General features: G+C 39.1%; 10 protein-coding genes across 16 annotated transcripts in view; 5 read left to right on the top strand and 5 right to left on the bottom strand.

Annotated features, from left to right (window-relative positions):
- Positions 1–24,337: 24,337 nt before the first annotated feature.
- Positions 24,338–30,543, bottom strand: LOC121653765 (C2 calcium-dependent domain-containing protein 4C). The gene is made up of 2 exons (XM_042007434.1): positions 30,105–30,543; positions 24,338–29,426 (listed from the first exon to the last, which is right to left on the bottom strand). The coding sequence occupies exon 2, from the start codon at positions 29,375–29,377 to the stop codon at positions 28,112–28,114; it is 1,266 nt and encodes a 421-aa protein (XP_041863368.1). The 5' UTR covers positions 29,378–29,426; positions 30,105–30,543; the 3' UTR covers positions 24,338–28,111.
- Positions 30,544–37,746: 7,203 nt separating this feature from the next.
- Positions 37,747–56,901, bottom strand: cdc34a (cell division cycle 34 homolog (S. cerevisiae) a). Its single transcript, XM_042006137.1, has 5 exons — positions 56,449–56,901; positions 46,826–46,912; positions 45,604–45,701; positions 40,668–40,802; positions 37,747–40,552 (listed from the first exon to the last, which is right to left on the bottom strand). The coding sequence occupies exons 1-5, from the start codon at positions 56,629–56,631 to the stop codon at positions 40,330–40,332; spliced, it is 726 nt and encodes a 241-aa protein (XP_041862071.1). The 5' UTR covers positions 56,632–56,901; the 3' UTR covers positions 37,747–40,329.
- A 978-nt stretch (positions 56,902–57,879) lies between these two features.
- Positions 57,880–88,964, bottom strand: ap3d1 (adaptor related protein complex 3 subunit delta 1). 5 transcript variants are annotated; one of them, XM_042005270.1, is made up of 33 exons: positions 88,625–88,963; positions 86,120–86,215; positions 84,472–84,552; positions 84,133–84,213; positions 83,910–84,017; positions 83,606–83,735; positions 82,362–82,501; positions 81,956–82,029; positions 81,802–81,851; positions 81,081–81,130; positions 80,663–80,711; positions 77,902–78,047; positions 77,311–77,459; positions 76,962–77,192; positions 73,881–74,112; positions 73,635–73,780; positions 72,010–72,151; positions 71,606–71,677; positions 71,440–71,515; positions 71,031–71,230; positions 69,835–69,908; positions 66,911–67,079; positions 66,564–66,707; positions 66,093–66,146; positions 64,454–64,564; positions 64,014–64,169; positions 63,593–63,640; positions 62,518–62,707; positions 62,219–62,307; positions 61,501–61,586; positions 61,038–61,159; positions 60,728–60,807; positions 57,880–60,575 (listed from the first exon to the last, which is right to left on the bottom strand). In XM_042005270.1, exons 1-33 carry the CDS (start codon positions 88,718–88,720, stop codon positions 60,480–60,482), a joined length of 3,768 nt encoding a protein of 1,255 aa, XP_041861204.1. In that variant the 5' UTR covers positions 88,721–88,963; the 3' UTR covers positions 57,880–60,479. The 5 variants fall into 5 exon arrangements, with proteins under 5 accessions (XP_041861204.1, XP_041861205.1, XP_041861207.1 ...); XM_042005271.1 differs by having other exon boundaries at positions 64,014–64,166; XM_042005273.1 differs by lacking the exon at positions 66,093–66,146.
- Positions 88,965–90,157: 1,193 nt separating this feature from the next.
- On the bottom strand, positions 90,158–96,971 carry hdgfl2 (HDGF like 2). The gene is made up of 16 exons (XM_042005276.1): positions 96,716–96,971; positions 96,191–96,267; positions 95,344–95,485; positions 94,863–95,045; positions 94,338–94,457; positions 94,181–94,249; positions 93,892–94,072; positions 93,649–93,733; positions 93,237–93,534; positions 92,970–93,103; positions 92,800–92,867; positions 92,609–92,679; positions 92,411–92,512; positions 91,615–91,771; positions 91,369–91,483; positions 90,158–91,281 (listed from the first exon to the last, which is right to left on the bottom strand). Exons 1-16 carry the CDS (start codon positions 96,785–96,787, stop codon positions 91,182–91,184), a joined length of 1,974 nt encoding a protein of 657 aa, XP_041861210.1. The 5' UTR covers positions 96,788–96,971; the 3' UTR covers positions 90,158–91,181.
- A 2,188-nt stretch (positions 96,972–99,159) lies between these two features.
- Positions 99,160–101,102, top strand: fh (fumarate hydratase). Its single transcript, XM_042005819.1, has one exon. The coding sequence runs from the start codon at positions 99,225–99,227 to the stop codon at positions 100,722–100,724; it is 1,500 nt and encodes a 499-aa protein (XP_041861753.1). The 5' UTR covers positions 99,160–99,224; the 3' UTR covers positions 100,725–101,102.
- A 78-nt stretch (positions 101,103–101,180) lies between these two features.
- fam32a (family with sequence similarity 32 member A) lies at positions 101,181–105,092 on the bottom strand. The gene is made up of 4 exons (XM_042005821.1): positions 104,937–105,092; positions 103,399–103,543; positions 101,737–101,790; positions 101,181–101,391 (listed from the first exon to the last, which is right to left on the bottom strand). Exons 1-4 carry the CDS (start codon positions 105,008–105,010, stop codon positions 101,323–101,325), a joined length of 342 nt encoding a protein of 113 aa, XP_041861755.1. The 5' UTR covers positions 105,011–105,092; the 3' UTR covers positions 101,181–101,322.
- A 97-nt stretch (positions 105,093–105,189) lies between these two features.
- On the top strand, positions 105,190–107,863 carry mrpl54 (mitochondrial ribosomal protein L54). Its single transcript, XM_042005820.1, has 3 exons — positions 105,190–105,398; positions 105,746–105,902; positions 107,607–107,863. The coding sequence occupies exons 1-3, from the start codon at positions 105,236–105,238 to the stop codon at positions 107,737–107,739; spliced, it is 453 nt and encodes a 150-aa protein (XP_041861754.1). The 5' UTR covers positions 105,190–105,235; the 3' UTR covers positions 107,740–107,863.
- Positions 107,864–108,435: 572 nt separating this feature from the next.
- Positions 108,436–118,457, top strand: malt2 (MALT paracaspase 2). The gene is made up of 17 exons (XM_042005817.1): positions 108,436–108,626; positions 109,088–109,241; positions 109,438–109,604; positions 112,297–112,427; positions 112,614–112,767; positions 112,856–113,043; positions 114,635–114,731; positions 114,871–114,921; positions 115,163–115,255; positions 115,363–115,566; positions 115,746–115,923; positions 116,011–116,085; positions 116,172–116,299; positions 116,441–116,590; positions 116,710–116,867; positions 117,370–117,507; positions 117,789–118,457. Exons 2-17 carry the CDS (start codon positions 109,090–109,092, stop codon positions 118,230–118,232), a joined length of 2,508 nt encoding a protein of 835 aa, XP_041861751.1. The 5' UTR covers positions 108,436–108,626; positions 109,088–109,089; the 3' UTR covers positions 118,233–118,457.
- A 504-nt stretch (positions 118,458–118,961) lies between these two features.
- Positions 118,962–129,852, top strand: safb (scaffold attachment factor B). Of its 3 annotated transcripts, none has more exons than XM_042005838.1 (21): positions 118,962–119,239; positions 119,464–119,560; positions 122,280–122,344; positions 122,424–122,630; positions 122,719–122,778; positions 122,863–122,896; positions 123,702–124,128; positions 124,479–124,522; positions 124,605–124,705; positions 124,810–124,959; positions 125,667–125,749; positions 125,906–125,949; positions 126,691–126,776; positions 126,883–127,025; positions 127,194–127,293; positions 127,485–127,681; positions 127,807–127,984; positions 128,419–128,492; positions 128,590–128,651; positions 128,843–128,897; positions 129,017–129,852. In XM_042005838.1, exons 1-21 carry the CDS (start codon positions 119,087–119,089, stop codon positions 129,132–129,134), a joined length of 2,478 nt encoding a protein of 825 aa, XP_041861772.1. In that variant the 5' UTR covers positions 118,962–119,086; the 3' UTR covers positions 129,135–129,852. The 3 variants fall into 3 exon arrangements, with proteins under 3 accessions (XP_041861772.1, XP_041861771.1, XP_041861770.1); XM_042005837.1 differs by having other exon boundaries at positions 124,599–124,705; positions 128,593–128,651; XM_042005836.1 differs by having other exon boundaries at positions 124,599–124,705.
- An 8,538-nt stretch (positions 129,853–138,390) lies between these two features.
- Positions 138,391–140,208, top strand: part of lpl (lipoprotein lipase) — a 7,436-nt gene continuing 5,618 nt past the window's right edge. Inside the window, exons 1-2 of the mRNA XM_042005793.1 lie at positions 138,391–138,641; positions 139,463–139,668. Coding sequence (XP_041861727.1) covers positions 138,539–138,641; positions 139,463–139,668 — 309 coding nt within the window. The 5' untranslated portion in view covers positions 138,391–138,538. The remainder of the gene's footprint in view (positions 138,642–139,462; positions 139,669–140,208) is intronic.

The following is a 140,208-nucleotide window of genomic DNA, read 5'->3' as shown; positions in this document are numbered from 1 at the left end:
GTACGGATACGCAACAACACACGTTTTCCACACAAGGTAACAAAGATTATATGTTTACTGTGCTTTCCTCTGTAAAATTGTCTTATATGGACAAACTTATCTACTATGCATCCATTCAGGCTGATAGTAAATTGAATCAGTGTAAGAAAAAGAACACAAACTAAATTAAATTAAAATAGAAGCACAAGGCCCAACAGCCCACCCAGTACCTCCTATATTTTGAAAATTCTGGTTCACAAGATCCAAAATATCAACATGATCGTGGACCAACAGTGTTGTTGTTCCTTTGTTCTATTTCAGACAGTTCCTGAAAATTTAATTAAAATCTGTCCAAAAATTTTTGAGTTAAATAAATATTAAATAAAAAATAAATAAATAACTAAATAAACAGATGCAGAAGAATGAATACAGAATAAGCTTTGACTTAGATGGGGGAGAAATGGTAAGCAGCTCTTACTACAGCAGGACCAAGTTAGGTGTAGACATGCTTAACAAGATTCCGGGGCAGTATTCATCTGGAGCTGCAAGTAGAAAATGGCCGGTTGAGGTGTTTTATAACATTTTAGACATCACTGAACTGAATGCATGGGTCCTCTACCGGATCTGCATCGATGCCAGAACGAGAGCGTGCTTTCGTTATTGAGCTGTCGACATGCGATACAATTAATCTGTATCTCGATATTTGTCCTATACTAAAGTCTACTCTACTAACTTAAATAGTTCACCTCAATTTATCACGCTGCATGGTAGACAAAGTAATTGCCTGTCTCTAAGTAAGCAAACACCACTGATGCAGATTATTTAATCTGTGAGGAACTCCCATATGTCAACAAGCAGGAAAATGTTTGTTCAGCCTGATCATGGCTGGCTTAACTTGATCCTTTTTTTTCAACAACTCAAAGACAACATGCAAACAGGATGGAGACTGTAGATGTGTGACAACCAGGAAATGGTCAAAAACTGTTGAAACCAGTTTGTTCATCCCTTATCTCTGTGACACTTTGGGTGGAACCAACAAATGCAAACAATTATCAACACCAAACACTTCATTTCTTTCCTCTTGAATTCTTGCAGCGCCTGCTCATACTTAATGTCTGAACAAAAAAACTGTGTTTTTTAAGGACTGATGCCTATATTCATGTTCTTTGTTATGAATATTTCATACATTGTGTGCATGAATGGAAGATGATGTGGGTATTGCAGAATTTCTGAAGGATGCATTCACCATTGCTCCCTCAATTAGAGTCTTTGTTGTGGTAATCACTCACGACATCTGGGCTTCGTATTATCCTCACTGCCCCTGATTTAGCTACAACACCTCATCATCTTTTCTTAGCTCTCTTCAACTCAGTTCGAGGACAGCAAGTACATATTAACACCAAGGTGAATGATACTGCCTTAATAAACATCGCTCATGCAATACCTGATACAAAATCAAACAACTATTTGCATGATGCAGTTTTACAGTTTTTTACAAAACATAGGTCTTGAAACACTAGATCTTGGTCTTGGTTTTGATTTCCATCTATTCAGGATTTTACCAACTATTTGTGCTAGAAAATAGCAAATATTTAGCTGCTATGTGTTATAAAGTAATGCTCTTTTTTAAAAACAAGCGACAAATTACAAAGGATTGGCAACTATAGGCGGTGCTTGGTAAAAATTGATTCAGGATATGACAGCTTACATAATTGTTAGGCAAGAGTCAAACAACTAGAGAAATGATAACAGCAATGAAAAAAATTGGATTTGCCAAACAGCAAGCTATCACTGCAGCCTACTGTTTAGCTGAGATACAGTATGTTAACACAAATTATTCCAGAAAATGAAGACAGACAAGACCCTGCCTAGTCTGCCACTGTATCTTGCCAATGGGTAACATTACGTTGGATGATGGCATCGCAGCTACAAGTGTTACAGAGCATCCAGTAAAACAAAAAATAAATAAATAACACAAGGGTTGAAAAATGAGTTGAGAATGAGATTGTACTCCTCCCCAAAACATGGTTATGTGCTGTATTTGCATGCATGGACATAACGAGGATTACTCTAGACCACATATGTCAAACTGGTCCAGCAAAGGGCCGTGTGGCTGCAGGTTTTTGTTCCAACCAAGCAGCAGCACACCAGATTTGACTGATTCAATCAACTGATCTCAGTCTTCAGACAGCTGATTGGTCAAACTGTGTGCTCTTGGCTGGCTGGAACAAAAACCTGCAGCCACACGGCCCTTTGCTGGACCAGTTTGACATGCCTGCTCTAGACTATCTCCACCTGGTGGTGAATTTAAATCTGGATCCTCTGCTGTTTGCATATCAGCCAGGGATTGATGTATAAAACACTGTCATCTACCTGCTACACAGGACTTACTCACACCTGATGAATAGAAGCACTGTGAGGGTCATGTTTTTTTTTTATTTCTCAAGTGCATTTAACACCATGCAACCATCACTCTTTCAGACAAAGATGGAGGAAACTGGAGTCGAGGTCCACCTGGCTGCATGGATAAGCAAGATCACAGACTTTATGACTGTAAGTCTGATGTGACAGTCTGCAGCATAGGGACCCCACAGAGCACAGTGCTCTGTCTCTTCCTCCTTATCCTGTTCACATCCAAGTTTAAATAAAACATAGACAGCTGTCACTTCCAAAAGTTCAGATGACACAGCTGTTGTTGCACAAGCATGTGATTGGAATGACCAGAGATACGGTAAAATTCATCACAGCCTTTGTTGGCTGCTCTGAGCAGAATCTGCTCCGCATAAACACCAGTAAAGATGAAGGAGGTGTTGACTGACATCCGCAGAAAGCCCCCTCAAACCAAACATGAACATCTTGAGAGTGAATATTTAAATGGTCAAGGAACATAAGTACCCTCATTTTCACCTAAAAAACTAATTAGACTGGTCGACAAATACTGAAAATATACAGGAAGGGATAGAGACGGTTCTATCGGAGACTTCAGGTCCTTTGGCATGTGTAGGATTGTCCTGCATATGTCCTGCATACGTGACGTAGGGACACTCTGTGACACTGTGGTGGCCTCTGCAGTGCACTACACACTGGCCTGCTGGGTTTGTGGGAGCACCAACTGAGTAGTTTTACATCTAACAACTAGGTGATGTTAGAGCTTCAAGGCAGCCAGAAAATTACAGTGTTCATATTAAGTGATGTGTTTATTAATGTTAATTTTACTAATAGTTTTTGTCATAGTTTTCCTTAGAACTTTTTCTGAAATATATATGAGTCAATAAACAAATAAAATTAAAACTGGATTTATACTAGTGCTGTGTCTGCATAAGGTTGGTTACGACATCACCACCGTATGCTCCACATGGGTCCGAAGAGTCTTGATGTGCACCTCTTCCAGACCTGACATGCACCCGTGCTTGCAACACGGTTACGCCAAAGTACTCTCTTGTGATTGGTCAGTTTGTAATTACATTTTTATGGATTTTTGGAGCTTCTCGCTGAATTTGTATATTAACTGTGGAAGAGAAACTACAACATGATGCTGTAACCCTACACTCCTGTACGAAAATACATTTCACAGTGTCAGTAGACGCAGATGCACCACGAGTATAAATCCATCTTAATGAACAAGGTACAAACAATGACAAAATGTACACTTTAGTCAACAGATTAAAAAAAACACAAACAAGATCCAGTTGGACCTAACGTAGTTGTGTGGAAAGGATGGACAAGTTGGAAAGAGATACTGTACAATCATACTTAATCTCTGTGTGTGTTAGGAGAAATGCACAAATATTTGATCTACTCCTGTAAATATTAGCTTAAAATGTTGTCTCATGAAACTAATGCCAACAACTAGGAGATAAAGAGAGTGACCATATGGACACATTTGGCAACAAAATAAAGCAGAACAAGATGCTTTGTAAACCAAGTGGAGCAACTATCAGTGGTAATAACAAAATAAATTTTAAGCAATATTTGCAGACAGGCTATCCTAAATCACTGGTAAGCATGCTAAAGCTAACATTATAACATGAGCTTTTGGTAATTATGCTACACTACCACAGCTCTCATGTCTAAGTTACTAAATCGAGAAGTAAATAAAACAATAATCTGAGATGGAAATGAACAATTGTTAGAATAATCACAGTAGCAGAGAAGCTTGGTAACTGTATGACTCAACAAACTCATGCTCTGAAATATATTGAAAACTGCTACTATGTACAATTCTCAGAAAAAGCTTTTAAGAATCTGACATACACAGCTCATCACCTGAAAATACTTTAATACAAAAACATTGCTGTGCATCTTGAGTTTGAAAAACACAACTACCCACTCTGCCTGGAACACAGTGTCTTAATAAGCACCCTCCAGAGTTTCCATGAAAACCATCTCTGCAGGAGCTTTCGTGTCAGTTTAAAAACCCTCCTTTACTTGCTCATTAGATGAGGTGACATGCAGAATAAAGAGCACCAATCTGACATTTCCTGCAACACGAGTGATTAATAAGGTAATAATGAGGAAAATATTAAAGAAGTAAATCCAATCTATCCCACCGGCTTCGGTTAGTCTTGTTGTAATTTTTAAGCTAGATTTTAAAGCTTGACCGCAAATGGAAACTCACCTGTTGCTGCCGTGGACCACTGTCAAACTAACAGTCTGAAGATGTAGAGTTATGTTCTGGCAAATCTCACGTGTTAAGGTCACAACATAAACCATAAATAATGATGGTGAACAATTCATCAGGGAATGTGACACAACAGATGGCTTTGTAAAGGATTACAGTCATATAATTTTCTATTAATATTTTTCAAGAATTAATTGCTTTTGTGTGAGCGATAAGACCTGGGATCAAAATGGAAACCAGCAGGGCAGTGAAGTAAATTAACAGATCAGAAATTCACAACATGAATCAGAGAAAATAAAGGGAAATGATGAGAGGAATATCATACAAAGGCACTGAGCAACAATTAATTGGCAGGGATGAAGCTGTTTTTCACCTCAGTCAGATGGGAAAGGAAGAGTTATGACAACTTCTTCATTAGTTAACAGGATGAATAACTCAGGAGTCCAGTCAAAGAAATAAAACATTATGAAAGCATCTGAAACAGATTCAGAAAAGGTGTAAATGCAAGATGCCTCATTTAAATAAAAGACATTCACTAAATACTGATGCTTGAAGCATGACTTCAACAGAAAAGAGAAAATACATCCAACAAGTTATTTAAACCCCTAAGTAAATGTGGAAATGACCTTATCTCTAAGAAATGTCAGCCATAGCATATTCACTGTTTAGTTCTTTTTATCAACACACTCTTTAATCCACAGAATAAAATGAAAACTTGCCACCCTTGTATGAGGGAAAATAGGAGGGGAGGTGGCATCAGTTCAAACTCATTTAGATTAGTTTCAACAGGATTCTTAAAACTTGTTTATTTAATTAAGCTTTGGATGCTTATCATCTTTAAAGCGATGATACTGAACTTTGGCAGATTTTCACACTTTGGCACCCCGTAACAACAGCTCATTTGGCATGTCTTGCATCCTGTCCTTTCTCAGAGCTGAACTTTTGCCCTGTCAATTTCTCTCCTTTTATCCTCTTGTGTTTCTTTCCTGAATCAGCTGTGGTTTGCATTCAATATGGACATTGTGTTGACATCCAGTTGCTGGCATGTGGCAAGACTTTGTAAAGCAAAAAAGCAGCTGGAAAAAAAAGTTATGAAGTGCAGTTTTTTAGCCCTGTGACACTGCAGGGCAATGACAACTCCAGAAATGTGCCAAATGAATGTCAATGTGCCATCAAAAAGCATCAGAAGCGCGGAAACTTTTGTAGTGTTGCTTTAACATATCAAATATAAAGAGTGAGGAAACATCTTAGGACTAAATTCAAGTATTAATCCCAGACGTGGCTATACAGCTAAAGGGAACAGCATCAGTCTGAGTGGACAGAGAGGAAGCTAGCTCTGGGAAGAGCTGCGGTGGGGGCCTGTGCATCTATATCAACAAAGACTGGTGTGCTAATGCCACATTAGCCTCCAAACACAGCTCTCAGTTGGCAGAGTTTTCTTATTGTAAAATGTCGGCCATTCTACCTGCCGTGGGAATTTACCAATGTCATCATAGTGGCTGTTTACATAGCTCCAAGTGCTAATGCTAAAGCTAAGGCTAACGAGGCACTTAGAGAGCTGCATGGCGCTATCAGCGAACTCTTAAATAAACACCCTAACAGCATTGTATTGGTTGAAGGGGATTTTAACCACACCAGTTTAAAGACTGTGCTCCCCAAGTTCAAGCAAATTGTGGACGACAAAACCAGAGGAGAGAACGTCCTAGACTTGGTTTATTCAAATGTCCCTAATGCATACAAAGTGTAACTTACTCGGCAGCCAGAGAGAGGGCTGGTCCCTCTTCTCTCACCAAATGCAGATGACACTCTGAGGTCCCTAACCAGGGTCAACCCATGCAAACCGGCAGGCCTGGACAACATTCCGAGCTGTGTGCTCAGGGACTGCACTGGAAAGCTGGCAGATGTACTGACCGACATTTTCTACATTTCCCTCATTTAGGGAGATGATGCTTCAAAACATCCACCATTGTTCCAGTGACAAAGAAATCAGTTATAACCTGTCTGAATGACTACTGCCACGTTATACTGCCACCAGTTGTGATGAAGTGTTTTGAACAGACTGTCAAACAACACATCACAGCCAGCCTCCCTGCATTGCTGGACCCCCTTTAATTTGCTTATCATCACAACTGCTTCACAGAGGATGCAATATCCACCACACCTCACTAACCTGGACAGTAAAGGCACCTACACTAGAATCCTGCACATTGTTTCAGCATTTAACACCATTATCCCCCAGAAACTAAAAGGGAAACTCCTACTACTCAGCCTGGACACCACCACATGTCTCTTGGTCCTGGACTTTCTGACCGAGAGACCCCAGTCAGTCCAGTTCGGAAAGAACATATCCAACTGCATCATGCTGAGAACTGCATCTTCTCAAGGCTGTGCGCTCACCCACTGTTGTTTACACTGCTAACACATGATTGTGCAGCCACACACAAGAGTAACCAGATCTTCAAGTTTGCCAATGACACCACAGTGATGGGACTCATGCATGGAAACGACAAATCAATGCGCAAAGACAGTCTAGAATCTGCTGCTTAATGTGGACAAACAAAGAAGATGATTATCAGCCAATCATAAATTGTATATAAAAGATGGACGGAACCTCCGTGACGTCACCCGTAGGTTTCTGAAGAGCTGAATTGAAGCTCATTGGGCAATTCCCACTGTGGCCATCTTGGTAGTGTCACGCATGTCGTCATTCCGGCAAAATCCAAAAATGTGCAAAGAGGTGGAGTTGAGAGGGGGACTGTGAAGGTGGGGGTGGATGATTGACACCCATCAAACTCCAAACTGCCTGTAGCTAAGAGCTAACCGAGCTAACATGGAGCTAACGGTAGCTAACCAGCTAAAGGAGGTAGGCAGGCTAAAGCTAAGGTGCGTGGTTAGCCGGCTAAACACTGCAGTTGTGCTGCACTCTCCCTTTTTGCCGCGGACATTGGATACCTAGCAATCAAAAATACATGCCCCTAATTATACTGAATTTCAAGATTAAATAACATCCAAATGGATGAGTTAGAAAAAATTCACTTCCCTCACAAATGTCATGAAAGTAAACTTGACCTATTAATCCTAAAATGATTTTTTGTACCAGGCTTTAAACATGTTTATTTCTGCTGTGAATATGGTCTTTTTAACATGGGAGTCTATGGAGATTGACTCTGTTTGTATTAATGTAATACTTAATTGTTTTACATTTGTTTGTTTTTTTTGTTTTTTGTTTTATTTTTTTTGTGGATCCTGGAGAAATGTCCTCTCATCCTGTTTCTTGTATGTACAGCAAAACGACAATAAGCTCGATTTGATTTGATTTGTAATCCCGATTTTGGTATTTAAAACCATAATCTTCCTGTCCTTTAAACCCAAATCTGACTTTCTTCCCCACATTTGACCCATATCTGAGTTATTTTATTATATTGATAACAAGACAGATTTTTTTCTGATCTGACCGAGGCTACTTTCATGTGGTACTGAATTTGACACATATCCAATATTATTAAAGCAACCTCACTCTGAACAGTCATGTTGCATTTCATCCAGAGATATTCACAAGTCTTTTTTTGCAAGTCCAAGTCTCAAGTCTATGACCTCAAGTCCAAATCAAGTCGCAAGTCCCGTTTTGTTCTAATGAGTAATCTGTCATGTGACGCCTGTCGTCCAGTCTAGAAGACTGCATTATAATATCCAAGGAATTTAAAATCCATACTCACTCTTTATCTACCAGCATTTGGTTACAGCACTAATCTGTAGCTTCAAACTGACAAATGCTCTGTCCCTCTCCCCTAGATAATGTCTTTCCTTTACTAAATTTGGAAAACATGTCGATGAACATGGAAATTTATTCAGATTATAAGTATTCTCTTAAAGGTCCCATATTATGCAAAATTCACTTTTTAATGGTTTTGGAACAGTCATACTGGTCCCCCCGCATGTGTAGGAGACCCGTAAGTGTGAAACTCTTTCAGGCGCTCTCTCTTCCCCCTGCTCCACCTCTAGGGAAGTAAGCGCTGAATTGAGCGAGTTTGAAAGCCTGTACGTTAAGACGTCATAAGGGACAATAACCACTCCCCACAGAGCGATGGACCCGCTTACCGGCTCTCAAAGCCCGCCCTCTAAAAATCACCTAGCACCCAGTGTTTATCCTTTTCGGCAACCCTCGTTAGCGGACATGGCTAAGCGACAGAAGCACTGTTCTGTTTGTGGCTGCATAAATGAACACGAAAACGTTTTTTTACTTCCATCCACTGAACCCACGAGGACTGAGTGGATTAATTTTATTTGTGGAGGAAATGTACCCGGAAAACTTCCAAAGGTTTTGCATGTCTGTGGCCAGCATTTCAAAGAGGACTGTTTCCACAACATGGGGGCATGGAAAGCAGGCTTCGCCAACCGTTTGAAGCTGAAGCCAGGTTCAATACCAACTGTCCGTGACACAGCTGGAGAGGTAAGAGCTGGCAGTTATTTTATCGTTTCGGCCTTATTAGTCTGATAGCTTGAAAATATATTAGCACTGTTGTAAATGTAGCCAAGTCACTGTTTCTACTGTTTGTATCCGGTGCCATTGTGCATCAGATTGATGAGCGTAGCTAGCTGTGTTCTCCGTGCGTCGCGGTTTGGGTCGGTAATGGGGGCTTCAGGAATGGGTTCCGGTGTTCCGGCGTTTGTTTATCCTTCACTACGCTGTAATCAGCGTCTAGTAACCGCTAAGGCCTAACCTGTCAATCACCTCATGACGGGCGATGCGATGGGCGGAGCCAACAGCTGAGCTGCTCCACCAGGGTTCCGCCCACCATAAACGGCACATTTCTGAAGCTGCTAAAAAGAGGGAGGTGAAGAGAAGCCGCTGCACTCAAACTGAGGGTCGATTTGTCCATACCATGGCAGAAATATTTCATTTAGATATTAATGAATGGTCTCAGATTGGGAATAAAGTGTATAATATGGGACCTTTAACATAACTCATGCAAGTGTTTTTAATATGAACCAAAAATGTGCAGCATTTTTTTAACTGAATGCAGCGAGGAGGGCCAGTGTGCTGCACTTCCGTTCAGGATCACCAACTGTCCTGCAGGTTAGACATTCGCCTGTAGCAACATACCTGATCCACATTACACCTGATCCACATGACGGCTTGTTTTCAAGTCCTGCACTAGCCTCTTAAAGCGGTAGTGCATTCTAAAATGTGTTTTGTTTTTTTTTAGCTGTAAACAACGCAGTATTATTTAATTGTGATGAAAACCACCTATGCTGTTGATAACATTTGTTTTTGTTTTTTTATATATTTACAAAACAGGATTTTGTAGGTAAGAAATGGCTGATTACGCCGCCTACAGGGTAAAACCAGGTTGTTGTTTTTTTGTTTTGTTTTTTTTTTTTTTTTTGTGATGTAAAGCCATGCTGTTGCTTGTCTACGTCACAAGGACATTTAGAAAAATTCACAGCCCCCTCCCTTGAGATGCAGATAGACGCGTCCTTGCCTTGCAGGCATAGAAAACCACGCCCACCAACTCATATAAATACTGAAATGGTGTAGATGTGCTAGTTTCAGACTTCTGTTCTCACAGGTTTTCTGAAGAAATATTCCTGCAATAGGACGCATTTGTGGTTTTGAGAGGTGTAAAAGTAACAAGGGATTTTATTCTTTACCTGCTGATCCTCATCTGATGACAGACAGCAGCTGAAATCGTAGCAGCAGCAACTTACAGCAGCACTTCCTACAGCTGCCACAATCTGTCGCGAGTCTCCACAGCTTTCCAGAGTCTGCTGGAGCTGCTGACAGGCCAGCGCAACAGCGCTAATGGCTCAGACTGATACGGTTCAGGACTAGTGATGAGCGGGCCGCCCCCTAACCCGCGGGTCCCGCGGGTTACCCGCGGTTCGGGTTGGGGCGGGTCAAAGAATTTTCGCTTCACTGCGGGGCGGGTTGGTGTGGTTTACTATTCTGAAATATCTAGTTCTATCTATTAATTTTATTTTTTGTCAAACTGAAAATAAAGACCTTAATCATTGTCTACATTTTGTTACTATAACATGTAAGACAAAATATTTATCACTTATTTAAACACAGGTCACGTTTTATAACGTAATGTCCACATAGGCACGTAGTAGGCTACGCAGGCTACGTGCAGAAAGCGCCAAGCAGACAAGCAACAAAAGATGGAAGAAGTGTTGAATAAAATTCGTTCGGGAGTTTACGTCCTTAAAAAGAAGGAGGGTCAAATGGCTAAATCACAGGTTTGGGACGAGTTCAACGAGGTAATCAGTGCAGACAACAGCAGCAGCATTGGCTATGTGCTTTATAACACTTAAACGCTTTAAAACACTTTATTTATTTGCCTATTTATGTTATAGGCTTAACGTTCAAATGAAAATACATTTTGTGTTGCCAGTTTCCAGTGCCAATTTAGGAGACCTTATGCACGTTTCTCAGACTAAATAAAAGCATTCGTCAATATCACAACATGTGTTTTAATGGGGTTTTAATGTTTTAATTCAGCCATTTTTCAATGGGTGTATGTTCAGTGGGTGGAGTTACTCAAAAAGTAGTGGGTGTAGTTACACTTTAATGACCCATTATTACTTGAACTCAAATTCAAAAAAAGATTGTGAAAAAAAGAAAAAAAAAAAACAGATACACATGCTGACAGGTGTAGCATCCATATTTACATCCACCAAGGCAGAGGTTATGTTTTGGCAGCGTATGTCTGTCTGTCTGTTAGCAATCTAACTCAAAAAGCAATACACAGGAACTCTCCAAAATGGAACGATTGGAATGATTGGGATCACCGCCTGGATCCAAAAAATCTTTTAATACTAGAACCGCCAACATTTCAATATCCCCTAGAACCACCAGAATGGGGTCATTTTGATACTGTGCTGACATAGCTTACCATAAAAATTATTATAAATTGATTGATCAGCATGTGGGATTACTTGGCTTGTATTGCAAATAGAAAATGTCGAACACTTACTAGCAGAGTGTGAACCATACCGTGGGCTTAGGGGGAGCCGCTTTTTTGCATTTCCTATCTTTTTTCGGCAAGTAAGAACATGATGCCAGCTGATATTACAGCTTGCCCCACAGAACATAGGCGTACCAATACATAATAGTTAACAACTCTTATGCAACAATAATACATAACAGGTGCAAATGTCCCTTGCAAAAAAAAATTTTACCACTTTTTTTGCGAAGATCAACTTACATAGTTAATATTCCCCACATATCACACATGTACATAGCGATGCTTGCCATACACAATATAATGAGCAATGATAGTTTCCCATATTGTAAATAGTTAAAGCAGGTCTTACCTTACCTTTTACGCATTTACTTCTTTTATTTTGCATTTAACATAGATCTACAGGAAGTTTAACTTGGAGCGCCGCCACGCTTCAGTGGTCACAATAATTACAGCATCCATAGTCATACTTTAGGCTACAGTGAATTTGTGAGCAATCAGCATACATTCTATTGTCAGTATTATATAGCTCCCCCAACATTTCATAAATCCTGTTTCTAGGGGAGCTCATGTTTCATTAAGGGGATCTATAGCTCCCCCAGCTCCCCTGTGGTTCGCACCCTGCTTACTAGCTTCCAACATTCACTTATCAGCGAACATAACGGAATTTAGTCATATTTTAAATGTTTTTGTATTTTTTATTAAAATATTGGAGGGGGAACAATTAGAAAAAAATGCATCATATACTATCCACACAGCGCTGGATGTTAGCTGATATGTTTAAATTCTTGCTTGTTTTGTTCTTACTCTCAGATGTAAGGGTCGTTCTGGCATTGATGCAGCTCCGGTAGAGGACCCATGCATTCGGTACAGTAATGTCCAAAATCATATAAAACACCACAGCAGGCCATCTTCTAGCTGCAGCTCCGGATGAATGCTGCTTCGGCATCTTTTCAAGGATGTCTAAACTTGGCCCTATTTTAGTAAAAGGAGCTGACCATTTCTCCTCCATCTCAGTCCCCCTCATTTATTTGTTGGGGCATAGCCAAAGCTAATTCTGCATTCAGTTTTCTGCTTCTGTTCATTTTTTTATCATGTTTTTGGCAGCGTTAATCTGTCTGTCTGTTAGCAACATAATTCAAAACATTATACATGGATTTTAATTAAATCTTTAGGAAATGTCAGAAATGGAGTAAGAAAAAAGTTATTAAATTTTGGGGTTGATCCAGACTACTGTCTGGATCCAGGAATATTTTTTAAGGATCCTTTACTGTTGAGAGATAGGGATAATTTTGCAATGCAATGTCACCAGAATTTAGATTTTGTCATTAAAAAAGTAAAATACTGTAGGCTAGGATAACCATTACTCAAATGCTGGGACATATTATATTATAGTATAGGACATACTATCTTATCTAATTTTTAACACAGCTTATCATGGTTTGTACATTATATAAATGTATATACATTTTAAATCAAAATTATCATGATTTTTTATTACTGAATTAAATATATTAAACACACAAAACTATTCAAAGGAATACAAAAAAACTGTAAAAATATTTACAAAATCAGTTATCTATGAGTAAGCAAGCAGCTAAAATGTCATTAGAAATGGCCTCATGATCAGACAGATTTTAATCTTCGTCCTGGCGTCCTATGTTTTAATCAGAATTGGGAATAAAGCAGATGTGGGTTTGCTAGAAACTATCAGAGATATATATACAATACTTGGAAATCTGCCAGGATTCCCTATTTCAAAGGTTTCTCACCTTTTTAAGTCTGCTAAAACATATTTTCTTACATTTAACCATGCCAGATTTTGTCTAAATACAAAAAATCTCTCATTTATTTAATCCATTCCCGCTTATGCAGCTTCTCTATCTGACACCTGTTCATTTGAAAGCAAATTCTCTTTGATTTTATGGAGGCAGCTTGTTGATAAAGGGCTGGGATAACGCACTGAATTGCTTGGCCATCCTGTTCTTTTCCTGCGTTTTTAATTAAGATCCTGGTGCTGCAGCACTAATGTTAATTCACAGGTGTCTGCTGCCTGACAGTCACCATGGCAACCTCAAGGTATGCCGTCTAATCCATAACACACACACACATACATTTTTATTCCTGTTCTCTTATCAGGGCTGATTAATCTGGACAACAAACACTGCTTGCTGTGGTGTGGGCAACCTGCCACTGATTTCAGCCGAACAGGAAATTGAAGCTGTCTGGTAAAAGTCAGATCTTAAAGTGCATTCCGGTTAGTAAACAAACTGCTGAGGTTTGTTCATGAAAAAACTATTAAAGACCCCTCACCGCCATTGATTACCCAGTCCAGCTATATTTTGTTTAAATCCAATCATGCCAGATCAGTGCGCACACTATCGTGGGAATTCAGGACTGATTGCAACTCACCTAAAGTTCATATCAGCACACCATTTTCTCCTCTTTTATCTCTCTGAAGTGTAGCAGTGCATGTATTTGTTCCATGCACAGAGGGCTCGGCTCAGTGGCAGGCTGCAGGTTATTGGATGTGCTCAGTGATCCAAACAACTATGCAGAGGTCTGTTTATGTCTGTGTATGCGCACCAAGAAATTTAAAGGTTGATTGAGACACATCATCTTGTATATTTCTACAGTCAGAATCTATAACTTTCACTGAATTCACTCTACCATAAGAGTAAATAGCATTTACTAAAATGTGCTAAATTGTTTAAATCCTTCATTCTTCTGTTGAATTGTATTTGAAATTTATTATATGTTTATAGATATTTATAAGTATATTAATGTAAATATAGCATTCTAGATATATTGTACATGATTTTGTGATGTCTAAATATTGCTTTTAAGCTGACTGAAACATCAATCAAGTAGCGTATTAACCCTAACTGAAATTATTTGAACTGTACATCAGCTTTTGTCACAAAAAATCTCTTAAATCAAACAGGAAGGTTTGTAAGGAAATGTAAGCGATTGCTGCTCCAGGCTCAATGTGTCAATCAAAAAGCCACATGTGATGTTTTTTACAAGCGGTGATGTGACAGGGAGAGCTGAAGCTTTAAAGAATAACATGCTGGAAGAAGTTGAGGAAGAAAGCAGGAGTGATGAAAATGGAACTGTGCCAAGTGCTTTTATTAATGAGGACATTATTTGAGGCCACAGACCGAAATGTCCTTTTTAAGCCACATAGAGTTTTCATCAATGCCACAAGTAAGAATGTGATTGATTACATCAATTTCTGTGTGGAGAGCATCATCCCCACAAGAACAGCGAGGTGTTTTCTAAATAAAACCCCAGTGATCTGAAAAAAACTGCTCAGCATAAAAAAGAAAGCCTTCAGGAAGGGAGACAGGAAGTTATTGACATTACAAAAAGAGCTTAAAACAAAGATTAAAGTGTGCAAAGAGTGAAGAAAAAAGCTGAAAGACAAGTTTCAGCAGAGCAATTTAAAGGATTTGGTCAGAAATGGAAAAAGATCACAGACTTCAATGTAACTGGGGATCCCTCTGATGGGCAGATAATAAGCTGAATTTTCAGGGAACAACCGCTATCACCCTGCAGAATCAGAACTTAAAGTAACATTTTTTTGTCAGATAATTAATTATTTATAACCTAAACAAACAAACAAAATGCCTTCAGAGATTTATAAAGTTTTTTTATTCATTCATTTTTATGTCCAGTTCATTTTATTTTCTTTCTTTGCTTTCTTGTTGCTCCCCTGGTCTTATTCTAATTGCTACACCTGCAATGTGTTTCTCATTGCCTCTTACTAATTGTACCAGTCAAAGGTTTGGACAGTAGTACTTTACTGTAGACTACAAACATGGATATTTTTCCAAAATTAAGTTTTTCTCTGCTACATTCCCCCCAAAACTTACATCTACGTGGCATTGTTTACAGAAGAAAATCTCTGTCAACATAAAAATATGGAAAGACATAATTGAAGTATTGTCAAAGGTTAACTAAAAGGGAGCTATCCAACCCTCACCACTGCAGCTAAAGTTGGCCTGGAAGGCTGACTAAAAACAGCCAGCAAACATGTATTTTTGAATGTAGCAGCGTCCTTAAAAACAGTGTGACGCTATTGTTCTTTTGAGTAGTTTGCTATTAACTGTATATTCACTTGCAGGTGAAAATTACAAGTTTGGTCACGAAACAATATTATATTGAATTAATGAACAACAATTTTATCTTTGTTGATTCTGCCACAATATGAATTTGATTTGATTTGATTCAGCAGCCAGAAGTCAGTATGAGACTAAGTTAAATGTTGATTTAACACAGCGACATCCATTCATATCACATCACCAAAAAACAATTATACTTGCAAAATATATTTGTATTTTTTAACTCAACCAGACATTTAAGTCTAAATGTAAATGCGGCAGTGGCTCAGATGGGACAGCGGGTCGTCTAATAATCAGATGGTTGGCGATTCGGTTCCTACTCCTCAAGTCATCTGTCGTTGAGTCCTTAAGCAAGACACTTCACCCTCCTTGCCTCCACTGTTGGCATCACTGGTGTATGAATGTTCGGTGATGGTTGCCGTTAATATTCTGCCACATTTCCGTCACTCTGCCCCAGGGCAGCTACAGCACATGTAGCTCACCATCACAAGTATGAATGAGGAGTGAATGAATAATGGATACAATGTAAAGCACTTTGGGTGCTTTGAAAAGTGCTATATAAATCTAATCCATTATTATTATTATTATAAATAAGCTATTATTTTAACAAAATACACTGTATATTCAGCTTTAATATCAGTCTTCAAGGAGCTCTGAGATGTCATGGTGAGGACAAAAACATCTAAAAACACTAACAATAAATCCTTTGTGCCCCTGGGGTTGTGGCATGGGGTCTTTATGGATTGGGTCTGCTTTCCAAAAATGGCATTCCATGAAATTGGTATCTGTGGAGTCATGATGCTGGACAAACACCTCAAGCTATTTGTTGTGTTAGAGGCTTTGCTATGCTTTTTTTTTTCTTTTTTGTTTTTTTTTTTCTTTGTTTTTTTTTTTTGCAGGGCCCTCTGTCCTTTTCAGGGAGTCTGCTTTTGTAGGGGACTTCAGTTGCTACAGGTCTGCAGAAATGATAATCTATATGAAATCCAGGGTTTTTCAAATTTCATTGTGCCAGGATGTGCCTTCATTTCCAACTGTGGTTGAAGTATCTTATTAGTGAATGTGTAATATTTAATTTCCCGCATCTTTAGTCATCACACAATGTCAGTTCAGACTAAATTTACAGATCTCCTACATATACATCTTCTCTCAAATTTTTCCATGTGCATTTTAATATGGCAGTACATTGAACTGATTATTGAACACAAGCATTTCTGATCAGTATGACTTCTTATCAAGAACAGGACACAGTTATTGTGTTGAACCCTGTTGTCCATTCACATCAGCACTCACATTTCCCAGTGGATGTGGTCATCCTATCAATTCTGATAAGCTTCTGGAGAAGGCTACATGGTTTTGACTGACTTGATGTGTCTAGTCACAGTTTCTAAGCTCTAACTGGACAAACAATGTTTACTGAAGAGTCTAGACTGACCACACCCTCTGGATCAAATAATATTAATAATACATTTTATTTATAGACAGTCAAGGTCACTGTATAAAAACAAGATAAAGAAAAACAGGTAACGAAGTAACAATGTAAAAAAAGAATAAAACTGTCACTGAAATAATACAACTAAAAATACAACCTAACTGTAAAAAAACATGTTTAGGTAGAATATGAAGAGGAGGAAATCAGATTTTGTTATGATCAGTAGTTGAGAATTTCAAAGCAGGAGGGACTGAGCGGCTCAAGGCTCTTGACCAATGGGAATAGAGGAATTGTTTATCTTTGAAACGGTGGATTTAGTACCAATGAGAAAGACCTCAGTTTTATCACAGTTAAGTTTGAGAAAGTTATGAGAAAACCAAGATTTGATTTCCTGTAGGCATTTGGAGAGGGAATTGAGTGTTGTGGACAGTTAAAGCTTGGTGTCATCCATGTAACCATTAAAATGAATGCTGAATCAAGTCAGTGTTACACATCAGATCCTCTAACAATGCACGTCTATTCAGAAGGCATGGTTAGAGGGGGATCCATTCTCCTTGTGAGCAAAATGAACAAAAAGCATCTCCCTTGTTAGTTTGTATATGTTAGTTGGTGCTATTGGAGCACCACATCCCCCTGTTATCTAGTAACGACAATGGCAGGTTTCAGAAGGCTAAAGGACAATAGGAAAGAGCATCTTAAGTAGCAACAAACACCATGTGAACTCAGAAGTCAGCTCCTGCTGAGATACAGTATGCATTAATCAAGGTGGACTTAAAAGCTGATCACTGCAACAATCAGTAACCCCATACAGGCTGTGATTTACAGTATAATTTTATTGCATTAATCAGGTACTAGTAAGCTGCATACAGTCTTCTCTGAATGTAAGTACAGAGGGAGAAAGCAAGCCATTTGATGAATAAAAGATAAACTAAATGGCATTTTAACACAGGATGCAGTGATGGAGCTCAGTGACAAACCGGTGAACAGGTCTTTTCCCAGAAACCTGGGCTAAAGCGGATGGAGCGAACAAAATAAAGTGAAAAGTTAAAAGATTTACCAAAACAATCTTTGTTCTTCTACTGTGTCCCTGAAGGTTTCTGTCACTGGAAATTTGAAATAAACAGTATAACATCTTTTTGGTATTTTCTTTGAATCACGGTATGGAAACTATTAATGTTTGGTCACAGTTAGTTTTTTAGACATGTTTGATAAATTAAATGCTCACAGCAGCGCTGAATTTGGGTTTTTTGTCCATGCAGAATGATTCAGTCTTTAAAGTAATTACATCTGTACATTTGTACTAGGGATGTGCACAACTAATAGACTAATCAGTTAGTTGAGAGAAAGAGAGAGAGAGAGAGAGAGAGACGCACAGCACATCAGCTGTTTTGACGCACAGAGCAGGTCTGAGTCAGAGTAGGGGGACATGGAAGCAGTGAAAGTTAGCTGTGAAAAGCTCCATGTTTAGTTTTGCTACAACCTTTAGCAACAAACACCACACAGCTCTTCTAGTTCCAGCAGAGTCCTGTGTCTGCTTCACTACTGTAGGGAAAAGTGAAGGGAGCTAATCCTGACACTAGCTTCACCCAGAAGTAATCTCCTCACCCCCGCCTCCCGAACTCAGTTTATAGGCGGAAGCAGAAGAGTTCAACAGCTATTTCTGTCGGTGTTTTCACCGATAGTGTAGGCAACAGACCAGAGCAGCACAGTTACTAAACCCCAACAGAAATGTTAAGCTCCAGGAGCAAAAAGACCAGATGGAAAAATGAGGAAAAATAACTGATTTTGTTGTTGCTGAATGCTCCTATGGGCGTGGTGTTTGGTTCACCTAGCATAGCAGCTAATCCCATAAATGCAGCCAGCCCAGGTTCAATCCTGAAGTCTCTCTGACCCAATTTCTCATCTATCTATTGTACATTAAAGGACACTAGAGCTAGAATGTTAAAAATATAACAAACAAAACAACAAAACAAAAACAACCACTCTAATAAAACACAATTACCCTTTGGAGATAAAGTATTTTTTTATTCCATTATTGATGACATCATGATGATGTCACAACTAATCGATTTTGAAAGGGCTGACTAATCGACACAGAAATTACTTAAATCACCCATTGCAAATTTTTTAATTATTGCTGCATTACCGAAGCATCATGTTTCTGACACCAAACACACACTGATAAATATTTTGAGGACAGATAGTTAAATATTTCATTAAATCATTTTACATGTAAACACAGAGTCATGCGGCTGTACTGGGTGGCAGTTTCAACAGGAAAACTCCCACAAGACACACATGTACATGCACACAATCGCTCGTCTCATTCCTTCAGTCAGAGAGGGCTCTTATCTGTGGTTGCCATAGCAATCCTAAAGCCAATAACAGCCCTAAACCTTTCTCTCTCAAGTCAAGAAAGCCGAGGATGAAAACTGCCCCAATCAAATTTGCCCCAAAGAATGTAGGTTCTCACAATGTGTCACCACGTCTCAGAACCATATACCCTCTCAAAGATCCTCAGTGTCTACTTATGTTTCAGCTGCCCTCACCCCTCGACTCTAGAGAAGACAGCATTATGAATCAATTTACAAGCTGCAAGAGACATTCTGCAGAGGATGGAAATTAACAATGGCAGATGGAGGATATTGGAAAACATTTTCTTCCCCGTCACATGCAGAGGCAGCATCTTGTGCAGCTGGCAAAGGAAACCTAATAGTGTATTTGGGTGTGTGTGCGCATGTGGGTGATAAATTAGTGACGGTGGGAAAACAGCAAACAGGGTTTATGAGTCTGGTGCTTGTGTTGCATTCTAAACATTAAACAGTATATATATGTATTCAGTCACAACAGGCCAAGTTGTCTGAGGTAACTCTGTTGCTGAATAAGATGGTGGAAGAGGAAACAACAAAGAGCTGGTACTTTGAATCTCCTGGGTTGACTGATACTGAGATCACCTCATTTGGCATTTCTAAATAAAAAAGCTAAACATTTTCACCAGTGAGCTCACACAGACATTTCACCTGTGACTGGAGAGTCTGCCAGCCTTGCAACCAGTTGCATCCCAAAAAATAGATTTTTAAATGATGTTGTGTTCACATTTAAAATTTTAATACTTTATTATTAGCACTGAAACATACAGGGACATGCTGTATATCTATAAAATATTTAATATATTCCACAAATAGATAGGTGACAGATAAGAGTGTCAGAATGGGGTGTAAATGGAGCATTCATAAAGGTGTAGTTTTTGCAAGCAAATTTGGGATCTGCCTCACCACTATTTGCCAGTCATTACAAATTAAGAAAAGGAAAAAAAATCTACTGGGCACAAAACAAAAGATTCAGGGAGTTTAAGGAAATCATAGTGTGCAAAGGTCAAAATTGAAAATACAGTTGTATGAACAAGACCTTCAAACTATCAGGCAGCACTGTCCAAGAAACTCATGTCACCGGGATTAATATGGTCACATGAGCTCTGGAGCACCTTAACTGACCATTTCCCATCAGTTTACCACTGCACCCACAAATATAACCTAAAATTTTACTGCACAAGGAGGAAGTCATCATAAGTCAGTGGGGTATATCTTTGGAAACGGATAGAAGCAAAGTTGAGGAGCTAAAGTCACATGTTTAACAAGAATGGACAAAGACTCCTTCTATAAAATGCAACAATTAGTACCTTCAGTCCACAAATGACGCAAAAGCATCACATACTAGAAATGAATCTGGTAAAAGATTAAAACCTAAAAGACCGAATGGCCAAAGATCTATTAAACAACTGTGTTTTCATCAACCAGTGTTTTTATTGTTATATTACTGTTTACACAGCTGAAATTATATTAAAGAACATAATTTAGTCCACTCCATCTGTGATTAATGAAACTAATGAATAGTTGGGTAGTACTGTTATTACAGGGAGAGGAGGGAGACAAGCTGAGGAGGAGACCAAGCTTGGAAACTGTTAGATATTCTATTTAAAGTGGGAGGATGTCGTGAATAAGGTGCAGGATTAACCTAAGAAAAGAAGAGTGTCACATTACTGTGGTAAATTCAATAGTTAGAAAAGAGCACATTCCTGAAGATGCACTCTTGAAAAACAAACTCTGAAGAATTTATAGAAAGTCAGAGACAAGCCTTGAAGGCCTTTAAAAAAGAATTCATCAGTTTAGTCATAAGCATCTTTTCTTCATGTAGAGCTCTATACATAAGGACCAATGTTTTAATATGCATCCTAAAATGGACTGGTAAGCAGTAAGAGATGCTAAAACCAGGGTGATATGCACTCTTTTCTGAGAGCGAGTAAAAACCATGCAACAGCATCCTGTACAGCCTGTACAGAATGCTTTATTGAAGCTTCGTCTACTGAATGATAAAAAAGATCCAAAGGGGAAAAAATGACGTCTGTAAATGCCACCTTTATAGGTTTTATGCTGCGTCGGCAGGGTGTCAAAATGACTCCCTCTGGCATTTCTAGTGGTTACTGGAATGTTGCCAGCTCTTGTGTTAAAAAGATTCCCGGAACCAGGCAGTGATTTGGATCACCCCCAAAATCTAATGACATTTTTCTGAAAATTTCATCAAACTCCTTAACTTACATTTGAGTTATGTTGCTAACAGTCAGATGTACGCCATCGAAAACATAACCGCCACTTTGGTGGAGGTAACAAACAGGCAGTTCTTGCCCTGGATCCTGCTGACACCTCACTCCCACTCCCACCAAACCCAACACAACCTAAAATAAACAGATAAATAAATAAGAATGATGATGATGATGGCTATTATTATTATTATTATCATTATTATTATTGTGAATACAAGGTTATAGTTATAGTTGTTTGCTATTATTGTATATATTTATTTATTTTATTTATATTTTTTCACATTTTATGCTCCTGTATTTATGTCTGAATTTTGAATAATTACATGTTTATGTGTCTTTATTTTTCCATGTACTTTATGTGTGATGTTTTTTAATGGAAGTGATGCATGTGTGTTAAATTACCATGTGATATCGTCTCATATCGATCGTTGGCTCCTGGATCAAATCCAACTGAAACCCTTTGGTTCCAGAATTTCTATTAAAAATTGTTATTCACTGAGTCTATATTCTGACCAGTCTTGTTATTTACACCAGGTCCTAGTAACTGGCACAAAGATCATTAGAGTACATGAAAAATTAAAATCAACAACATAATCAGAGATTCCATTTATTTTTAATAAAGGCATTTCATCCATTAACACAACAGCTGGAGAACGGTTGTCAGTGGTTGTAGCAACACAGTATAAAAGTAACTACCTCCACAGAAGCACCACAACAAATAAGGAACATGATAACCAGTTTCCATAACTAATCTACATGTGGAGAAAAAAAAAGGAATCAAGTATTAAGTATGGGACTGGCACTTTTCAGCTTCATTTGTCTGAGCATGCCTCTCAAGACAGGAGAAACACCAGCATATATAAACAGTATATTTAAAAGCAAATGTCATCATGAACTTTGAATAACACTGCTCAATAAAATACAATGTCTAAACAAACTCTTTCTCTCTCTCGCCCACACACACACACACACACACACACACACACACACAGGTACTGACTCTTTTCCTATTAAAATGCTATCAGTAAAGCCTCTCCAGCCTATATTTAATTAAACAGCTACTGAGTGCAGAAATATATGAAATGACTTGCACCACAGCAGCAGACTGGATATAATTGCGGAAGTTAATGCTGATAATACCTCTGCAGATCAAATAGTCAACAGAGAAATATCCTGACAGTTGTTGACTAAACTGTCATAATGTTGTTGGCTCTCAGCAGGTGTTTCTGGATAACTTCTCATTTTAGCAAAGTATTGGCAGTTTTTGTTTCTGCAAAGTGCTGATAGAAATAAAAATGTTTCTCTTTCCCAACTTCTCACATATGGATTTTGTGTCAAAGGGTTAAAGGCTGTATTTGCAACAATTAAATGACTCTTTTCTCAATCTAAACAACGTTTTTATTATAATTATTGATATCCCAACACTATGTAACGTCATTTTCTGACCCTATTACTGTTGCCACAGTCTGTACATCATTTATAGACAAGGAGAGATAAATTATCATATACAGTTTTAGAAAAGTCCCTGTGCTTCCGAAAGTAAAATCAAAGGGCTTGTCTATGAGTTAGCAGCTGACCTGAAGGGGTCTTGACCAAGTGTCAGTGTTTAAGTTGCAAATAATTGTGTTTTTAAGAGCTGTTGACTTCAGGATCTGAGGTGAAATTGATTTAAAATACAATTCACTTAGATCAGACTTAAATCTACATTTTAAGGTCCTATTAACTTCCTCTTTCATCAATCACATCTCCAACAAACTGTCACTGCTTCATAAAGCAGACGCTCATGCAAGTCATTTGCTGTGGGCATCAAATGTTGTTGCAGTCAGTGTGTACTATCTACAGAAATGTAAATGTTTCTTTTAAACTGCTGAAATGAGTCATTGGCTTTTGTCAAGGATGCATTACAAACTCCTCTAGTTTTATGAAGCATCACATGCAGCTAAAAGCTTCCTATAGTCCAATTGGTTCAACAAATTTAAAGAAATAATTGACATTTTTAGAATTTTTCCCCTCTCTGGTTGCACATAGCTCCCCTAATGTCAAACTAGTCCATCAAAATTAATGTGAACTCCTGTGGGGCTGAGTGTGATGATGCTAAAAATAGCATAACACCAAACCTCAGTATAAAAAAACAAGAAGAAAACGTTCAGTTTAACAGATGCACACTGTCCTAAAATGTCTCTAATACAAAAGATCAGCACTGTGACTTTGTGAACCATTTTTCTCTCAACAATGTCCTAACAGCATGACTGACTCTGACAGTAGAAAACGATCATGAAAATATTGACAGAGGGACGATTTATTTTCATTCAGACTTTTCGTGATCACCTCTAACAAATGTTCTGTATTTCTGGTGGAGAAATGTTACACACTTTCAGCTCTGCTTAAATCACCTACAAGATGGACAAACAATTCAGTGTTTTTATTCATTAAATTATACAATATTCAATTTCATGAATACATTATTGCTGCAGAAAAAAAAAATCAACTTTCCAATTAAACTTCTTAATTGACAGTAACAGAGATGTGACCAAGACAAGCTATATATATATATATATATATATATATATATATATATATATATATATATATATATATATATATATATATATATCAGGTTCATTAGATATTTTTAATAAGAGGAGCCCAAGCAAATGAGTGTTTCTATGACTGAAAACAGCAGTCTTTCCAGGCAAACATAGCCAGATTTAGTAGTGTTTACCAATAAGCCACCTTAAGCAAACAATATGACATTATAAAAACAGGAAACAGCCTTTCCAACACATATATTGTGTATTAGGTATATCATCAGAAATATTTGTGACTGCAGCAAAGCTTTACCTTTAGAGCACAAAGAAACTCACAATAAGAAACCACTGAAATTTTGCACTAACAAAGCTGAAATATTTTAGCCATGCTCGAACAAAACCTCACTGAGGATTAACAGGTACAACAGGTACAATGTTGAAAGTTGGGTAAAAATTACATTAAATATACAATTACTTGCACAGAAGTATGCAGCAGAGATTGCAAATTATCACAAACTTTCACACCATAACAAAGCAAACAGCAGTGCCACTGTATATTAACTATAGATAGAGCATATCAACAGCATTGCTACAAGCAGGTGACCCTGCTTTGGCGAGAGTAACTCTTGATGATTCAGTGGAAGCTTTGGAGGGGTGTCAAATTTTTTTCAGTATTTCCCATTACTGTGATGTCTCTAACTCTGATTTTGTGTCTGAAATCGCTCTCTGTTGAGCACTCGAAATTGCAATCATTTGCAATTTCTTATTTACTCAGAAGGACCAGCAGGGTGCACCAAAAGGGGAGAGAGGACTGCTGTCCATGTTAAAATGAATAATATTGTTGTCTTTTTAGCCTTGTTGTCTGTGTTTCATGTCTGATATTTTGGGCTCCTCCCCTGGGCTTCATTAAAAGTGAAACTGAAAAGTTGCTCATCAGGATTTCTCACATGCTGGTGCATATTTAGCATAGCAAACAAACAAAAAACTACCACTTCCAGGAATTAAATACAATACAAATCCAACATACATTTCAAGTCATTTCATTGTTACAAAATACTAGATGTTACATAGAAAATAACTACTGTAAACCAAACCATGCCAATCAACACACTGACACACACACACATTCTCTCTATCTCACTTTACACACAAAGTAAGGCTTCAGGGTTTCATAAAACTTTCAGCATGTCATACAAACCACCAGTGACATGTTCATGCCATGCAGCTGGTACTCGTTGCTCTAATTTCCTTGTGAAACATTAAACACATTTAAATGTGTTGAAGCTGAAGCTGAACAGTGACAGCTGAATTCTGATTACATGTCATCTACACCCACAGTCAGAGTGGAAAACTGACTAAATCATGCCACCAGCTTCCATATGAGAGCAGAAAAAGTTATCGCCCAACTGGCCTGGAGACGCTGACGATAATGGTGTACCTATTTGGCAATTGCCTGTTGCTTAGCTGCACAAGATTTAATCAACTTGCCCACACTGGAGGGGACATGTCACCAAGCTGCAGCTGCAACGTCCACATAGTCTCCTCATGAGGCTCAAGAGACTTCAACAACCAAATAAACACATATATAAAATATACAAACCAATGTACTCATTTCTGCTGCAAGCAAAATGGATCCCACACTGCATAAAATCACATCTAGTCAGATCATCTTTGGATTTCTTTTTGTTTTACTTGAAATAGATTGATTTGTTCAGTGATGCATCACAGAGCTGAAGGCCAGGGGTTGTTTTAAGAAAGTATTCAGGATTTTGAAGATTTAAGGGGTCATTTTGCAAGAAAAAAATCTTTAATATTTGATTGATAACTTGAATATTATAAGAACTTGAACAAAACAGCATGCAAGACTAAAACATCTTTATGCATATTATTTAAATATTAAAGGCCCTGTACATGCAAGAACATTTTTTTTCTGTTAAGTTTGTTATTTCTAATTGTTTATAACTGCACTTTCTACTCTTTTAACTTTGTCATCATCCACATGCAAACTCAGTTTTGGACATTAAAAGCAAATTTTTTGGAAGATGCTTTTCAGGGTGAAGATGTTCACTAGTTCTAGCTGTAACATTAATGTGTAGACTGAATATGTGATTTTTTTTAACATACTTAGCCTCAGCTAAACTTCTACTAATTATGTCTGACCCACTATGCTATGTAATTCTCTGCAGAAATCCAGCCCCCTTTGCAGTTGCAGTAACATGTTTATTTAAGCTTTACATTATAACCGCTGTAAAATTATTATTAATCTCATGTTGGACCAGGGAAGCACCTAAAACCTGCAGCACACTGGCCCTCGAGGACCGGAGTTTGAGATCCCTGCTGCAACTACTCAGTAAACCTTTAAGGCAGATTTCACTTTTCATTTCAACAAATTGTAAGCTCTTCACATTGAGCCAAAAATACAATAATAATTGTGCTTTTATCAGATGACTTGTTATTCACAGAGACAATGCTCATATGGACGTCACCTGGTTGCACTGTTTATTTGCCTGATCAGCTATAATCTAATCATATTATGCATAGCAATGGACCTACGGATAGGGAAAAACTAATCGTTTTAACCCAGAAACACCAGATTAGCATACCTGCTCCACAGCTGAACCTCTTTAGAGGAAAACATACTAATATGGATCAAGTCAGTCAGGTGAAAACGTCTTTACTTTATGATCATTTTTTTTAAAGTAAAATTAAAAGAAAAAAAAATTTAAATCTTGTGGTGCAGTGCATAAAAGACACACTACTTTTGGCATGTTTTGTATGTAAATTCTTTTTTGAGTGATTTCACGGTCATAATATGACACCCCAAACTGTTTAGGATGAAGTATAAACATGGAGGACAGGGTGTCAGACTTCAACAATATGGCACAAAATTATATTAAAAATAAAACAATAGTAGCAACTTCAGTATTGTGACTTAACTTGATGTGTTGTTACTTTACTGTTAGATAAAACCAGGCTAGTTTGTGTGGGGTTTTTTGTTTAGTTTTACAATGATTTAAATAATCTATGAAAATATAATTGTTTTGGGGCTTTCATATACTTGCTACTGAAGAATACTGAAGATTTTTTTTTTTTTTTTTTTTTTTTAGTAAGACGTTTTTAGGCAACTTTTACCTCAAAATTGCAGCCAATGAGTGTTTTTGTGTTGACTATATAAAATCTGTAATCTGTTAAATCAAATCATTGCAGTCCTAAACTTTAGTTTTACCTATTTAATCAATCAAATTATAATTCTATTTTTTGATGTGCATGTAAATGTGGCCACTCTATTTGTCCCACGCTCTCCCCCATAGATCAAAGGGTCATTTGCACATCAGGATGTAGTGCCACTTCAAAGCTGGCGCTCATTCACAAAAGCATCTCCGTGCCCTGCAGCTGATGGAGAATCCTGTGCTGCTGTGGACTTCTGTCACATTGCAATAATTTAAAACCACGGCACACACGAGAAGCACACAGCACGCAAAGACATGAGACAGGCTGATGCACAGGTGTCGTCCAACCTTTGAACCAGGCCTGGCTCAGGAAGTTGGCTGGGAAATGTGTTCAGAATAAAAACCTTTTATCTGTCAAATTCATCTGTTGCTGTTGAGCCTGGCTGGGTTTAATAAGCATAAATTACTGGGAGAAGGAGCTTGGCAAACCTTAGAGCCTTCATCCTTCTACAATTAGGGGGGTGTTGTGTTTTTGTTTTTTTTTTACCCTATAGACTCAAAACTAAAAGATTTTTTATTTTTCCTATTAATTCGCCGTTTTGGATAGCTGGAATGAATAGATTTTATAGAAACCAGTGCAAACATCTAATTTAAGTCAGAATCCTTATTTTTGCCTTTAACCTCTAAGGGCAGCTTCAGAGGCCTGAGAGCAGCTTTGTCAGAGCCACCTCTCTCTCACCCAAAAGTGTGTCCCTCTTCAGGCTGGTGCCTTTGTTCACCACCTTAAACTTCACAGAGAGGTTCTTGACTTGAATCGAGCTTATGGAGTCAAAGAAAAAGTCCTCGTTGAAGACTGGGTTGCGGCTGTTCTTGATGATGTTGCTCCTTTGCTTCTGCAGCTTCCCGGGGTTCAGGTACACAGACACGCAGCAGTTGATACTTTTGATATCAAAGTGCTTGTCGTATAGACTTTCCGCCGCCAGGACGCGGATGAGCAGGCGGGAGGTGCTGGAGTCGTAGTTGGCGCTGATCCTCACCGACCCACCTTTGTGCAGGTTGATTGTGTGCTCTCGCTGGAGGCTGTGGTGGTCGGACCCTCCCGCACCGCCATGGAAGGAAGGGACGTGGAGCCGTCGCTGGATGTTAGGGCTGGGCTCGGCCGAGCTGCACTCGTCGGTGGAGAGGGAACTGTGGCGCGCGAGCGTCCGCTTGGCTTTCACAACTTTGGCCTGCGTCTCGTGCGTAAAGATCTTGAGCAAGGATGCAGAACGGGAGAGCAAAGGGGAACTGAAGGGGGAGGATTCCGCTGAGGAGCAGGTGTCACTTTCTCCTCCACTGAAGTACCTGTAAGGGTTCATGTGGGACGTATTGTAGTCAGCAGGGTTCAGATGGTTTCCTGTTTCGCTGCTTTTGCCTGGAGTCTTCCTCTGTGTGTTTGGGGAGGTGATGGGACTGGTAATCTCGCAGTGGAACAGGGACTCTTTGCGGCGGGTGTGGGGGCTTTCCTTCAGTGTTGCAAAGCCATATGATGTCTGAGTCTTTGGAACATAAGGCAGGGACATTGCTGTCTGCGACTGGGGGTCTGCATTTGTGTCTCCAGCCACAACATCATCGGCACTCTCTATCTGAATAATGTGGCGGTTTGCAGCTTTCAACAAGTTCTTTGTGTCTCCTGCAATCTTGGCCACCAGACGCGGGCTTCTCGGGCTGCTGATCTTCCTCCCACTGCCAATGGTTAGCTCAGAGGTGGACGGCTCCAGCCCCTCTTTGGGCTTTATGTTTGGGATTTCAGGGTCTGCAGGACAGCTGACTAGTTTCGGAGGGATAAAAAAGTCTGGGATCTTGTCGGGAGTGAGAACATTACTGTAGGCCGGAGCAACGCATTTCTTGTCTCCTGCACTCTCTCCCTGTCGCAGCACACCTGTCTCCACCGACCCGCGGATCTTATCCAGAACCCACATGGTCCCACCAGGCAGTGGGATGATGTGTGGAGCAGGCTCAGTCGGGCTTCTGCAATTAATAACACACATAGGTGGGAATGGAGGAGGGAATGATCAGAGGACATTCATTCCAGAGCTAGAGACGGGATAAAAATATCCCTTGAGATGCTTAAAGGCATTCTGCGATCAGCAAAAGCTCTCAGAGAGATAAATATACTCCAGATTAAAAAGGAGCAACAGTTGAGAAGCAACAGTTAATTTGACTGGTTTCGACAAGAAAAATGTTTAATCCTTGAACTGAAATGTAACACAAGATCAGTCAAGATTTAAAGGATTTAAATAACATGGAAATAAATATTTATTTACCTCTCATTTAGCTATTTTCTAATAAACAAAGGAGCTAAACTTGTTTATCAACAAATACCTGCAACATTCTCCCTTAAAATAAGAGAGAACTCTTTGCACTTTTGTGGTAAATAAGTATTTATGCCAATATATTTAGTATAGGTTTTCCAAATTATGTCGTAGAAAATGCATCTAATTAAAATTAGGCTTTAAAATACAGATTATTTTGTTTCTTTCGGTTTCATCTACAAAAAAAACTTTAAACAAAAGAAGTTACAAAGGAAAATGCAGTTCAACAGGTGCGCGAAAAGGTTCATTCTTTTTGCGCACCGTTTGACAAAGCTCTAAATCCGCTGTGCTCTTTTCTATTCTGTGAGCTGTTGGTATTGAACAATGTACTTACATAGATAAATAAAAGGACACACTCCTCTCTTTGATCTCCTTTGCATCTGATCCGTCAGTAACGGGTGCTCTCCTCTGATAAGTCTGCGCGCTCCGCGGCGCCACTGCTCTGCACCCTCACACGGTCTCTCCTCCACAACTCCTGTCGCTTTTATCGACAGCACAGAGCTGCAGCTGACCAATAAGATCAAACTCTGCCATTCCCAGCAGAGCCAGCTAGAGATACACTGGCTGCATCTAAAGTTGTACTGGTATAATGCAACTTGATAATGGTTTCCCAGCAGCCGCTTGAAAACGGTGTTTCATACTTTAATTGTACTCTGACATTTAAAATGTGTTTAGAAGTAAATATGTTCAAATCATGCTAAAATAGGTTTGACCTATAGCCAATTTTTACCAGGAGTCATGCAGCTGAGTAGATAGTGGGGAATATTCACGTGTGTTGTCTAATTCAGGCTCTCTTTCTCTCTCTCTCTCTCTCTCTCTCTCTCTCTCTTTCGCTGCTCCTCGGGCTTAAACCGACTGATGGGTTTCCGTGGAAACTTTGCTATGGCAACAAATACATCTGTCTAAAATAAGATGGGCCCCATGACTTCATTGATCTGCAGGACAACAAAAGCACTTCTTTTGTCCAGATTCCCTGGTTTTGAGCTCAAGTGCCATGAAACCTGTAGACTGAGAATGGCGCAGAGATCAGTTCGCACAGCCAGAAAGCGCACCTCATTTACTTGACGAACAAGATCTTAGAAATGCGGATTTCAGTTGCTGAGCATGTCACCATCTAATGACAAGGACAGACAGCTTCACAAACGAGTGAATTAATAAAACTGACCCTGATTGGACTTGGTTTACGTGCATGTAATCATTACTCTGATGGAAATGATCTGTTGGTCTATTGTTGTGGATGCTGTTGCTAATCTTAATTTTGACACGGCTAATTTGGGCCTGGCAGACATAAATCAGGCTGCAGGTTCTAATGAGCTGATAGATTTAATTTCCATGTGATTATCCAACTTTATACTGAAACTGTCCTTTTGTGTGATCTGTCGTTCCACGTTCACCAGAACTTTGAACATATATGAATATATATATATATATATATATATATATATATATATATATATATATATATATATAATACAATACAGCATCAGTTTTTCTACACTTGTACAACATGGCTGGTAAGTCTCTTCATGTAATCCCAGACACACTCAGTGATGATGAGTTTGGGGCTCTGTGGGGGGGAATGCGTCCACGTCCAGGACTTCTTGCTATTCTTTACGCTGAAGATGGTTCCTAATGAATTTGGCTGTACGTCTGGGGTTGTTGTTTTGCTGCAGAAAAATATTTGGGACCAATCATACACCTCCTTGATGGTATTGCATGATGGATAGGTATCTGCTTGGATTTTGTCAGCACTGAGGACACCATCGGGACCAAATCTCAAACTCCATTTGCAGAAATGCAGCCCCAAATTTGTGAGGAACCTCCGACATGCTTTACTGTTGCCTGCAGACACTCATTATTGTGCTGCTCTCCAGCCATTCGTTGATCAAACTGTCTTCTACTTTAGCCATATATTTTAAATTTTGACCCATTTTTCTGCACACCAGTTCCTATGTTTTTGTGCATAGTTGAGTCACTTGGACTAGTTTCTAGTTTTATGTTGGGGGAATATATAGAGTTCATTTTAACAGTAATACGTGTACAAACCAGTGTGAGTAAGCTATATATGATATTTATTGTTATATCTACATGCAAACATTACCCTGTCTTCAGGTGTTATGCTGGTCCACAGAAAAGAACACTGCCCCATGAGCTGAACCATAAAGTCATTTGAGCCACGTAGAGTCAACCAGTTGTCTTACATTCAGAGGTCTCTGTTGGATGTAATCAACCTGTGGAAATATGCAATCTATTTGAAGCCTTCCCCACTGATGTCTGTCATCTGAAGCCTGCAATCAGGACTCACTCAGCAACCCATCACACACTTGCCCTGTTACTTTGCCTCAAAATGTTGGCTTAATAAAAAGGCATAATTTCTTTTACCCAGATAGATAGAAAGAAAGACATGTGCCAATAACTTTCCTGCAAAGTTTTTATGTTATATATAACTTTGTAGTGAATGTTGATATATAATTAATTAAACAGTGGTTCTTAAACTAGGGGTCGCGACCCCCATGGGGGTCCCAGGATAATTTCAGGAGGTTGCCAGATCATTGTAAAGAAAATATGGCCTACATTTCTCAAATAAATTTGGGATTTTTATCAGGGGTGTCAAAATTCACATGTTAATGCACAGAGATTAATATGCAAAATTAACGCATACATTTTTTTTAACACATTAATATGTAAACAATAAAGTGATATCTCATTTCCCTATCGAAAATCTGAATTTGGCATCATCTCAGGAGAGAAGCTGATCTTTGGGCATGCAGATGATTTGTCATAGTGGTAAACCAAATCCACCCAAAACCACTTAATCCTTTTTATTTATGAAGATTCTGACATTTTTCCAGGCTTACATTTAGAGGATGCTGCAGGATGACCCAACACCACAAACACCAAAGTATGTTATCTTGGGGGTTGTGGCTCAAGATATTTGAGAACCACTGGTCTAGATCAGTGTTTGTTTGTTTATTTTAAATATATTTACAATTAGATTTACTTTAAAATTCACTCATTAGAACAAAAACAACAAACACAGTGTTGCACACAGTTGCCAAACTCCTCACACACGAAAGGATGAGGGAGAAATGATTAATAAATAAAGGGGGGGTTGTATAACTGTCAATGTGAGTCTCTGGATTTAAAGCTCTTTTGTTTTAAGAACAAAAAATTCTTTTAGTACAATCTTTTGTGGACTAAAACATAATCAAGTTACAAAAAGAAACTGATGTTTAAGTGCAATTATTCTGAAAAACTCAACAGCTATAAAGAATTACATGAAATTATTGAATTAATGAATTGGTAGAAAATCAATGACAAATTGAGCCATTTTGCTGAAATGATTAACCAGTCATCAAACTTCATGTTAACCTACTAATAAAATTTAAAACGTAAAAAAAAGAAAAGGAGAAAAATCCCTTAAAGGCCAATAAAAGAGTAAATAAACTGAAGTTTATTAAAACTGAAAACAGCTCAGGAAAACGTGAATGTCACATCGCTCTGTGCAGAACTCTAGGCTTACACTATTAACAGCTTCCTCCACAGAATAATGAGATCAATACCCGAGATTCAGAGCATCTTCAGAGAAAAGGTTAATGTGTCTGTTCTGCTCTCATTAAAGGGCCGACCCTAACAACTCTGTCTGTCTGAAAATGAGAGGAACACCAGAGCTATTACAAACCAGAACTTACAAGGTGCACTTGTTCTCTAACAGATCTGAGTCAACGTGTCTGCACACAAGGAAACGTTACAGGGTGTGATGTGCAGAGGAATAAAAAAGATAATTTTAAGTGTAAAAGCTGGTGTGGGTTGCATCACTTTGGAACACTTTCATTGCTGACGTCCGATTGGCTTCCTAGAAAGTCAGGAAGAAGCGAAGCTCAGCAGGAACGATACAAAAGCACAGCAGGAGTTAGAGTGTAGCTACCTCCAGGTTTGAACATATGCTCCTTTAGCACAGTGTGTTGTGTGCGTGTGTGTCTGCACGTACATTTACTCTTGCACATCTATGGTTATTCATTATGACTGAAGAGAAAAAAAATGAGGTCTGATGCATCATAAGGTCCATTTTTACCCCACTCCCTTTAATTGTTGCCATCCATCTTTCTTCCTGCCTGCCAACCTGTTCCAACCTTCATCACAGCTTCTGTTGCCTTGGAGACATCTCCTACACTGACATATGGATCACCGCACCCCATCCCACCCCCAATCTCACATTTCTTCACCTCTCCAGTCTGTTGCAGCTCCCCCAGCTTGCTCATTCTCCTGCTCTCCACAGCTCGGAGATCTCAGCTGGCTTTTAGTTTCTTTGGGTCTAGAGATTTCTGCCATAGTGCCAGCTGAAGCAGAGAGACATCGAAACATGTGTGACTCATGGTCACAGTGTGAAAGAGCCACTGGTTGGAACATCTAGCTTAGATCCAGCTGCCGGTTTTCATATAGTGCAGTTTAAGCAGTATGTTATCCATTCAGACAAACACTGTGCAAAGTATGAACGAAACCACAGAAGAGCAAAGCAATTCTGCAAAGGCCAGCACCATTTGAGTGTCTTGCTTTCTCTGCTTTGCTGAACTGGCATTTGGATTGGACACATGCAGGGCAAAAGGTCACACCTGTCACCACAAGAAGCAAATTTGATGGACTCTGCAGCAAATATGGTATATTCTTGTGAGGGGAGACTGGTGGGATGACTTCAGGGAGGGTTGGTAAAAGGATGAGGGGGGCTAGCAATGATCACAGAAAGGCCAGTGTACTGCTGTGTGCGCTCATTCATGGCCTGAAGCACCAAAATACAGTATATTGATCTATATTTTAGTCAGATAAAATCACATTCAAGCCATTTCACAGATTAATGATTTTCATTTTCAGGAGACAGATTGTAGGCTGCTGTAGGTGGACCAGCATCAGCAAGGAGAAATAAGAATGTGGAGACATAAGGAACCATACAACTTTAGAGCAGCATGTAACGGCACAAAGCATCATGCCAGCTAAACTATACAATTGCAATTTGACAAATATGGCCCATAATAATTTATATTTCTTTATCCTTTAGAGTACTGCCGGCAAGCGGTAAACATCTTGAGCTTGTATTGCTGATAAGAGAATGGCAGAGGTGTGAGCTGAGCAAACAAAAGAGACACTTTAATGGCTTGTTAAACAGGAAAATCAAAGTACATAATTACATTCATATTCAAGCTTATTTTGACTCATAAATCCATTGTATCTCCTTGGTTACACTGGCTTGTGTGCATCTTTGACAAGGCTCGGTGTAACAAGAAACAAGCTGTTGCTGCCCTCTAGAGGTGTTACAAGAAACAAACCGAAGTCCAAGTGATGGAATAGTTTATTGTTCCAGGAAGGAGAGCGTCAACAAAATCCTTTAAATCTCCATTTTCCTGATAGTGATGGTGACTGCTTCTCTTTACAGTTACTTTAAACATACAAACTACATAACTTCATGTTTAATCTGGAGTCTGTCAAAGAGAAATTTCTGTCACCTAAGACAGTTAATAAAGTTATTCCTGTTTTATCAATAAGAAAACATGCAGGCTTTCCAAAAATTTCCAAAGCAGCAGCTGAATGTTGTTGTTCTCTTGATGTGCAATGCAGTTCATTATACAAAAGAAATTGTACTAATTTGGTGATTTTGTTTTTCCGTTAACACTAAATCTCCTTTCTGCAAGCTGAATGTTGCTGTAAGAAAAAAGAAAGAAGCAGTAACATGAAACTTTTATTATTTTTTTTTTTAATAACTGTTAATAAGCCACATTTATAAGAACCAGCAACATCCTGCTGACACGTCTGAAGTGAAACTGCATGGGCAAAGATTCAGATAAAGCAACTTAAGGTGTCACCAACAAGGCTGAAGTTTGAAGGTACAGTGTGTCAGAACTCCTGACATTAGGTGTTAAAGGTGAGTATAGAAATTACTTTACATGCCAAGCACAGTTGTGAATGGATGGTGGCTATCAGCGCCCAAAATTCTTCCAGACATAAACATTTTCATCTGCTAGTGGATCCAGTGGCCTCTGGTGCAGCGATGACTGCCCTACAGGTAACTACTTCAAAATTTTGTACATATGTACTGCTTTTGTCTGTTTGCATTTTTAGCCATTTTTTTACCCAAACTAAACCAGTGTAGTAGTTTTAAAGGTCAGAGGATTCTCACTTCACACACTTTTTTTTGTCTATTCAAAGACACCATAGAAAAATGGTGGCACAAATAATGCATGTATATTTATGTGGATCCTTGGTGATATAATGACTGATTCTAAAGAGAATAAAAACATAATTTCATTTTTATAGTGATAAGAGATTTCAATGATAATTTTTCTGTCGTTGGCCTTTGTTTTGTTACACACTGGACCTTTAAATCTACTGAAGAAGAGCATTAATATTAGCCTCTAGCAATGTTAAACAGCCACTTCAAGTTTCTATTGACCCAGAGATGTTAAGAAAATAATGTACTGAATTAGAATTATTGTGCTTTGCAGATAAAACAGTGAAATCTAATAAAACTGACTATTTGTTGCTGATAATCTTTGTATTAAAACATAAAGGCTGGCAGATACTGTGAGTAAGGTTTGAAAAGCCTGAGACGAGAATGAACATCTTCACGTTACTTTGCCAGCATTTTAAGATTAACTGGTAGGCCGTTGATGCCACAGATCCTTTTCATTTATATATTGGCCCCTTCTGCGAAACAAACCAGATTACTTTCATTTCTGATGATTACTTTCTTGGTTTACAATCTAAAATCACCCTAATCCCTAAAGTATAGTTTCAGAAAGAAAATGCAGACCAGTTTGTGTATGTATACCAAAAACAGAGCACATTAATTCCCAGCTCTTTCTTTGTAAATACTCTCTGAATGATCCAAGCACGTTTTAAGTTCAATATAAATTATAAAACAGATATTATAGGATATTTGCTGTGCATTTTACTAAACTAGCCAGGAGCAATTCTCTTATGAAAACTAAAATACTATTAAATGTTCGGTTGGACTGTTTTATTGGTCATAGGACACATTTACCACCACAAGGGAAAAGTAAGAAAAACATTACCATAATGCTTTTTTTATAGAAAATTCACAGGACTTTCCAGAAGGAAATTAAACATCTCACTAGACAGTTGCTAAAAAGATAATGTTACTTATCACACACACACAACACACACACAGACCTTTGTCTAACTGTGAGTGCTGCTCAGGACCCACATGACATCATCATCATGGTTAAAAATCCGGAGGAGGAATCAATGTTTATATTTGTGCAAACACGACACCAACTCAAGACTCTTTAGACTGTAAATATATTCTGCTATAAAAACGTCAAACAAAATCTGAGAACATCAAAAAAAGTTTTATTTACGAAGCACATGAACGTAAATTGATAATTAAAAAAAAATTAGGTTGGTAGCTGTAAAACAATTTTGCAAAGCCATCAATGTAAGTAGGAAAACAACAATAAGGGAGCTTGAAATGAATGACTGTTTCTGTGCTTTGTATTTAATACAACGCAGGGCTAAACTAACAGACTTCACAAACCCAGAGAAAAGGCCCTACCTTTGTTTCTCCAAAAATTAATATATCCTTCAATAAGAGTAAGTAGAAGGGGGAGATAAGACCACGACTATTTAGAGAGGGTTTTCTTTCCGATCCTTTTAAGTCTCCACCAACCTCAAATCTCATGCTGTATGTCCCTCACTTTAATAATAATAACCATCATCATCATTCTTATTTATTTATCTGTTTATTTTAGGTTGTGTTGGGTTTAGTGGGATAATAATAATAATAATAATAATAATAATAATAATAATAATAATAATAATAATACAAAACAGTCAAGAGGAAGGACCTGATGTTTACCTCTCAGAGGGCAACACTGAGTTTCCTCCGAATGTCAGTGTCAACAAGAAAACAAGATCTTGAAATATGCAAAACAGGAAATTAACAAGAAAAAAAAAATCAGCCAACATCTAATAAAGAGCTTTATTTCAGATTTTAAATATTTACAAACCATAAGAAAAAAGAAAGAAAAAAACAAACAAACAAAGAAACATCAACTGATCGTCAAAATATCCACATGTGCATATCAAGGTAAAGATTGTAAACAGTCCATTGAAGCCAAAAAGCGAGTCCTCCGGGGTCAGGTTCACTTAGCCGGAAAATGATTTGTTTGTTTGTTGGTAGGTGGGTATTTTATTTTATTTTTCCTGAGGATCTTTTTATCTTAACTTCTGGGTCTTCCCTCAGTGATGCTTCCACCAATCAGAGCTCAGACATGTTGAGGGGGATGAGGAGAGAGGAAGGAAAAGAACACAGCAGCTTGACTTTAAAAAACAAACAAAAAAAAAAAATTCCAGTCTCCCCAAAATTAAAATAAAGGGGTGAGGGTTTTTTTTTTTATAATGGGCATAAATTATCCAGTATTGATAATTTATCATGGCGCATTTAGAGCCGCATCATCATTACAGTAATATTTGGTTCCTTGTTAGGAAATTGTGTAAAATTGATTTGACATTTATTCAACTTTCCATGGATATCCCTAGTTTCTGAATAATCAATTTAATAATCTTAATACATATAATTACACATTGCAGCTCATACAATTTGCAAATAAAAAAAAAAAAAAAAGGACATCAACAAAGCCCCCCCCCCCCAAAAAAAACACACCAACCCCCAGCCCAGTCACAATACATCAGTTTCAGGTAAAATCGAGTTTGAGAACCTTTATCTTGGACATAATCCCAACCTTTATAGCAGATCTAAAACCACAAAACACATATCGGCATGCTCATGCTCAGAGAATAACCCTATCCCAGAACCTTCCCATTTCACGCTTCCCTCTTAATTCTTTTCGGTACATCTTTTAAACGATCAGTGAATACTCACAAAAACGGAAACATGGCTACAGTGACGTTGAGAATTTCCTTGCAAATACTGTTGGATGGTGGTAATGCGTTTAAAAGTGTGCAACAAAGCACTCCAGGCAGAAGAGAGCCTCAGAGTGTGCGCAGCACTGAAAACAAAACACCGTTTGCCTGCATATTCATCATGCCATTTTCCATTCTTCTGATTCACTCATACTGCAACCTGATCTCCTCTGAGGCAACAGGGAGCACTGGCTCAGGTAAGACAAGATGGCTGAAGTCTGGTAGAGCGTTTCAGAGTTTAAAAAAAAAAGAAAAAGAAAAGTTACACACAGACACCAGTAGGGGGCAAGCTTAGTGAAGGTTAGTGTACAACGTGACTCCTATGCTGAGGTTACTTGTGCTACTCTGTTTGGAAACCACAAACCACCGATAAACATAAAGACGGATACAGCTGCACATGTCCATCTCTAAGAGATGTCAGAGTCACTCTGAAGCCCTCACAGATGCACAGAGAACTAAAGCTGGAGTTCCTGCCAGACTGTTTTCAAGGCTCAGCTTTGCTGCCACATTTAAAGCACTGCATATTAAGGAAGTTCAAGCACTGACTGCATAGTTTTTTGTTTTAAATACAGTACATTGGATTACACGAGCAGCAGCGGGCTTTGCTAGATGTTAAGTGCATCCAGGCCACTAGTAGCAAGTGCTTGTACGATGAAGGCTGGTGGCAGCAAGTGGAGGCTGATTGATCTACATTCCATTCTTCAGATCAGCTGTTGGATTTTACCTTTCCACTCACAACCTCACCCCCATCCAGACTAATCTGACAGGTGCTGCTATAAATAAATAGGCTTGTTCCATCAAGAGGACACTGTTTACACATCATATCGTGAGCCTGAAAAATTGCGCTCTGCCACCTTTGTATGTCTAGCTGATAGGGTTTTGCTTCAACTGGTCAGCCAGTCACTCAGATGTGGGACTTCAGGGATACAAGGAAGGCACAAGTAAGTGCAAGCGGCTTTTTGAAACTAATAACTTTCCCATTTGGGGGAGCACAAGCCCTGTGGCTTTAAAGGTCAGAGGTGAAGTGTGGCAGGGATCATACAACCTGCTTACTGGAGGTTGTACACATGACTCAGGCAGAAATGACTCAGCTTTTTGTAACACAAACTGTATGCCGTTTTTCCATAATTAGCTTCCTCTAGAAATGCTTTCTTCTTGTTTTACAGTGATCTGATCTGTGGCTTGACATTCCTGCCGAACGATAATGTAAAAGAAGTGAGCGCTCTTTAGCACTGAGAAAGCTTTGTTACGCTCAACACTTGTGGAATAAACAATGTATTGGAGCTGAAAAAGCTTTTTGTGGGGGATTTTAAATGATGGGAGTATCAGTGCAGATGAACATAAGAAGATGGAGAAAACTTGAAAGTTTGACATAAGGGTTATGAAGCTGTTCGTATATCATGTGTAACGTCTACTCAGACAAGTGAAAAAAGTAAAAGAGAATGCTGAAGAAAAGAGCCAAACACAATTCTGCAGCTGTCTTTTCTTTCTTTCTTTTCTTTAGTGTGCATATTGTGACTGCACATGTGACAGAAGGTGGACAAGGGGCCGTGTGGGTGACAGCAAGAACTGGTCCGGGGTGGTGGAGAGGAGGAAGTGTTGGGTGACATCACAGAGAAGCGTGGTCAGGAGTCCTCTGTGCCAGAGTCGTCCTCGTCATAGCAACAGTCTTCATTGTCATCCTCGTCGTCTTCCTCCAGCTCCTCGTCATCATAGTAGTCATCGTATAAGAGGTTGGAGCCATCGTCTGTGGGTGGGACTTGGGTGCGGACGCAGTATTCGTCTAACGTGACAGGAACCTTGACGCCGTCCCTTTCTGCATCAGCTTTAGTAGCCAGCACCTGCTTCCTGTGAGATGTAGGGAGTAGGGAGAAAAGTGTCAATGCCAGAACTTTGTGTTTCTGTTGTACTGACAAGATCCTTTAGCAGAAGTGCTGTGTGTGCCCGTTATCCCACGTGGTACCTGATTATCTCGATATATTCTCTGTCCTTGCCCTTGCTATCCCTCCACTTGCGGTACATGACGGATGCGTCCACATTGGCTGGAGAAAATGTGTTGGGTTCGTTCAGCAGGGAGATGACACTGAGCAGGATGGTCCTGGGAGAGATGCATAGAAGAGAGAGTGGGGAGAGATTACAATACAGGAAAACAATACAGGACGAGAAGGGGGGAAAACACACAAAGGAGGTAGAGTAAGATGGCAGTAAGACGAGACAAGGGACATTGAAAGTGCAGGACAAGAAGGGATACAGTGATAGAAAGACACCAAGAGAGCCTTTCCACCTCATAAATATCCACTTGTATCATTAACATCTGATTTTAGCTCCAGAAGCTGCTCATTACAGAAACAATCAGGGAATACAGCCACACACTGTTTATACCAGCGATGTCGTTGCATTTAACAAATGACTGACTACCACAGAGAGTGAAAGATTGAGTGGTATGGTACATGTTTTACTTAATAAAAACCCACTAAACAAAAAAAAAAAAAAAACTAACATTCAACCACAGTCCTTTTGTAAAGCCACGAGGCTGTCTTCATATACAGTACACCACTGTCATGGTCAGCTTAGTGTCCACAGAGGCCTGAAAGTTACTGACGTTTTACTTATGAGTGATTCTGTCTGAACTAAGGAACAAAAAAAAAAAATGGGAAAGTTGGAGGGGTGAACAATTCCAGCTGTACCAAATATCTGAAAACAAGGGAAGATGAATTATACATTATGTGTAGAAGGGTGACACTTTTCAAATTCAATTTTATTTATACAGCACTTTTTATACCAAAGAGCAGCACCAAGTGCTTTCATAATAACAATTTCAGAATAATTTTAACAACAAGATAAAAAAAAAAAGCCTTGACAAAGTATACAACCCAGTTTAAATAAAAAACAAAAAACACCTAATCATTTATTCTCTCTCACACACAAACCCCCCCTGCTTGGTGTGCCTTATCCACCAGCCCTCTCAACATCTTTTCTTTCCTCGAACCAAAATGTAGGACTGTTTTTGTGTTAAACATCTGCTGGGCTATGTGGATGTGCATACGGCACTAAAGGTAAAGCTAAGGAGGGACAATCTAGAAAACTGCTTCAAGAACAAGATGCTTCTTGCCTTAACATCAAGAATGTGCATTAATATTAGAAATTTGTCGTTTGACAGAAGGAATTCAAGTTAAAACCCACAACTGATTTTGACATATTGCTCGAAGTTATGATATTGACTTTTATTAAATTAGGGAGGACACTGCTCAACACTCTGCAGGTTAATTCATTTACATTAATGCTAAGAGAGCGCAGACCTCTGCCAAGCCACAGGGTCACTGAGAAAAAAATCCCAAAAGACCCAACAGCACACCCAGTACCCCCAATATTTGAACCTTATCACCATATCCAGAATATCAACATGATCTGGATCAAACAATGTCGGATTATAATATCTATCATGTGAGGTCATCTTGTCTTTTTATTTATATTTTATTTTTTTTTTTGCCAATTCTGGGCATTATTGAATGAGTTAGAAGCTTTAATGGCAAAAATATCCATTAAAGCTTCTAATTCATCTAAAATTACATCCAAATGGTAAAGAATCCTTTAAAAAATTCCTGGATCCAGACAGTGATCCCAAACCCCCAAAATGAAATCACTTGTTACTTTATTCCACTTCTGATGGTTCCTGAAAATTGAATTAAAATTTGTCCATAACTTTTTGAGTTATGTTGCTAACAGACAGACAAACCTCTGCTACCATAAACATCCTCCTTGGTGAAACTAAGAACTGGAGTACGTAGGAAAGGTGGTAGTTTTGTGACATGGCTTTGAATGAAAGTCTGCAAAAACCCAACTACAAACATACTTGAAAAGACAGTTTCTTGCTTCTCTTATATAAAACAAATCAAATGCCAACTGTCAATCACGTTCTTTTAGGAGTTTGTGAGGTAGAATTATTATTAACTAAGCAAACAAGAACGAGCCTCCTATTGGAAAATTACTGCATGAGTGATTATCTTTCAGCTGGCAACAATTTATTTAACTCCAACTGATGCAACACGTAGTCATACCATGGTTGTAGATGTTAGTTTAAAAAGGGTCAAATCATTGTCATGCATCAAGCAGAGAAAACATCTAAGGAGATTGCAGAAAATACTAATATTGGGGTAAGAACTGTCCAATGGATCACTTAAATGTTTGGTGAAATCAAATTCAAGAAAAACAACAGGACTCATGGCCATGTTTAATAGTGAAATTAAGAGCCTGTTCAGACGCATAATGTGAAGAGAAGTCAAGGGATTGGGACTGAACAGCTGAGTAGCCATAAGAAAACCACTAATTAGTGAGGACAACCGGATAAAAAGGTTAGAATTTGCTAAGGAGTATAAAGATTGGACTCTGGAGCAATGGAAGAAGGTCATGTGGTCTGATGAGTCCAGATTTACCCTGTTCCAAAGAGACGGGAGAATCAGGGTAAGAAGAGAGGGTAGCCTAGTGTCTAATGTACAAGCCTGTGGGAACAGTCTATGATCTGGGCTTACTGCAGTCCCCTACACTGAGGGGGAACAGGCAAGCAAAACAATGCAATTTGCAGCGATGTCTGATTTCCCTAATCGGTGCTATAGACTGCCCTGAAGCTGCTATAAGAACCAAGTGAGAAAGAAATAAAAAAAATACAAATAATAATCCATAAGGGAAATTGCAAATAGGAAATTAAAGGTCTCATAGTATGCAAAATTCACTTTCTAAAGGTTTTCTAGCAATCGTGTCCTCATAGCTTGTGTATGAGGCCCAAAAATGAGAAAATTCTGTCACCTTTCTCATTTGCTTCATCCAGTTTTTAGTGAATGTGTGCTCAAACGAGTAAGTCTGACATCTTTCTCTTTGTGACCTCAGGAAGGGAAATAACCACTGCCCCTAGTAGTGGATACTGTCATTGACCCACCACTGGCTAGCGGAGTCTGCCCTTTAAAATCACCGAGTGGGCGCCTGCGGAAGCCAGATCCTCTCCCAGAGAGGGGCATGGACAGGCACCACTCATGAACATTTAAAGGTTTAGACACAGAAACAGCCCATTCTCAGTAGAGCTCACTAGAGCCACATTTAACATGGCTGAAATTAAGGACCAAGGCTGAATTTGGGGTAATACTCTTTGAAAACAATGTTGTTGGACCTCTAATGTCCATATGAAATTGTTTAAAAAATGTATAATATGGGACCTTTATATCTGCTGTCATTAACCAAAGCATTTTCATTCTCCATGTCCAAATCATGTGATTAAACATGCTTACCACCAATGTTGAGGCTCATCTGCCTGCGTCTACAATAACTGAGGCAATTGCAAGCTTCTTTTGCAAGGATGCGCCTGAACTCCCCTGTTGAAAATAAGGGCTTCAGGTGGCTAATGAAAGTAACGGAACTGCACTATGTAATGGTTTCTCGCAAACATCTTTTTGAAAAAGTCATCCCAACACGTACCAGTCAGTAAAATAACATGTGAAAAGTAAGCTTCAGTCATTCGTTGTATGACACAGCAGAGTGGAGTGCAGACTGGAGCCTGGAACATCTAGAAGTGATGCAATGCTGGTAAAACACGCAAGAAGTAGATTTCTTTTATTTTTTCACAATGCTTTTTTAGTGTTGTCCCCATTTCTGTCCAGATAGTCTTTATTTCCCACAACTCCTTGGCCACCTCGTTAATAGCGTTGATTGTGTCCCTTTGCACCTGCAGGACTTCCTGTCGAGTACCAATCTCAGTTGTATCTGTACACATTTATTTTACAGATTAAAACAAAGGACTAAATTTCCTGCATGCTTTGCCTTTGGTGTGTCTTCGCCTCTGACGGCGTTTACAGCATCTGTCACCTGCTGCTGCTCCTCTTTGGTTCTGACACTGGTAATGACAATGCTGTCCCCACCAAATAAAACCTTTTTACGTTTTTCAACGTGGTCCATCAGAATCTCAGTTTCGCATTCCAAAAAAATCTACTTCTTCCCTCTTTTCCTCCAGAGCCATCATGGAAATTATATTTATATATATATATATTTATTATAGGCATTCACCTGACTTTTTATAGCCACCATAAGGGCGTGGCAAGGCGCTCCCTCACGTGCGCCAACTTTAGATATTTCCTTTTTTCCCCTATGTACGCCACCTGTAGTCATCTTTGCTACGCACAGATTTATAAATGAAGCCCCAGAACTGAACCCTATTGAAAATTTTCAGGATGTGCTGGAGAAGGCTTTGCAGTGACCAGACATCTCTAATTAATGCAACACTGGATGAAAATAAATCTTGTGCCATTATTTAAAGAATGCCACAGTGAATGTTGCCATAATCAATGCTAAAGGAGGTCCAACGAAATATTAGTGTGACCTATTTTTTTTTTTTTTTTTTGGATGTTGACTTTTTATTTATTTATTTATTTACTTACTTTTTGGCCAGGTAATTCCTTTACACACACAATCACATTAGGGGAAAAAAAAGAAAGAACAATCTTTTCCCTGTAAACCTATTTTTTTCCTCCTTTCTTTGGTTTCAGTTTGTAGATCTGTGCTGTCTTACAGTCATTTCCCCATTGCTTCTGATATTTTTGTGAGTAACTTACCTTCAGGAGCAGCACAGCATCATACCACTGTCTCAACTCAAATCTGTGATCAACACACTTTCCTTTTTTTTTTTTTTTTAGAACTATCTGTTGCTTACTGTAGTTGGTGTACTCATTAGAAAAAGTAACATGTCTTCTGTGTATGATTTACTAAAAAAATGAGAATTTAATATGTAAATTAAGAAAGATTAAGCATATGTAGCAAAAAAATTAGTTAACTAAAAAGAGGGCTAGCAAACGGAAAGCAGCAGTTGATGATGTGACTAATAGATAATTATTGAACATACTGTTGCTGATGAGTACCTGACATTCTGTGTGGGGTTCCACCTCTCTGAAGGCAGCTCGCCGCTCTGTGGATCGTCTACTGGTGGATGCAGGATAGAAATACACACATCCCCATTCTAAGGATACAACAAAAAAGACCATCATGTTCAAACAAGAAATTGCTATGCACACATAGTTAAAGTAGTACTACATAACTTTCTGACATAAAACTGACTCATTTTATGGGCACAGTAATATTTATTTGGACGTTCCTGGAGCTGTCGTTGCCCAGCAGCATCCTAAAGATGAAAAACTGCACTTCACAACTTTTCTTTCCCTGTTCGCACATCACTTTGAAGCAGCACCTTACAGCACAGCGTCACACACTAGTAACTGGACTGATTTGGTTTAGCAAAGAAACCCAAGAGGACAATTTTTGAGGAAGACAGGAAAAGAAAAAAAGTGACAGATCAAGATATAAAACAAGAGTCCACATCAGACTGATTTTTACTGACTGAAAAGAGCTCAGAGAAGAGTCCAAATGCAAGACAGATGCCGAATTATCCATTGTTAGAGGGTGTCTTAGTGAGAAAATCCGCCAAAGATGAGGCGTTACCTCTTATATACATAAACTTGTTCAGAATTTACCCACTTTCAGTCTTAAATCTGTTTAACTGCAGTTGCTCTTACGTTGCTGTATACAGCAGCCAATATAAGCACACAGCTATGAGTACCAAACAACAATCAGTTCAAACTGGTGTCATACACATGTGTGCATACTGGTTTCATCAGCAGAAGGTGAACTTTTGATAAAATCTATAGCACCTTGCCACAGGACTGGAGGGAAGTGTGTTTATTTACATGGTCACTGAAAGAATCAGAAGATTATATTTCATTAATCAGGTTCCTCAAGCTCTCTTTCACTTCTCTTTAATGTTCAGCTTTAAAACTTCATTCTTCTGAAAAGAAATGAAAAGAAATTAAATTTCTTAGTCAGTAATTCAGGTCAAATTTTCCCAAACAGCAGTTAAATGACTGCTCATCTAAATCTCAATGTAAATAAACAGATCATTAAGAGCTCCCAACTATAACTTCCACGATACACTGAATGTAAAATTTCTGTCTAATGAGGGGAAGACTCACTAGATTTAAAGTGCTTAAAAAACAGTAAGAAGGTGAAGTAATGAATCCATTAAAGATTAAAACACTAGGATCAGACACTGTGCAGACTGTCATAAACATCATTTTTCTGATAAATTACCTCATAGATGTTGGGGTGCCACATTTTGGTGAGAAAGCGGAAAGCAGGTGGAGAGTAGGGGTAGTCGACAGGAAACTTGATCCGAGCCTGAGGGTGAGAGAAGACATGTATTGGCGACGTGGCAGGAAGTTTATTTACCCCTCTCAGCAGCAAACTTACAAGTCTCAACTACTTCCAGCCAAGCTATTGCTGTTTTGGAAACATTTTCACACTTAACACATATGGATTCCTTTAACCACAGTTAGGCATCTGCATTTAATTAGAGCGAACCACTTGTATAATTTTATTTCACACTTTAAAGTCAGTTCTGCTGGTGACACAAGTATGGCTGTCTTTGAGAAGACTAGTTTCATGCAACCAGAGCCATATGGCTACACAATGAGCACACACAGCTGACAAGAAGAAGGTGCTTCATTCTGAAAGCCCCCCCTTCTATATTTTTTTGCACCGGTGTCAACAAGCAGCTGCTGAATGAAGCGCTACAATCATGCAGATTAGCTCTGATAGCAGTTTAAAGAAACATATAAATAGCAACTGTGGAGTCACTGTAAAACCTTCCGTGGCGGCTGAGCATGGAGGAGCTAATGACAGTGTAATGTAATATGGTGTGGAGGATGGGAGGGATGGAGGCTCACAGTGCATTCAGCTGCAGAGTGTGGAGCTCAGAAACACCAGTAGCTAGGAGGGGGTTGGTGGTATAAAGACATTGAGTATGTCCTCTCCAGCTGTCACTTCAACCTAAAACAATCCACTACTCACACCCGTGTTCTGCTATTGTATGTCCTAACACTAAAGCACAACTGTGCACATGTACTGTGTAAATCCAGTGTGTAGAGGACCCCTCCTCCTTTTTCCTTTTCTACCAGGCGTGTCACAGAAGAGATGGGGACGGTGGGAGAGTATTCACCGACTGGACTGATTACACACATACACATCACTCACAGCAGGAAACCTTCTCATGATCCCCTTGTCATATACACACCACGCACAAACACTTGCTCACATTTGCTGATTCGGCACGGTCAGCTGGTCTTCCCTGAAGTGATGGGGCAGGGGGCAGCTGCATGGGAGCAGAATAGTGGACTGGCAGCAGGATAAGCATGGGAGAAAATAAAGGGGGTTGGGTTGTTTATGATGTTTAAAGCCTTCAGACGCCTTTGACAGCATTGAAAATGTCAAACTATGTGCCAAAATATCCAAAAGGACCTGTTAATGGCCACAGATTCTTGCCATTCAAGTGTGTCAGTGTGTCAAAACCTCTGCAGCAGCATTTTGCTTTATATATGTGACAAAAAGGGATCAACAACCATCAGAACTGATCTGATCTCATGCTGTAAAACCATATTGGAGAAGAAACAAAGACACAATTCTGATAAAAATGTGGAGGGGGGGGAGGGGGGGGGGGGGTAAATAAATAAAAAAAATCCTTGGGTTTGACTGTTCCTGCCAAAAAGCTGGCAGACAGGCAGAGTGCAGAGATCAAGCCAACATTGTACACATTACAGGCTGGCAACAGTACAGCGCACAGCAAGCAGACGGGGTGGTGGAGTGGGAGGAAGGCCATGCAGCAACAGTGCCTGCTCGGTTTTCCTCCCAAAACAATAAAGCATTAAGATTATATCTGTTCATTGACTCAGAATGATAAAATCAAGATACTGGCTTCTATTTTTTTGTAATAAGACAAACTGACACACGTCTGTAGACCGCATGACTTTCAGAAAATATTGGCTCAAATTCACACAAAGATAGAAATATTAAAAATAGTCATTTAATAAAATAAGAAGTCTTCTGGCTTCATGTAAAGTTGTGTCAACATGTATACTGGGAGAAGCTGTTTAAGATTTTTTTTTATTAAAGAGTGTGTGAGTTAATGAAAAATGTCATGGATAAAAAAAAAATATGCTCTTTAAGAGAAAGAGAAATCTCCAAGCAACATCCACATTTATTTCACTACCTGTTCTGTATAAAAACCTTTTTTCCATTCAGTTTAATCCTTATCTGTTCCAACATGATCAGACTAAACTATCTGTGGAAAGCAGAGCAACCTGACTCCCTAATGATACAAAGGAAAAAAAGACACCCAGTTCCTCAAACAAAAACATGGTTTCTCTTGTACATATCTTACTTAAAGCTGATCACATACCTCACCCTTTGGCAGGTAGCTGGGTGTCCTATGAAACAGCAGATCTCTACATGTCCGATAAAAGCCTCATTCATCAATCCTGCTTGTCTGAATGCAAGCACACAGAAAAGCAGGAAGGTAGGGATATGCATTAGGGGTAAGCATAAAAACTGATCCCAGTAAGAAGGTAAGAGCATGATTTCACAACATAGCTTATCAGGAGGTTTTTAATCGTTTGCCTGTAGTAACATTTTCATTTTTCAGCATTAGCTGAAGCTCCTGACCTGCTCACACAGCAGACAGCAAACTGTGGAGGGAAGGAAGTATGGGGTAAAGAAGAAAAGAAAAAAAAACAACAAAAAAGACAAACAGGCTGCTTGGCTGGCTCATTTGATCTGCAGCACAGAGAAGCTCGTCTTCTGCCTCAGTATTGTGCACAAAGAAAGATGAAGAAGGGAAAGGAAAATGCAGCGGGGTCTTAAGTCAACATAAACTCTATATTATCTACCTCTCCTTTTCTGTTATTAAAACATATAAACTGCATTAACCTTTACAGTACAAGGCTCATTCTTTTTTCACTTAGTGTATTAATATACAGCAGCTCAAACATGATCTCTGCCTGTCACAAGAAAACCTCTTTTTTTTTTTTTTTAACAGTCTGCTGCTGCTTCACGTGTCATGCCTCAGAATAGGACTGAGCACAGAAATGACAGAATCCACGACGGGAAGGTGACTCACTCTGAACATCTCATCTGAGCAGCAGACATGACATTTTGCCAAGCATGCAAGAAAAAACTTACTTATGAATGACTCTTGTTATCCAAAAAAACAAACAAAAAAAAAATGAATGGAAGGTCACTTTCTTCATTCTACCAAAATCTTTCTGGACTGTGACCTAAAAAGCTGCCTTTAGGAGAGAACAGGAATGAGAGAAAACACACCCACCCTGTGGAAAATGACAGCAAGCTGAAGTAAACCAGGTCAATGAAAAGACCCTGAAAGGATCAAATCATGCTGTTCTTTTGCACCTCTTTACAGTCTCTACAGATCTCTCTCTCTCTCTCTCACACACACACACACACTCACACACTGCTTAACTTGCACTTATTCAGAATGACATGAAAAGTACATCAAGTAGTGACAATTCCCATAGCCTACAAAACAAAAACTTTCCAGCGATTCTTATTTTTGTGACCAACAAGCCCCAGCCTCATTGTCTCTGCTCAACAACCACAAAGAGAAAGAATAAAACCTGAAGTTATTTCAAACTGATTTTTGTGTGGTATTGCCATCTGACATTTTAAATAAACAGCATACATGGCCACCATCTAGAAATACGATTACCACACTGGTGGCCATAACAGGAAAGAAAAGGAACACACTCTCAGGGCTTCAGCGGACCGTTATAACTGTCTGCTGACGCCTGACAATTACCTACACTCTCAACAGGCTCTCCTTTAAAAAAAAAAAAAGTGGGGGAACACAGAAGGAAGGATTCTGTCTGATTTGATCTGACTGTTTCAGTATTACCTCTTTTTTCCTGGGCCCTGGTTTTGTTTCTCTGTGACACAGCCGGAGGGGGAAACATGACTCTAGCAGCTCAGCTTGGCCCAGCCCAGCTGAACCTTTTTCAGCTGGGTTGGGTCCTCTGACCTGTACCCTTCCTCTTCTTTACTACTGCAAGACTAATGTTGAGTCTGTATGCATGAGAATGAGAGAAGTCAAACAAAGCACGAATATAGCTGCTCAACAGGACTGGGTGTCTGGTCCCGATCAGACCCAAACGGCAGCACTGCTCTTTGTTACTGGCCATCAAAAACTGATCAGTCAGCTAAGAAAACCACTAGACTGGTATATGAATGGTATTCTCTTTCATGGTATGAATTAAGGAGACTGTGACATTATATTTTTAAGCATCAAAAGGTGAAACAGCCATCAATTCCATTTTTGTGTCATTCCACACATGGCATCGTTTGCTCTGTACGTCACCATGGCAAAACTCCATGTAGGTCCTCACTTAAGAGGTTGTGTTTGAGCTTTACAATTCATAAAACATTTTCTTTTCCTGATGCTCTGGTGACATGACACAGGACAGAACAGGAAGAGGTCAACGCTCGGTCTAATGTGATCTGACAGTCTCTGGGGTCAGAGAAAGCAATATCAAAGTTCTTAAGCAGAGTTCATAGACCTGCACCAGTGTTTATGGCTGTCCTTGCTCTAATGACAGTATAAGCTGAGCAATGTGAAGAGTCAAGAGCCACGGTAGATGTGGAGGGTTTTGTGCTTTAAGGGATTTAACTGTACACGTTGTAAAGTCATAACATAAACCCACACTGATTAGAATAGAGAGAAATTATAACTTATTTATTGACTAATACTGAGTTATCAAATTAGTTACAGCAAACGTTTAAATTTTTTCCTTTTTTGCAGATAGCTGGTATACACAGACCATTTATTTATGAAACAGAAGCTTAATTAAATGCACATTTTTTCTGTTTTTATTTGACAGGGATGGAGCACATCAAAAGAAGAAACACTTTTAAATATGCCAGATTTAGCCAATGGGTTAGTTTTCATTTGCTGTCCTGGTCAGGTCTTACAAAAGCTCCCTGGAATAAGGAAAAAGAGAAACAGGAAAAATTGTGAGGGAAACAATTATCCATCAATCGAAAAATATCAAAGAATAAACTGATCGAAAAGTGACAGAAACAATTAATACACTGTTAAAATCTATATATCACTGAAACAAAGCCACTAAATCACAAAGCAAAACTTCATAAACAAACAAAAAAAGGGAATACCCATCGATCTCAAGATATCTAAAACTGATTAGAAGGTGATGAAGAAATGACAAATTATTAACATTAAAATCTGCAAACCACTGACACAAAGTCACTAAATCACACAGCAAGACAACCTCACAACAAAAAATAAAACAAAGTAGGAAGTGAAAACATGCAGGGAGGCGTCCACATATGCATGCATCAAACCACGTTACAAACTAAACACAAGCTGGTCAGAAAGCAGCAGGTGTTTGATTCAAGACATGGACATAGAGACCGTATATACACATGAGAACAAGGACTAACATTAACAAGATGGCAGCAGCTTGTCAATGTTGACAGGTTTGATTGCTAACTAGCCACTGTTTTAAACACAACCTAAAAATCCCATATGTACTGATTTCCCTGAAAGTATGTTGGGATGCTATTCCACTCATTCCACTTTAGTGGAATAACACAATCCCCTCGAGACCCTCCTTGTGGTTCAAACTGCATTTGTTCTAATTGTAACAAAAGATACAAGAGATAGAGGGAGGGGGGCTAAGTCATGTGCAATTTTATAAAGACAATATATTGCATACTTAATAGGCGAATCTTTGTTTACATCTTTTTGCGCATGCGCGTGTGGTTGGGTGGCAAGAAGACCTGTTGAGATGGCGGAACCTGCTAGCATAAACAAGAAAGTAAGCGGGCGAAATCCAAATTATATAAGTACGCTAAGCTCCGAAGACCAGAGGAGGTTTAGAGAGAAACTAAAAATTTGTGTTGCAGACAAAATCGAACAAATACAAAGCCCATATGAAGTCTGGGATGACGAAAAATACTGGTCTGACTCACCTGCATCTTGGCCACAGATGTGCTAGGGAGATATTTATTCTTATTTAGTTGAAAGCCCTGGACCCTTCACCCACGAGAGGTTAAAAGCTTTTTAAAAGCCTCGAAGCTTATAACTATTTTGTTTCAAGAAAGGTTGGGCCAATCTTTTCGGTGAAACAAAAATCAGTGGTCGTGCTCAAAGCGGAGGTCAGACCCGGCCAAGCAGTGTCACAGCGTGATTCGCATCTTCCGTGGGTGATCGCCCAAGAAAACGGTGAAATAATCACATGTCACTGCGACTGCAAAGCCGGGTAAGGCTTTATTTATCAGTGCCTTTGAATTTTTCATTTTAAATCTAATGACTGTTTTTCAATTTTATTGGTCCTGTTAACTATAATTTAAATGGCGTTTGGTCTATCGTGAAAAACGATAATAACATCTTACAAAATTTTTCTTTCAAATCCAGTCTAGGAGAAACATGCAGTCATGTAGCAGCTTTAATGTTTAAAATAGAAACAGCGGTCAGGATAGCACTCACAACAGCTGCGTGTACCAGTGAGGCTTGCAGGTATCAAAGCACGTATCATAGCACGTAACCATTTTCTTCTTTTTTCGGGGTCTTTTTCGGTGGGAATGCGGAAAAACTTTTTGTTGGGCCCCCAACGAGCCGTACAGCCAATCACACAACACGAGTGAACCATGTAGTAGATCGCCCTCAAACTCCAAACGCAAAGAAATCCAGCTAACAGATGCAGCTTCTTGCCACCCAATACCGTGATGCAATGCGGCAAAAGGTAAACACTGACGTCACAAAAGATTCGCCTATAGTGTTTTCCCAATCAATGAGACCATATTTCCTTAAAATTATACAGTAGTGAAAGCTTTTGGTCTTTTTGTCTAAGATTGTCAGAGTATGTACAAAGACTGGAGTGGCTTGAGTGTAATGGAAGTGGCGTGTGACCAGCTTGTTGGTCACACACCACTGACAGTACATTTTGTATTTGAAGCCATGTACATAGGTAAAGCCAGTTAGTTTCATCTGTAAATGAAATAACAGTGATTACTCGAGGCTTACTGTAGGGTGATTTGATCTGAACTGTGGTTCTAACAACTGTTCTGGTTTACATTGTGATAAAATGAGCCATGATTCTTTCCATTTGATCAGTTTGTCACAAAACTGAATCTGCAAAATCCTGAAGTGCCCAGTTGAAAAAGCTAAAAATCACAAACAAACCACTCCTCAGCAAACAGATTTGTGGGAAGATCTAAACCATAAAAATGTAAAGAAAACATCAAGCTTAGACCGCAAACCTCCACTAAAGCTGAGAAAAGAGAGAGAGAGACTGAGAGAGAGATTACAGAAAGAAATTCCAGTTACTCCTAAGATGTACAATGCTCCACCTTTAAAAAACTTTGCACAAGCAGACAAAAAAGTCGTATCAACCACCTCCTTGGCAGAGGGAATCACAGTAGTCTGAACTCAGAGCAGTCAGGTCTGTTGGCCTGTTTACATATCCCAAGATCGAAGCCAAACTGGCCCTCTGCCAGCAATCAGACACTCAGAATCAGGAGGGATACTTCACATGACAAAGCTGGAGACGAACACAGCTATAAGATGTCTTGGGGGCAACGACTGAACATGGAGCGTGCAAAACCTACAGGCCAACGGTCTGTTTACAATTTGAAAGTACTGCTATGCATCATGTATTTAGGTCGGTTACTCAATGGTGTCCAAGTGAGGTTTCAATATGTCTCAATCCACTGTGTGCCTGCAGTCATGACTAAAAACAACACCCATGTGACAAAAATACCTGACTCAGCCAGGTTTCATGCAACGTCAGTCTCTGAACAGGCAGCTTCAGTATGTCGTAACAGTTTGTTTGGCTAACCTGGTCAAAGCAAGACTTCTTTTTCTTTTTGGTTGTTAGAATAAGGCAAACTGGTTGGATGGAAACCTGGACAAGAACAATGACTCACAACCATGCGGTGGATTTCACAGCCGGGATGTGCATTCCTTGCTCTGCAAAGGAATCCTGTACACAGCACCCACACTGACACACTGAACACCGTCCACACAGTTGCCTGGCTGAGAGCCTCTGTTTGTGCTCACGGATTTAAAAAAAGACCAGAAAGTAAATGAACACGCTTCTCAAGAACTGGAATCATCGCTGAAAGCTTGAGACAGTTGATAAGACGTGTTTACAAATAGTGTCATCACAGTATGTTGGATAATCCAAACACAGTGGAAAAATCACCTCTATATTACAGTTTATCTTTAATACGGAAACAACAATGGCTTAGTATTATGAACAAGAGACAAGCTGATTAGAAAATGGAAAATTTGATTGTTTGCCACTATTGCTACAACCTGAAATCTTCTTTTAAATCCATGACCTATATTATTTCTGTGTCCCCCCCATCAGTAAAACCAGACTGTAAGCCACTTCAATAAACACTTGTTATCTTTTTATATGACGTAATACAAAATATCACTGCCAAGTTTCAAGCTGAACTACCAAAAGTTTTGAGACTTTGCCAGACAAAGTGATTAATTAAAGAGCACAACAGGACAAATAACCACATTAGTAAATAGCTTCCAACAATTCTCCCATTCTCATTTAAATTTTATACAAGTCAACTGCAGGCTGTCTGCTATGCAAACAAATGCAAGTGACTGTGTATTTACAATAAAAAGGTATGTAACAGCCAGTATTCAACAGTACAGTAATCTAGAGGTAGAGAAATTATACAAAACTGTACTGAAACAATATTTTGATGAACCAAGCTAATTGATAAAAAGTTAATGCTAAAATGCCCATAGAGTCTATAATTTGAGCTTTTTGGTAGAAACACCAACACAAACAGGAACAACACATCTGTGAAAAAAGCATTACTCTCCAGGGTTGATGTAAAGCAGAAAAAAAGAAATAATATGTAACACACAACAAGCTAAGACTGGAGACATCTGCATTTCAAAACCAAGGTTACTGTGCATCAGGGATTGATTCCTTTGAGTAAATCTGAACATACAAACCAACAGCCTGTTCACCCCAGGGCTGCTGATTTATTATGATGAACACAAAGGAAATGATTGAATTAGTTGACCAGCTGATGAGCTTATGTATTTAGGGTATAGAGTTGGATAGTAACAGATTGCTTGTAATTGAAGTTACCTAATCAAATTGCAAGAAGCAAATAACTATGATCAGACCTGGTCACTAGATAAAAACAAATGCAGCTGCTTAACATGAAGATCTGCAGCAGTCCACATGGATGAACTGCTCACAGACATGTCGTTTGTGCTATTACATTTATTCTAAGGGTAATCTGACTGGACCAACTGTAATATCCGAATATGTAAAAGAACACGTTAGTGTTTATAGTACTTTAAGATGTTTTAGGAAGATATTTAGACCAATAATCTAACCCAACCCCCATTATAATTAATAACACAAATGACTGAATGTGTTAGCCAGCTGATGAGCTTACCTATTTAGAGTTAATGTTGGAGGCGGTTATGCTTCATCTGTTCTTTCAAGGTAACATTAAAGTATCGATCAAATATGGTCATGTGCTCACTGTCTCAAAGATATATTAATCTGTATTTTAAATGAAAATTTGCCACAAGAAAAAGTTAATGCGTGAACAGGCACAGAGATCTGAAACTTATATTCTGACTGAGCAGAGTTGATTTAAAGTTAAACAAAGAGCTTTGTCTCTCATAGAAACCCGCAACAGGGAACTACTACAGTTAGCTGAGTTAACGTTATTAGCTTTCAGCTGTCTGTGATGGGAAGAGTTACAATACGGTTGAAGTTAAGGGCTCTTTATGCGTTGAATGTAGGGTAAATTTACCCGCTAAAGAACAATAGAACTACAGCTAGCTAACATTAGCTACTCACCTTAAAATAACCACCCTCGTAGTGCGTGTTTGGGGGTCCGAATATCGCTACTTCCCAGTTATACATGTCTGACTCGTCCACCAAAGTTATCTTGAATCCCTCGACTGGCTCATCTTGGAGACTTTTCATCTCCAGCATTAGTGCTTTTTGGGAACTGGCTACATGATGTCCATGTTGAGCCATATTCCACAACGGTTTGTATTAATATATCAGCAACCCAGCACAGCTGTGACTGCGAAGGACAAAGCTAGGTCGGTACAAACAGTAGCTGCCCGCAGAAGAACTAAGCCCTACGCAATGGAACTCGTTGACGCTAGTTTCCGTTAGTATGTCTTGAAAACAGGATCTAAAATCGCGACAACTGGGCTTTATTTGGTCAGAGCTGGTGCGCCTTCCTCTGTAGTTGCGAACAATTCCGTGGAGCTCAGTTTCTGACGACCATCTAAATCATATCTAGTCAAGTTACAGACATGATTTATGTGCATTCCGGTATTGGCTTTCAAAATAAACCCTTTATCAATATTTATTATTTCTATTTTCCATCTTTTTCTGATTAAACCGTGTATATGTGATAGAATCTCTGTGTCAAATTTTCATTGTGGCGTTTGAGTTGAGATTGAGTTGAGATATATATATATAGATATATATATATATATATATATATATATCTATATATATATATATATATATCTATATATATATATATATATATACACACACACACACACACACACACACACGACCCCTTATATCTCTGAAATCATTTGGAGGCCTACTTCCGTTTTGTATTTGGTCTCATTTTGAATATAGGTCAATTCGCATTTTTGTGTAATTTATCTCTTTAGGGTCATTTTTCCAAATTAATACATTGGCTAAATTAAATACATCCAAGACTTTTGACGTAAATTATCTAACCATCTGACTACCCGTTTAATTTTTGAATAGATGTTACATCGTGCTCCACTCGCATTCACTTTTATTTAAAATCTTGAGTAGCCTTGTTTTGAAAGTCTGTACAGGAAATACTACTTCCATCACGGCTATGGTGGTCTAGATTTAGCCAAAAGCTAGCTTGCCTCTTCTTTCGGGTGTGAGCCACGATATATCGTCCGAATAACATTGGTGTTCAGACAAACTAGCGCTACAGAAAGCAAACCAAATTCTACGGTTTCGTCAGTTTAACTTTGCTCATCTAAGCTGTTCACAGTCAGCAGAGATCTCGATGACTTGCGCTACAACGCAAAGCCTTGTGGGAATTGAAGTTCAGCGCAGCAAAAACTGCTGTATCAGATCAAATAGCACATGTTAATTTGCTGATAATGTCCAAAACAAAAATATAAAAATCCACACATTTTTATATCAGTAACAATGAGTTTGCTTCTAATTTACGTGATTTCAATTATTTTCTGTAACACAAAGACAGACTACAAAAACTTCTTAGAGTCTTTATTTCTAATTTGGGTTGACTTTCTTTAAAGGGGGTATAGATAATTATGTTGTCCCCTTTAAATAATGACACTGTAAGCATGATAGCTGAATATGGATAAATAAAAGACATGAACAATAAAAATATGCCATTTTGAGAGTATATTTCAATGTCACAAGCCAAACTTGGTAAAATAACTCACTACAACTGAACAGAGAATTAAGACAAAGTGGGCTGCTTCTCAGTACACTGCTTCATGTGACCTGCTGCACTCTTCCTAATCTTCTGGCCCCACCCCCTCAGTGTCATGATACCAAACTGAAGTCCCCTTCCTTCCCCTGTGTTTAATAATTTAAAACATTCAATGATAATCACTTTTTTTAATTGTCTGAACTTAATATAGATAAAAAGACAATACCATCAAAAATAGAGAATGGTCGAGTAAACTTCATAAAAAAATTCAAGACAAAAAAGGACAATATGGAATGAAAAGTTTTTGTTTAAGCATGTCCATGAAACAAACAGGGAAATAAAAAGTGTACATTCCTAATCATGCAATTTACAAATTTAATCTAATATTATGCACAGAATGATCAGAATAAGGACAATGGATGATTAAATGAGTTGTTTCTGGGATTCTCTGACATCACTCATTTTCAGAACAAGGAGTACATAACAGAATCATCTACTGAAATTCCTGTTAAACATCTGCTCCCCTCTGTAGTCAGACTATGACTAGACTGAATATCTAGTGGAATGGTTGACCTGACGACCTGGTCACAAACAGAATTATTACAGTTATCTATAACTGCAGATAGATGTGAAGGGGCCTTTCCAGTATATATACATAAACAGAGGTGATACAGAGTAAGTTTTTAATCTTGCTACTATGAGGTTAGCTGGACGGGGCAGTGACCTCAAACATGAATGACGCAAATTAAAAGAGGGACTTCTTAGAGGAGGCAAACTCTTTTTAAGCGAAAAAAAAAATATTCCCTCCCCATGATATGCTAATGTACTCACACATACACACACAAAAAGGCAAGGCAGTTTCTGAAGGGCAAAGAAACATCAGGGATCATCTGGGTTACACATCAGCTGGGTGGAGCTATTGTGATGCAAATGTTAAAGTTGCACAAATGTTTCACGAGTTCCCACGAAGACAGAGTGGATTCTTTCTTACAGCAGAAGCCAAATCAACTAATACTGATTCAGATGTAGCCTAAATAGTCTGCTAACAGAGAAAACTTCATTCTGATTCTGATTGAGCGGCTGCTGGAGAGTCTAACTATACCATCTTTCAACTAGTCACAAGTTCACTTTTTCAGAGAGAGCAGGCAAGACAGATGTGACATGGGCATCTCTCTTTATGCTAGATTATTCTCTCAGTGTGTAATCCAAGCAGCCTCCTGCATGACAGAGACTTCACAAAGAGCTTCTTTCTGTTTAGTATTGTAATAACTATGAAACTAACCGAAGATGAGGTAAATAGAAATTGACATGACAAACAGAAATAACACTGTATACTTACACTTTAAATTCTTTCGGTCTATTACACTCCTGTCTTCAAATTCTTTGATTTGTGTATAGATTAATATGTTTAAAATCTCGGGGGGGGGGACGGGGGGGTAGCACAATCAGATCAGCGAGCAGATTTCCTCAAGAGAAGAGTTTTACAAGACTTAAGAAGTGCTGGAGCCGGTCAGACTGCATGGGCTAAGGCACAGAGCAAAATCACTAAACTTCTACACAAATCACCAGTAGTGACAAACAAGGAGTCTATTTAACACCAGCAGATCTGCTCTGAGCCTCCCCAAGAGGCAAGCTGGGACCACAACCCCTGCTTTTTAGTGTATTTAGCTTTGGTTTAATCTCTGCCCTATCATCAATCCAACAGCCCAGGCTCTGGTCTACTCCAGGCACCAGGTCAGTTGTGGATGACTAGGTTAGAGGGCTTTTTTTTTTTATTCCCCAGCTAGGACTAGTCTGAAAAAGAATCAGCCACATTGTTTTTCCAGGTTTAAGCAGATGAGTAGCACTGATTTTTAGTGAGCGGAAAGAAGAGGGTGAAGCAAAGGTGTAGACAGGCTTCAGACACACAAACGCACACACAAAAAGAAACAAACTAAAGACAAAAAACATAAAACTTCAAACAGTAAAAATACAATTCAACCATCAACAGCAAAAGTCCAGTTGTCAACATTACATTACATGACTGTCACAGACTGAACTGCCGACAGTGGAGGGAGGGAAAGGTAATGCAGGGAAGAAGCGGAGGATGTGAGGCATCCAGAAACAGAAGCACAGTGGGTCGGGGTGGCTGTTTGAAAACCAGAAAGTAAAAATGAAAGTGCACTGAAGAGAAGACGCCGCATGTAAAACATCAAGTACGAAGGAGTGACCACAGAGCTCAGAGTGCAGAGGAGAAAAGGTGTGGGGCACTGAAGTAGAAGTAAGAGGAAGGAATCTTGCGAATCTGAGGACTAATAAATAGGGCAATGCTGGAAGTGCCAGCCGCAGTGTTTCGTAACATATTTTGTTGTGTTTCAGTTAGGGAGCCGGTGGCATGGAGGGGTCGGGGGCACCCTGGGGCTGTCGGACACAATCAGCACAGAGAAAAGGTCTGCTTGATCTCATCCAGCACATTCCCAAGCAGCGTCGACTCGTCACATTTAGCGTCAATGGACACTGTCTGAGCAGACTAGAAAAGAAAAGAAAATGTCAAAGTCAATATGTGACAATGTTTTTTTTCTTCATTATGAACTGGATGTGACAACTTGATTTACTGACGATAAGTCTAAATCCAGCAGTAAACAGAAGCAAGTAAAGGTGGGGTGTCACTGCTTCACTTACAGTTTTGACCAGCAGACATACATGGTGACCCTGGATAGACCTGCTGTACATGGAGGCACAGGAGTCAATCCTCTCCACAACTAATCAGAGAAGACACAAAGAACATGAGTGTCAGCACAAACTTAATAACATCATCTGACTATTATTAGCTTTGTGGAAATTAAACCAAATAAATCACATGGTTGGAGTTTAATCATCCCAAGTCTCAAAAAACTCAGATTTTCTGGAAAAACGGTATCAAAGTCCCTACATGTGAATTCATTTAATGTTTTAGGACAAACTTGACACAAAAAAGCAGATAAAACTGTACCAGAGAAGTGGTGGTGGAAGCAGATCCTGGCCAGTAGATGATGGAAGGGCATGTTAACTCCCTCCAGCCTGATGGAGCTGCTCTTTAGGTCTCCCGACTCCAGCAGCTTTGCAAAAGCATCACTGGCAGGATAAAATGACAAAAATTCAAAAGCAAAAGCTTTAGCAAAGATTACCAAAGAGTTGTAGGGTTCTCGTACAACAACCTCACTTCCTGTAGTGCCATCATGTAGAAAAGAAAAAAAAAAAAAGTTTTATGCAAGACTAATTAAAGAAGGAAAAAGTGATCAGTGGACGACCCATTTTTATTCTGGGCATTACCAATGTTACACTAATAGATAAATTAAAAAGATTACTACTAAATCCACAAAATATTCCCACCGTGGGTTTACAAGACACTAAAAAAAACACCAAACACCACATTCTGAGATCAGAAAAGACTTCCTTTCAATGAAATCACCCACCTGTAACAAGGAGTAGTGATTAGGTAGGAGGTGCAGCTAAAGTGCAGTTTGAAGTCCAGTTTCTCATGGGTGGAGGATTCCTCGCTCTGTTGGAACAAAGCATGACAGAATAACCAGTAACTAACTAGTTACTAAACATCAATGAAAAGTGGCAGCAAAAAAGATGAATGAGTCCTATTCTGAACTTAAGCCTCTGACTTAAGGAAGCGCCAACAATGCGCACAACTATAGGGTGATTTAGGTGTAGTTTACATTCTTTAATCAGGGTTCTGTGATATTCAAAATTCAAACAGATAACTAACTAACAGTTAACTGTACTGATATGAGAATAGTGGAATTTAATTTAATTTAAGATTATTATTCACTACTGAGACAGCTCTTATAGTACACAATGGAAGAAAAGCCTAGACAACAAATTAGATGTCTCACACCAGGAACATTATCATCTGTAGGAGAAAAGAACTCAAGACAGAATGGACTTTGTGCTTTCAGCCAAAAAGTTATGCACAAGGCTTAACATGGTTATTTCACTAAGTTCCATTCTGAGAATAATCCTGTGGAAAGAATCGTGCATTTGCAAACCAAGACCCAGCTTGGCAGTAAACTACTTCTTCCCAATTCCCTCTTTAAATCTGAATAAATTACTTAAATGACCACTTGCTTGAAAAGAAGCTACTACAAAATGGAAGGGTAGCTGCAAAAGTATTTTGCTACCAACCTTTACTATGAAGGTGAGTGTTCCCTTCAGTTTTTGTGGCATTATGATGCTTTGCACAGTGAAGACAAACCGTGCCTCATTGGACACTCCTACAAAACAAGGGAGAAGGTGAAAGTGAAGCAGACGACCTGACTTTCAAGCTGTTTTTTTTAATGTGACTAAAATCAGTGTAGTCAATACAGAGATGATTCTGCAGATTTTTATTATGAAATATATCACTGTTTTAGAGCAGTAAAATCAGTACAAACTGTCCCAAACATGAGTATACAGAATGTATGTATGTTTAAATAATTACTGACCAGGAGGAAGTTGGAAGGGGACAGTGAGGCCATCGTGTGGACCTGAGCCTTCTGGCCTCTGCAACTTGGAGTTCAAAGAATCCAGGACGTTGAACTCCATGGATTTGAGGAAGCTGTCACACTTGTTTTCAAATATAACAGACACCACCACCTGACTGCCATCCTGCAGGTTCCCCTGAATGTCGTACACCTGGGGAGGAAAATTTTTTTTTTTTTTTTTTTTTTTTTTGCTTATTTTATTTGAAAGTGAATATTCAAAGCTGTGCTGTCTAATCTCCTTTCCCTCTATTTTAACAAAGCAATTGATAGAGAAAAAAACATCCAGGAAACACAGCAAATCAGACTGATTACCCCCAACATTAAAAACACACATGACTGTTTCCAAGAACCAGTCAGTACAAAAGATAAACACAGCAGCAGAATCACTCAGGAACACAAGCAGCACTGCTGTGCTACAGAGGCATTCATGTGTTCTGCCTCAGAGGACAGACTGTAAAGAAAAACGAGAGAGAGAAGCATCGATGATATCCTGTCACTGACAGAATTTAAACCAATACCTGATCAGCATCCTCCATCATCTTTAAGAGAGGAAGAGAAAGGAAGAAATCTAGATGTCTTTAATAATATATATATCAATGATTTAATTTATATATAAGTTCCACATTATAAAAAGCTTAAACACAACTACTCATTAACATATTTCACTCTGTGTGTTGGGAACATTTATGGGTTTTCAGCAGCTTGATTTATTTTAATCTGTTAAATTTATCTGATCAGTTTTGATGGCAGAAACATAGGTGTACTAAGCTCCAGGACTACACTACAATACCAAGACAGGCAACAAAAGTCTAACATCAAGTTGTCAATTAGACTGTAAAATAATTTCATTTGATTAATGATCATAATTATGTTAGAATGTTAGAACTTGTACTATGTCATTTACAAAAATAACCCTGTTAGAGGAGCATACAGGAAATCAAATTAGGGAACTGACTGTGATTATGACCAAAATAAGACCAAATGGTGGACAAATTTATTAAAAAGAAGGAAAAAGCTATCAGTCACCCTCACTCACCATCTTGATGTAGGAGTTCTCAGCCAGCAGGCAGTAATTGGACATGGGCTGAAAGAAGAGAAGTGCTCAGGTCAGAACAGCCATGCGGTTACTCAGTGTACTAACCAGGCAAAAGGAGCTCCCGCTATGTCGCTGATGTGTAGGTGTGTGTGTGTGGTTGTGGCAGGCAGTGGGTTTAAACAGAGTTGTTAAGAAGAAAACATGAATTCATGTCAGTGACCCATTTTTCCTCTAATGGAGAAAAAGCAGCACAGAGTGACAACAGGGTTCTATTACACTTAAACATTAGGAGGCAACACAAGACCAGCTAATAGAAAAATAAACAGATAGGACATAAACATAATTAAAAGCTGCAATAATGATACTGGACACTCGGCTTTTGGTCACATTTCTTACTATCTTTAGGCTGTTTAACACTAACCGGAAGGGGCTCTTCCTCCTCGACGGTGCCATTCTGCACCGACTCCTCTCCACCTCCGTCACTGTGGTGGTGATGGTGGTGATGCTTCTTTTTCTTTTTCTTCTCCTTCTCTTCTTTCTCCTTTTTCTGCTTCTTCTTCTTGTGTTTGGAGGACTTCTTATCATCCAAAACCCCATAAGACAGACACAAATTACCAGAAATTCACAATCACAGGTAAATCAATCACAATGGTAAATGAGCCGAGAATGAAGTGTGGCAAATGTTAGGAATCTTCCTGTAGAGTCCACAGTAGCTGGCTGGTCTATGGCACTTCATTTACACAAACATGCCAGAATGAGAGCTGAAAACATGCTGCATCCTGTCAGAGCACTGAGAACTGGAATCTCAAGCACTGCAGCCAAACTTTGAACTTCACAATCATCACATTGGTGGTAACTCACAGTCTCCTCCACCTCAGCGTCTTTGGGCTCGTCAGGCTCAGATTCTGGTGCTGTACCGGAGGGTTCCCCGGGTGAGGGGGCTGCTTCTGCTGCTGCTACTGTTGCTGCTTCCTGCTCAGACACACAAAAATACAACCAAACAAATTAATCAGCCAACACAGCATGCAGCACATACATCTGTGTTAACCACCTCTGTGTCAGGAGATCTAAGTCAGTGAGGTCCCTCAGTGAATCAAGAAAATAAAAAAATAAAAAATCTATTGAACTCTGTTATACCATAAATATGATTTGGATTTGTCAAACAAATTTCACACTCAAGAAAAGCAACCAGGCCAAATAACTATCAGTAAACAAGCTTACGTGATAAACGAACATGTTTGTTAGGTCTGTGTGTACTTTTACATGTGCAGCAGCTTGTTTTGGGATGAGTGGAATGGCTGCACCAACCAGCTATACACACTGTTGCTCACAAATTAAAGAGCGTAGCGGCAGCATACTAATACGCAACTGTAAGATCTGTCATACTAGAGTGACAGCCGGAGCAAAAACAAGTCTTTAACATAGATGTGTCGAGGCGTGTTTCTAGGTCAGCTTTTACTACAGGGCCTAAGCTCAGATGATTCAACACCCAAACGCCTGACAGGCCTGGTTTTACCGAACACATCTTCACATCTGAAGGTACTGAAGATGGAAAAACCAGTTTACATCTGTGATAAATGTCAGAGGTTTCTTTGTCATAGCAGGGTGCTTTCTCCTCTACTGCTGGCAGTCAGACGAGAAGACCAACGGAGGTGATTTTCTTACATTTAAAAGGCTAAGATGTTTTCATAGGATGTATCAATGGTAAAGGGATGAGTGACTATGGAAAGTTATAGGTGCCCTTTGAAGTTCTGTCTTTAAAATGTTTGTCGTTTATTCTTCACTAGAAAAACATGTATTGCCTCCCAATGGCATTATATGAGGTCTAACATAATTTTAAAAAAATGTATTAACTGTTTTCATGCTTGCTCACATCTTGTTCTGTATGCATGTACATACAATCAAAAGTACAACCCCTTCTTCAAAAGCAGTGCTCCATAACAACATTTTTATCTTTTCAATAACAAGGAATTCAGTGGGGAGTTCATGACTAAGTTGTTCTTTGTTTCTCTTAGTAATGTTCTGACATTTGTAGGAACAAAGATAAATATGAGACTGCTGTGGAAATAGCCAGTGGACAGGTCGTAAAACAGGGACGTCAACAAAACAACCCAGACCACACTTCTGATCACTTGTCACCACCTCACACCAACTTTGACTTTAAAAAACTGACATGACACCAAGCCAGCAAAAACTAAGAACCAGTGGCACAATGGGACCAATACACATATACCAGGTAAAAACACACACACATGCTAGAAAATAGAAGGGGCAGCTCAAAAATGTGAGAATAGCAGTACGTGACCTGTGGAGAAGAGGAAATTAAAAAGAAAGTGTTTAAGATGATAATTTAAAAAAAGATGAATGAGGAAAAAACTAACACAGAGTGTATAACAGATCTAATATATGAGGAGGGTCCTAGAAACGCAGGCTTATGAAAAAGGAAACGTGAATTAAGGAGATGAGGGCAGGACATGGAGAGAGGGAGGGGCGACTCAACCTGGGTGTTAGAGGGTACTGGAGCGTTTGAGAGCCAGAAATCCAGGTCCGAAACCTAGAAGAGGAAGGGAGGAAGAGGAGGGGCAGGACGTGAGAGGGATGAGGGCCAAACAGGTTTGGTATCTTACTACTATTCATGAAAAAGGATACAGAGATTACACTGCACTATTTCATGAATAAATCAAGTATTTGCCAAGAGACTTCACAGTCAGCTACGAGGAAACTGATACTTGATCACTAGAGCCGATTGAAAGAGGCTGGGAAGAAGCGATGGAAGCGCTGAGTCAGTGAAAAAGTTCAAACATATCTGTTTGCATGTAGCCTTTTAGCGGACCCTGTACAGTATGTCATAATATTCTTTATCAAGTGTTTTATGATCTGATTGTTTAATCCGGTTTATGAGTGAAAGAAAATATGTTGCCAAACTTGCTAGATAGAAGGCAGCTCTACTTCAACATGCTATGAGCTGTACCTCAGCAGTGGTGGAAGTGGGGGGTGCCGCCACCTCACTTATCTCTTCTGATTGGACCACGGGCTCATCATCCTGCCCACCAAGAAGATCTGCCTCCTTTTCTTCATGTTTGTGTTTTTTCTTCATCTTCTCCTCTTTGCTCTTCTGCAGAAGTAGGGTAATGAAATCAGTGTTAGGCAGGCAGGTGGAGGAACACACCTTTAAATCGTCACAGTGGTTTGACAACCATTTGCTGTTGCTCCACAAATTTGATTTACAGGTTTCAGATGCAGTTTCATGAGCAGGACTGAAGGTGGTGTGTTCTTACCAGTAAGAAGGCAGAAAATCTGATTAAAAACAGCATTCACCTTCCTGTCCCTGTGTTTATCCTTCTTCTTCTCCCTCTTTTCTTTGCTGCTCTTCTTTTTAGGTTCCTGTGAGGTGGCGTTTTCTGTTTCTCCATCTTCCGCTGGGCTTTTCAGGGCTTCTGCTGCACGGTGTGACCTGACTGGAAGCTTCTCGCTGTCAGCAAGCGGCCTGGATAGAAAAAACCGTACAGAAACCCTTATTTACTTGTAAGAATCTTGATATGACAGTAACTTCTTCAAGTCTCAGTTTGTTGCAAATGGTAAACAAGGCATGTCAGGTGCAGCAGTCCACCAAACTCGGACATAAACTCTGTGATATAAAGCAGCTGGGTTTTATTCACAGCACTGAACTGTCATTCCTCCAGCAGAGCTCAAAGCAATGGACATTCCCAGACAGCTAGAAACTCGCTCTAAACATTCCTCCATTATTGAACTGATGAGCTGTGAAATGTTTTTCCTCAAGGTTGGCCCTCAAAGTTCATAGGACGCACTGTGGCCCCCTGCTGGTTATATTCCATAAAGACAAGGCAGTCAGCCCAAAGCCCCTTTTTTTTTTTTTTTTAACATTTAATGCATTTCTTTACTTGGTTTTCAAGATACATGCACTGTGTTAGGTTTGTTTTTCTGTGACTAAATAATCTTACTTCTAATTTTTGATGTAATTTTAATTCTCCAACACTGGAGGCCAGAAAGTTTCAGGACGAAAATGAGGTTTTGAGCATGACTTATTATTATAAATCAGCACTCTAAAGCTGGACTCGTCACAAGCTAAAAACAAAGCAGAACTTTATTCATGCGCACATGCCCTCATATTAAATTACTTTGATGTATAATGTGTGATTCTAAAAATATCTAAGTTTTCATTTCGGTCTGTTTACAAGAACGTCTTTACAACCTCGTCACATATGATCAAAACACCTTAGCAGTGGTTTATGGGTGCATCGTGTTCTTGTTTTTCTGTTTTCCTCCCCAACAACAGAGACAGTGACATGTATCCACTTAAAACCAGCTGGTAGGAATTTCAAGGTATGCCTGATCTGCTGAGCTCTGCTGAGGAGGACCTAGGAACTGTGGGCAAAAGAGTTACATTGTCCAACTGGGTCAGTCTTCTAAAAGCATGTTTATGCTGATTATCTGTTCCAAGAGAAATGAGTCAAAATGCTTTTAGGAGTCTATTTCAGGAGGATTTCTGGCCGTTCTGAGAATATCAGCATCATTTTCTGAAGTTTTTTTGTTTTTATATATAACATTTTTGAGGACAGACTTCTTTTTAAACAGCAAATGAATCAGAATTTGTTAAGGGGGGAAAAAAAATGCTGATATTTTCAAGCTTAATGAAAAAAAGAACCAAGGCAAGAGAAAAGGGATATTGACAGATAACAGGTCTAAAGTTATAATTAAAGCACAGATATTACAAATACAAGGCAAGAAGAGGAAAAAAAGAAAGCAACTACTGCAAAGGTGGTAAGGACAGAGAACTATCTAATAGAAAGTACAAAGACAAATATTAGGAGAGACAACGAGAAATGACAGGAAGAGCCTGTTTAGAGTCGGGGCCCAGGTCCTGCGGCTGGGGTCCTACTCACCTGCGCCCAGCCGTTTCCATCAAACTGCCAACAGACAGAGGCAGTGATGGGTGTGTGCAGGTATGGAAAAGAGGAAGCAGAAAGCAGAACTCCATGAGGAGGAGTGTAAAGGGGAGAAGAGCCAAGTCACATTGATTTCAGTGCTGAAACCAGCAAGCTCAAGAAAAATAACAGTTTTCATATTGTTTTAAATTTTTTGTTTGGCTTCATGTCATCTTAAAATGGATTCTGAAGATTTGCCCCTCTTTGCCAATACAAACAATTCCTGACGATGGCAAAGCAAGCACAACATTTTGGGAAAAACATTATAAAATGTATTAAAAAGCAACATTAATAAGCATCTTGATGACCTCAAGTCTTTCCAGGAATGATCCTACAGGCTGAAGACACTTTTCCTTTGTGGGTTTCTTTCAATCTTTGACAGAAATGCTCCAATACAAGATTGAAAGATACACCAAAGCCTCAGAATACTCCTCAGAATAAACCTTTCGCATCGTTCTTCCAAAGCTCATATCCAATCAATGTTGTATTAAAATGGGAACCTTCGCTTCAGTCTGGGAAAAAATGGGTTTCACACACAATTTCTCTCCATTTTCTGGCATCCATCTTTCTTTTATCTTGACTGACCTCCTAGTCCCTGTTGCAGGAATATCATGCCTATTGCTGATGTCATCATTGGGAATGATGCACAGTTATGCTATCATTGCATGTTTGACTGAAGAGAAGGTATAAATGAGGTCAAACTCAGTGTCTGGTTTTCTACAACTACTCTGATGGGACCTGCATTAATACAGATTAATCTTTGTTTCATTTGATCTAAGAGTTGTTCAGCTGCCTTTCAGCAATCTCTCAGCAGGCTGTCATGTGGCTTCCAGTGTGTACTACTTTCGGCCTGGTTACTCTACAATAAAAGGGCTGCCTGATGTAATGCCGAACTGATGCTTTCATTTTTTAAGACTCTTGAAAAATTATCTTTGGTTTTCACTCAGTCATATTTTCATTTAAAAAGAAACAAAAAAAAAACAGATTTTGGGGAAAATTGTGGAGCATTATGTGTTAGAATGATGAGGAGAGAAAAAAAACAATCCATTTCAAGACAAGTCAAAAGCACAAAATGTGAAAAGCATGAAAAGGGCGTGGAAAAATTCATCTGCACTGCAGTCAGGGAAAATAAATAAATCACTTCAAATGCAAAGAAAAAAAAATCAGAGAATGTAAAATACTCCGAAAATACTCTAATTTCTGTTGGGTTTGACGGATGTTTTAGCAACTTTAAAATGTTACATCAATAAAGGTGTGAGCATATGCAGAACTGGGATCAATATAGTGCAGACTTACTTGTCCAGGTCGATGTCCAATGCTTTGTGAGGGTCATTGGGGTCTTTGTCGTCATCATCACTGGGTAAGGCATTCTGCAAAAAGATAAAAGATACAATGAATTGTTCAATAAATCCATAAAGTGAATCAACGACCACTCTACCCACTGAGCCCCGCCGCCCCTAGAATTTAGAGTCAAGAGTTTAAAATTAACATTAGACGTCCAGTACGACGAAGAAATACACAGATGAGAATCACGGAAGATGAAAATCGATTGTAAAATGTGGAATATGGTGGAATTTGTTCATATGTGGTGTTATTATCCTCACTAATTTATGAGTTTTTCACTGTGCCTGAGCAACATGAAGCAGAAAAGCTGGTTTAGAGTTGAACCGCTGCAGCTCCCTGTCTGCCTGTCGTCACCTGCACTGACCCAGCTCAAGTCTCCCCCAGAAGTTCAGCGGTGTCTAACACCTTGTTTAAAAATAAATAAATAAATAAAAAAAGACAAAATCCAACGCTACGCAAGTCTAGAAAATAGATAAGGGTGTTTATGTTAATAAAACCTACAACTTTATGCCGTAATGTGACTCAGAAATTCCTACAATGACGGTAGATTCTAGTTGACATTCTCAGTGTAACATCGGAGCAGGACAAACACTCCGGCTGCTCCTTGCTGGACAATAGGTGTATTTTTATTAAATGTTTTTTTCCCACTTAACATTCAAGCTTCACATAAAGACATTTTTTTCTAAACCTCATTACTGTTCACAATAATTTAAATGACCATCAATGTCTTTGTGTAATGGTCAAAAGACGACCATTAAAATGTATTTGAATGAGCTGCTGTTAACGATGCTATAAAAATTGGGGTCCACCTACATTTTTACCTGGTGCACCCAAATGAAAAAGTTATAGGCACACCAGTGCAACCAGTGCCAAAAGTTAATCTGGAGCCCTTGCCTTTAGATCTTTACAAGCTGTGTTCATGGATAGTTTCATGAATAGAAATATTTTGTTTTGGCAAACTGAACAGTAGCAACTCATTACAAATGATAAATCAGTTATTAAACCACTAAATTATACTGGAATAAACTACAACTCATTAATAGGTCAAGATGAAATGCTCTAATCAGAATGAATCCCTGTGTTTCTCCCTGACAGAGGCTCATCCTGCTGTTCAACACTCTCATGCTCCTCTATAAACAGCGACCCACCTCTGGCATCTCCTCGGTTACAATATCAACCATGTGCGCAGGTGTGATGTCCTCTTCACTCTCGGGACCCGAATCGTGTTTCTTCCCTCGTCCGCTACGCTTTTCTTTCCTCTTCTTCTTTTCCTTCTTTTTCTTCTCTGCTCTTTCCTTTTGCCGACGCTCCTCCTCCAGCTTCACGTACTGGTCAGACATAGGCAGCCCTGAGGGGCAGGAGGGGGGCAGTTCATGGTAAGGAAGGTTTAAAACTAAAAGCAACAATTTTTTGAATCCTAACTTGAAGAAATGTGGGAAAATGACATTGTCAATACCATCTTTTCTGTTAGGATTGCAACAAAGGTCCAACAATTTTGAGAGAGTCCACGTTTTTTTTTTTTTTTCTCCATATTAATGAAAGGACCGAATATCCTACCTGGGACTTTAAGAGGCACACTGAGGTCAATCTGCACAACTGGGATGTGCTCCACTCCGGGAGTATCCTGATACACCTATACATAGATATTCCATACTTTTAGTAAACACTGTGAAGAGCCAAAAATGACTGCTATTACTAAATGATGAAACATGATGAAACAAACCTTTTGAGAGGAAGGTGAGGCTTTGATGTAGAATGGGTTGTTAGCTTGCTCCTGCTTCCTGGCTTCTCTCCTCTAGAAGTGGGGAAAATAAAAACATCAGCATAAATTAATCAATCAATAAGCTTAGCATGGGCAGGGATCCACATGGGAAGCTGGATTAATCACACTAACACTCTCAGAGAATCTGTATTGTTTGATCAAACAAATATGGCTGCATTAAACATTCCTGTCTCATCTTTAAGTTTCATTTTTATGTATTTTATCGTTTCCAGTGGGCTAAAAATGGTTGCTCCGATTAAGTTCTATCAGGATTTTTTTAATTAAAATGACTGCAGTAGAGGATGTTTTCTTGCATATACAGTACTATACAGCTCCCCTGTTCTGTTCATATCACAAATGCTTACCCTTGCAAGCTCTTTCTCATCCACCTCTGTGTGACGGGGACGGGAGTGTTTGGGCTCTTCCTTTGCAAAAATTGCCTTCGGTTGCTCATCCTCAGACTCGCTTTCAGATGGAGGCTCATTGATCCAAGCATCAAGATCCAGGCTACACATACAAGCACAATAAAACATCACCTCAAATTATTTTTTTTACTTATTTTTCTTAAAAATATAATAAATTTATTTTATGTGTGTATATGAATAGCAGGGAAAAAAAGCTTATAAATTACATCATAATTTTCCCCACGAATGAAAGGGCTGCATATCTTGCAAAGAGATATGCAAGGTGACTGCATCTGTGATCGGTTTCCACCAGGATCCTTCCTCATCATACAGGACCCACTGGGGAAATAATTCCCCTCTTAACAGGAATTTGTGGGCTGAAGCTTTCTTGTCCATCTCATAGAGAGCAGGATTTCCCACTGCAGTCATGTTCACATCTAAATTCCTGTAGCGAGTGACTTAACTATATTTCTGCAAGTGCTGGTTCTGGTTTTGTTCTGGAGCATTTAGTCATACTTAAATGCCACTTTTGCTTTTGCTGGTTCACAGAAAAAAAAAAAAAAAACAGCCGCCTCTACCCATTTTCAAACAGGCACTACAACATCTCCCTGGAGGACCCATTGTTTACAAGGGTTGCCAACTTAGCAACTTGTCGCTATTATTAGTGAGTTTTTACACCTCTAGTGACACATTTAGCAACTTTTTCTGGTGTTATTGGAGACTTTGAGACTGACATGAAAACACTTATTGTTTACGCTTCCAAATGAGTCTCGGATGCTAACGCAGGCCCCTCCCCCATCCAGAAGAGCTCATCAGAGGCTCGTTCTCGAACTGCATGAAGAGCAGAAGATGTTCTGACCAGCATGAAAAAGCGCTAAGCTGCTGATCACACCCTGGCTTACAGTCAGATATTAATGCCTTTTAATGTAGGTTCTAGATGAAAGCTTAAAAAGTTAACTTTAAAATTTTTTTTTTATTAATTTAGTTTTAAAAGGTAGATCATCTGAACTAGGTTGTTTACTTGATCTTTACTTGAGCTTGCTTGATCTCATCTCAAGCAGTGTGAAGAAAATGACACTTAAGTATATTAACAAGTGGTTGAAGTTTTTTTTAAGTTTTGTCTTTTTTTTTGCACCCCAGTGAGTAAACAGTATGACAACACTGTTAGAGACTGTATGAAGACTATCTCTGTGCAAACTAACATTGCTTTAAAATAATGCATTTTAAACTGTTAATGTCTTTTCTTATATTTATTAATATATTTTTGTGTTATTGTATTGTGTTATTTTTGTGGTGTTCTAACTTTAAATAAAAGAATAATAAAGATATGTGCGCACATTTGTGTGTCGTTCTGGGAGACGAAAATCCCAGTTTTCATTAAAATAAATAGTCATAAAGAGCAAATATGAATTAATCGATTAAATTGCCCACCCCTATATACGATATAGATACACTACAGTTTCAGTTACTACTGCAGCAACTGCACGTTGAAAAAACAAAACAAAAAAAAACATCCATGTATTTGAAAGCAGAAACAGTCAAAAATGTTCCTTTTTCTTTGCCATGTATGTGCTGAGCCAACCCACCCTTCAGGAACAGGGACTTTCTTTTGTGCCTTGGGAGCCACAGGATTGAGTTCTCCAGCAAACAGTGCACCAACTTCCTCCGCTACTTCAACATCTTTCTGCTGCAGTTTCTGGATGTACTTGACCAACTGCAGGATGCAAGATGCCTGACAACAGAGCGTGAAGAGTAGTAGATTAAATTTCTGTGATTTGTATGGAGTAGGCAGACTTGTGATGTGGAAAATGTTTGTTCCCAATGTGTCTTACCCTCTCCTGCACCTCCAGGTTGGCGCTCTGGACAAACAGCGGTAGCCTGTCTATCATCAGCTGGCTAGTTTCCTGTGCTGCTGTGCTGTCTGTGTTTCCCTCCTGGCTCTTCAGCACGGTGGCAAACAGCTTGGCTGCATTCTGCACATACACAGCCTGGATGTGGCCTGGTAGGGTGGCCACCTTGGGCCGCAGCATGGCCTCCAAGGTTTGCATTGGGTTCTCTAAGTGTCTAAGAAAACGAGAAAGTTTCTGTTATTTCTGGTTGTTTACCTTCTCCTCCAAGGAAGGTAAAAAGACCTTTGTCGTTTGAAAGTAGAGTGAAATATTTTTAACTTCAGTTGGGATTCCACTATTGTTTATTTCTTCTGATGGGTAGAAACACAATACAAGTGTCACTGGGTCCAATCTGGGGCAAGACTTTAGCTTTGATAGTTCTGTCAAGTGCCATGAAGAAAAGGACATGAGGACAGAGATGGAGACATGCAGTGCCTTGAAATAAATAAATATATATATATATATATATATATATATATATATTTTTTTTTTTATATTGCGATTTTATGTGATCAACCAACACAAAGTAGCACAAAGTGGAACAGAAATGATACATTGTTTTAAATTTTAAGCAACTAAAAATCTGAAAAATGTGCTTTGCATTAAGTCAATACTTTGTAGAGCCACCTTTCGCTGCAATTACAGCTGCAGGGTTTTGGGGTATGTTTCCACCAGCTTTGCACATCTAGATACTGACATTTTTGCCCATTCTTCTTTGCAAAATAGCTCAAGCTCAGCCAGATTGGATGGAGAGCGTCTGTAAACAGCAATTTTCAAGTCTTGCTACAGCTGCTCAATGGGATTTAGGTCTGGACTTTGACGTGGCCATTCTAACACATGATATTCTTAGATCTAAACCAGTGTTTCTCAATCCCGGTCCTCAGGACCCACTGCCCTGCATGTTTTAGAGGTAACCCTACTTTAACACACCTGAATGAAATGAATGGCTCGTTAACAGGCTTGCAAAGAACTTGATTAGCAAGTTGATTAATCTGAATCAGGTGTGTGAGTAGGATCACATCTAAGACATGCAGGGCAGTGGGTCCTGAGGACCTGGATTGAGAAACACTGATCTAAACCATTCCATTGTATCTCGGGCTTTGTGTTTAGGGTCACTGTCTGCAACAGGTTTTCTTCCAAGATTGCCCTGTATTTAACTCCAGGCATCTTCCCATCAACTCTGACCAGGTTCCCTGTCCCTGCTGAAGAAAAACATCCCCACAGCATGATGCTGCCACCACCATGTTTCACAGTAGGGATGGCGTGTTTAGGGTGATGGGCAGTCTTCTGCCACACATAGAGCTTTGCATTTAGGCCAAAAAGTTCAATTTTTGGACTCATCTGATCAAAGCACCTTCTTCCACATATTTGCAGTGTGCCCTACATGGTTTGTGGCAAACTGCAAACGGGACTTCTTATGCCTTTTGTTTAACAATGGCTTTCTTCTTGCCACTCTTCCACAAAGGCCAGATTTGTGGAATGCATGGCTTATAGTTGTCCTGTGGACGGATTCTCCTATCTGAGCTGTAGATTTCTGCAGAGTGACCAAGGGCCTCTCTGCTGCTTCTCAGTGCTCTCCTTGCTCGCTCTGTCAGTTTAGGTGGACGGCTATGTCTTGGTAGGTTTGCAGTTGTGCCATACTTCTTCCATCTTTGGATGATAGATTGAACGGTGCTTCTTGAAATGTTTAAAGCTTGGGATGTTTCTTTTATAACCTAACCCTGCTTTAAATTCTCTACAACTTTACCCCTGACCTGACTGATGAGTTCGTTGGTCTTCATGATGCTGCTGTTCTTTAACAAACCACAGAACAGGTGTATTTATACTGTGAGTAATATATCACATAAAATATCAACAAAATATATTCAAGTTTTTAATTGTAAGGTCACAAAATGTGAAAAAGTTCGAGTATGAATACTTTTTCAAGGCACTGTATCTACAGGTGAGTATCTGTATAGATTTTTTTTATTGGGGGGACCAGACTGTGGCAACAGCTACGTTTTTCTTTTTTTTACAGCACTTTAAAAATAACAAGTGAGGCTTCCTGACGACCACAATCATGTTGATATTAATAACACATTTATCTAAGTGAACACATGATAGCAAATGGGAAGCAGAAAGCGGGTAAGTAAAATCAAGAATGATATAGCAACTTTCACCAGCTTGCACACATCAACAATTTGCTTTGTAGCAGCAAACGCTCCAACATATTCACGGCTACATTCAACACATCGTCTCACAGGAGATTTTAAAAAGAGGCAGGTGGAAAAATTCTGTGAGACATCTAGAGAAAATGCTGTAGACATTTGTTTTCTCTCACTGTATTGCTCTGTAATATCTTTAGAACATTTCAGGACATGTGTGTAAGCAGCCTCAGTTAGAAGAGAGGCATTTAATCAAACCTGAATTCAGTTCAGAATTTGTTGGTCAGCTCCAAATTCTCTCAAATCACAAATCAAAATCTTATTCAAGTAGTTTGTTAGGATGAAGGAAACCTAAAATGTACCTACAAGCTGGTTATGTTCTTCATTACAGAAGGATATGACTTATAATGATGTAGCTTCATCATTTCCAGAACAGCTGATTCTTAATGTCATTTAGGATCATCTGACGAGCTGTAATTGACTTTCAGGTTGACCAGCCCATATTTTTATATATACGCCCACACTGAACCAATCCCCAAGTTGTTTTCGCTTCTCAATGGGCAGCTATGCTTTAGTTATATAAACATTACAAGATTTATCATACCTATCACTGATTCTATATAACACATAATCTAAGTGGTCAAAGGACACTAATACTTTGAGTAAAGCTGAGGCCAAGTCCTTAACTTATCAAAAAATTATTTTCCCTTTTTCCACCTAGAAAAAGGCAAAGACACTAACAGAGAATGTGAAACATGCAAAGAGAGTTGTTGGTCACACATCTTTATAAATCATGTTTTTGTCCCACTGTAACAAAAAATTAGCTGGATAGAAGAACCCATTCCCACATATTGCATCCCAACTGGAGAAATAAACTCACTCTGAAAACTCGCCGCAGATCCAGGCTGCTGCATACAGCACTTCACAGATGCCATTTCGCTGCATGTTTCCAGTCAACAAGTGGGCGTTATCCAGCAGTGTGGCCATCTGGGCAACAGCAAAGACCCGGATAGCTTTAACCCGAATAGCCACATCCAGCATCTGGGAGGCAATGAGGTGGCCGTGTCGCGTGCCCTCTAATCGAGTCAGCTCCACCAGGATGCTGATGTACCTGTCGGGCAGATATGGAGAGGAGGTGATTTCTCATTCACTGACTGGGAAAGCCTCCAAAGACAATAAACAAAAACTTAAAGAGTAACAAGAAAACCACAGTGAGGACATGGACTGACCATTCAAAGTTGGTAATGTATTGGTAGTTGCTCTGGCTGCAGATGTCGATGATCTTGGTGAGCAGCTCATCTCTGTAGGTGGTGCCTTCTGCTTTGTCAACGTGCAGCATCAACTTCTTTACAATCTCCATTAAGTTCTTCTTTGATACCTGAGAAGAGTAAAAGCCAAACACAAAATGGAAAGCATGAATTTAAACTCTTAGTTACTAAAACCTATGTTAACTCAGAAAAAGCCAAAACTGTGATGTATCTTCAAATAGACGTAACAATCCCAATTATTTCTATATAGAAAATGCAAGATTTTATTTAAGTGTTATTTTCTTGATTGTATGAAAACACCTTTAAATGAAAACTCTTAAATCCCAAATAATCCATTATAGTAACAACCAACCATAATCTGTTAAAGATGAACTACCATTTGCCACTTTGGACAGCTGCTGTTCTTTCCTTACAAACCTGTCTTACAGCCCTGAACTGATAAAAGTCTGCTTGTAAAAACAAACCAAGCAGCTACAGCAAAAGTGTGGTTTCCCTGAATTATTTAAAAGGCAGACAGTTTGCTTTAACTGATAATGATAATTGTTACCATACCATGCCATACAACAGGTCCAGGGCTCTGAGACGAATGGATTCATCCTTGTCATCCAGACACTGGAGGATGAGGTCTTTATGAGACTGCACCGACTTGGGATGGGTCTTCAGGATCTTAGACATAGCCAGCAGGCCCAGGTATTTCACTTCGTAAGGACAGAACAGACATATGGCCTCAGCATAATGTACAAAAGATCTACAATGCAATCCTCAGATCTCCATGTCTTAAATTATACCCAACTCTTGCATCACTATGTATCATTAGATGTATTGAGAAGAACTCAGTTTATCTGCACATAATCATTCTTAAATCTTAAACAAAGCAAGTACAAAATCTGGTTGTAGAGAATCTGTTCATTTTGGAGATCAAAGGTTTCCAGAATAAAGAAAAGTTCAGTCTATGCTTCACTGATTATTAGTATTTACCTCTATATAAACAATAACTTATATAATTTGGGCTGGGCGATATGAACATGCCAATGTTTCCAAAATGAATAGTGATTTACAATATGTGCTGATAGTTTTTATCAAATAAGCCAAATGTTCAATTTAAAACAATGTCACAAATATGTCATGCTGCTCCTGTTGTCCTCACTCAACTGTGCTGAAGCAGAGAAACAGAGAAGGATCATCTTACACAGAAAGTAATGTAATTACACCATCTTCAAAGGACTGCTTCTTTGTTGGGAAGCACTTTTTTCGAAGATAAAAAAAATGCTTTAAGGGTTTGAAGGTCTATAAGTTGTTAAATCTAGTTGACAATGTTGTAATCCGACAAGAATTATTTCCACGACTGCACTTTGAGCATGTGGGAGTGTATTAAGAGGGGAGGGATCAATGTGATGTCTCTCAGAGACAGAAACAGAGGGTTCGCCCCACAGAGCTCTGCTGCTTTAGATTTCACATTTAAGGCTTGTAACAACACGTGGTTTGACAAATATAACTGAGTGTTGACCATTTCCTTTAAACTCTGACTGTAAGTTAACCAGTAAAAAAAAAAATCTGGGTTTTTGTTTCCCCCCCAGGTAATAGAGAGCAGACAAGCAGAGGTGAGGAAGAAGGTGTTTACAGTTCTGACAACAATAATCCTCTGAATTTTGCCATAATTTATCCAAGAAGCCACTTCATGTTAGGATGGCTGTTAATTTTATAAATTCCCTTCAGCCATTAACACAGGTAGTTTTACAGGCAACACACACAGTATGACATTTGTTGGTATAAACTGTATTGTTTGGTTTCTGATCTTGATTAAACAATTAAACGTGTAAATTAAAAATTCAGTAAACCGCCCAGCCCTAATACGACCTAAATATTCCTTAACTTAAATAATCTATAGTGTGGAAATAAAACAAAACATGGGAAAAGAAAGAAAACACAAAACATGCAACACACAGCACGATGGAAAGGACAAATACACACACACATACACACAGAGGACGTGGTTGCTTTGTTTTGCTTGGCTTCATCCTTCATCGTAACCCCGTAGATCTTCACCAAAGGGGTTTTAAAAATTCAGAAATCTGCTGAAGATGGCATTCTGTCTATCATCTAATCTGGCAGAGACTAATGCCTCTCAGCTTCCTGAATCAATAAACATGTGCAGTGGTGACCTTGTAGTGAGGCAAAGCTAAACTGTCCTGTGAATAATTTATAGAAATTACCAGGGATGCAAGACGGAAAACCACTTTTTAAATCTTCTAAACTTCGGTAAAATTACATCAGCAGTACAGTAATGAGTTAAAGAAAAGAAAAAAAACCTCAAATGTTCACTACAGGTAGAAAAAATCCTGCACCATGAAGTGAGAAGTATTTTCTTAATTGTTTCCCATTATGATACTTTCCTTATTTTAATGTCTAGTCTGATTAATTAAAAACTGCCCCTGCTTTGCCAAAAAGGAAAACTTTGCCTCATTTTCCTCTTTTAGTCACCAGCGATGCATCAAGAACCTTAAGCTTTATAATGTAAGCTTGCCAATAACCTTTCATTTAGCCACCTCAATTCAAATTTCATATTGTCATATTTCATTTTGCACCTAAAGCAAAACTATTTCTGCTTTCCAATCAACAGAGAACTAGTTTAATCCCCAGGCAGGGAGCTTTTCTTTTTTATACATTCAGTACATGACCACTCTTGATTCTGGTTCAGAGGAGGGGCATCTAGTTTTTCCATTTAGAACAAATATTTTAGGCTCTGTGCCAACCTAATTTGAACTGACCAGAGCTTAAAAAAAGTTTTAAAAAGCACCTCATAAAACCCAACAAGAAGTGCAACAACAGCACAAACAAAACCTTCAACTACATTATAGTCTGCTCTATGTATGACATAAGTCTACTGTCTACTGCACAAACACACAGCTATCTAGGTCCAGATAACTCGAATGGCTGGATACAGCAATGTGAGCTCCAACTGGATGGACAAGGAGATGCATTTATAGAGCAAAGCCTGAAATTTGATAATAGCATACCGGCAGGTTTTAGTCATTTCAGATTGAAACAACAATCTGGCAAAAAAGAAGTGCAACTGCAAGTTGTTCATTTTTCTCTATCATACTCTGGCTTTCGGTGAGAAAGGGCTGAATGGCTTAAGTGCAACAGAATTCCAAGCTGGGCTCCTCATTCAGGGTGAAGAGGTAATAACGTTCGAGTTATCCAGAGTCAGGGGGTCTACGTTATTGTTGTCTAAAAGGATGGACTGTTCCACAGTCAGAAACACGCAGACAATGAGAAAATGACACACTGCAGGCATTGACAGAGGGCTCACAGTTCTGGTCCGAGTCTTCTATGAGGATTCGCAGTTTCTGCACACAGAGCTGGAGGAGAGAGAGAGAGAGAGAGAGAGAGAGAAAGAAAGAGCAGGAGAAAAACAGAGGGGGAGAAGGGCAGACCCATTAACACCATTTTAAACCTTTCCACACCAGTTTCAATACTGTCATACGAGCGCATTTCAAAGCACCAAAGTTAAAATGAGGAAATGGGCCCTAACTGAGTGCAAAGTTACATTTTTGTGCATTATTAAGATGTTGGCTGAAAGCAAAAATGTGAATTCCTCAGCCGCTGTGTTTCTGCTCAACATACGTCTGATCAGACAGCATGCATTATTATTTAACTGGAGTGGAAAGGGTTACAATCAGCATCTATCTATGTGAATGTGCAGGGAGGACAGGAACTTGGAAGCCTACCTGGATACTAGCACTGTGGTTGGGCATCCCAGAGGACAAAGAGATCAGCACTGCAATACATGACAAACAGACAATTTGATAAAAACATAAACCAAATATTTTAAGTAAATACATGTATAATTTGCATTAAAAATTACTTAAAAGTCCTATAAAACTTTTGGTATAACAAAAAAAGAACAATTTTAAATCACATGTAAATGAGTCAATTTGTGATTTTAATTCAATATTTTAAAAGAAAGCAAGATTAAGAAAAAGGAAATCCTGCTAAAAAGTATTACTTTTTTGATCAATATCATGAGCTTATTTCAACACCTGGAAGCAAAAAAGGAGAATTTGCACACAATAAAGTTTACATGCCATACACTGAAATAAATAGAATTATTTTTTAAGTCATTACAAATTCTACATCAGGGCTGGCCAACGTCGGTCCTCGAGAGCCACAATCCTGCAGGTTTTCCATGCATCCCTGCACCGACACACCTGACTCAAACTAATGAGTCATTGTGCAAATCCTTATAGGCTGTTGAATCCATTTAATTTGAGTCAGGTGTGTTGTTGCAGGGATACATGGAAAACCTGCAGGATTGTGGCTCTCAAGGACCGATGTTGGCCACCCCTGTTCTACATTATGATTCATATTCCAAAACTTGTGTTGAGCTCCGAAGTAATCAGACTGAAATAAGTGAGTCCACTCTGCTCCCCACAGATTCCCGGTACTGACCTGCGATTACAGTGTTGACACATTCATACAGCAGAGACATGGCAGAGGTACTGCGAGAGAGGACAGGGGTGAAACAAAGGGCAGATTATTACTGATGCATTCATCACATAATCTTTTACTATCTAAGGTAATATGATTGAGAAGTTCATCTCACCTGTGGATTAGGTTTGTCAGAGGTTCGATAAGCTTTTTCCCCAACCGCGGCTCCAGTGGGGTTAGGGCCCCAAACTATATTACAAAAGAAAAAAAAAAAAAAAAAAGTCATGATTTTTACTGGAGCTACAACGAATATTTATTTTTCTTTGTGGAAACAACATAAGGAGGTGAACTTGAACATGAACTACAGACAGTTGGATTTCTATACAATCCGACTAAAAGAATAAGAATGGGTTCCCCTTTCATGGTGGATGCTTCATTTTCAAGTCTCAAAATATAACTTCTTGCAAAGTTAACTGAAACATATTGAAACAACAAAAAATAGCAAAAACAATTCAAATATTGATACTTTTAAACTAATTTCTTAGTTCATAGAAGTAGCGTCCTGCATCCTACCAACTTACCAGCTTGATGATCTTAATGAGAACCCAGTTATTAGTAGAAGACGTCATCAGTTTGAAGAACAGTGGAGCCAACGACAGGTAGTTCTTGGGGTTTCTCCTGGCTAGCTCACAGATAACATTGACTGCTGCTGACTGGACGCCTAAAAGCAAAAAAGTGCATCAAGCAGGAATAAAAACATTAAATAAAAAAAAAAAAAAAAAAAAAAAAGATTTTCCAAATAATACTATGTAATTACCCGAATACTTTCCTCACAAACTAAATACAGAGAGGCTCCCATCATAGAGCCCTTAGAGAATCTTGAACTACTAAGTTTAAACTCATAAAGTTAATAATTTATGACTCCACTGGTTACTACAGTAACAGCAGTGCGAGTATCACCTGTACATCATCACTTCAATGTCAAATGATTTTGCATTACTTTGTTGAACAGTAAGGTATTTTCTCTTGCATTAAAATTTAAAAAGGTTTAAATTGCCTTTTCAGATACAGACAGCATAATGGGAACCTGATGCAAGGAACGGTATTGCACCTTTCATTATGGAAACTCAAAACCTTAATTCCTGAAAAGCGTGTTTGGTGATGGGCTCCCTGTTCCTCTGCATGACAGACATCAGTGTTTGCACAAATTTCTGAAGAAATTTTGGTCATTCACCACAGGTATTTTTTCTGTGTCACTTAGCCAAAATACAAGGCTGCATGGCTTTGCATGCTTTACCATTCTAAAAAACAAAAAAAAAAACAAAAAATAATCTTTCTGCCATGGTTTTAGGGACTTGGAACTCTCATCAGTCAGTATTTTGGTACATCCACATGCTTTAATGTTTATAAATGTTAATTCCACGCCACTATCTGTGTTAAAGCAGCTACGCATCTTCACTTGTATACTTCTGTTTTATCCTTTGCAAATACCCGTCATCATCTTAGCTGACTGGAACTGCTTTATATTTCAGATGTAGCTGCTATGGTCTGTGTGCCTTTAGCTTTAGCCCAAGCAGTCTCCTATCTCATATTCTTCCTTGCTGAATAATTCATAGGTGACAGAATATGGCTGTCCCCAGGAGCTGCAACTGCATATATGATTTACTTTGCTTTGGGTTGTATGCAATTTTCTGAATCAAAGGTGGAACCAAGATTCCTAGAGCAAAAAAAAAAAAAAAAAGAAAAAAAAAAAAAACATCTTTCTAACATGACAAAAAACTGAATTGATGCTGTAACTAACTGGATACATTGGGTTTCTTGATACCTGGGTCAGGGTCCTCCAGTTTCTCCTTGAGCCTGGGGAAAGCAGGGCGCAGGGACTCTGGGTACTTCAAAAACACCTTGTACATGATCAGCACAGCTTTCTTCCTGATGTAGGGTTTAGTGTGAGACATCTAAAAAAAGATCAACAACTAAATCAGTGGAGACACTTGGGATCAAACGTAACATCTTTTATTTGCAAAACTAAAAAAAAATAATAATAAAAAGGTAAACAACAGGCTAGAAAAATGAATGATTCCAAAAAAATAAGCCCTGGGGGTAAACCTTATATATTCAACAAGACGCACCAGTGTCATGATGTCATTAGCAAGGTCCCGAGCCAGGTCAGGGGTCACAAAACAAGAAAGACCTGTGAGGGCAACACCTGTGTCGTATTGGTTGGGACTACTTAGATCCTGGAAGAGAATTGGTAAAAAATAAATAAAGTCAACAGGAAATAAAAGGTTGGTTGAGAGAAAGGTGAATCTAAAAATAATCACAGGATGTACAAAAGAAAAGAGCATCCCTGACCTTTCGGATCTGATTGGTTGTCAGCATGATGACATCTGTGCTCTCATGAAAGCACTGCGAGGCAGCCAAGTAGCCGATCCTCTGCCGGAGGAAAAGCATGCATGATAAACACATTATAATACCACAAACATTTTCATCTTATCATAGTAACGTGCTGCAGGTATTCCTGGTTAAACTGTTGTAAGTTTTTATGTGAAGGCCTTACCTGAGTCTAAAACTTATCTTGAACTTCTCTAAATATCCCAGGTTTGTCAACTACTATTTTCTAGCTGATTCCAACTTTGGTGCATACTGAGCCCTGCACTGTTAAACAAAAGAAAAGTGTCATTCTAGTTATACCTTGTACGTGAACTTTGAAGAACTCATGACTTCAACGATGTTGAACGCAGCCCAGCTGACATCATAGCCCAGCATCTGAAGCTGTAAAAACAAAGAGATACAGACTGTGTATAAAATTAGGAGGGGATCAAAACTACCCCAGCAGAGCAGGGAGAAACAAACTGATTTGAACTGAAGCCAAACATCTCAACTCAAATGAGCATATATACTACGAATAGAACGACTGACTACATTTGAGTAGAATTTGAACATCGCTTTGTTCACTTACAGCTGTTTGCTGGATCTCACCGTTTTATTTTTAGCTATAAACCATAATATTCATGTTGTTTTGTGCCTGTTTGGTAAAATGTATTGCATGGCTAACAGGTTACTTCTGTAGTATACAAGCTGATAAAAGCTTCTGCAGAAACAGTGGGATGTGATTAAATATCATTCTCTTTTTGTATTCAAGACTGAAATCTTTATGCTGTTCCAGCAACATTCATAACAACCAGACAGAGTTTTGTATGCATATCAACAAGAGACCCCACATTTAAAGTGAATGTGATGAATTTACATCAGTAGAAGACAAACAGTTTAAGCCTTGCTGGCTTAAACATTTAGAAAGACTCAGAATATAAGGTACATTACCAGTAAACAAGAACGTGAACCAATAATTTGTTTTCGCCATCATTACTTTTTACTTTGACCACAGATTCAGTTAACATTTCACACAAAGTTTATTCCAATTTCAGAACATTTTCAAACAAATATAATTGTCATTACAAAACATTTTTCATAATGCAGCAATGGCTGAAATTATTCCACAAATCTTTGATAGGTTGGAGGATTTTTCCCTCACTGTCACTCAAACAAATCTCAAAGTTAGGCACTCAAGGTTACTGGATGGATCTTTTTTCTGAAAATAAACTGCAGCATATCCCACTTTATCTAACATGACAGAACAAAAAGGCCACTGCTCTGCTCTTTTTGGAGCTGCACTTTATAGATTGTGTGTGTCCACTTGTCTCACAGCTTACTGGACACTCAGACTAATGCCATCCTGGAAGAAGGATTGGCTTGTTTCAATAAAAACTGCCATGTGCCTCCATGTCTAGCTTAATGCGGGGGTGGTGGGGGGGTATTGTTTGCAACTCAACACCAGTTTGTCGATGAGCCATTGATCCAGAAAATTTAAATCTGTGGATATCTTGAAGCAGGTAAAGTATACGCCATGCCTTAGGGGAGAAAGGCAAACAGTACTGTTGTGTGGGCTCAGTCTATGCTCTTGTGTGTTTAGCACAAATTAACTACAACTTCAGAACAGACTGTGGCTTTGTGTCCTCTTATCTTCTGGTAACAAGCTTCAAAACCGACAATCTGTATGTGGTTGTGATATTTGCATTAAATGAGCAAACCTGCATTCTGTGTGTAAACTGGAGCTCCAGACAATTTAAAATGACCATGCGGGCTACTAATCATCCAATCAAAGGTGCTTCTCTGTTTTTAATACTGCATTTATTAGCAGCAGAAAAGCCTTGATATTTTTCCCACAAGAAGCACAGGCCAGCTTAAATTGACAAGACGTACGATGAATCCTCTGTAAATGCATGACTGTATGTACATAGCAACTGGGACAGGCAGAGCCAGAGAAAACAAGACATCTTACGTAGGTGAGCTTGCACACAGCATTGGCTTTGACAGCGATGTTGTCTTGCTTGAGCTCCTGTTTGATCTCGTCAATGCATGTGGAGATGTACTTGGCCTGAGGGCAGACAAAAGGGAGGACAAACAACAGACATAAGATCAGATTAGGCAGAGTTGCATCCACAGTGGTGGGCTGCTACTGAGCACCAGAAACAAGCTGGAAATCCTGGTAGAACTTGATATCTAATCAGCAGAGGGGGAACTAAATGAGTTTGCCTTTTTGCTACTAATACTTCCAGTATAGCCTTAAGGAGGGCACAGATTCATATGTAAAACTTAAGTAATCATTGTAAAAAACACAGTACTGTATTAGCATTAAGTTGTGTCATGTAGGTATAAAGGTTAGGGATGCCCCACAAAATATCTGAACTAATTTGCATTTTCTGTAGCATTATGTCTGAATAAAAAAGAGAAATGCAGCTATAATACATGACTTCTGAAACATTAGATACAGTGAGTGCATTTTATTCAGTGGAGGAGAGTGTGTAGAGTTGGACCTTTGAAACATGAAATCAGTCAACCATTGTTAAAAGGAGCAATCTTGCAAAACAAACACACATATAGCTACGTAGGGTGTGAGAGTGTGATGGTCATGTGTGAGCGGTCATGAGACAGCACAGTGACAGGAGGAGGGGAGGCGGGGTGGACTGAGTTCTGCTGCTCCAGGAGAAAATGTAGCTTATAGAAGTAGAGAGAGCAGGCAGGGACGTTTCTGACATACTATCACCACATACACTTCCCAATCGCAATCTTCTTCAATTACCAATTCAAAACCTATTGAAATAACTGAAACACTTGATGCTAAGCCAATAAGGAAAATCTAGTGTATGCTGAAGGGCCTGTCATTTCCAAATTATTATTCATTGCAAACTAGTGCTACACCCTTTATTTTAAGAGGACAGACAGCTCTAAAGTGTCTACAAGTCATCTTACTGAACTGCACTCAAGACATTCTTGCAGCTATCTTAAATTTGTCTTCTGTTCCAAAAGGTGTGGGAGAGGGTGAATGAATGAATGGTGCAAAACTCTCCACACACACACGAAAAACAAATAGAGAGCATGAGAAAATGTGGGCTGGCCAGGAAAAGAGGTCAACACATACTCGGGAGTACACACACAGAGTATTAATATTTCAGCAAACTATCCATTGTTGACTGGGCAACCACCACCTAATCTAGACAGCCCAGGTTGGGTTACTGCTGACGCACGGTGAAGAACCATACACTGAATCAGGAGATCAAGTGTAGATCGCCTAAAAACTCAGCTGATCAAAGTGCTTGTTTTTTCACTTCCCAAATACAAACAAGTATATTTGCAAACACACTGCTGGTTAGACCTGCTGTTTCAGGTCCTGCTTCAACGCAAGTTACTCCTGGACAAATCTGTCCAAGAGATCACACCCAAAAGCTGGTATCAGATTAGACACGATACATCTGTATTTCACACTTGGACAACTTATAGCAGGTGTGCACTGCAATGCAAGACTTCACTTCATCCCCACTTCAACATAGCATTTTTACAGCAAGGTTAGACACGACCAGCACAAGCCTCATTAGAGAACAAATTGGTGTCAGGTTTGAAAACATGCCTGACCCAAACAGCGCCCTCTGATGGCCCCTCCTGCTCTGCTACCATTCAGCTCTGATGCTGAGGAGCTTGTCATCTCCAACAGAGCTGTGACATGGATGAGATCATCAGCTGCTCATGGGATGTTAAAATAGAAGTAGCAAGTTTACTTATTACATGTAAATTTAAGATACAGCTACATGCAGATGAGTTAATTTTGTATTAGCTAATTAAAACTGTGACTTATTTGTAAATTTGTTCATGTCAGCCATGATATTATTGCATCCATTAAATACAAAGACTAAACACGGCACAAAAAGGACATAAAATGATCAACTAACCAGTGGTTGAGTAGCAAGAGTCCTCCCAAAATTGCATAGCTACGGGTCAACAATTGCCCTCCCTAGAAAAGTATGTATAAGGCCCCTACACCTCAACTACACTATTGGACCCTCGGTTCCCTTAATTAACCCGTGCCTTAGGCCAGATCAGTAATCCTTCAACATCTTTAGTTTGACCTAATATATGCTAAAGAGCGATTTCCTGGTAAACTGTGATTCCTTGCCATCTGCTTCCTCTAACTGGCTTTTAGCTAGCTGTCAGTTATATGAAATACTTCTCCTTGCTATAAACCTGGAATAATATTACTCTTCAAACTCAATAACAGCTTAAATCCAGCGGTCTGTCATTAAGCAAACGTCAGTCAACAGCGTTTATTACTGTCTGGAACCAGCTGCCTAGTTAACCGCTAGCTGGGCTAACGTTAACTTACCCCGAGTTAGCTTTAAACATTAGTTAGCTAGTCACGGTTTAACGGTGAAGGCTGTGTGGTTTGACTTTAACGTGGTTGATTAATGTCAGGATTAAAATGTTCAAGGTGACAGCGAGTGGTCGTTGTTACCTCATCTTCCTTGTGATTCCTGATGCCACGTACTAAATCCTGAAGATTTTTATCGAACATCCGATCGATGCTCCCTTTGACAATCTTCAAAGCCATGTCTGTCTGTGACTTGTACCGCTTCTGTCCTGCGGGGCCAGGCGCCTTGTAGAGGTCTAGTGGGTGCCGACCGACCCGCTGGACTGTCTCTCATCCACCCTGGTTTCGCGTGTGCAGGGTCTGCTGCTGTTTACCGAGCCCGGGCAGATGAAGCTGCTGAGGCCAGACGGGGTGTCCTGAGATATGCAGAGACGCTGGCAATGGATCAGTGTAGGAAATGGCTGACAAAATGGCGTCTAAAGTCAGCTGACTGGAGTATAATGCGAGATTCTCATGTGGGAATCGGTGGAATTAAAGGTCTAGTGCCCCCCTACATCAGAGGAATAATCTGCTGTCTGACACCCACTATTTCATAATAACGTCATTCTGTCAAAAAGAGACTATAAGTGCTCATAATTATATTTTAAATAGTAAATATTACAATTAAACACTCAGAGTATTGGTGGTATAACATCTGCAATTTTCAGTAAATTTTAAATATGAAATTTTAAAAATGAAATACGGAAATGAGGATTTAATTAACCCAAGTCGCTAAATGTTACTAAACAAAATAAATCCTATTATAGTAAGGTTCAAAGCTCGAGTTTATATTTTGTTATATTTGTTCATTTTTCTTTTATACCTTAATAGTGAAAGCTGTCACCGAAATTAATGAAAAAATAAATGGATTAATAAATAAATGAAAAATAAATAAATATGGGGAGTTGTATATTAAAAACAATATAAGTGCAGATTTATTTTAGGGGAAAAACTATTAACCCTTTGAGACGTGTGTAGTTTTACACCTCTGCTCCAGTATCTGCAAAAACAAGGTCTATTTGAATACTTTTGTAGGCACAGTAAAGAGAGATGTTTTTCTTTCTTTTTTAAGATAAATAAATGTCATTATATGTGTTACTAGGGAGGAATAAATGAAGATGCTCGTAGCATTAATGAAAAATGCAAGATTGCCTCAAAACAACAAAAAACAAATGAAAAACGGAAAAAAGAACACTTTCAGGATGAATGTGCTATATGAACATTATCTCTGCAAATGACAACTATAAAATAGAACAAAATAAGAGATTTTAGTACAGACGATTTCTCCAAAATGGTCATTTAGGTATAGTTTGCCTATCTGTTTTCAACATTCCCAAACAGGGGAATCTCAGGGTTTTAAAGGTTATTTTAGAAATTAACTTTAGGAACATTATCATCATTTCTGCATTTGCATTTTTAATAATATGTATCTATTTACCAATGAACCAAATATAGGAAATAAATTTATAATAAAAATGAAAGTGCTTAAAATATATATATTTTAAATATATAACAAAAATCCTGTTTGTTCATGTAACATGTGAAACTCCAAATATCCAAATATTCCATTAAAATGTTGTACAGTTGGACTTTGAATTCAAGGAAAGTTTTATTCAGCAGGAAATGAGAGAAACAAGACCATGCTGAGATTTTTATTCAAGTCTCAACTAAGTAATAGAAACGCTTTACCAATTTACATAGCACTAAAAACACGTGTTGTATGCACATGACAAGAAAATGTCATAATAGGCTGCAGCTACATGAGATCTCAATAGCTTTTTAGGGGCAGTTTTCAGTCTGTATTGTTATTCACTTCATTATGGAAGTTAGTGAAAGCAGACACTAGAAAGGAGAGAGTGCAAGGTGTTTAACTCCACAGCAATTATTTTAGACAAAACTGTAATCATATGAAAACAAGGCAATAAAAAAAAAGTAGGTGCACCTCAGCTGGAAATCAGTTTTAAGTGACTCTTTACATTTCAGATTTAACTGGATCTAAACCAGATAATTAAAAAAGTATTTAACATAAAAGTCCCACACATATTACTTTACCAGTCTCACAATGCCATACACACAGACAGGAGGCCTTCGTGATGTTTGGCAGGCTTTATAAAATGAAGCGAACAGATGTAAGGGCTGCACAAAATCCACAAAGCAACGGATCAACAGCTTCACAACCTCCCTGTAAGAAACAGTGAAGTTTTGTCTCATACTACCTTGGTCTAAAGTCCGGTTAGAGGGGCTAAAAAATCTAATCATTTAATATACGTACAGTATGAAAGAGTTCAAGTGCTGGACTGAACAAAGAAATCAGGAACAGGATTTTGAGGTGAGGATCCAGGACGGGTGTTGTGTTGTTCCAAAGTAGAAGTATATTTCAGAAACAAAAAAAAATAGGTCTGCGCAGCTCCACAAACTATCATGCTAAGAAGCTTTTCTTTTTTGTGACAAACAATGGACCAAATAATTTCAGTGGATGGGTTTTCTGGTTTGAGATCACTGTACCACAAAACGTCCAAAACATCAACATTGACGTAACAGAGGCTGGAGAAAATTCTGGATGTGTGTTGCAATGTTGTTGGGCCGGGAGCACTATGTGACGTCAAAGAGAGGCCACCATCTTTTAGCACTTGGTCCGCTGCATGGGGTTGTATAGAGTCTTTCAGCTCTCTACAGCAGGTGGTTCTGTCTCTGCTGAGATGGAGCTGTCCGCTTCCTCAGGTGTGTGTGTCTGTTGCTCGGCTGGGCTGTCTGGGCTGTGCCTGAAAGGAAAACACATATTAACCAATAAGAACAATTACAGCATGTCTACAGAGGACGTTGTACTTTGCTTCTTATGTGATGCTCACCTGTTTGGACTTGAAGTTGTGTTGTCGTTCTCGTCCTGTGCAGGTGATTTTGGTTTTTCCTCCATTTCTGTCTCATTTTTCTTCTCCTCTGATTCCCCATTCACTGGAGTGGATTCTACAAAAGTAGAATTTAGATATACACTATGTAAGCATACATCCATAACAAGCAAACCAAGCTTAATAAATGAATGAATACAGTAATTGTTAACACCCCTCAAAAAAAAAAGAAAAAGAAAGGCATTTTACCAGTGTTTTGTGTCTCATTCACATCATTCTCTGGGTCCTTGTTGTCTTCTTTAGGTTTAGCTGCCACCTCTGTCTTGCCCACGAAGCGAAGTTTTAACTTGTTGTAGACGTCACTAGCTTTCTCCATGACTGCAGAGCTGGCTTTATACCGCCGAATCTGTCAATAACAAAATCAAATCTAACTTAAGCAATGCAAAGCCACCATGTTCTGTAACTATGTTAAAGTGGGTAACTTCACATTGAATACCAGAAAACCAAGGTTTACAGCTGAAAATCACATTATACTGACAGAGTCACTGGTTATTTATACAGGCAGAACAAAGTAGGGACTCTTCCCCTTGGTCTAAATAAGACAATATTTGATAGGTTATGTAAAATATACCGCCTAATCTTATAAAAAAATCATTTTAAATATGACATTATGTCATGGTATATTTCACATTTTCCACAAAAATTGCAAATGTAAAATGCCTGAAAAAAACAAGGGGTTGAGACCAAGTTAATAAAACAGCTAACCCACAGAATACATGCTAAACTGATTGACACCTAAACAATCAAGAAACCTCAACTGGCATTTGTGGTGTGCTGTAAAGGTTGCTCCTCTGCACCCACTCATTCACATTTCACGCTGTGAGAGCACTTCTCAAGAAGAAACTCTCTTGCTCTAAAAGATGTGTGAACAGCTGCGGAAACATTCTGAACCAAACTGCTCCCACATTTTCCGCTTATGTAAAGTTTTCCTGCCTTCATACTCTGAAAAATGAAGCACAACCAAGCAATAAATAGTAGAGTGCACCTTTTTTAGCGTGGCAATAAGCTCAGCGTTCTTATGTAGGATCTGGCTGGTGACTGGTACCGTCTCAAGCTCTTCCAGTGCTTTTAGACATCGGTCAATGTCCTAGAAAACACACACACACAAAAAACATTGAAACAAGAGTTTCTATGCCACGAACACTAGACTGGCAGAAGGCAAACTGTATTTTATGTAACTTACTGGGTTGTCCACTTTAAGTGCAAACTTAATATCTGTATGGAGTTTCTGTAACCTTTCCTCTGGTGATGGCTCTGGATGTCACACAAAAACAATTACTAATTTACCTTGTGAAAATTAAAACATTAACAGAGTGTGTATGGAAATAACTGATCATCTGTTGCACTGCAGGTGAAACAGTAAGTGCAACTGACCCTTTTTCTTTTCCACTTTCTTCTCTGGCAGTCTCTCTGGTCTGCGTTTGGGTTTTTCAGGCTTAGACCTAAGAAGGAGAAAACCTTGTGATCTGTGTCTTTTAATATTTAATGAAGTTCATCTAATGAGGTTTGCTTACTGTTGTTTGCTCTCCTTTTTGTGCACTCACCTTGCTCTTGACTTCTCCTCTGACCGTCTGGCTTTCTTCTCCTTTAGCTCTTTCTCCTTCCTTTCTTTTCTCTCCTTCTCCTTCTTTACTCTTGCCTTCTTCTGGTTGTCGAGCTTCTTGGAAGATTTCTTCACCTTTTAATGGAAAAAGTACAAGATGTTGAAAGTGTCCATCTGAAATCTTATTGCTTTAAATAAAGGTGAATGTAATCTAAGGCATTTTCCAGGTTAGATGACAGACATGTTTCCTTTCAGATTTCGGATTTACCTCAGCTGGTGGTTGAGAATCGGAGTCAGATGGCGCAGGGATAGGAGGAGGAGGAGGTTTCTTTGACTTCTTCAGTGGGTGATCGTCTATACCTTCATCAGAGCTACTGCTGCTGTCACTGTCACTTTTTTTTTTACCCCTATCTTTGTCCTTTTTCTTTTTCTCCTCTTCCTCTTTCTCTCTCTCACGTAGCCGGCGGAGCTCTTCGGCCTCCTCTTTTTTCCGGCGCTCTTCCAGCTCTCGTCGACGCTCCTCGTCCCGTTTTTTCCATTCACTGATGCGATCAGGTTCACTGTCACTAAATAAAATATAATAAAGAATGAAAACTTTTGAAGATGCCATGATAATATTTGCATCTGAATAATCTACGGTGCACAAATCGGTGAATGATATGGCCGCAGAGGAGCTTTACCTGTCGCTGTCGGAGGATGATGAAGCTGCTCGTCTTACCGGGGCAGGTTTGGCTTTACGTGCACGAGGCTTTGGTGCAGGTTTCTCTACACATCAGAAAAAAAGAGCAACAAGCATGAATTACTGAGCACAGAATAATACGCAACAGAGGGAACTCAACCCTTTCCTTGAATCTCAATCTACTCATTTCTCTGGGATTTTGGATAAAGCTACAACCAGTGAAGGAACCACACTAAGTCTGTACCTTTCTTGCGGGGCTGTGGACCTTTCCGAGCAGGTGGATCAGAATCTGACTCAGATTTGGAGCCAGACTGAGATTCTGAGCCAGACAAAGCTGGTCGAGGCTTCTCATCCTCAGAGTCGCTGTCAACTACTTTCTTCTCTGGCTCTGATCCTGAATCTGACTCCGAGTCAGACGAAGCCTTCTGCAACACCACACAAAAAAAAAATGAATAAAGATGGGATTGGAGGAGACACAAAGTTTAACAATAGTAAAATATACCAACAACACTATTTTTTTTTTTTTGTTTTACCTTCTTCTTTCCTCTGCCTCCTGCTTTCTTTCCACCTCGTCCACCAGATTTCTTCTCTGGAGTAAAATCCTGTTGAAGAAAAAGAAAAGTTAAGCACAGACACTTTATGTGCGGTTTGGTGTTGGGTCATTCAGCAATTATATGCATATGCTTTCACCTGGTCACTGTTTTTGCCGGAGTCGGACTCTGAGGGCGTAGGCTCTGATTCAGAAGGGGATCCACTCTCCTCATCTCGATCGCTGGAGGACCCTCGGGCCTTTTTTGGAGGAGGAGGACGCTTAAACACAAAGAGTGAACAGTTATTTTTCATTGAGACAAACAATGTATCCTGTCAATTTTCCCTTAAAACAGTGGTTCCCAAACTGGGGGGCAGTCCCCCAAAAGAGTTAGCAAAGATTATTTTGTGCTGCCTGTTGTTGACATTCTTGTATAAGATGACAGATTGTCAATATGCAATCATGCAGGATAACAGTCATGGTAGCTTTGGTGTTGCTGTCATGTATTGGGCCACAAGCATTGCATTTTCTACCAATAAATGTGACTAAGCATACTGCATTCTTATTTAGCTCATCAATCCACTAACAAGGGTTAATCACAAGTCAAATTACTGAGCAGGCTGCACAGTTGCAGCAGTGAAGAATTTACACAGAAATTTAAATCAAATGTCGACACACTTTGTTACCTTGGGAGCCTGCGGCTTTCGCTTTATTCCTCCTCCTCTTCCTCTGTCTTCGCTCCCAGAATCAGAGTCATCCTCGCTACCTGAATCAGCTTTTGGAGGAACTGTAGCATTCTCCTCATCCTCATCATCCTCATCACTTCCACCTCCTGCATCGTTGCCGTCGCTGTCAGATGAACTAGGTGGCTGCAGGAAACAAGAAGACCAATATACATTTCTCAAAAAAGAAAAAAAAAGAGACAAAAAAAAAAAAACAATGGCATTTTGCCTACAATTACAGAAGAGAGGCAACAAAGTCCACACTACAGAATCGAATACTACAGTAATCAGCCAGTTTTAAACCTCGTGGCATCATGGTTAAGACATTTTGATATACAAGAGTTAATATCACTGAAATGAGAATTTAAAACAAATAGCTGCAATTGGAATAACCCCCAAGAGTTTTTTTGATTTATGGATACTTTCAGATATTGGGTCAACTTACTACAGGTGGGGCACTGTAGGAGGCATGTGGATTATTCTGGATTTCCCATAAACCTTCATTGAATCCCTTCCTTTTGTTGGGCTTTCCATAGCGTTCTCTGTATTTTTCGTAAGGGAAAAGGTCCTTTGGTGCTAGGAATGCTCTGGGAAATAAAGAAATAGGAAAATGGTAAACTTTGCAAACTGAAAACAAGCTTTTGTCTAAAATCCTCTCTAAATAACACGATGTTTACACTAGTACTAATGAAGGTATATGCTGGCTATGTAATTTAGAGCGGCACACTGTGCCACCTAGTGATGGGTTCATATAGTGCAATTGTCTTTCAACATGTTAACATCTCTTTGATACACATTGGATGCGCAAACAGACAGGATTTAACAGTGATGTATGCAAGATTATTTCACGGATGATATTTCATTAAGCAAATGTGTCAGACAAAACCATTGTTTTGCTGATCTTGTGTATTTTACACACACACACACAAACGTGCACAGCCAGTTAAACCTTGCATGATAATTTTAAAAATGCATTATGGTTAATTATCTTATCTTCTACACTCATTTATAACCAGTGAACAGAAAATCTTTTAAAACTTTCTCAAAATGTTATTTCTCTTCAAGAAAGGACAATGCACATTCAATGGCACACTCAACAGCAAACCATAGGTCCATCAAATACACCAGATTGTTTTTAAATCTGTGTTGGCTGACACAAGTATCATCATCCCGTCATGACATGATTAGTAAAAAATTAAAACACACAAACATTAACAACAGCAAAATAACTAATAAAAATAGCGGGTTGGAAAGGAAGTCCTTCAGATGTCAGATGATGATTTGACACTCACGTTTCATGTGTCCCAAAGAAGAAAATTGGGATTTTGTTTGGTGGGGGCTTCACTGCTCCATCAGCCACATCTTCAATCTGTAAACAAGCAGGATGTTCAACAGCAAGCGAAGACAGAGTTTAGATGATACAGGATTTCTTAGACTCAAACATTACTGTACAATGAATGAAAATCAAAATGATGAGAATAGATCTAATACATGTTCACATGCAGAAAGGAGTGTATAACAGAAAACAAGTCACAGTTATCTGAAACGTCATTTCCACAATAACAGCGTTAGCTTCGCTGGTAAATGTCTCCCTGCAGATTAGGCCAGCAGCATCTCATGCAAATGTTACCCCTGTACGCTGTCTGTGGGCCTATAATGCCGCCTGCCTGCCAGCCAACCAACAATAAATTATGTTTCTGTTTATTGATATTCATTAGATAATGCGAAGATATACAGAGAATCTTCTCCAGCGTCCCATGCACAGCAGCACTCCCTCCCTCCCGCCCCTCCGTTTGCTGTTAACGTTGCTTGCTTACCCTAGCTGGCCAGTGGGGGTATCCCTTCATTTTAGCGAAGACCAAGTCTCCTGGCTGAAAGTTGTGAGGCATTTTCCCGCTTCTCTGTGCAGCCTGATTTTAAAAAGAATTTTGATACCTAGCCTTCCCGTGTCTCTCTTGGTTTGATGTTTTCAGGCAGACACAAAACCTGGAAACGATAGAGTTAGCTAGCAACCTAGCTGCATACTAACCGATACTAACGTTACCGCGAGAAGAGGCGATGCTGCGAACATAGACGTAACGCATCAAGTACTTCCGCTTAGGGATCACGTTCGGGCTTCAAAATAAAAAACATGAAATTTGATCATTTGCATGCAATTAGTGGGAGCAAAACCTCATTAGTGATAAAGAAAGGATACAGGTTGAGTTATTGAGAACATCATGCATTGCTCAAACAGTCAAAAATGGTCAATTTTGTTGCTGATTACAAAATATGACTTAACTAAATGTTGTTATTTGGCTTCTACATAATTATGGACCAAATGAAGAATAACACGAAAAAGGGTCATGTAAATAAAATCAGATTTCTAAGAAACTATAGACGTCTTTTCCCCCCTAATAAGTACCTGAATTGCTTTGTCTCTGTTGTCATGCAAATAAAACTCAATAAAAAAAATGTGGATTATTTCTTGGTTGTAACAATTTTTGGGAAAAAATCTTATACCATTCAAAAGCCTGTTCAGTTCCCTTTAAATGGTATCACATTTGTAAGGCAAATGCATTTGTAGGATGAGCAGCTGAGTTCAGTATGTGGGCTGCATTCATGAAAAACTTGTCAAACCTTCTCTGCCAAAGTCAAACACCTTTTTTTTTTATCCTGTTGACTCTTATATGGTGCTGTTTATTGGATTGGATGATTGAAGTCAAATGAAACTAAACATATTGGCAATTTAACAGTTTTATCTATTTAGCAAACAAGGCCCTCATTAGCACATGGAAGAACCATACATAGCCACAATGTCCTGGCAGCTCATCATTCTGGTCAACTTGGTTACACACTGTTTTGGGATGGCATCCCATTTGTCACAAGTCAGCCAGTGTGGTTGTGCTAGTCACTCTGGCATGAACAGCATGCCCAAACTGATCCTGTAATTGTAAATTGGGTTGAGGTCTGGTCTGCATGCAAGTCATTCCATCCTCTCTGCTCCTAAAACTCTGGTGGTAGTTTCTGATAAACCCCACTCTGTGGGGAAGAGCATTGTATTCTTGGAGGACAGAGTTCAGTCCCTGACTGTAGCGATATGGGATTGGCACTAGTTGCATAATCTTGATATCTTACTGCACTGAGATTGCCTCCAATTATATTAAGCCTTGTATTTCTAGTGAGGAAGACGCCAATGCCATTTCAAACCATCACACTGCTTCCACCAAAAGCTGTTACCCTATATCAGTGCAGAAATCAGCATGGTATTTTCTGAATCTCCTCCACAATTTGACCATATGATCCAACTGACAGTTGTAGCAGGGTTCGGGCTCACAGGTGCTGGTGATCCAGAGCCAATCAAGCATTTGATTGTCAGCAGCTGGGGTACTGGGGGACTGGCTTGTTACCAAGCCTCTGCAGAGTAGAATGACATGCAGATGACATCTGATTGAAGTGTGTTGGAGAAGGGTTGCATCTAAAAGTTGCCGGATGGTAGATCTCGAGAACTGGACCTGGGCACCCGTGCTTAAAATACACCCTTTGACACTGGCAAAGATTTGGCCATTTTTTTCTTGCCACAAACCACATACTCAACTATGCTGCTCATCCCACAAATGAAATTTTCTTATAAATGTGGAACTTTTAAAGGGGAACTTAACAGTCTTTCCAACAGTATAAGATTTAACACCAAAGATCATTGTTAAAACAAAGAAATATTAATAAAGCACACAAACTTCCTTAGTTTTTGTGCCAAGTTTCTAATATATTCTGAGTCTCAGTTATAGTGTTTCATCATCAATACAATCAAAGTTAAATATACCGAATACTTGTAACTGTTGGTGTTTTTAGGGTGGTTTATTGTATTTTAGACTGTTTACTGTATTCCCTGTATTCACCATTAGCATTCACCATTAGGCCACTTTTATCTTCTTTGTATATGTGTGATATTTAATCTTGCTATTTTTTTTCCTATTTTTCATTCTTGGGATTACAGATTAAAAATGGCCATTGGCTAACTCTGTTTAACTAGAGCCTAAATTACATTACAAAAATGCATAAAATGTTTATTTTAAATATTTGAAAAATTATGGGGTTTTATTTTACCATTAATTTAGCCTTTGTTTTAATCTCTAAAATAAACTCTTGCAATGTTTTGAAAAACTTTACAGAACCGGATGTAGCAACTTGATCGTTTCCATTCGATAGGACAAACACGGCGGAAGTTCCGCCTTTTCTACACCGCAATTGGTTGTCCCACGATGAAGTTGCCTTCTCATCCAATAACAGGTTACAATGTGGAAAGCTGCGCTGACCTCCCCCCGGATTCACCTCTAATGCGAAGCCATGTTTCGGTCTTTAAGAAGCGTCCAGCAGTTTAACTGCAACCTCCTGACTCTACAGAAACACCAAATTAACTCTAAACTCCTAATCTGCACATCTGGAATGGCCAACTCGGAGTACAGGATTGAACGGGACACGTTCGGTGAGCTCAAGGTCCCGGCTGACAGATACTACGGTGCTCAGACTGTCAGATCTACCATGAACTTCAAGATTGGGGGACCAAGTGAGAGAATGCCAATCCAAGTGATCAAGGCCTTTGGTATTCTAAAGAAAGCAGCTGCCGAGGTGAACAAGGACTACGGCCTGGACCCAAAGATAGCAGATGCCATCATCCAGGCTGCAGATGAGGTTTCAGCTGGTAAACTGGATGATCATTTCCCTCTGGTGGTGTGGCAGACTGGATCCGGAACTCAAACTAACATGAACGTCAATGAGGTGATCAGCAACCGAGCTATTGAAATCCTGGGAGGAAAACTGGGCTCCAAGGATCCAGTTCATCCCAATGACCATGTTAACAAGAGTCAGAGTTCCAACGACACCTTCCCCACTGCCATGCACATTGCTGTGGCAACAGAGGTTCATCAGGTCCTGCTTCCTGGCCTGCAGACCCTGCATGGTGCTCTGGCTGCTAAAGCCGAGGAGTTCAAGGATATCATCAAGATTGGGCGCACACACACTCAAGATGCTGTACCGCTGTCACTTGGACAGGAGTTTGGTGGTTATGTCCAGCAGGTGAAGTACAGCATAGAGAGAGTGAAGGCTGCCATGCCGCGAGTGTATGAGCTGGCAGCAGGAGGCACAGCAGTCGGAACAGGACTGAACACCCGTATTGGCTTTGCTGAAAAAGTTGCCTCGACTGTAGCTTCTCTGACGAGCCTGCCATTCGTCACAGCTCCCAACAAGTTCGAAGCTCTGGCAGCTCATGATGCTCTTGTAGAGCTGAGTGGAGCTCTGAACACGGTGGCTGTCAGCATGATGAAGGTTGCCAACGACATTCGCTTCTTGGGGTCAGGACCCCGCTCTGGCCTTGGAGAGCTCATCTTACCAGAGAATGAGCCTGGAAGCAGCATCATGCCGGGCAAAGTGAATCCTACCCAGTGTGAGGCCATGACCATGGTGGCAGCCCAGGTGATGGGCAACCACGTGGCGGTCACCATCGGGGGCAGCAATGGTCACTTTGAGCTCAATGTCTTTAAGCCCATGATGGTCAAGAACGTGCTGAACTCTGCACGGCTACTTGGCGACGCATCCGTCTCCTTCACGAACAACTGCGTGGTGGGCATCCAGGCCAACACGGAGAGGATTAACAAGCTCATGAACGAGTCTCTCATGCTGGTCACTGCGCTCAATCCTCACATCGGATACGACAAGGCGGCCACCATTGCCAAGACGGCTCACAAGAAGGGATCTACACTGAAAGCTGTGGCTGTGGAGCTGGGCTACCTGACCGAAGAGCAGTTTGATCAGTGGGTCAAGCCAAGTGAAATGCTGGGGCCAAAATAAACTGAGAACACTTCAAAACAAAGAAAATACTGAGTATTTTCAGTTTAATCAAAGTTCTTAATAATAAAAAAAAATCTTGATAATCCTCCGATGTCTGGTGCTCATTACTCAAACTTTATTAAGACAACTTTGAGTCCATATGATGTATTAATGCATGAATGTTTATTAACAGTAACAGCCGTTGCTTAACATGGTTCAGTTTCCTCACTACTGTCACAAATTTGTGATTGTGGCACCATCACAGCTTAGATGTTATCTCATCCTAGTTGTTTCTACATGAATTGCTATTCCTTGTGTCTTCAGGTTTTCAACTGATGTGCCATTTCTTCAATGTTCCAGCTTATTGAAATGTTTCAATTAAAAGTAAAAGCCTTCTGATTCTAGTTGTTTTTCATACACAATTTCTTCAGGAAAAATGTTGTATGGATGTTTGCAATTTGCAACAAACACATGAAATTGAATACTTAAATCCTTTATTGTGCACAGCAGGAATTACAAATGACTCGTTTTAATTTAAAATGTATGAAGCTAGCAACTAAACCTAAAATAAAGTGTACAAATAATTGTAACACAACAACTAAACTGAGCTGTTTCCCTTCTACTTGGTCCAGCTGACTTTGGGAATATCATAATGCTCTGTCAGGTTGTCCAGGTGGCGATTGAAATCCTGTAACAAACCAAAATATAAATTCAATTATGCATTTTTTGTTTTCATATTTAAAACCACAACATACTACTTTGCTTAAAAAACCCCATCACATTGATGCACACTGTCATTTAATTGCCAGTTAATGTGTATAGTGCATAATATAGAATAGCATTTCAGAGTGTCTGATCAGGCTTACAGACAGAAATAATACAAAAACGTTAAAATAAGTAAAAGGAAAACTTCAATATTTAAACTGCACAGTGCTTTTTATAATAGCAGTTCATGAAAATCATTATTTCTTCTGTTCAAATCCAGTTTTCCCAGTTTGACCAGACATAACTGTACAGTGCTGACGTTACTCACCTCAACTCTGTGTTTGTGTGTCTTTGATGCTTTTTTCAAAATTCGTTCCATTTGCTGCAAGAAAACAAGATTTAAAGTCAGTGAAGATTTAAAAAAATTCATGTTCACCAATACTGCCATGTTACACCAAGCAAACACTAAAAACTCATTACTGCACAACTTAAAGCCTTCCCACACTAGAGTATAGCAGGAAATTAAAACACACCTCATTGTAGTCTCTTTTACACACAATCTCACACACACATACAAACCAAGCGCATGTGCACTCCCCCCACCTGCCCATACCCCATTCTGTATAAACATGAACTCCCATCCCTAGTTACACTGGAGTTAAAAATTAAAAACAAGATTAAATAAACGTATAAATGATGAGAATTGACAAGAACAACAAGTATAAAAATACAGAAAAAGGAGTTCAGTTCAATGATAAAATAAAGTAAAATAAAATAAGGGAGTTCATAAAAACTGGGTACTTGGGTAAAACAAAGCAATAAAAATGGAGCGCCACATAAATAGGTGGTATTTAAAATAAATAGAAAAATATATAATTAAATAAGTGAAAATCTAAACAAAAACAAATAAAATTCAGCTATAGGCTAAGCTATAAAGAAAGGTCTTGAGCCTGTTTTTAAACACAGCAACAGTCTTTGCAGCCCTGAGGTTCTCTGGCAGGCTGTTCCACAGCGGAGGCCCGTAGTGGTGGAACGAGGCCTCACTTCAAGGTTTGGTTCTGACTTTGGGAACAACTAAGTGACCAGTACCAGAGGATCTCAGGGTCCACGAGGGTTCATTATTTAAAAGCGGGTCACATAAATAAGAAAACCATTTAGACATTTATAAACAACTAACAGATGCTTAAAATCGATCCTGAAACACACTCAACGTGTGCTGCTGAGTTCTGGAGTAATTGTAGTTTAGACTAAATCAAACATTTGCCTGCTGCAGCGGTGTGTTTACTCCACAAAATAACATGATTTTGTTGGGCATTAACATACTTTTATTAGTTACATTGATGAAAATGAGAAGTTAATTTGCGACAGCATATTATGCTGTTGAAACACCATGGCAAAGAGAGAGCCTTGTCCTTTGTGTTAACGAACGCTGACAAGACACTCAAACATTCTGGGGGCCAATTAAGATTATATAACCTCTGAGCTAAATATTTTAACTAGGAAACATTATTACTTTGTAATGATTCTGTTGTATTAAGATTGATGGCCTTCTTTCTAAGAGGCAATCTAATCATACGTTTACTAAAATAGCAAAGTGCAAACAGCTCGAGTCAATAATCTACCACCCACACACAGAAGAGTGTCTCTCTTTCACTGCAGCTTTACTGGTGACAAATTGTGGAATATACAGGAAAGTTTTTCCATTTCTGATTTGTGTCACTGAAAAGATCTGTTACATTTTAGACGTAAACTTCCCTGTATGCTCCCATGTTTTGTTGCTTGACTGACATGAACCCTTTTCGCTTTCATAATAATAAAACATTATGGTAATGATTTGTGGTAACAAAGTCAGCAGCAGCCAGAACTTTGAAGGGTAATATATTAAAAAGTTCAGAGAGTAAAACTTCCATTTCTACAGTGTACTACTACTTTTGCTGTGCACTTACATCAAAACACTGCAGTTTTTAAAGGCTGGTGAGTCTTAACTTACCCTCTTTTCCTGTGTTTTGTCAAAAGCAATTTGTGCTGGTGTCCTTTTGTCAACATAGGTCTTCTTGGTTTTCACCTCCTCGTCGTCTTGGCTGGTTACCACCTGCTCCAGACGATGCTTGCTCTCCTTGTTCTTCTTCTTCTTTCTTTAAATGGGTGAGGGAGGATAAAAACATTTGATTGCTACTAAGTTCATTATTTTTTGTTGGGTGGTCGACAACTTTTCTTTGCTAAGCAATGACATCCAGACACACTACACAAAGATCTAGCCTTTTTGAAGTCATTTTTATATTCTTTGGGGGGGAATTGTAAATTTGTATTCACAGTAGTAGTCAAAGACATTTTTTTTTACTGGTATTTACTTCCCACCGGCAATCGTCGATCCCTCAGCGGTTTGCTACTGTGGGCTGATCGAAGACCTTTCACATTAATGCCAACTCCTAATGCTTTTGCAAATTTCGTGCCAACCACCCATGTTTACAACAAAAAATGTGTAGGTTTACACAGATGTATCTGCACTGTCAAGTGTGGAAATAGAGGACGTATAAGAAACAATGTTTACAACATCTGTTTGATCTTTCGTGTTGGTTTATGAAGTACTGTGGAAACATGTGACAGTAATGATAACAATAAACGTGTCATTGCAAATGTTCTGTTTAATTTAACTTCACCATCTCAGCAAAGCTGCTCAGTCGGGCAGTTTTACGATTGAATGAATTTATGATTGAACGGGTGGATGTAGCAAAGTTAGTTTCTCTGTTTCAATGGATGGGTGGATGTTACTTTGTCCAGACATAAGCTTGCTGTTCTTTCTTATATCGATCTACAATGGCAATTGCCGGTTAATAACAAAAAAAGGTCAATTAAACAGAACTTTTGCAATGACACATTTATTGTTATCATTAGCATCACGTGTTTCCATCACAAACCAACGCAAAAGATCGTACTGACAATAAATAAGACAATAAAATAAAATGAAGTACAAGTTTGCAATCAATTTCATATGAATAACTATATATCTGATATTTATTTATCATTTAGTTAGTTAGTATGCTGTGGCCAACTACTAGGCCACTGCATACAAAAATAAGGATGGATGACTTGTATCCAAGCTGAGCAACGTTTACAACATTTACATTTAATTTTGGGACTTGTGGCGGACATGTCTTGCATAATTTAATATCTGTATTTGAACACATCTACAGATCAATCGAGAGTCCATCCTGTAACCTACGTGCTTTGTTGCCGCTAATGCTAGCTGGTTAGCTAACGTTTTGTAGCCATCTGTAAAACACCCTTTAAGTTGCCAATAACAACTAACGAAAAAGGCTACAAATGTAAAAATGCCTTTATCACAACCCAAATGAACACTTGCCTTTTTAAAAACCATTCTAATTTAGGTAAACATTAACACGTTTAAATTGACAAGATGGCTAGCATAACACTAGACGCTCGTTGTGAGTAGCTTTTGAAATATAGAGTCGATTTAAATCAACCCCCTTTAGTTATAATGGTTACCAACTAACGTAAAAAACTTACTTTTTTCCAGCTGAAATTTCCCCCACACCCTTTAATTTCAAGACACTCTTCTGGGTCGTGGCGTACTCAGACATTTTCGAGAACTGTCCTTCTTCTTTTGCTTGTCGTCTTCTTCTGTTTTGTTATTGTTGTGGAAGATGTAGATATGTTGGTGCTGCCACCTGCCGGATTAAAGAGAAAAAAATGTGTAGGTCCATGTAGTGTCTCTTCCCCACCACAAGAGGGCAGTGCATTATTCTCACTGAAACAAACACAAAGCAGAAAACGGAAATCAATGGAACTGAAAGTCAAAGTGTGGCATGCTATGTAGCTTCTTTAGGTTACCCAGCGTCAAAATGTTAAGCTGCATTTTATTTCGGATAGCACCGTCAACACAATGTGTAACAGGCAATGCTACAAGGTTTCTGTGCATCACAAATTCGTTACACGGAATGCAGGCACGCGGATATGCGAAGAAAGTTGGTGAGTAGAGGACATGCACGTCCAGCCTAGAAATAAGAACATAGCGTTTTCCCCTTTAAAATTGTTTTTCTCTTTAAAAAAAAAGCACGTGTTCAGCTTAACTGACAAGTTAAGTCTGTTTATTCCTCTGTGAGCGTAAATTAATCGACAACGGTCTCTTCATAAGTCTGTTAGGTTCTTGCTATCTTTCCTCTGTTCCCTAATCCATCTCAGATAATCCTAGCATATATGATTACACTAATGCTATATTTACCTGTTGATCTTATTATTTTAATTATTTATTTTATTTGTCCTGTTTGTTGTAGCCAGGTATTAGTGTGTTAATGCTTTTTTTCTTTGTCCTTCAGTGGCCAAAGGAAAGAGTAAAGGCATGGTGAAAGCAGAGTTTAAAGGTCCAGAGGTGTGTAAAGATCCAGGCAGACTTACATCTTATGCAGTGGGAGTCAACATCTTCAAACAAGGGGAGGATCCCAAACTGAAGCCTAATGAGGAATATCCCGAGTGGTGAGAGCACATTTGACTTTGATTTAGTACACAACTGTCATCACTTAGAAGGACTCTTAAAAAGTCATGTAGACATTTTGTTATCTACCAGTCTGGCCTTGAGTCTTTATTAATCTTAGTCATTTCAGTCATTTCTTAATAGATCTTCACTGTGCTTTGGATCCAAATCCCATTTAGAGTTTTCTTTTTTCCAGTCCAAACCTAGCTTTTAGATAAGTCCCATCTTCATGCACTATTTGATGTTTGGATGACGGTGAACTGTGGGGGTCATCAAAGCATCCCCAGACCACAACATTTTTTACCAGCGTACTTCGGTTCGGTTCAGTTGGCGTGTACATGAAAAAGTTATTGTGTTCTGCAGCAAACATGCCAACTAAAAATGTGGTCAGACAACCAAAAGGAATTTACCCTTAGGACTGTTCTGGCTCTATGTTAATGTTGAACTGATTTAGTAGATCTCTATAAATGTACATTCACGCCAACATCTGTTACTGTTGCCTACAGATCCTACGTTTCCACTTTCAATCTGTCTATTCTTGGGCTCTGTTAACCGTGGAATCCCATCCTTGGTACATTATGATTAATTTGAAATCTAATTTGTTCCAAAATCATTTGGAGATTTTCATAGTTTTTAAAAACGGAAGGTTTTGGATAGCTCAGTAAATGTTTCATGATGACGCTTAAACTAGGTCTAAGATGTTAAAGCTTAAAATAAACAGGCAGGGTCTAAATATTGGCACCTAACCTGAGCTCATCTGATCATACAATTGAATAAGAAGGCATTACGATTCAACTTAAGTAATTTAAATGTAAAGCAATTTAAATGTAAAAAATCTAAATATTTGTAATATTTAGAATGTAAATATTACAAAGAGTTCATTTTAGGTTTATCAGGAGAGGGGCGACCATCCTCCGGCCGCGCCCCGTCACGAACGGCTCTCCACACCGGCCGTAGCCGGCTATCCGAGACCAACCGAAGCTCCGTGGCACTTCGGTATTGTTACGTCTAGGCAGGATTCTGACTTAGAGGCGTTCAGTCGTAATCCTACAGATGGTAGCGTCGCACCATTGGCTCCTCAGCCAAGCACATACACCAAATGTCTGAACCTGCGGTTCCTCTCGTACTTAGCAGGATTACTATTGCAACAACACATCATCAGTAGTGTAAAACTAACCGGTCTCATGACGGTTTAATCCCAGCTCACGTTCCCCATTAGTGGGTGAACAATCCAACGCTTGCTGAATTCTGCTTCACAACGATAGGAAGAGCCCACATCGAACGCTTGGCCGCCACGGTAACTTTTCTGACACCTCCTGCTTAAAATTCCAACTCCCACATTGTTTTATTCCCCAAAATGTCCTTTTCAGGACATTTTGGGGAATTCCTTTATTTTCCAATCATTTGCTGTCTGTTATTATAAATAGCTGTTCTAAATCTCCACTTTAACATAGAAATTGTCATCAGACCCTGATGTCTTAGTAGCTGATAGGTATTCCTGGAAATTAATGATGCAAGACAAAAAACTGAAGGGGGGTTAATGTGAAACAGGTTAGAAACACTTTAGAAACATCACAGTACTTTTGGTATTTGTTTTAGTTGAATTTATGTAGGTGACACATTGGCTCTTAAGTGAAAGGGAGAGTACAGTTTGAGATAATAATCCTGAAATTGTCAACTTTGTTTCCCCTCTTTCTCTGACTCAGGTTGTTCCAGTTGAACTTGGGAAATGCCAAAAAGTTGACAGAGCTGGAACCAGACACCTGGGAGTACTGGAAACGTCTAAGAAAGGAAAACATTTGGCGTTACAACAGACTACATAAAGGGAAGAAGTTGTAGGCCTCCTGGACTGACATAAGGCTTCCCCTTCTACAACAGCTTTCTTCACACTGAAATGAATTATTATGACAGTGATCCATGTTCACAACTTCTGTCCTTTTTAAATAAATTCTTTTGCATTTGGTATCTGCAGTCTTGTCATATGGTGTGGTGAAAGCCAAAAGAAAGGATATAACAGTTTCAGATTTATCCTTTTAAGTCAGGTGATATCTTCAGGAAGCTTGGCACAATCCTTGTTTAACACAAGGTGGCAAATGATGTCTTATATTGAAAATGAAGTGGAGAAAAACCACTGCATTTTGGTTTCCAGGTTGGTTCAATGTCCTACCAGACTACAGCTCAGCAACTTCATTCTCATTTGGATAAGATAAGGTATTGCATGATGTGACTTTAAAACTCCAGACCTGATGCGAAATCATGATGAGAGCAAAGCTAGTCTGAGAATTGTAGCTACTCATTAATAACACGGAATGTGTTTGTTGATGTTTTGCAGTTCATAAACTGCATTGTAGACTTTCATTCCAAATAAACATTAATATTCAATTGTTTCTGCCTCGGTAGTTAATCCATATTATGAGTATAAATGTGTGTTTTTATCATCTTTTGGTCAATACAGTTGACAGTTCTTTTTTTTATTATTTGTCACAGTAGTAGGTCTCTATGAATCGCGTTGCCATGACAACGCTTCATGCAAATGCTCGTGCGTACCAGGGATGTTTGAAATGAGGAACCGAAATGAGAAGTTAATAATCAGGGGAACCCAAAAGAAGTCATATTGGAAGATTAATTTAGAGTAAAATGCGTCAGAAATCTCTGTAATTTCAAGGTCACGGGTTAGTTTTTTGTACTGGAGCTGAAATTCAAGTACCGACTTGTATGTTTCTTCGGTAAGTTTTCTTCGTGGAGTTGAAAATTAGAAATGCCTCAGTATGGTTCATGGCGGAAGCGTCGGCGCAGCTACAAATCGACATCCTTGTGTTTACTTTGTTTAGAATTCAGCTTATATTTTCGTTGTATCTGTTGTTGATTTAAAACGTTTTGGCTCTCAATAGGATTAATCTAATTTAATACGTTTTTCCCACCCAGTGTACGTTGCAGGTGCGGGCAGATTGGGGGGAAACCCGGAGTTGTGTTTACAACCTATTGTTTTGTGGCAAATCGCACCCGTAGGTGTAAATGTGGGACGTTCATTCAGCTATCCCTGCGTGTGTAACTTAGTCACACCTCGTGGGGAGATTATTTTAGTGTCACTGCTGCGTAGGGTGGACGAGAGGGGTCCCCTGACAATTTAGCACATGGTATTTTAATTAAATGTCAATATCTGTCTAATACAATTTTGATTTGTTAGCTATGACAAACACAAAGACCGAGGAGTGGAAAATGAGTATTGGGACTCTCAACGAAGAAGTCTTAAAAAAACTGTCAAAGATGTTGGACAACTCCACTTGCGGATGGAGAAAGTTAGCCACCGCAGCGGCGGAACACCCAAAATTCCTCTGCAGGTGAGACACTGAATGCATCACAAAAGTTCTACATATTATTTAGCTTCCAGAATATTTTTACACCCAAAATAACAAAAATAAAGACATTGGTTTTTATCTAGAAATGCAAGTGCTTCCTTTTATATTTTTCATACTTACACCGCTCCCGCTGCTCTGACATTTTTTAACACCACTGTCTATGAAACTCTCCTTGCAGTGAAAAAGAACTGACGAGCTGCTCACTTCAGGTTCTGGACGCTGGAGGCAGCCCGGCACGAACCCTGCTGGCTTGGTTAGCTGATCGCTCCTGCTCCCTAGACTTCCTTCTCCACTGCCTGAGGAAGATGGACCACGAGGAAGCTGTGCAGTTCCTCACCACTGCAGGTAAAGCAGAAGCGACTTAGGGGTCATATGCAAATGTATCTAAATATATTTTTCATGAAACAACCCTGAATTTAAAATTCAGTGACCTTAGATAAATTTGATTTTGTGTACTGCACTGTTACTAGTGTCTGAGACACCCAGCAGAAAATGTAATCCATTAAATATAAGATGTGTGTATGTGCATGTTAAAGGTCAGGTTATAATTAACTCCAGGTTTATTTCCATACTTTTTGTTGCCGTTATTTCCATGATAGACCTTTGCTCAGTGTGGACTTTGGAGATGGGTGAATGTAGCCTTATAGACTACTGCTCTAAAACCTAGAGTTTGTTATTTTGGCACCCCCATTTGGGGTATTTGGAGGCAGATGTGGTGACAGCAGCATCCACTTGTTATTATACACAGTCCTTCCTATAATTATGCTTGAGTTTGATGTGATTCAAGCTGGTAAATTACATAAAAATGATCCCATATGCAGTTTTCAAGAAGAGGAAATTATAGAGATAAATTTTTTGAAGAATGGGAACTAACCATAATGTAAACCTATTGAGGAAGTGTTAAAGGCCACTGATGGCCAGTTGGTTTACTCCAAAACATGTCACTTTCCAGTTGACTGTCTAGTTCAAAATAACTTAACCTCTCATGAAATACTGAGTAAATAAATCTGTCCGTCAAGTCATTATGGTGTTACTTGCTTGATTCACTCCTTAGCCGTATTATACAATCTTATATTTAAAAATATATAATGTCTCAAAAATACATTTATTTAGTCCCAGTCAGATTTCAGGTATTCACTCAAGTATCCTTTTGTACAAATAAGGACCAATGCATAAGAGTTGCTACCAATTCTCATTTGAAGGGCATTCTGTGGTTGAAATGTTTAAAAAAAACAAAACAAAACAAAACAAACTTCACCTCCTACTGTCTTTTTTCTAACCATCTTTTCTTGAACCTACTTCAAAATATAATGAAGTTATGGAAAGATGGTTGGGAAAACTTTTAAGGATTTAGGAGAATACCACCACGCTGCAGAATAAATCTAATGACACACTGAACTGTGATGTGGAATCAACTCCTTTGATTTCATACAGAGAACATATTTTATGTAAAAGGAGACAAGAGAAGCATTAAAGCTCCTTTTGTTTCAGAATTTGTAGAATTTATTCAGCTCTTATCATGTCTGCTACTTTGATTATTCAAGTTCATAATTCTTAGTTAGGATTCTGTTATAACCAGACTTTATTTATTTTTTTATTCATTGCTTTCTTTGGTGTTGCTCTTTAAGGCATATGTGCAACTCATTCAATTTTCAAATCTGGTTGCTTTAGCCATTTTCCGTTTACAATAGCCTATGGTATGGACATTTTGACTTGTTAGAACAGATGTAATCATAACATGCTCAGTAATAATGAACTGAATCTACTGTTGTAAATGCTTTCATTATTGGTTTGTAAAGTACTGAAATAAAATAGTTAAAGATCTTTCTGTTGTGTAATATATAGAGCAGGGGCCTGTTCCAGAAAGCAGATTATGTTGAAACTCAGGTTGAAACTCTGAATTTTTTCTTCTAGAAAGTGAGGTAAGTCTTACCCCAGTCTGTTACCATGGTAACTGACATTGTAAAGTGAACATCTTCGCTTGCAGGTTCACCATAAAGAAACTCTGGGTTTCTACCTGTCTCCTCCCACCTGAAGCAGCTGTCAGGCATGGGTTGTCCGTACCAACGCGATTCCAGAGATTTAGAAGTTGACTTTATACACAATGATTTATGTAGGGAAAATATTCTTAAAAAAAAAAAAAATCTTCATTTCCTGATCTACATCTCTTGAAACGGTACTGTTTTGCAGTCACTCAGGTACTTCGGCTGTACATATCCAACGTGACACACGGTGGCCATGAGATGACGTCACAGCAAGATTTGTACTTTGTTCTGTGATACTTTTTAAATGCTTTTTGTAAATGGGACCTTTCTTTATAATGTTGACAACACAGAACACTTTAGAAAGACAACGGTATGTCGAGTCATGAGGAATCTCCTCACACATGTCTGAAATCATAATTTTATAAACGTGTGATGAGTAGAGCTCTACTGTCGGCCTACGATTTTTTTCTATCCACAAATATTTGAACCCACATGCTGCAGTTAAATATTCAGTCAGTAGACCACTGGATTCCAACTCCCACATTGTCTTAGGCAGCGGTTTTTCTCCCATAATCCTCCTTTCTGCTTAGCAGCAGCAGTAGTGTTCCCTTCTTTATGAAATACCTCTTCGTATTGCCCATATGCTTCAATAAGAGCTTCTCGCTCCAATCGGGTAAAATACTAGCTTTTTGTCAGTGATTGTCATGGTGAGTCCAGGCATCGGTGCTCTGTTGATGATGGCTTTTTGTTGTGGTTCACAGCTCTTTGTAAAGATACTCAGAGCTGATTGATCCAACTCAAAGCAGCTGTTCTGGAACCAAAAAATGCAGTTGCTCAGCTCAGAGTAAATTAACCCAGAGTTTCTTTTTCAGTCTCAGAGTTAGTTAAATCTCTGTTCTGGAACAGGCCTCAGGTTGCTTTTGGCTCACAAGTTAGTGCATGTAAATGTTGGTCTGAATAATCCACTCTGCTGCTACATGTCTAGATAGAAATGTCTGACATCTGTCCCTTCTTGTCTGGGGTTATGACTGTTCATGTTGTCTGTGTTTTAGTGGCAGAGCTGATCCAAATCACGGTGCAGCCGCAGTCCCAGCAGGCAACTCAGGGGAGCAGGGTGATACTGACCTGCAGGGCCTCTGGTCCCCCTGGACTCAGCTACCAGTGGTTCAGAGGCAATGAGGAGGTCATTCCAACATTTTATGATAGTGTGATTATAAAAAATATTTTAGTTAAAACCCTGAGAGTATTTTTGTTCTGTATTTATGTTGCCTTTATGGCAAAATCTTTTATTGCTGCATCACATCAATGTTTTTCTAGAAATTAGTTGTTTAGATCTTTTTAGGATTTATTTATTATTTTCTTGCTTTAGATTTTGAATGACACTGGCAGTTCACCAGAGCTGGTTCTGTGTCCTTTGGGTCCAGCCCACCAGGGTCACTATATCTGTAGGATCAACCATGGAGAAAAATATGTTTTCTCCCAGTGGGTTCATGTTGACTTGGTCAGCCAAGGTTCCAGTCCAGGTATGTCTCCTCTCCTCCCTGTCTTCTCTGATTTTATTTTACTTCGTGCCATTTAATGCAACTTCTCTGTAAATGTTTGGCATTTCAGGCTGCAGCAGCAGCCTGTTTTCAGGCTCAGTTAGTGGGCTGCAAATTATTCATCAGCCCCAGTCCCAGGCAGCATCTGAGGGGGATACTCTGGTCCTGGAGTGTAAAGCAGAAGCCAATCCTCCTGCCCAGTATGAGTGGTACCACAACAAAAAGCTCTTGCTTCAACAAAAGACATGTGTTCTTAAAGTAAGTCCATTCACAGAGACTGCTGTAAGCTGCTTCCTTATTGTGTGTTATTCCTTGCATAGGAATGGCCAAGACACAACATTAAAGTGACTCATCTTCCTCGGGTCTCAAGCAGCCACAAAAACATTATTAAAATTTTAAAGGATTTGGTTTTATTTACAAAAAAAAAAAACATGGGGTCACAAAAGTCTGGGGGGAAGTTAAAAATGACTATAGGGTGCTGCTGGAAGATGCACCAGTCGTGGACCAGCACATGCACGCATAATTTCATAATTAACAACCAACCAGAGCAATCTTAACTGTATGAGTGCATGAAGAGTCTTAGATTAAAATGAGTAAAGGCAGTTTAACTTCTCAACCAAATCAATGGACATAGATGGAACAAAAGGTTTTAAAATCCTTTGGAATTAGCAAGATTTCTACATCAGTTACAAATAAAATGTGATAAATTCTTCTTTTAAATCACAACAAATAATATAATGCTGGACTTTTTATTTTCATGTCATGAGCTAAACTTCCTACGGAGTTAAGAAAAGTCCACCTCACTGTAAAGAGGAACTGAGCGCTAGGGACTTTACAAATGTGCACATGGTTCACCATCATCTTTTCATAAAGCACTTTAACATCAGTCACAGCTGAACAAGGTTTTGTAGAGCTGAGACAGGTAAAATAAAAGCATAAAAATGCATTAAAACAAGATAAAACAATTAAAATAAATAAAGTATAATAAAATTAGTAAAACAGATCAAATCAAATCCAAACATTAAAAATAAAATAGGCTGATGAGTAAAAGTGAGTTTTAAGATGGGTTTTAAAAATGGACAGTGGGGGAACCTGGCGAATAGGCAAAGTTAGGTTGTTCCATAACTTAGGTGCACTGATAGAGAAGGACCTGTTTTCTCTGAGCTTCCATTTAGAAGTAGGGACAACCAGGAGCAGCTGATCAGCTGACCTGAGGGACCGAGAAGGAGTGTAGTGGCGGAGAAGCTCAGATAAATAAGTTGGGGCAAAGCCATTCAAAACTTTAAAAGCAAACATGGGGATTTTAAAACAGAAAAAGCCAGAATGGGTTATTTGCTTCCTTTTTCAGATACCTGTTAAAAGTTGTGCAGGAGCGTTCTGATTTATTTGCATATGTGCAAGTAAGGACTGACTGACTCCAAGATAGAGGGAATTACAGTAATCCAGCCGTGACAATATAAAGGCAGGGGTCACTGTCTCTAGCTACTGCCCAGAAAGAAAAGGTTTAACCTTTGCCAGTTTCCTTAAATGATAAAAGCTGGACTCAACTAAGGCATTATTTTGACTGTCCAATTTAAAATCGTTGTCCATTCCACAACCAAGGTTCAGCTGCACCTGAACTTTCCATGTCTGCAAACGAATCGACCTACAGCAAAAAATTTTAGTGCGGGTAACTGTCTCAATCCACTCTGTTGTACATCTGCTCCTTGCTCTTTGTCATTGTCACATTTTTGTGTTTGGTCTCTATGTGAGAAAAACCAGTACATTTGTCTTTTTTTTTAATCAAAACAACTAATATGGGCATTTTTGTCTCAGTCTCAGTTTACTGTATGCAGCTGATGTTTTGCAGATACCGTGTGTGACCACAGAACACAGAGGAGAATACAGCTGTAAGGTGTTCAACTTGTATCACCAGGCCTGGAGCGACACAGCAACAGTCACCATTGGTGAGACTGAAATGCTTCAGTTGTCAGTTCTCAATTAGGAGTGTAAATATATGAATGAGGAAAAATATTTGTTTCATACATGAGTAGAAATTTAGTACTTTGCAGTGACTAATAGTTTCTGTTTTACTCCTTCATGCAGGCCCCAGTTCAGTCATAGAGGCCTCGTGGGTAGAATTGGATCGTGGTCTAAGTATGCTAAATACTGCTAAAATATTTAGCAAGTAATACAGGAACTACGGCTGTGTTTTAGCTCTACTGCTTTTTTCTTCACTTTCATTTCAGTTTTTGTATTTACATTCTGTTTGTCAAAAGGCAGAATCTAAAAATGGTTTAGTTTCTAGTGTTCAACTGTAGCTTGATAACCTGTTTGATGTAAGAAAACATAGCTCTGGCACTGCTTTAGTTTTATCTTGTCATATTCATTTGGCTAGAGTCACAAGAAGTCCACAGGTCAACCTCTGGACTAGGAGCACATCCACTACTGCAGATGGCCAATCTGTCCGTATCAGCCAAGAATTACTATGGTGAGTTACATGGATGCAAAACTTATAGAATAGAACTTTCTTGTCATTGCAACAAGTGCAATGACACAACATCTGTAAAATAAAATTTCTTCATTTCCTCTCCCCAGCCACAGATAAAGTTGCTCTTCTTATTGGCAACATGAACTACCTTTACCACACTCAGCTGTCTGCTCCTATTTCTGATGTCCATGAGCTAACCAACCTCCTCAGACAGATGGACTTCAAGGTGGTTTCACTGCTCGACCTCAACTGGCAGGAGATGCATAGCGCTGTTACTGAGTTCCTATTGCTGCTTGACAAGGGAGTGTATGGTCAGTACTTTAGCCATATGTGTTTAAATGTTCGCTGTATAGCACTTATTTCAAGTTTGTGTCCAACTGGATTAAATAATGTATAAATATAACTAGATGCTTATTGAAAACACACATGTTCTTGAAATAGAAATGAGCTAAAACATTCTGACCAGGCCCGGTTGTCATTGCTTCTGCAGGCCTGCTGTATTTCGCTGGTCATGGCTACGAGAACTACGGCAACAGTTTCATGGTTCCCATTGATGCACCAGCCTCCTACACATCGGCACATTGTCTGTGTGTACAGAATATACTCACCAAGATGCAGGAGAAAGAGACGGGCCTCAATGTTTTCCTGCTGGACATGTGCCGCAAAAAGTAAGCCTGTTCGTTTAATAATTCATATTAATGAAATGATGATGATCTGCTGTGCATTTTGTGCTTCTAATGTTTTTTTTTCTCCAGAAACCCAAATGATATTGTAATTGTCCAACCCGGCCTCATCAAAGTGACAGCGAATATAGTGTTTGGTTATGCCACGTAAGTTCTGATCCTCAGAAAGCTCCTTTTCAGACTGTGTCATCGGCTTGTGTTGTTTGATTTTGTATGTAATTTCTCATGTTTAGATGTGTTGACGCGGAAGCGTATGAGGTGAAGCGGGAAGACGTGTCAAACGGCATCTTCATAAGCTTTCTCAAAAAACGAGTGTGTGAGGACGAGAAAGTCACCGTCATGCTAGACAGAGTTGCTGAAGGTAGAATACATGCTAAGCACAACTGAGTCATATCCCGATAATTCAAGCTACAACACCTTCAAGTGTCTCTCATGTCTGTGTGACTCTTTAACAGAACCAATTTCTGCATGCTGCATGTTAAAGGCTATTTATTTTTCCCAGATATGGGTCGTTGTGAGATCACGCGAGGGAGGCAGGCTCTGGAGCTACGCAGCAATCTCTCTGAAAGACGTTCGCTCACTGATCAGATCCAGATTTCTGCCTGCTCTGCATCACATTCAGCTCGAAACCTACAATGGGCTGTTTCTCATGGTAAACTTAAAAGACAGTTACTGAAGTGATTAAATTTAGCAAAAGTTTTTAAATATGTAGATCACCTTTTTACTGTTTTATACATCAAATTTTCCTAACCCGCGTTTAATTTTATTCAGTCCTGCCTAAGAGTCATTGCCTCCAGTTTGACTGTGGGGTGAAGGTTCAGCTTGGATTCGCAGCAGAATTCTCCAACATCATGGTCATCTACACTCGGATACTTGAGAAACCTAAAGAAATAGTTTCCTGCTCTGCTCAGCTCACTGACTTCCCAGAGGTGTGTTAGCTGCAGTTATATAAAGGTGTATTCTCTCCATATTTGTAACATGGGTGATTAAATTTTTCCAGGATTTCTCTGCTCTTCCAGATAGTGGGGATAGCAATGTGTCGGGATCAGGTTATTAAGAAAGATTAGAGAAGCATAATCAGAGAATCTGTCCAAACAAAACTATACTAGTGGTAAAAATCAGTCCATCTGTAATAAATTATTTTAGTTAGAGCTTCGAGGAAGAAGTTCCTCTTTGTATTTTTTTCTGTTTTTAGTGCAGAAGCAGCTTTTTTTTAGCGCAGCAGCTTTGTTTCTGTAGATATCATGTTTAGGATGTCTTCTTTTTGTTTTTGTTTTGCTACACGTTGTCCTTGTGTTCTCTCTTTCCGTATTCCACAACACAGACAAGTACCCACTATTATAAGCAAAGAATAATTTGTTATCACGTGTACTTCAAGCACACAAAGTTTTGGTTATTAGACTTAACATTATTTTCATGCTCATTTGGCAGGACGTGGATGTTGACCTGAAGAAGACTAATCAAGAGACTCTGCTTGAAGCCGGCATTTTATTATTGATTAAAGAAGAGCTTCCCTCACCAGAGGCCCCGAGTCTTTACACACGCATCCGCAGCCTGCAGAGACTCAGGGTCAGATACTTTTCTGTTTTAACCATTTCTGTCTGTTAGTGTATATGTGTCATGTGTAGATGATGTGTGATACAGCAAAGAACAGGCTATAACCACTCTAGATAAAATTTAGCTTTTCCTGAAATAAGAATTTAAATTTACATGAAACAATTTTAAAACGTTTTTAGGCCTTCTCTTTTAGTGAATTTTTATCACTCTGTCAGATAAAATACTTTCTGTTATGGAAAAGGTTTTTATATTTTTAAGATAAAAAACATATTTGCTGTTTATTGTCTTTGTAGAGGGAGCTCACATTCACTGTCTGCCTCCATTACACTTATTCCAACTTGGATGAAGAGGTACAAGAAAGGCTACCAGTAACAGTGGGCAAACCACTGGTCTCCAAACTCAATCTGCATGAACCACGACCGTCTCACAGTTGCTCTGCCAGCACGTCCTTCAACAGCGACTCCTTTAACTTCCCAGCGTGCTCCACCTTTACTGAGGATTTTGCCTCTGTTGATTCTGCCTCAAATACATGGTCATACTATGCACAAACTGCCGGCCAAGTTTCCCACGCTGACTCCCAGACTTCATCCAGAAGTGCAAATGTCCCAGAAGAGACTGACTGTCCAGAATTATTTGATTCCCCACGACCCCTTGTCGCTAGTAAAAGCTTGCCCCACAGCCAAGTAAATGATACAAACTACAAATTTAGTGACATGTACAATTTTCATTCCTACTAGGCATCATGCATCCATGACTGCACGATTACATGTCAAAAAATAGAGATGTGATAGTTCAGTTTAACTTTAGCTGCCCAACTGTTCTATGTATGAGTTTATTTAGCAGATGTCTTTGTCTGAACTATGCACTAACCATTTATCCTTAAACATTTTTTGTATCATACTAACTACTACTACTACTAAATGTGGATCAACAAATAAAGTTTAAAAAGTTTTGAAATGCTTTTTTAATTTTTGTAAACTTGGATGCGTCTTATAGTACAAAAACATCTTGTTTCTTGCGTTGCTCAAAGGCTTTCTGTCAGGTGTTTGCAGCAGTCTTTAGTAGTTTTGCATCCCAATTTTCTCTGCAAACTGGGAGATGTGACCACTGTGGGGCACTGGAGGCAGCGGAGCATGCTCTGTTGAACTGTAGAAAGTATGAGGGAGAAAGAAGGAAGACCTTAAAAGATTGAAAAAATGAAGCTGGTTTACAAGGAGTTGCAAAATGATTCTAAAAGTAAAAGCATTAAGGTGGTATCTCAATTTTTTATAAGAGACTCGATGGTTTCAGAGGATATGCGTTTTATTTATTTATTTGGGGTAAGAGTGCGTGATATTTCGGTCCACACTCCTGACCAGTTGGTGGCGAAAATGCACTAAACCGCTGTGTGCTAACCGCCAAGAAAAGAAAAAAAAGAAAAGTTTTCTCTGCGCTAAAACAGGACTGGGCACGCGCAGTGACGTCAACTTCATCCGCCATTTTGCAGCCGTTTTGCAAGATTGCTGCTTCCATTCGTGGTGCAGCACTTAAAAATACTTTTTTTTCTTCGCGAGAATTGTTTTAAAGTCAGAGATATTTTACTGGCAAAACGATGGCAAACGCTTCAGCAGATGTGGAGGTTCCGGAGGGCGCCGAGGTCCGCAAACTGTCGGAGCTGCGAGTCATTGATTTGAAGGCCGAGTTGAAAAAACGAAACCTGGACACGACTGGCGTCAAGAGCGTGCTATCGGAACGTTTGAAAAAGGTCCTCAATATACTGTCCTGATTAAAGCTCACGAATTAGGTAGTGTTGGTTGATGCACAATATAGAAGTATCTGGCTTCTTAAAAAAATTCCATCGAGCTAATTCTAAGCTAGCTTGTTAGCTAACTGCTCACAGGTTTACGTCAAACGGCGTAATTAATGCAAACGCCTTTGTTGTTTGTGCACTATACTCACGAGGACCCCCCATCTATTCTTAACAAACAGGCGATCGAAGACGAGGGAGGAAACCCAGATGAGATTATAGTCATCCCGGAGTCAACCCCTAAAAAAGCCAGCGTTGCACCCAAGCGAGCCACCAAAGGTAAAATTGACACGTGATACGATGAATGCATTCTTATGTGAACACCTGTCTAACGGTACTGTTGTAGCGAAATAGTGCAGCAGAGTAACGTGTGGTCCCGGTGACTTAATATCGTGGTATTTATTTTTTGTACATTTTCGAAATTTTTACGCTGTATTTCATGACAGTCGACTGTTTGCAGGGTTTCATTGACGCCTGTGCAGTACCGTTGACTCTGCCATTGATGTATGAATAGATGTACCCCGGGATCACGCCAAGTAGAGATTGCATTTGTTTTTTTTTTAATGGAGACTCATATTCAAGATCCAGAATACAGTATCATGAACTGAATCAATATTAAAAAATAATATATGTTTGATCCAACAAAGTTATTTTCTATCAATTCTCTGAAATCTAATAAACGTGAAATTAACATAGACTACCAATATTATTCAGGGCTCCCGACATATTATTAGCACTGGTGCGCCTAACTTTTTAATTTGGGTGCACCAGCCAAAAGTTTAGGTGCACCCAAATTATTACAGTGTCACTAACAGCAGCTCATTTTAATACATTTTAGTGATTGTCTTTTGATCAATACATGTAGACCTAGTTTATTAAATGAACAGTGTTGAGGTCTAGAATTTTTTTTTGTCTTTATTTGAAGCATGAATGTTAAGTCGAAAAAACATTTAAAAAAAAAAAGTTCTAGCTTCACTAAACTAAAAAAACTAAACATTTTAAAACTTGAAATAGCTCATGAGGCTGTGCTGCTTCTGACAATTTTCCCTCCTCTGGAATCACATTTAATCTTTTTTCATATTTATCTACTTAAATGTAGTGAAAGGCAGCTCCTCTTTGGCTTCTCAAACAGCTAGAAATATCCAGGGATTTTGTTATTCTGTTTTTTTGTTTTAAATACACGGCAGCCTCTTATACTGCAGTGTTTCCCCTACCATTATATTGTGGGAGTGCTCCTATTAAAAGGTCACGTTATATTAACTTGGAGCTGGTTTTCTAAACAGCGCCAAATTACAACAAAAGCAATTTCAGGTTCCTCCTCTAGAACAGGTTTATATGGTCTTCTTTTATTTGAAACTAAACAGTCTGTTATTGATGTGATTTACATGACGGCAGGTCATAGCTCCTCTGTATCACTTTGAGTCCAACCCTGACGCCACACACAAGCACGCACACTTCCTTCAGCAGAAAAAGTTAGCACACATGCCGTATTAAAAAATTTGAATTTGACATAATCATTGTGAGAAGCTGATTTTGATCATATAAGTGCCTTGCAACAGCGGTGACCCATCAAAAACCACTTTATCCTCATTTATGAAGAATCTGGCCATTTTCCAGCCTTACATTTAGAAGATGCTGCAAGATGACCCATTTAGTACATCACGCAATTAATAACCAAGTTGTTGTATGGAGGTGGGGGTCACAAACACCAATGTATGGTATCTTGGGGGTTGTGGCTCAAAAAGTTTGAGAACCACTTATCTATGTTGTAGAGCTGTCTGACATTGGATTTCTTTTTTATAAATATATATAACCTGTTAGGCATCGCTGAACTTCTGGGGGAGACTTGAGCTGGGTCAGTGCAGGTGATGACAGACAGACAGGGAGCTACAGCAGTTCAGATCTCATCCAGCTTTTCTGCTTCATGTTGGTCCAGCACTGTTAAAAACTCCTAAATTAGTGAGGATAATAGATAACAAATTCCACCATATTCCTCATTTTATAATCGATTCCAGCTTCTGCGATTCTTGTCTGTGTTTTTCTTTGTCGTACCGGCTCATAAAGGCCCATATACACTCCCTTATGTATATAAATAGGGACGCCTGTTTCAAATATTGTCATACGTCTCCGTCCTCATACTTTATTGCATCTTTTGCATTGCCGTGATTAAGTCAGTTCTTCACTAGCGGGTAATGCTAAGTTCAAAGTTCACTCCCATGAGTCGACATCAGTTTCCCACACCTTGTGTAGTTGTTGTGCTCATCTTCATTCATCTGCTTTTTCCCCTTCCTGATCCTCTTCTTCTCTTGCTTGTTTCTTTTGCTAGTCACATATCAGCTATTCTGCCCAGCACTGTCCCCGTGATTTCTGGTGGTATTGCTCCATGTTCTGTGCCAAGTGGCTGATAGCTAAGCTTAGTGAAAATGGATCAAATTACACACATAACTGATGCAGAAGACGGACAAAACTGTCATCCGTCTGCGTATCCGTTTTCTGTGTTGAGCATAAATGGGCCTTTAAATGCTGTTAATTTCAAACCAACACACACGGTGTACAGCTTTGGATCAGAGCCAATCAGAGGTGAAGACTCGCCTCTTCGTTTGGCTTTTTGTCATGGTGTTATTCACCTCTCAGCTCAGGTAAGGAGGGAGTAAACACAGAATACGCAGACAGACATTCAGAGAAAGTCCTTCGCCTAGACCTGAGAAATCTTAGGTGCAACGATGTGACCGAGGAAAAAAAGTTAGTCGCTCTCAAAAAATTTTGGGGCGCCCTCTAAAGCCCTGTACAGTATGTTGAATTTTTGGCTTTACTGAACTCTTGTGTTTGGTTGGTTGCCACAGTTTTACTTTTAAACCTGAAAATGCTCATTTTCTTTTTCCTTTGATGAAAATGTTTAATGTGACTTTGTAGGTTGCAGCTGGTACATGTATGGTTTCCTTTGCTGCCTTTAAGATATTTAGATGACTTGATCTAAACTCCAGTTTATTTTCTGTAGAAAACAGGCCAGAGAATGATGAAACAGAGGATGGTGCTATGGAAGAGGATTCACGTGATGGACATGTAAGTCTGAAGAATTTATTTTAACCCAGATTAAAGTGCTGCAGAAATGTGTTGCTTAACTTTATCTTTTCCTCATCAGGAGGACCTGCTGGATGATCATGAGAACATGCAGGACATGGACATCCTTGACATGAATGTTCTGGATGATACAGAGAATGACAGTGGAATACCAGCTGAGGATCAAATGGATGATGTGGATAATTTTGACAGAGAGGATGATGCTTTGTTGGATGAAGAACATGACTTCAGGACTTTTGAGTTAGAAGATGAAGCACAAGGTTTAGAGGTGAGACACTTGACTTTAAATGGCCAGATGAAATGTTTTCTTAATTTTTAACATTTAAATTTTTATCTATTTGTATGTATTCTTCCAGTTGGACCAGTGTGAGACATTTGATAAGGATGAAGATATGTCATATCTCTCTTCCAGTATGGTACGTCTAATGACAACTATAATTGATGCAAGTAATTATGTTCTTTAGTCACCCTCATTAAGACCTCCGTTTTCTTTCTTTAAGGATCCCAATGCGGGTGATGTGAAAGAACAAACAGGTACTGTAGAAAAAAGTTTATCAAAAGATCTTTTTACAGTGTTGAGCTGGAAATTCAAACGCTTTGTTTAGTTACAACCAGGAGGAGAGACTGGAAGCCCAAAGGAAATTGCTGACTTTGTGCTTAAATTTGGTTAACCATAAAGAACAATTTGCCACTTGTAAGTAATATTCATGTTGCCATTTGGGTTCTCAAATGCTAAAATAGCTCTGGTTAACAATTTGTTGCACAATGACAGCAATTACATTTCATGGTCAGGGAGGTTTGAGCTCTTGCAGGTGACTGCAGTGTTTCTAGGTTACCGCATGAAGTTCAGAAGACAAAGAAGATCCATCAAGATTTATCAGCTACTTTGACTTCTTAATCACTGTGATGCAGAAATCAGCTGGAATTGAAACTTCTGGACTTAAGCTGAAGTTCTGGTCAATGCAAATGGACCCTGGAAATGTAAAAGGCTGAAAGAAGATGGACAGCAGCGAGCTCCTACTGCTGCATGGCTGCTCTTGTGGCTCTCTTCAGCTCTGAGCTGAACTTGTCTGCTTTGGATCAGGTGAATAGAGTGAAGTGATTCAACTTGAGAAATGAGCCAAAGTGTTTGCCCCCTTAGTTGTCTGGTTGTCTTTCAGCCTTTGGGTTCTTTTCCAGTCTCTTCAGTAGGGTCTGCTTCGTTTTAATACATAGTTTTAAGAGCACAGGTCAGTGGTCATGACGTTCCTAATCCAGGCCATGCCAGTTCCTCGTTAACCATTTATGTGTTTCAGAAGTGATTAAACTCTGTGCCATTCTATTCCTGTTAAATCCGTAGAAAATGACAAAGTAGCCGGGTCTTGTTTATCTGAGCCGCTTAAAGAAGATCGCCACGAGAGCCATGGGACGAGCCCTGAAGAAGAGCAAGCTGCCACCGGTGGAGGGGAAGACAGTGTGTCCAACACTGGTGCCAAGTCCAGCAACGCTGCCTCAGGAGATGTGGACAGCGACAAGGATGTTGTGGAGACTGGCGCCAAAGAGGTTGAGGGCGCACAGAACGTCCCAGAAGAGACATTTGACACTGAAAACGAAAGCTCGCAGGCTGTTAGTGTAAGCGAACAGGGCAGCATGGGTGAAACTGTTGATTCAGAAATGGGGTCTAAGAAGGGTGAGGAGGATGAGAAGACAGAAGAGAAAGCTGCTGCGGAGTCAGCCCCGACGCTGAAAGAGTCCTCTTCTGTAGAGGGCGATGATCAGAACAAGAGGTTTGTTGCTTTCTGTATCCTAGAAACCAAAATGGTTATCTCTGTTGCATTGGCCCCTTTGTGCTAGCAAAATTTGGATGCTCTTTGGAGGTAAAAAAAAAAAAAAATGTGCATTTGTGTGTTTTTTTTTTTCTTTCGTGTGTCATTCCTTACACTCACCTATTCCATTTTATTATCCGTTAATAAGTAACACATTGGGATTTTAAGAGGGTATAATTGCATATATATTCACTGTTAATTCTGCACTGTGGAACATGGATTGATGCATAATACTTAAAAGTGTAAAAAAATTTTAGAAGATTCCAAAATTTCTCTGTTGTTTATTCATGCCTTTTATTCTTTGTTTGTAGCTCTGAGGAAAAAGATGGCAAGACTGAGTCAAAAGATGACAAGGGTGAGCAAAATGCTTTACTTATCAGGGTCCTAGTTTCAGTGTCTAGGTTCTCATTCAATTGTTTTTATCTGTGTAGCCGCAGGAAGTGCTGCAGCAAGTAATAGCAAGAATTTGTGGGTCAGTGGCTTGTCTTCAACCACCAGAGCAACTGATCTGAAGACCCTTTTCAGCAAATACGGCAAAGTGAGTAATTAAAGTTGTTACCTAGCAATGCCAGCAGTATGTTTTATTTCTTTTTAAATTTGGGTGAAAAAGTTAAGTGGGTTCAAACCTTTTATGTCCTGCAGGTTGTTGGTGCTAAGGTGGTGACCAATGCCAAGAGTCCTGGGGCTCGCTGTTATGGCTTTGTCACCATGTCGTCCACAGAGGAGGCCACCAACTGTATCAGTCACCTTCACAGGACCGAGCTGCATGGCAAGATGATCTCTGTGGAGCGTGTGAGTGTTTTGAGAGGACGGTGCATCTAATTGGTGTGAAAATCTGACCACTCAGTACTGTTTCTGTGGAAAATATGAACTGTCAAAGTTAATGGATTATAAAAAGTTCTGTTAGTCTGACTAATAAAACTTGGCAGTCTTTATTTATTTTAAAAAGAAAACAAAACTGTAATAACTTGAGAAAGCTAGATGTGTGTGGCTGCTAATGTTCTTAAAGTGCTTTTGAAGCTTCTTATGTTGGGAGCCTTTACCATCCTGTTAAAGATGTTTCCTTGCACCAACACATCTGATGCAAAGTAATGAGATCACATCATCAGACCAGCAGAAGCCTGATGATGAGTAAGGTTAGAGTAGAGAAAAAGCTCAGGGCATATCAGGACCAGAACTGAGAAATGTTGCCTCTGTTGAGAAGTAATGCTCATTCATTAACTTACAAACAGATCAGTGTAAACATGTTTTTGCTTGGGACACAGCTGATGCTGAACCCATTGACATTTTTAATCCCATGCTCTCATTTTGCCTGCAAGCATCCACTAATAGACTAGAAAAAAACACTGCGTTGATGATTTAATTTGGATTTTTTTAATAATATTTATGAAACAATTTGCTTCAACTGACATAAATACATGCCAATTAAGGGCATGTCATCACTGACTGCTGGAAACTTGTCTGCTCACTCAACCATTGTTATTGTATAAACATTTTAGGCTAAAAACGAGCCTGCAGGAAAAAAGCCAGCAGACAAGACTGACACAAAGAAGTCAGAGAGGAGACACTCCACTGACTCCAAGTAAGACTGCCAGCTGAACAAATTAGATTCAATGTGCTTTGTGTTCATGTTTGGCCTGTATATTTTAGAAGATGAGCTATTAACTATTAAGTAAAAAGTGAACATTTTGCTATAATTAAGATTTCTTTATGTATAATATTGTGCAAATTTTTCTAGGTCTGATGGAAAGGATGAGAAGTCAGAGGGAGAAGGGAAAGATGGTAAGAATGAATTTTTAACTAAAATATAATTGAGCTAATTTTTAAATTAGCCTAAGCATTTTTTTTTTTTGTTTGTTTGTTTGTTTTGTTTTTCAAAATTTTGAAATTACATACATAGAGACAAGACCCAAAACATTGACATTAAATGTACAGCCAAACATTTAAAACAGTACCCCAGCCCACCAACCTGCACTAACCCAGAACATCCCGGAAAGCGATCGAAAGAGTGAGCCAGGCCTCTTCTCCTGACTGCTTTGCTCCGTGAACTAGAGTAGTTGATAACTCCAAGTATACAATGTCTAGATTAAGTTAACCATGCATGGATAGAAATTGAGTGTGGATGTTTTGGGTGTGTAAGAGCAGCTAATAAACTTAAGTTGTTTGTTTTTGTTTTTTGTTTTATTTATTTATTTAATGTGAAACCCAATTTGGTCAAATAATTTAGAATTTGTGTGATAGGTGAGTAGGAAAACTTAAAGAACAAAAAGTGCATGTAAGGTCGGTGATTTCTTTCATCAGATGGAGCTTCCAAGGAGTCAATTATGAATAAAAGCCTATGAATAAAATTGTAATGGATTTGCGAATGGTCAGGATTCTCCCAAATAAATCCGGGGTCCAGGTGTGGTACAGACCCCCACCCCTCGATTCATCATAAATATCTCCCAGTGCTCTGATACTTCTGTCTTCCCACTCCAAAACATTTTCTTACATATTCCTTGTTATCCATTGGTTAATTGACAGGGCGAAACGAAAGGACCGTAGTCATGGACAAGTCCAAGGGGGAGCCTGTTATCAGCGTCAAAACCAAAAGCAAAAGCAGAGACAGAGTACGTATTTCTCTTGGATGAAATGCTCCAGCAATATAAAAAGTTGTTTTGAGATTTTTGATTTGGCTTGTGGATGGTGCCTTTAATACTACTTGTGATTCGTCAGAGCACAAAGAGTCGGGATCGGACATCATCCAGTAAGGAGAGGAAGGACATCCTGACATTTGACCAGATCAAGGAGCAGAGGGAGAGGGAGAGGCAGAGGCAAAGAGAGAGGGAGTTAAGAGAGGTTGAAAGACGCAGATATGTGTAAGTAACATGCCAGACGGAAAAGCCACACAGTGAGGTGCTATTTCTAAATAAATTACTAAGAAAAGAAAAAGTACCCTCATTTTAAACCATTCATACACTTGTCTTTTGTATAAATGAAGTGCTTATTGAAGTCAGCTGTTGAATGAGGATTGTTTCTCTTTTCAGTGATCGTGACAACCGTCCTGACCGGGAGCGTGAGCGAATCCGTCTGTTCCGTGAAAGAGAGGAAAGGAAGCACTTGATGCGGAAGCGACACTGGCTGGAGGTACAGTCGTGATTTACTTGAAGCGAGGGATATACATCCCCTCATGGGGTGCAAACCGCAGATAAAATGCATTAAATGCTTCCACTTAAAACACCAGATATGTCGTGTTTTCATTGCCACCATTTTGAAAAATTTCAGACGTGTACTTTTCTTCAAATAACTGCTCATGGTTGTTATGATTTCATTGTCAGACTGAGAAGCAGCGCTTGGAAGCAGACCGCATGGAGCGCCAGTTCCTGGAGCGCGAAAGACTTCGTATAGAGTACGAGAGGAGGCGCGAGCAGGAAAGGATCCTCAGGGAGCGTGAGGAGCTGAGGAGGCAGCAGGAACAGTTGCGCTATGAACAGGACAGACGCCCCGTGAAAAGGCCTTATGACATGGATGGCAGGTACACAGTAATAAGCAGATGTTGTGCTGTCATCAAAATATTACTAATTACGGTTAATGAATTCTTAACTGCTGTATATTTGTCAACATGGTATTGACCAGCTCACTTTGATTATTGCGCTGTAGGAAAGAGGACTGGCCCGATAAGCGCATGGCCATGGATGACCGCTACAGCCGCTCAGAATTTGGTCGCCAAGATCGCTATCAGGACTTTGACCACAGAGACCGGGGCCGTTTCCAAGACAACATGGTGATGGACAGGCGAGACAATGCTCGTGGTATTGGTGCTGACAGAGATGGACAGGTAAGAGACAGATGCCCTCTTACACTCTTACAAAGCAAACAAACAAAAAAAGATAGAAACCCCAAAGCTTTATTTTCTTCATTGCATCTCTTTAATTGTGGATTTGTAACTTGCTGCAGTCTAATCCCCAGTTTTTGTCCTTGAGGGCCGGTGCTCTGCAGGTTTTAGAAGTTTCCCTGCTGCAACACACCTTATTTAAATTTAGACCTCAAGTTCTGTGCACATCTGCCAATTACCTATTGGTTTGAGTCAGGTGTGTTGCAGCAGGGAAACTTCAGAATACCAGCCCTTGAGAACCAAGTCTGGCTTAATTTAGGACAGTGCATCAGTGAATATGTTTCGTGTTATTTCACAACTGCTAAACAATTTTTAAAACGTGTAGGTAATATCTGAGACATGAGAGAATTGTATATAACTTGTGCTTCTTCTTGCAGCACTTCTCAGACAGACATGGCAGAGATGGCAGAGACTCCTGGGGTGGAGGATATGACAAGCGTATGAATCCCAGGTGAATATTGCAATAAATATTCATGTACAAACCTTAATTGAGAGCAAATTTTCCTTTCAAAGATGGACAAATAGAAAATCATCTTTTTTTTCTTTTGTAGGGAGGGTGGTCGTGACTGGGACTCCAATAGGAAGATGGATGGAGACAGGCCCTGGCAAGGTAGTCGTACTTGTTTTATACTGTTGTACATGTTAAAATGTTGTAGTTGAATCTTCTACATTGAGAACAAATTAAACTAGTTTGCTGGATTGGAATAGTTTACAACAGTTGTTATTAACTCAACGGCAACACGTAGCTGCAGGTATTGTGATCCCAGCAGATGTGCTAGATGTTATCCTTTATGATTGCAGGTAGAGATGGCGCTATCCCAGGTCAGAGCCACATAGCCCGTGGAGGAATGGCAGGGTGAGTTGGTTGGATCTAATTTTCATTGTTATATCTTTTCCAAAGTGAGATCTTGAGAGAAATCAGCACCATGTTTAATTTTTAGAAATGGCTCATTTTACGTGTGTTCTGTCTTTCAGCCGTGGAGGCTACATGAACACAGGAACATCTCAGTCTCTCTCTGGAGCTCTTAACAGACAGAACCAGCTGATGCAGGGGGGCGGACTGCAGGGGGGAGCCTTTGGTCGGCGCTACTGATCTGGAGGAGATGGTGGGACTGTTCCAGGTGGTCATTTGTTGATGGATGTGACTCAGTTTTTGTAAATTTTTTTTCATTTTTTAAAATGAGAATTTTTGTTTTTTTCTCCCATATTCCCTTCCCTCTTTGACGGAAACGTCTTTTCTGCAGGTGTTTTTATTTTCTGTGATGTAGTGATCTGCCCTGTTTTTTTATTTTTTATTTTTTTGGTCCTACATCCTTTGTATAACTCAGCCATGTTCTGTGCGTGAATCAGCCCATGTTGGAGAGTTGCGTCAAAGCTGTAATAAATGTAGATTATTAGACACCCTGGTTGATGAACATAAACTCACCATAGTTCCATTCTCTATCCCAGCTTTTCACTGTTTTCAGTAAGAGCATTTTCCGTCTGTATAGTTTACAGCTTCAATGTTCATGTTGACCTCATTCTTTTTAAACACGTCTGCTTGCGTTACTGCCTACAGATGCGAGCATTTTTAAATTAAATCTCACTTTTTGATCATTGATGTTTGTTTGGACCTTTTCTTTTTATTATTTTCATGCCAGATTGATAAAATTCTGAAATATAAAGTATGCTAAGTCTAATATTCTTTTAGTTTTGTGCATTAAAATGTTTTATTTAGTTTAAACTCTTTGTTTTACAACAATGCTCGGTTCAGAACAGCTGGTGTGTTGTAAAATTCACAGGGTGAAATTCCAATAAAAGATTTTTCATCATTTTGAAGTGGTCCTACTGGAACAAGGTCTGAGATTCATTTGACATTCAAAGCTGTTTTTCAACAAATCAATTTTGCTTCACTTTAGCTCATTAGAATAATCTGTGTTCAGAACACTGATTATTGAAGTAGTGAGTGTGGATGAAGTACAGCACAATTTTACATAGCAAGATGAACTTGGAAGAAATGGATCAAAAAACTGCAGGCAGCATTTTGGAGGGGAGCAAAAAGGAGGCTGGAAAAGTTGTGGAGGGCTAAAATATAGCATTGACATGGTTTATGGAAAATTAGTAACCCACCAGGGTTCGCTTTACTTCTCAGGGACAAATTGTTTTTATCAATATCAAAAGACTTGGAGAATATAGAAAAATATCTGAATGCAAAACCTTGATAGGTCTGGCAAAAAAAGCCAACATCTTCAGAATAAAACTCTAAAGGGGACTAATAAAATAAAAATGTGTACGTGTATTAAAAGCCTTACAAAACATGTAAGCCACTTGTGCTTGGCAAGTTATTTCTAACCATGTTATTTGTTCTAAAACAGGACATAATTTTGGCCTCTGTACTTCCCAGTTGATTTCACCTTCATAAAGACTTCCAGAAATAGATCCTTGTTCATGTCTAATGAATTTGAAGAACCGAGTCTGTTTAGTCATATTATAACTAATTCCAAGTTCCTGTATTTCATAAGATGTTCTACTTCCCTGAGAGTCTGCAGATCATTTGTCATTAGATGTCAGAAGTGAAGGATGTTATTCATCAGTAAAGATGAAAGGGTAGGCTGTTTATATCCATTTAAAAAACGTGAGTTCCTGTTGGGAAAATGTAAAAAAAAACATGACAAAAACTGCCTAAAATATGTATAACCACAGTAATAATTGAGTGTGGCTACATTTGTTTTAGTATTTTATTTATCAAAGAAAAGCATTCTTCCCATCTTCTTTACATGTTTTATACATTTATTCAATTACACAACTCGGATTCCAAGCTACGATGTCTAATATGTTATATCATTCACCCCAAGAAGTTAAAATCATTCAATAATAAAAACCACTGATCAGCTAAGTTTCTTGTTTCATTCTCTTTGTGTCCACTAGGGGGCATCATATAGCCAAAAATAGAAACTCACATAGATCATTAATGTTTCTAGTTTAGGGATCAGATTGTTTGGCAGCTGATAGTGAGCACAATTAGGAAAATAAACAAAAAACAAAACAAACCTCAGTGTCAATAAGTGCCAAAACAAAACACTGACCTGTGAGAAATGAGTGCTGCTGTAGATGTGTCAGAAACTCATTTAGCAGAGGGCACAGAGGACATGACTTGTGCGTGAGAAAGCGTGAGGAGATTGAATCAGGGCCTCCTGATTCAACTACAAATAGTCCACCAGATGTAGAACTAGGGTAAACATGAATCAACATGACAACCACCACTGGGAAGAGGAAAACACCAGCTAGACCCTCACAATGGTTACAGATGCCTCGGAGGCACAGGGCAGAAACTTGTGTGTGTGTGAGGACTTCTCCACACAATTGCACTGAGGCCAGTGTGTAGGAAGAATGAACACACATACACCCCACTGATCCTCTGTCTCGCCCACTAGCTGTGCAACATCATTTACCCAGATTCCTTGCCTCTGGAAGATGATTGTGTTTATTTTTTCTGGTGTTTGTAGTTATTAGTCGTTTAACTAGGGTGTCCTTCCTGCCTCTGTGACTTTTGTCTTTTCATATATTTTTATTTCCAAAAATAGAGGTGTATTTTTAATCAATAAGTTCATCAATATTTAATCTCATGATGAACTTTGATTTAAAATAGCTGGGTGCAGCACATAAATTGAAAGAAATTAGACCTTAGAAAAGTGCTCTGATTACAAATCAGATACTTAGTTAAGACTAAACTAACATATCTGCCTCTTCTCAGTGAGGTTACAGAAGGTATACTGAAACCTTAATAAGTTGACAGAGGTGCACACTGTCCTTCATGTCAGAGAGAAATAAACATGGAGGACTTCTCATCACATTGCACATCAGGTAGTCTCTGCAATCTTCTGCAGCATTTCATTGCTTTAGGCCTGGCCTCTATTATGAAAAAGTAGAGCAGGGGAGCTGATGCTGGGCTGTTCATGTCCTTCTGTATGTTGCCATAGTTTAAAAAGCTCCAGACCTGAGATCACCACAGGTGGATCCACCAGGAGCTTCCTTGGCCAACTGAGGGAAAACAAAGCTGAGACAACATCCTTATTATGTTTCAACAGAGGTGGAGTTCAGACCAGCAACTCAGCCTGCAAGGAGGAGATGGAAGTATTAGGACAGGAGCACAACTTTATGTAGTGGCTGCAGAAAGTCCTGAAACACATACCACACCGAAGAATAGCAAAAGTTGCATGTAAAGATGGTTTCACCATAACTGAATCATTTACACCCTTAAACTCCCTGCCCGTTTGTCCACATGTGCAACCTCATCTGACCACTGCTTCCCAGACACTGGCATCCTCTGTAGATGAAATCAAATTATTATGAAACCTCCTCTTGCTCTTGAGTTGGCACATCAGTGGCTGGAGAAACTCCAGTGAAACCAGACTGCTTGCACAGTGTCACAGGTCACCTTGAAACCGGATGAGCACCAGCATGACCAGCTGCCTTCATGGTTGAAATATAGGATTTCATTCAGCCTTCTGATCTGTTGCATTCTTCTCATACAGATAAACCAGCCATGTGTGCAAAAACTGCTTGTGCAATCTATATGCATGAAATTGTGGCTGTAGGTGAAAACATAGAATATATGTGTGTACGTGACAGATATGGGTAGGCATTTCTGTGCGGGTCACAGTGAGTAAAGGACAGTGAAAGATTTGTACAGCCTGATGTACACATTGCCAACAGATGTGCTACAGCAACACGTCTGCAGCCTGCAGCCCACACGTTGCACAGCGTTGTTCTTGTACAACACGTTTAGCATGAATGCAGGATTCATCTGCAACTGAAACATGTTGTTGATACTCATGAGCACATGCATCAAATAATAAATGTGCATGCATAAACAAATCAATACTGTGGTTGTATGGCAGACAAAAGGGCCCACTTCAGGAATAACATATTGCATGATCTAAGATGTTGTATATTTTACATTTGTGTCTGGCAGGGTGACTTGTTTCCCAGGTTCTGCACATCATTCTCTGCCTGTAAAGCTGGTTTGCCTTCTACAAAATGACGACTGTGCACACAAAGGAAAACAGACACATAATTCATGTACCAATTAATTTAGTCGTTAAACTGCCAGTACAAGTGTTTCACACAACTTCTTCATGTCACCCCTGAATAGACAAATAAAATGCCACGTCTCCTCCCTGAGCCTTTCAGCAGCACTTTTACGACCTTATTGTGTCTTTAATAAGACACTTGTAAAAGACTTAACTCCCACTGAGCACGCTTTTCTCCTTTCAGTCCTGACCAGCAAATCTGGCTCTTCTAATTGGATCTCTGAAAGGACAGCTAATTTAGCTGCTAATTAGAGATCTTTTCTGTGTTTAAGCTACAAGTAAAATGTGGAATAAAACAGCTGTAAGGAAATTCTTGAAGGTCTTCTTTTAATTTCCTGTTGTGTCTTGGCAGACATGCCAGTGAAAATGGAAAGAATCAGATAAAGGAGAACGCGGAGCGACCAGTGGCAACAAGGCAGTGAAAACAGCTTGCCTGTGGCCTTGCACATGTAGTAATGTCTGATACATGCACACCTACTGCCACAATGCAGATGGGCATGAGGATGCAGTGAGGACATGCAAAAAAGAAAGATTTACAGAGAGAATGAAAAAGTAAAGAAGATAAAGAAATACATTTGTTTTAGAGGATGAAGGTCATCAGTATGACCAGAAGACTAACAGCAGCCATATCTATCTTACTGGCTGTAGATAAAAAGGATCTTTCAGAGTGGAAGCCACATGCTGTACACACATGGTGTAACCCCTCAAATACAATTAAACCCCCCAACACACACACATACACACTATGTTGCACAGTCCAGTAAAACTGATCTTTCTTTTCTGTTTATCCTACAAGCAGCCCTCTCTGTGACTCATCAAAATGAACCTCTGTACCAAAGATCCAAGGGCTATGTGTGTGTTTGTGTGTGTTTGTGTAATTGTTAACCACATGTTTATGAGGTTTACATTGCACATTTCCCAAAGGAGCAAAACTCTGTGTTGTAATCACAAGAGGTTCAATCTCACCTAGCTGCACCTGCAGTGTGTTTCTTCAGCCCACTTTTAAACCCTGTAAACACATGGAAACACTGGAGACCTGAGAGAAAGAAAACAAGACAGATAAGAAAACAGATGGAGAGTATTTATAACTAATTTAAATATTTGTTGTGAGTCCTGAAACATGGGTCAGGTGGGCGAACATCCAGCAGATTTATGGAGTTATGTGCGTTCCTCAGCTCTGCTGTGCACCTCTGCATGCTAAAGTCCGTACAGTCTTTCAGAAGTGCAAATGGAGAAATGGGAAACAAATGTGCAGCCTTAAGGTTTGCAGTCTCCTTATGAAATAAAAAGGAATAACAGGAAAGTGAAGGAATTCTTGCCAGCAGGAAATATATATTCTCTCTGTAGTGATCTTCAATTTCCTTCAAGGAAGTTATACAAGATACCTGCCACCATTAACTGCAACTCTCCTCATCTTCCTTTCATAAGAGTCATGAGAACACCAGGATGCTGAGGAAGCTAAACATAATTTTGATGATGGTGCCTGGGTGTGTCTCATACAGGATATTTTCTCATTTCTGCTCAGTCGTTTATCACTGTGGGTCAAGCGCTGCAACCGCAGCAGAAGCAGAGTTGGAGACTAAGATCACAGGCTGAGGGATAGGCGTTGCTCTTCTGTCTAATCACTGGGTTGGGCTTTCTGGTGGAGCCATAAGCATCACCTTCCTGGCAATCACCTCAACACAAGTAAACATATATGGTCATATAAACTATGAACATACTGGAAGATTAAAGAAACCAAAGACTGTATTTAGATTCAACAAACACAGTAGCAGCTGATCACTGAGGACAATAGTTTTTAATTTTTCTGGCAGAGACATTTTTCTTCTTTTAAACTCGGTGTATGTATAATTTTCATGGTTTTACGAAGATTTAGAGACTAGATCATATAATTCCAGGTCAAATATCTTTACACTGGCTCTCCATGAAGCCTTATATGATCTAGGATGAAAATGACTTCAGATCTTTTGGTCCTGTATGACCCTCCTAGGCAGATTAGATCAGGAATAACTTTGCAGATCAATCAAGGCGAGCTTTAGTTTTCATGTAGCTTTTCTGTGGAACAAGGTTTTTACTGACCTGCAGATCTGCTGAGCCTTTGCTTAAAACTTATCTTTTTACCACTGAATTTGTTTAGTTTCTTTTGCTTGTTTCATCTATTTAATTTTATTGCTTTAACCCTTTAAATTTTTCACCAAGGTAAAAGCAAGAGAAAAATGTTTCTTTGTATTTCTTTATAATCTTTTTGGACAATGCTGAGAAGAATCAATGCTTCTTTAACAAATGGTTGAGATGACAATTAATAATATAGTAGCAATAGTGTGAAATGGTCATATTTGAAACAGTAATCAGATAACAAACAAACCAAGTGGTAGAGAGGTTGCTCAGGCAGGTTTATTTATTATAAAATTCATTATCTACCACACAGTAGAGCAGGCTGTTAAAGGGTGAATATATGCATTTACTCTGTCATTGTATTATTACTACATATACCTTGACTGCATTATATTCCAACTGTAACTGTATCTGTTTTTTTGTCTTGTTACCATTGTGATTATTGTTTAAGCTCTTAAAAAAAATCTTGTTCAGAAAGTGCTTTATAGATAAAGTTTTTGATTTATTGATAGATATGTATTGAGTTGCCTCACATGAATGCAAAGCAATAAAACTGTATCTATCTTGCCTCCATGGCTGTTGCACCTGCTTGCATCGCCCTTCCAGGACCTTCCAGAACAATAAGACTATTTTATTAAAATTGTGAAAAAATAAAGAAATTAAATTGTATGTTATATCTGCAGATTTTTTTTCAGATTCTCTGACAGATCATTTCCCTATAATATCAAACATGATGGACAAGGCTGAAACATTTTTACAATGAGGTAATAATGGTAAGCTTTCTCTGTTTGAATACATTATTCTCTGTTTTCTGCTCTCAGTGACAGAGGTGTAAACCATCTTCAGACAGGTGTTTTGGCATTAAATGCATCATAAAAGGTACATGCATTTCTCTCAGGCCTGCTTGTAGCCCACACGTGTTTAATTTGTCTGCTGTTCTCAAGATTCCTTGGTGCCCCAAAGGTTGAACTTTTAGTGTGCAATATGTTTCTCATGCATCTTGTTTTTATTTCAGATGTTCTGATCTTTCATATTTGGGGCATGGGTCGAGACGTGGGTATCATTTGAAATCCAGTTTTGCTTTGATGCTGTTGTGGAGTAGTGGCCCATTTTTGAAAAAGGGGGTTCTGTAACACACCCACACAGCCCAGATCTGCCTTTAAATTGAATGCATGGATGGATTATCAGACAGTGGGCCCCAAGGCAAAAACACGCGCCCCCCATCCAACCACCTCCATCATTACCATCCACACACAAAGGAGAAAGACTTTCAGATTTTTCCTTGCACCATTTTAAATCTATGTGTGGGTCATTTCAAAGTGGTCTTGCGCTTTTCTGTCTTTCTTTCCTTTTTTTCTTTTTGCTTCTTTTTGTTTTTCTCAGTTTTAGTACCTTTATTGTACGTTTTGTCTCTTTATGGTGATTACTTTGTCAAATTTTACAGGTGGAACAGAATGTTTAAAAAAATAAGCTTATTGTCACATTCACTCTGGACATGTTGACTGACTCTTGTTTATATCTTCCTGCCAAAGCAAGTCCACAATGACATTACGTGTGGTCTACTGCAGGATATGATGTAAAACATGTGCTTGTGGAAAGTATATTTGTTCAGTGACCCATCCGCGCCTTGATGCTGGAAGCATCAGTTGTCTCGGTCACAGCTTTTAATCTCACACTTTCATGCATCTATGTGGGAACATTTGATGTCTGTCAGTCGGCTGCAGCAGAACAACGTGAGGGATGTGTGGTCAGAAATAAAAAAGATCACCGGCTTCACGTTTCCTGCTGTCAGGTGAAGGAACAACTGGAGAGACTGAACCAGAACAAGGCTGCAGGTCCAGATGTTGTCAGCCTCAGGGTTCTGAAAACCTGTGCAGAGTAACTGTGTTGGATTCTCCATCACCCTTTCAACACTAGCCTGACAGTTGCCTGACACAGTTCCTGAGTTGTGGAAAACATCCTGCCTTATTCCAGTACCTAAAAAATCCCAACCATCTGAACCAAAACACTACAGACCATTTGGCCCAACATCTCACATCATGAAAGTCCTTGAGAGACTGTTATTGGAGAGACTGTCTTTTCAGTCTTATTAAACAAAATTAATAAATAAAAAACAGTGCATATCAGAACAGCTTTCATAATAAAAACAGACTTCCAAACATCAGCCTAGGATCATTGAGTGCCATATTTCTAATTCCATCTCTCCAGTCAAACATGTGGACAGCTTATTATGATGAAAGCTGGGAGATTGCAGACAAAATATGGAGCAGTCCAGAGTTAAAATATTTTCCAGAGTGCCCTGGATCATCGGAGTAGCTTCAGAAAGACTCAGCAAAAGTTTCAGAGTAGCCCGGCTCAATTTCAACCTGAACCCAGTTGGAGTGACATGAACACGGCTGTGCATTCCCCATCAAACCTGGTTGAGGCTGAACTCCTCTGCCCGAAATAAAGGGGAAACTTTTTTAAGGATAAGTATGGATGGTCAAAAAGACGCAAGGCTATTATTGCTGTCCAAAGTGCTTCAAGTACTGAACAGTTTGACTAAACTGATGAGATGAAAACCATTTCCACTATTGAAGCTGTTTAAGGAGTCTGGAACTCAATAAAATGTGGAAAACATGAGTTTAAAACACTCCACCAGCACTGTAAAATTATTAAAGGGAAATACTGCAGTTTTCTGCAACCTTTCAGAACCTATATCATAACACAACATGTGGATTTCCTGATGTTTTACTGTACTTTTTCCAACTTATTACAAATTTTTAACAATATTTCAATGCTTTCAACAATTCAGCATATGATACAACTATTTTTCATAACAAATTCTCGGATCCATTTTAATATTTTTAAGTTTAATAAGAAAATCGCTGTTATTGAAATTTGTGTTCAAGTGAGGGAACAACCCTCCTGTAATAATTTAAAGATCTATGGAGCAAGCTGACAGTTGGTAGCCGACACTAATCACACCGTGTAAGTGAAACCTTCTGCGTCGCAGCCAGGGGCCACTTTTCCTCAGAGCATGAATAATGATCTACACTCAGTTATTCAGAGCTGGACAACGTTTAGTCTCCGCCCTCAAACCTCCAGCCAATCATGTTTGAATATTCAAATAAGCCACCCATAAAGATGACTTGGAGCGACAACGGTGACAGACCATAAGAAACTTCACCCTTAAACCACAACTCCACACCACTTTGTCACCGGTGCTTTGGGTTTAAGTGGATTTACAACTACTCAACCAAACTCAATATAACTTTTTACTGAGGATAGTTTAGAGCTAAAGAAAAAGAAAAAAAGCCTAAAAAATAATATGGGAAAAGAAAACATTAGTTTTTTGACAGTTTGGATACTTTTGGGAAAAATCTTTGCAACTTTTTCTTCAGATCCCGAAGCCACCAACACAACTGTTTTTGGTAAGACCCAACTTTATTTATACCTAATTAGACCATTTTAGATTTTCAGTAGTGATCCAGCTGTGATGAGGTAAATGTACCACAGGAAGCAGGTAATAAGTGCACGCTGCTTTGACCGGGAATGGCCCTTTCTGAAGCTTTAAGAGTTCACGCCTGCATCCCATTTTATGCCATTCAGCTCCATGTGTGCGTGAAGAAAAGCCGCTGCTCAGAGCCTTTTGTCTGAGGACAGAGCAGAACAGAAAGTAAGCGAAAGAGAAGAAATGACTATTCAAGAAATAAATATGCACGCTTTTCTTAATAACCCAAGATTTAAGATAAATTTTAAAAATACATTTTTTACATTAAATCTCAATCAGCTCTTGCGCTTATTATTTATATTATTTATGTCTAAACAAATTATTTGATTTAGGTGTGACTTTTAAAATAAAAAGCTAGCCTTAATAATCTTACAATATCTTAGTGGGAAAAGTGGAAGCTTTTAAACTTTGATATGAGCGCATGAAACTTTTTGCCAGTAGAAATTCAGAAAAGACAAAAGGGGGCGACACTGTCACGTCTTATATTGTCGCTTCTCTTTGGATATTTGCTGTCACAGTGTAGCCTTCATTAAAACCGAACATTCGTTAAGATAAATAAATAATAAGCATGTAAAAACCAGAGTTTCGAACTTCTCCATGGCTGTGAAGCTTGTGATAATAATGTATCCTTGTCAGAAACCCACCTGACAACAATCCTCTACATTTCTGTCATTCCACAACGACCTAATGATCCCTTGTCTCTCTCCCTCTTTCTGTGTGTGTGTGTGTGTGTGTAAACAGTAAACACCTCAGTCACCGCTGCTCCTCTGCCAACCACCACTGAATGGATCACAGATTATACTGACATTGTGTCCAAGTTCTCCCTGCGCTCCGCGGATATCCCAGATGATGACATGTGCCACATCGTGCCCGGCAGGCCAGAAACCATCAAAGAGTGTGAATTCAACGCAGAAGCACAGAGCTTTATTATAATACACGGATGGACGGTACGTCTAACAAACACACTCTTATGCAGATCCATAATCAGCCTGCGCAGCTTTTGAAAACAGGTGAAAAATCGGAAAATAAAACTTTAAATGGATCAAGATGCTGTTAAGGTGAAACTACATCACAAATAGGATACCAGACGAGAAAATATTAAAGAACATGCAGGGCAACGAGCATCATTGGAAATGTTTTCAGCTTTGGGAGGAAAAGATCCCTCTACGGGAGCCCATTTGAAAGTGAGGCAGCAGAGCAAACAGTGCATGGATCTTCGCATATAATGTGATTTAAAGCCAGTCACGCAGCACAATCTGAACCTGATGATGTCCTGGCTCCTCTCCAGTAAATCTGGCAATTTTCCTGCTAACAGTGTTTGTGACCATGCAAAGTTTACTCAAAATATTTGCTGTGTTTAGAAATACTTAACAAACACATTTAATACTTGGATTTAATAATTGGATTAATAATGCATATAAAGTACAAAATTATTGTAACTGAATAGAGAAAAGATACTTAGGTGGCTTTACAAAAAAAAAAAAAAA

This window comes from Melanotaenia boesemani, chromosome 14 (genome assembly GCF_017639745.1).
Source record: "Melanotaenia boesemani isolate fMelBoe1 chromosome 14, fMelBoe1.pri, whole genome shotgun sequence".
Classification (NCBI taxonomy): Eukaryota; Metazoa; Chordata; class Actinopteri; order Atheriniformes; family Melanotaeniidae; genus Melanotaenia; species Melanotaenia boesemani.
This window is presented reverse-complemented; position numbering and strand designations above follow the sequence as displayed.

Coding starts and splice junctions, on each gene's coding strand:
- safb (XM_042005836.1), top strand. CDS start 119,087: ATGGCAAACGCTTCAGCAGATGTGGAGGTTCCGGAGGGCGCCGAGGTC. Junction 122,779..122,862: donor CATATCTCTCTTCCAGTATG/GTACGTCTAATG, acceptor TCTTTCTTTAAG/GATCCCAATGCGGGTGATGT. Junction 125,950..126,690: donor AGAGGGAGAAGGGAAAGATG/GTAAGAATGAAT, acceptor GTTAATTGACAG/GGCGAAACGAAAGGACCGTA.
- hdgfl2 (XM_042005276.1), bottom strand. CDS start 96,787: ATGCCTCACAACTTTCAGCCAGGAGACTTGGTCTTCGCTAAAATGAAG. Junction 93,734..93,891: donor TCCACAGCCCCGCAAGAAAG/GTACAGACTTAG, acceptor TCTGATGTGTAG/AGAAACCTGCACCAAAGCCT. Junction 93,535..93,648: donor TCATCCTCCGACAGCGACAG/GTAAAGCTCCTC, acceptor TATTTTATTTAG/TGACAGTGAACCTGATCGCA.
- fh (XM_042005819.1), top strand. CDS start 99,225: ATGTTTCGGTCTTTAAGAAGCGTCCAGCAGTTTAACTGCAACCTCCTG.
- malt2 (XM_042005817.1), top strand. CDS start 109,090: ATGACAAACACAAAGACCGAGGAGTGGAAAATGAGTATTGGGACTCTC. Junction 112,428..112,613: donor GGTTCAGAGGCAATGAGGAG/GTCATTCCAACA, acceptor TTCTTGCTTTAG/ATTTTGAATGACACTGGCAG. Junction 116,086..116,171: donor ATAGTGTTTGGTTATGCCAC/GTAAGTTCTGAT, acceptor TCTCATGTTTAG/ATGTGTTGACGCGGAAGCGT.
- LOC121653765 (XM_042007434.1), bottom strand. CDS start 29,377: ATGTGGGTTCTGGATAAGATCCGCGGGTCGGTGGAGACAGGTGTGCTG.
- cdc34a (XM_042006137.1), bottom strand. CDS start 56,631: ATGGCTCAACATGGACATCATGTAGCCAGTTCCCAAAAAGCACTAATG. Junction 45,702..46,825: donor GGCACCCCAACATCTATGAG/GTAATTTATCAG, acceptor TTGTATCCTTAG/AATGGGGATGTGTGTATTTC. Junction 40,803..45,603: donor AACCCCACACAGAATGTCAG/GTACTCATCAGC, acceptor CATCTCTCCCAG/GACCATCCTGCTCAGTGTCA.
- fam32a (XM_042005821.1), bottom strand. CDS start 105,010: ATGTCTGAGTACGCCACGACCCAGAAGAGTGTCTTGAAATTAAAGGGT. Junction 103,544..104,936: donor GAAATTTCAGCTGGAAAAAA/GTAAGTTTTTTA, acceptor ACCCATTTAAAG/AAAGAAGAAGAAGAACAAGG. Junction 101,791..103,398: donor ACAAAACACAGGAAAAGAGG/GTAAGTTAAGAC, acceptor GTTTTCTTGCAG/CAAATGGAACGAATTTTGAA.
- ap3d1 (XM_042005270.1), bottom strand. CDS start 88,720: ATGGCTTTGAAGATTGTCAAAGGGAGCATCGATCGGATGTTCGATAAA. Junction 82,030..82,361: donor TCATTAAGATCATCAAGCTG/GTAAGTTGGTAG, acceptor TTTGTAATATAG/TTTGGGGCCCTAACCCCACT. Junction 72,152..73,634: donor AAAGTCCCTGTTCCTGAAGG/GTGGGTTGGCTC, acceptor TTGTATGTGTAG/CCTGGATCTTGATGCTTGGA.
- mrpl54 (XM_042005820.1), top strand. CDS start 105,236: ATGCTATGTAGCTTCTTTAGGTTACCCAGCGTCAAAATGTTAAGCTGC. Junction 105,399..105,745: donor CGGATATGCGAAGAAAGTTG/GTGAGTAGAGGA, acceptor TTTGTCCTTCAG/TGGCCAAAGGAAAGAGTAAA. Junction 105,903..107,606: donor AATGAGGAATATCCCGAGTG/GTGAGAGCACAT, acceptor TCTCTGACTCAG/GTTGTTCCAGTTGAACTTGG.